This window comes from Balaenoptera musculus, chromosome 1 (genome assembly GCF_009873245.2).
Source record: "Balaenoptera musculus isolate JJ_BM4_2016_0621 chromosome 1, mBalMus1.pri.v3, whole genome shotgun sequence".
Lineage (NCBI taxonomy): Eukaryota > Metazoa > Chordata > Mammalia > Artiodactyla > Balaenopteridae > Balaenoptera > Balaenoptera musculus.
Genome location: NC_045785.1, coordinates 102839599 through 102982880, shown reverse-complemented (window position 1 = coordinate 102982880; position 143282 = coordinate 102839599). Strand labels below are relative to the sequence as shown.

Genomic DNA, 143282 nt, shown 5'->3' with positions numbered 1-143282 from the left:
AAATAACTATGCAAAGCAAAATCCCTGCAACTCAGGAAATAGATACATCTTCCTCTCTTTAAAGTGGAGAATCATTTTTTTAAGTAAATAATCTTCTCAAAAATCTGTTTTGCAAGTTCAGACGTTTCTGATCACACGTCCTGAAAGCAGGATGCAGCAAACATTGATTTCCTTCACTGACTTAGGAAGCTTCTACCAAACCTTGTCTTGGGTTCTCCCCTCTGGACCCCACCCTGTTCTGACAGACCTTCTCACCTGGTCCATAACAGAGGTTAACATCGGCAGTGCTAGCCGCGGCTTTGCCAAGTCTGCTTCTACTCAGCAAGCCTGAGTTCTTGACGCTTAAGTCACATTCCTCTGTTCTCACTATCATCTACGTCTCCTTCTGAACATCTTTACCTGCTCTTTTTCTTGTTATTTGAGTCTTTTTGGTTTCCCCAAAGTTCTTCCCCAGAAGGGTGGGATTTTGCATTCGCTCGAATCACCCATCTCTCCTATCTGACTCTGAGTTCCTTGAGAGGCCACGCTTGCCCCCAGGCCAAGCACAGTGCATGAATGAAGGGCTAGTGACCCTCCCTGGGAAGCTCTTCTACAGCCTGACATATGGAGAAAGTCACTTCAGTTCTCAATTTATCTGTAAAATGAGGAAATACAATGATATTAGTGGTTTCCAGGCTGGAGTTCATAGTCTTTAGGGATCCACAGTGGGAGAAATGGAGAAAAGGAGAAAACTACTCTGAATGTTTTTAAGAGTTCAAAAGAAAGTGTGCATCTACCCAATTATGGCTACACTGGTTCATGTAAACCTTGTCTCTTGATCTAGTTGAAATGATGTCAGTTCTGTGCAGTATCACAGGTACAGTCATGTCGCTCAGCATGTGCACCAGTCAGGATTCTTGGTTGTGAAGAACAGAAACCAAGTCTGATTGACTAAAGCAAAAAATAAGTGCATTGGAAAGATGTCAGCTAGCTCCAGAAGAAATGGAAAAGCAGGAGGAACAGGCTCTGGAAATGGGCAGTAAGCAGAGAAAGCTGAGCAATGAGGTACTCAGATAAGGTCCCATGAAAGGAGCAGCCCAGTGGGGGGGTGCCACTGGACACCAGGCACTGACCCACTGGAACCACCACTCTAGGGCATAGGACGCTGTTGCCCAATGAGATGAATTCCAAACCATGGTGGCTTCTTTGTGTCCCTCACTCCAGATGCAAAGTCTCAGGTGATCATCCAGTGGGCTAATCTTAAACTTTCTGTGCTCGTGTCCAGCTTCTGGAGAACAAGGATACTTGCTGGATACTTTCTAGTATCAGTTCTTCAGAATCTCTACTGTATTAGGAAAATTCCCCAAATATAGAAAGAGAACCAGCTGTTGGACAGCCCCCAAAATGGCAAATGTCCACTATGGTTGTTAAATGTTTGCCATGATGAGTAAACCAATTAGAACTTAATTGACGGGGGAAAAATTTATTTTGAAACATAGGATCCATAGAAGAAAAAATGAACATGCTTGATGATTAAAAAAAAAAAAAAAATTGATCAGAAAGGATGATTTCTAATGTCACTCCCAGGCTTCAGTGCCCCCTGCAGGCAAGATAGAGGAATAAGAACTGAACTGATTTTTTCTCAAGCTCTCTGTTTCATCAAATACAGTTGTCCCTCAGTATCCAAGGGAGATTGGTTCCAGGACCCTCTGTGGATACCAAAATCTGCAGAGGCTCTTGTCCCTTATATAAAACGGTGTTGTATTTGCGTATAACCTACGCACATCTTCCCTTCCATATACTTTAAATCACCTCTAGATTACTTATAATAGCTAACACAATGTAAATGCTATGTAAATAGCTGTAAATACAGTACGGATATTATGTAAGTAGTTACCAGTACAAGGCAAATACAAATTTTGCTTTTTGGAACTTTCTGGAATTTAAAACTATATATATTTTTGATCCGTGGTTGGTTGAACACACAGATGCAGAACCTGTGGCTGTGGAATTTGCCTTGCACTGACTGTGTATGCCATAAAACCCTGGACTTATAGAATTAATCACTGCTCAGGAGTAATTAGCCATAGCTAATTTTAGGTTCTGCTGCATATAAGAGAAAACAAAAGGAATAATAGCATAAACATGATATGGAGTTTTCTTTTACATAAAAGAAATCTGGAGGTGGGCAGTCCCAGGCTGGTATGGTAGTTTCATAGTGTTCATGAATGCAGGCCTCTTTTATTTTTGCTCTTCCATCCTTAGTAGTTCAGGCTTTTATCCACAGGGACACTTCCTCAAGGCTGCTGGAGCTCCAGCCATCATGTCTGCATTCCAGACAGGAAGTAGGAGGAATAGTGAAGGGACAAATGGCAAAAGGGCACATACAAACTGCCCTCTTAAGACTTCCTGAAAGTTGTACTTAACAATGTCTGCTTACATCTTATTGACCACCTCTAATTTCAGGACAGCCTGGGAAGTATATGATCTTTTAGCTGGGCACTTTGCCACCCAAATATTGAATGGGAAGCTAGCAGTCTTTTCCTCCCCAAGGAACTCTCAAGGTGATCAGAGGTAGGCAGAGGTCTCATTTGGTGCCCATCAGCTCTCTGCAGTTAGGTTTGTGGGTATCACTTAAGATCAAGGAAGCTTCAGTGGGGAAGACCAGCACAGATGCCTTAGGAGCTACCTTTCTGAAATGCTTGGAAGGTGGTTATGGGTCCTTTGAGAAACTTCCTAGAGAATAACAAAAATAGTGAACATTTGTTGAGTGTTTACCTTCTGCCAGGTGCTGTGCAAAGTGTTTTATCGCCACTCTCTCACCTCATTCTTACAGCTACTCCATGAGGTAGGCACAAATGTGCCCAGACTACACTTGAGGAAACCAAGGATTAGTGGCGATAAGCATTTTGTCTGATCAGAGTTAGTAAGTGGGAAAGCAGGGTCAAAACCTAAAGGGTCTGTCTGACTCTGAGACTAATACACATGCACACACAGCAGTTGCGCCGTCCCATACGGTGGTCGCCGGCCACAAGTACACTTAGATTAAAATTAATTAAATGGAATTAAATTAAAAATGAAGTTCCTCAGTCCCACTAGCCACATTTCAAGGGCTCAGTAGCCACAAGTGGCTAGTAGCTACCATATTGGATAGCGAATATATAGAGCATTTTCAACATCACAGACAGTTCTATTGGACCCCCTCGTGCTACATGGATGGATCATTCCTAGATTCCAGCTCTCATCATAAATGAGGTGATGAGATATTCTCTTCTTTTCTCTGGCCCCCTTTCCTGTTTCTGTAGCCCCATCTTGTTACACATACAGCCCAGCCATGCAAAGAGATGAAAGAAATTCTGAAAAAGAAAATACCCATGAAAGTTGGAAAAGCGGTGGCATGTGTTATTTGTGCTGCTACCGTACTTAACTTTGGGGCAGGGGAGCCACTGTGGAGGGCAGAGCCGGCCTGGGGTGGAGGGTGCTCCCTGCAGTTCACAGTCAGCTCAGCTCACAGGGTGGCCACAAGACTGGCCTGAATTCCTGAACACTAAGTTGCAGCCCCCTTATCTCTCCCCTCCTTTCTTTAGCTCTTCCTCCCTCCTTTTCCCATTTTGGCACATGCCAAATGTGCTTTCATTTAAACCTGCTCTGTTAAAAATTTGCAAAGCTCCCAGCTGTTGCGAAGTCAGATTTTTAAGAACACATTTGCATCTTTTCTCAGTTGCTGCCTTAATTACATATCATAAAGGTACTTAGTTATAGAAGAATAGCTGATGAGTCTGCACTATCATAAAAAGGTCTTTTGCCAAAAGCCGTTTCCTTTGTCAGGAGAGAACTTGCTCAAAGACAGTGAGAAGCCATGATTCATTCTTATGCCGCAGCGTTACTCTAAAAGATTCGGTTCACTGCCGCACAAACTTTAAGCAGTGACAGAGTTCTCAGCCGTGTTCTGCAACCAACACCTGTGCCTGGACTGGAAAAGTGTGATAAGAGAAGACCGGCGTCGTTTGTGACTGGTTTATCAGGGTCAGGAAGCTTTGTGAGCTGACTGCCTATTTTTGCAAATAAAGCATTATTGGGACATAGTCATGCTCATTGGTTTACCCATTGTTTACGGTGGCTTCCACGCTACAACAGCAGAGCTGAGTAGTTGCCATGGACTCCACCTGTAAAGCCTAAAATACCCTCTGCCCTTTCACCAGCCCCTGGCTTAGAAGGCAGGAGTTGGGGTAGATCAGAGGTCTCAGTCCTATCCTGTTTGGGTGTCTCTATTGGAGGGTTTGCATGGACCCTGCCCTCCCACCTGGTCCGGGGCACCATCACCTCACGCCTGCATGATTGCCCTGGCCTACTTCCTGCCTACCTGTGTCTCCCTGTCCCCTGCAGTCTATTCTCGATTCTCCAGTGACTGGTCTAGTCACTGCAACCAGAGTGCCCCTTTGAAACATAAACCCTTTCTTGTCACTGCCTTGCTCAAAGCCCTCCAAGGGCTTCCATTTCATAGAGAGTAAAGTCCGAAGTCCTTAGGGTGACCTGCAGGCCCCTCCATCATCTCCCCACCACCCACCTTGCCCCACCTGGCTTCCCCTGCCCCAGCCAAAGCAGCCTCCTTACTTAGCCTTGAACTACCAGGCCCTGTCTCCACTCACAGGCAGAGGGGGCCAGCTGGCCCCCAAAATGCCTGTCCACAGAATGCCCTGTTGCCGGGAAGTAGCAACCCCGTCAGACCCCTGGCATTCAGGGGTAGCCTCCTGACTGGTTCTCACCGATGGAACATAGCAGGAAGCGGTGCTTGTCACTTCCGCTGGGGGTGTGGTCTTAAGAGCCGTCTGTGCCTTCTCCACTCCCCATCTGCCCCTTAATGGGGAGGTCTTCGAGGCCCTTGGAAACAGGAAAGCCGCAGGATAAAAGGCATTTGAGTCTCTGGACCCAAATGAAGACTGCCCATCACCAGCAGCTTAACAGTAGACTGGAACATGAACAGGAAATAAACATTCATTGTTGCCATCCTTTTATTATGGAGTTTTAGGATTTGTTTGTCAAGACAGCATTACCTGGACTAAGACGGGGCCTTTGCATTTGCTGTTCCCTCTGCCTGGAAGGCTCTTCCCCAAATATCTGTATGGCTTTTCACTTCCTTTAGGTCTCTGTTCAAATGCCATCTTATCCTAGAGACTTTCCCAGCTGACCCTAAATAAAAGAGAGCAAATCACCTGCTACCCCAGCACTATCCACCCCGTACTGTTTTATTTTGCTTCATAGCACACACCATCACCTGACATAGTCTATTTACTAGCTCATTGCTCAGTGCCCGACTTGTGTGCCGTCTTTCTCACTCCACTAGAATGTAAGCACCCACGTGTCCCCGGGGCTGAGCACGGTCCCTGCTACAGCGTAGAGGTTCAATAAATGTCTGATGAATGAATGAATGAATGAATGGACCAACAATCTCAAGGATTAGTGGGGAAAACAATAAGATTTAGAGTAGATGGTCGGGTGGGGAGAAGAAAGAATGTGGGATGATTCCTTTTGCAATTTTTTACATTAAGTATTATCTGATGCCAAAGGCAGTGCAGACACCTGGTGTTGGAGCACCTGCTCTCATGAGTGTGTGGGCACAGGTGGCAGCATACCGTGAGGGCTGCTCTGTCACAGGGAGCCCAGGGTGCTCAGGGGATGGGCATCCAAATTAGCCTGTGGGGTCAAGGGACGCTGGCCAAAGGAGACAACACATAGAAGGAACTGGCTGTGAGAAGAAGCCAGAAGAGGAGATTCCGGCACATGGGAAAGCAGGAGACGAGCCCTGAACACTCTGATGCGGCGTGAATTTGGGGCAGGTGGAGAGTGAGAGTAGGGGTGGGTAGCAAGGCCTGTGGGGCCGGATCCTGAACAGACTTGCTTGCTATGCTAAGAAGCTTGAACTATATCCTGAAAGAGATGGGAACCAGGCAAGAGAGGGCATAATCAGAGGTGCATTGTATGAAGCTCTTTCTGGCAGCAGCCTGTAAACGGGATTGGCAAGGGCGTGAGATTAGAGGCTAGGTGAGGCAACTCTATGGAGACGCCCTGGGGTGGTCCAGGATCCCCGCCCCTCTCTGCTGGAAGACAAACAGCACGGCCTAGCTCTGGGCAATGGGAGCCTGGGAATCTGCTTCTACTTTCTTCCTCCCTGTGCCAGGTGACGGGGTGGGTACCATCTGGGTCTAGTTTCATAAAACCATGGGCTCCAGGAAAAGGCAGTGACTTCAAGCAGTGGCATCTCTGAATCCTTACTGCATTCTACCTTCCCTCGCTATCCAGCAGGGACCCTGCAGGGATGGTGGACCCTGATGTATCACTGCCACAAACCAGTGCCTATGAATATGCCGAGAGCCTTGGGGTCCAGATGAATGGAGGATGTTTGGGAGGCCCCGGGCACTCAGGTCTGCCATGTCGTAACCTAAGTGTTTAGGGTCTTGGCACCTGAGGGGTGTCCAGAGAGGAGATATTTAGATGATGCAACTGCATTTCAGATGAATGGGGTTGGCATTCTCCAGTTAGGAGAGGCCAAGGAAGATAGGGGGATGTCAGTAGGGGGCAGCTGCAACCGCTCAAAGGTCAGCAGTAGCCCTTCGAGACTCTTGGTTTGCCCCCAGGCACTTGGTGGCTTCCACACATCAGCGTCCACACAGCACTAGAGCTCTGGATACGTTCATTTCCATCATCTCCTGAGCTCACCCTCCCCTGGAGCACTTGCTGAGGATCCCAGGAACGGGAGGAGGGTGGATGGGGTCTCCCAGGGTTGTAGCTGAGCAGTGGGTGAACTGCAGGGGTCCCGGCTTCCAGCAATGACTCATGAAATCTGGGAGACGGTCAGGTCAGCCCTTGTTTCTCACATGGTTTGTGCTGTGAGCGAGCCTTCTGTGTTCAAGGCGCTTGGAGAAGTTGCCAGGCTGAAGTGAGGAGTACAGGCGCTGGATGTGTCAGTGAGGTCGGAAACAGAGGAAGCCATGTGGAACGTGTGACGAGTGCCTGAAACAGGGCATTATTGCCCAGGACTGGCTTTTACAGCTCTCTGTGACTCTTGTTGTACATGGGTGGCATGGGAGTTTGAGTTAGATGTTTAGAAGGGCCCACGGCCATGCAGATGAGTAAAGTGGGCAGGTGATGACCGGTCTCCATCCAAAGGGGGAGCCGCCCTTCATCTCCAGCCACTTGTTGCCATGGGGCTCTGGAGGCCAGTGTCATCAGGTCTTCTGACTCTTTAAGAGAAGGACAAGGTCCAGATTGTTACGGGCTATCTCCTCTATCCGTCATTTTTTCTAGGTTAGGCTGTGGTAACGAGTAGCCCTCAGAGTATCACTGGCTTGTAACAGTAAAGGTTCATTTCTGTTCCTGCTACATATCAGCAGAAATGGTTCTGCTCTGCGGTTCCTCTCTTTCCAGGATCCACACTGAAGAGCAGACCCCATCCTGGGTGTGCTCCCAGGTGGCAGAGGGAACTTCTGCTCACATCCCATCCACCAAAGCAAGCACCCTGGCCAAACCTGAGCAATTGAGGAGAAGGGTGATTGCCCACCCCCTCACCCCCCAACAGGGAGACATAGCTCTTCACGTGGCCACTGGTGGGAGGGCAGAGGGTAACTGGGGCAAGAGTATGATCCGCCACGCTTCCTCTTTTTAAACGTTGGCAACTGCACCAAAAGCATCATAAAACGTGGGCAGAGCCAAACAAACACAGGGAACCACAGGCTACTAATTTATAACTTCTAATTTATGGGGTCACAGATGGAGTGAACAGTGTCGCTCTCTTCCTAAAACACAGACACTGGCTCAGAATCCCCTTAATAGTCCTCTCAAAAAGAAAAAAAAAAATGGTTACAACACCTTAACATTATGGGTGAATCTGTACTGGCTCCTAGTAATCACTACTTCCTTTTTTAGGTACTCATAAATTCCCTTTAAACAATTCTTTCATAAATACTACCCAGGATCCAGGTTGCTTGCCATTTGTGGTTTTCAGAATTCACCTTCTGTTTTTTTTTTTTTAATTTATTTTTTTCTTATTAGTCATCCATTTTATACACATCAGTGTATACATGTCAATCCCAATCGCCCAATTCATCACACCACAATCTCCACCCCCCACCACTTCCCCCCCTTGGTGTCCATACGTTTTTTTCTCTACTTCTGTGTCTCAATTTCTGCTCTGCAAACCGGTTCATCTGTACCATTTTCTAGGTTCCATATATATGCGTTAATATACGATATTTGTTTTTCCCTTTCTGACTTCACTCTGTATGACAGTCTCTAGATGCATCCACATCTCTACAAATGATCCAATTTCGTTCCTTTTTATGGCTGAGTAATATTCCATTGTATATATGTACCACAACTTCTTTATCCATTCGTCTGTCGATGGGCATTTAGGTTGCTTCCATGACCTGGCTATTGTAAATAGTGCTGCAATGAACACTGGGGTGCATGTGTCTTTTTGAATTATGGTTTTCTCTGGGTATATGCCCAGTAGTGGGATTGCTGGGTCATATGGTAATTCTATTTTAGGTTTTAAGGAACCTCCAAACAGTTCTCCATAGTGGCTGTATCAATTTACATTCCCACCAAGAGTGCAAGAGGGTTCCCTTTTCTCCACACCCTCTCCAGCATTTGTTGTTTGTAGATTTTCTGATGATGCCCATTCTAACTGGTGTGAGGTGATACCTCATTGTAGTTTTGATTTGCATTTCTCTAATAATTAGTGATGTTGAGCAGCTTTTCATGTGCTTCTTGGCCATCTGTATGTCTTCTTTGGAGAAATGTCTATTTAGGGCTTCTGCCCATTTTTGGATTGAGTTGTTTGTTTTTTTAATATTGAGCTGCATGAGTTGTTTATATATTTTGGAGATTAATCCTTTGTTGAAAATCCTCAACAAAATACTAGCAAACAGAATCCAACAATACATTAAAAGGATCATACACCATGATCAAGTGAGATTTATCCCAGAGATGCAAGGATTCTTCAATATACGCAAATCAATCAAGGTGATACACCATGTTAACAAATTGAAGAAGAAAAACCATATGATCATCTCAATAGATGCAGAAAAAGCTTTTGACAAAATTCAACACCAATTTATGATAAAAAGTCTCCAGAAAGTGGGCATAGAGGGAACCTACTTCAACATAATAAAGGCCATATATGACAAACCCACAGCAAACATCATTCTCAATGGTGAAAAACTGAAAGCATTTCCTCTAAGATCAGGAACAAGACAAGGGTGTCCACTCTCACCACTATTATTCAACATAGATTTGGAAGTCCTAACTGCGGCAATCAGAGAAGAAAAAGAAATAAAAGGAATACAAATTGGAAAAAAAGAAGTAAAACTGTCACTGTTTGCAGATGACATGATACTATACATAGAGAATGCTAAGGATGCCACCAGTAAATTACTAGAGCTCATCAATGAATCTGGTAAAGTTGCAGGATGCAAAATTAATGCACAGAAATCTCTTGCATTCTTATACACTAATGATGAAAAATCTGAAAGAGAAATTAAGGAAACACTCCCATTTACCACTGCAACAAAAAGAATAAAATACCTAGGAATAAACCTACCTAGGGAGACAAAAGACCTGTATGCAGAAAACTATAAGACACTGATGAAAGAAATCAAAGATGACACAAACAGATGGAGAGATATACCATGTTCTTGGATTGGAAGAATCAATATTGTGAAAATCACTATACTACCCAAAGCAATCTACAGATTCAATGCAATCCCTATCAAATTACCAATGGCATTTTTTACGGAACTAGAACAAAAAATCTTAAAATTTGTATGGAGACACGAAAGACCCTGAATAGCCAAAGCAGTCTTGAGGGAAAAAAACGGAGCTGGAGGAATCAGACTCCCTGACTTCAGACTATACTACAAACCTACAGTAATCAAGACAATATGGTACTGGCACAAAAACAGAAATATAGATCAATGGAACAGGATAGAAAGCCCAGAGATAAACCCACACACCTATGGTCAACTAATCTATGATGAAGGAGGCAAGGATATACAATGGAGAAAAGACAGTCTCTTCAATAAGTGGTGCTGGGAAAACTGGACAGCTACATGTAAAAGAATGAAATTAGAACACTCGCTAACACCATACACAAAAATAAACGCAAAATAGATTAGAGACTTAAATGTAAAACCCGGCACTATAAAACTCTTAGAGGAAAACATAGGAAGAACATTCTTTGACATAAATCATAGCAAGATATATTTTTTTTAAAGGTTGAATTCACTTTGCTTTTTTTTTTTTAATTTTTATTTATTTATTTATGGCTGGGTTGGGTCTTTGTTTCTTGTGCAAGGGCTTTCTCTAGTTTTGGCAAGCAGGGGCCACTCTTCATCGTGATGCACGGGCCTCTCACGATCATGGCCTCTCTTGTTGCGGAGCACAGGCTCCAGAAGCGCAGGCTCAGTAATTGTGGCTCACGGGCCCAGTTGCTCCGCGGCATGTGGGATCTTCCCAGACCAGGGCTCGAACCCGCGTCCTCTGCATTGGCAGGCAGATTCTCAACCACTGCGCCACCAGGGAAGCCCGCAAGATATTTTTTTGATCCACCTCCTAGAGTAATGGAAATAAAAACACAAATAAACAAATGGGACTTAATGAAACTTAAAAGCTTTTGCATAGCAAAGGAAACCATAAACAAGACGAAAAGACAACCCTCAGAATGGGAGAAAATATTTGCAAATGAATCATCGGACAAAGGATTAATCTCCAAAATATATAAACAACTCATGCAGCTCAATATTAAAAAAACAAACAACTCAATCCAAAAATGGGCAGAAGCCCTAAATAGACATTTCTCCAAAGAAGACATACAGATGGCCAAGAAGCACATGAAAAGCTGCTCAACATCACTAATTATTAGAGAAATGCAAATCAAAACTACAATGAGGTATCACCTCACACCAGTTAGAATGGGCATCATCAGAAAATCTACAAACAACAAATGCTGGAGAGGGTGTGGAGAAAAGGGAACCCTCTTGCACTCTTGGTGGGAATGTAAATTGATACAGCCACTATGGAGAACTGTTTGGAGGTTCCTTAAAAACCTAAAAATAGAATTACCATATGACCCAGCAATCCCACTACTGGGCATATACCCAGAGAAAACCATAATTCAAAAAGACACATGCACCCCAGTGTTCATTGCAGCACTATTTACAATAGCCAGGTCATGGAAGCAACCTAAATGCCCATCGACAGACGAATGGATAAAGAAGTTGTGGTACATATATACAATGGAATATTACTCAGCCATAAAAAGGAACGAAATTGGATCATTTGTAGAGATGTGGATGCATCTAGAGACTGTCATACAGAGTGAAGTAAGTCAGAAAGATAAAAACAAATATCGCATATTAACACATATATATGGAACCTAGAAAATGTTACAGATGAACCGGTTTGCAGAGCAGAAATTGAGACACAGAAGTAGAGAAAAAAACGTATGGACACCAAGGGGGGAAAGCAGCGGGAGGTGGGGGTGGTGGTGTGCTGAATTGGGCGATTGGGATTGACATGTATACACTGATGTGTATAAAATGGATAACTAATAAGAAAAATAATAAGTGAGTTTAGTATGGTTGCAGAACACAAGAACAATATACAAAACAAATTGAACGTATTTCTGTATACTAACAGTAAGCATGGAAAATAAAATTTTAAATGGAATTTTTCAACAGCACCAAAAATATAAAATACTTAGGAATAAATTTAACCAAACATGTACATGACCTGTACACTAAAAACTACAAAAAAAAAAAAAAAAAAAAAAAACCCTGCTCTTAGCAGCAGTGGGAGCAAAAATGCCAAAAGCCAGGCTCTGGGTCCCCCATCTGGACCTACAACCTACCTCAAAGGAACCAAGTACTGTGTGATCCCAGGATCAGGGAACCACCTTGGGGATGGGGGCGTAGCTCCTGGTGTTACTACTTGTGAATCCTCCCAGCTCCCCAAAGCCTAGCTTCAGAAAGGCCAAGGCAGCTCAGCACCACCCTGGAGATCAAGGCCCCGAGCCTCTGAGCTCTTTCAAGTCCATGGTAGAGCCAGCAGCCTTCAGCTCTAGCACTGAGGACCCCTTGCCTATGCTGCACCTGACGGAGCAAGACATCATCCTGAGCAGCACCACGGCAGTTCCACTACCAGATGTGTGTCCACTGGGGTCTGTGGCCCTCACCAAGGAGAGCTCAACCAGGAGGCCGCCTGGCACCACACTCCTCAGCCCTCAGATTGTGAGCGCATCCAGCAGTCCCTCCCCAGGAGCCCCTGTCCGAATCCCCAAGCACCAGCAGGTGCTGCCCCCGTACTTGCACACTGCAGACTTCTACCAGAGTCTGTGGACAGAGACGCTCTCCTTCATCTTCTTCTATCTGGAGGGCAGTAAGGTGCAGTACCAGGCAGCCAAAGCCCTAAAAAAACAGTCGTGGCAATTCCATACCAGATACATGATATGTTTCCAGAGGCACGAGGGGCCTGAGGCCATCACCGTCCAGGTGGGGCAGGGCCCCTAAATCTATTTTAATTAGGAGAAGTGGGGATCATGGAAGAAGGAGGACTTCACCTTTGAGTGCGCCGGCCCCTCACTCCACCCCATCCCTCTCCCTAGCATACTGATCCTTCTGCCCAGGTGAGGGCCCTGCCCTGGAAGATTGATGGGACCCCCCCCCCCTTTAGAAAGCAGTGGGCGGGGCCCGAAGTTTTCCCATCCTGCTGGCCCAGGAGCAAGGGCTGTCCCCCACCTCCCCAGTAAGGGACATTTTTTGGTAAACCTATTTTCATTTTGGAAAATATTTATGAATAAAAAAATTTATATAAAAAAAGGAAAGATATACCCTGTTTGCGAATTGGAAGACTCAGTATTGTTAAGCTGTCAATTCTCCATAAATTGATTCAATATGATCCCAAACAAAATCTAAGCAGATTATTTTTAGCAATTGTCATGCTAAACCTAAAATTGATATGGAATTGCAAAGAACCTATATTAGCCAAAATAATTTGAAAAAGAAATTCAAAATTGGAGGACTTGAACTATCTGAGTTTCAAGTCTTGTTTTAAAGCTACTGTAACCAAGATATATTGTCTGTAGTTGCTTTCTCACTATAATGGCTAAGTTGAATAGCTGTGACAGGGAACATATGGCCCACAAATCCTAAAATATTTACTATCTAGCCTTTTACAGAGTTTTCTGACCCCTGTGATAGATGATGTTTATATATAAGACATACTCTTAGGTACAATTCCTGGCCCAAAAGGTATCATTCTACCACTTTCTCTGCTGCTCATTATAGCGTATTAGAATGCAGGTTAGTCAACATAATTTTAGAAATAATCTTTAATACCAACTAATATATTTAAGAATATAAATTGTTCATAAATTATGATACCTTATAATTAATAATATATTGTTTGCAATATCCCTTACAACTGCTCACAAAGCCATGGTTGAAAACTGCTCCTAGCAGGATGAATATAATTGCACGTTAAATTTGTATGTAAATATGTAAATGAGGCATAGTACTACTAGGCCCATTTTAAATACTTTTTTTAAAAATTAATTAATTTATTTATTTATTTTTGGCTGTGTTGGGTCTTCGTTTCTGTGCGAGGGCTTTCTCCAGTTGCGGCGAGCGGGGGCCACTCTTCACCGTGGTGCGCGGGCCTCTCACTATCGCGGCCTCTCTTGTTGCGGAGCACAGGCTCCAGACGCGCAGGCTCAGTAGTTGTGGCTCACGGGCCCAGTTGCTCCGCGGCATGTGGGATCTTCCCAGACCAGGGCTCGAACCCGTGTCCCCTGCATTAGCAGGCAGATTCTCAACCACTGTGCCACCAGGGAATCCCCTAGGCCCATTTTATAAATGAGTGGCAAATGTATGTTAGAGCCTGTTGTAGGTGGTTAGGAAAAGCAGACCAATGAGACAGTGGGATGAATAGGTACAAACTGGTGATGGATTGGATATAGGTAGTGAAGACAAGTATTGAAAAAAGTAATTCTGAGGGTTATTGGAGACTGAGTTTTTAGATGTAGTTGCTTTTGACCTCACGGGAAGATTGTGAAGAAATATTTATTTAGCTGTCGAGAGCAGAAAGGCTATGAGTTCAATTTGCAACTGCTTAAAGCAATGCGTTTCAGATTAATGAACTTGCCAGGTCATCCTGCTGGAATGTAGACTGATTCAGTAGTTTTGGGACAAGTCCCAAGTTTCTGCAGAAACCAAGAAGTTTCCAGGTGATTCTGATATGGCTGATTCAAGGAGCATGCTTTGAGTAGCTAACAGAAATTCAAGTGTAGGTTTCTTCTGGAAGATAAGGGGAAGGTTGTAACAGGGAGTGATTTTTATGCATGGAAGGAAAGAGTCTATTGGTCTCCTCTAGAGGCAAGATTGTAAAGGGCCTGCAATCTTGAGGAGATCCTTAATGCAGAGAAGAGGAGAATCCAGGGCAATCAAGGAGAAAGAATAAAGAGAAAAGTCAGGAAAAAGAGAAAGACAAACCAGGTGAATTTAGTGGCATTAAGGAATCCTATGGAATACTGAGTTTCAAGGAGGAGGTCAGTGAAATTCCAATATATAATTCATTCATCACATTATCTTCCCTGGTCCCTTTTCAGGTCCTCTCTTGGCTGTAGTAGATATTGATGGATTGTCTGTCCAAAGCTTACCCACTCCTTTTGCTAAAAAGGCCTCTCCTTATCAGTGTGAGGTCCATAAGAGCTGCCATGTTTTTATATAACCCCATGCCCCCTCCCTACAGTTGATTGGTCCAGGCATGAACACCTGATCCCAGTTGGGCCAATCATAGTTCTTCCCTAGGATAACTTGAAATAGGACTTGATCATGACAAGAGTTGTTTGCTACAGAATAATTTCTATAGTGGTAAAGGTGTTAGGTACAGAATCTGCTAGTTGTTGCCAGCCATGTTAGAACCAGCACAGAGGAAAATTAAAGACATGTGATGGAAGAGAGCCCTGGCAGTGTTCCAGCTGTTCCAGCTATTCCCAAGCCCAACTATATGCCCTTTTATTCCCCGTAATTTGGTTATTCAACACTCCCTTCTATGACCCTGAAAATTCCCCTCTTGCCTAAGTGAGTTTGAGTCACTTTCAGCAGAATTCTGACTAATACCCAGCAAACCTTTTCCCAACACGTTTCCTCATATACATCACTTCCCAGGGCCTCTGCACCCTGTTGGCTGAAGGCTTCCCCAGGTGCTTCCACAGGGTGACACTAGGCCAGAACCAGCTGCTTGACAAGGACCAGAAACTCCAGCTTTGGTCTTGGTGGATGTGAATGTGTCACTGAACACCAGTGTACCAAATCCACGTGTTCATGGCAACAGCCAAAAAGAGCCCATGAAAGTATAATCTTCAGCACACTGGGCCTGTCCCGGCAGATTGTTAAGACCCTGGGCCAGAGCTTAATGTGCATGAGTATTTGCAAGGCACAATTTCCTTTTTACTCATTTCGACTAAATTAAATTCATTTTGGAATTCTCAAAGTCATTACTTGTTGATTTCTCCTGTCACCCTTACTTCACATTCTGGTTGCATTTCCTCCCAAACTGAAAGTCACCCCCTTCTCTAGTTTCCTGGGTGCCTCAGATCCCTGGAGAGGTTCTATCCCTTGGCAGTTTGTTATGGTTCGTGGAATAAGTTAACTCCTTCACTGTTGGGAAATTAAAAAAGCAGAAAATAAAACCTGCTGTTCTACAAAAAGGCAAAGAACTTCCCACTCCCTTCCCCACCTCCACTACACACACACACACACACACACACACACACACACACACCAGGCCTGTCTGAGGGCAAGAAGCCTACCTCCTACCACCCCTTCCGCAGGCAGAAATGCTGGCATTCGTGAGCTGTCACTCTGAGGAAGACAGCAGCTGTGTTATTCTCTGATTTATAGAACAGATTTGCATTTCCTTGCCTTTGAAGATTGCCTATAATCTGCCACATAAATATTTGAAAGACAGGATGGTGGAAACAGACCTAAGCAGCTTAATCGAACACTTGGCAGGTAGAGGACTTGGGCTGGTGTTCATTTCAAATGTCCCCATTGCCCTGGGGCCTCTTGGTGTGTGTATACAAAATTGAAATTCAATGTTTAAACCCAATCCTACAGTCAAAAATCCCACTTGGAGGAAAAGCCAGAAGAATGCCCATTGGAAAATAGGTTTCATTTCATGTCTGGTCTCTTGGGCCAAAAGCCTGTTTGGCTTCCTTAAACTCTGCTCCAGAAAACAGGGGGCAAGGAGTAGAAGCATCTCAGCCACTCCAGAAGCCCCACCTGTGCAAATGGGGTGATCTGAACTCCACCCTGCCCTGCAGCCGCCCTGAGGCCACGGAGAGCCAGCTTCACCAGGGAGTAGGAACACAATTTCCCAAGAGTAAGTTGGCGTTTGGCTGTCTTAGGGAGCCAGAAGACCCTGGTCCTAGCGAGCCAGAAGACCCTGGTCCTAGGGAGCCAGAAGACCCTGGTCGAGGAGCAAGGAAGCTTCAGATTTTCCATGCCTCTTCCCCCATGCAGCATTTCCCAAAATGTGGTACAGAGTGCAGTTTCTGGAGTTATTGTAGGTTCCTATTAGATGGCCATAGTCAGAAGCTCTAAGCCCTGCAGTAATAACAATCATAATTTGTATAACCTAATTGTTTGAGCAGAATATATGCATTCTTATTTTCACAGGAGTCCTATTAATATACTATAGAATAAGTAGAAAATAGCAAATTATTCCCTAATCTGATTTAATAAATATGTGCTGATTCTCCTACTTGGCCTAGGAGAGGGACTGTCAAAGGTGGTCTTCATCCTCAAGACAGACCACCGATGCCACTCGTGGCTGGGCCCCTTATCAGATGTCATACAAAGTTGGTGGAGGGCTGAAGGAGGAGGTGCTCCAAGATAGAAGGACTTTTGTAGAATTCTGAATGGGAGAGGGCAGATGATCCAGTAAACAGAGACGCAGACTGAAAGTCAGGAGACGTGGTTAACCCCATCCTGCCGTGAGTTCTGTGGTCCATGTCCTGAGTTCAACCACTTCCCCTCTCTAGACCTCTGTTGGCTCATCTGCAGAATGAGGCAGTTGATCTTAGGGACACCCCCCCCCCACAACTCCCTTTGATGTTAATATTCTACAACAGGCTGGGTTAGAGCCAAGATTCAGGTACGTCTGAATGATGGAGTGACATCTTCCCACCTGGATTTCCGGAGCTCCAGAGAAAGAACCCCAGCTGGGGTTGCCTGCAGACTTGGGACAAGGAGAGGAAGGAGGCAGGGAAATTGGTGACAAATGTCAAATGTGAAGCTCCTGAGGGATGGTTTAACCTCAAGGAGAACAGAGCCTGGCAGATTCAGCGGCACAGGTCCAAGTCAGGAGGAATCAGTGGTCCTGGGGCCAGTGTGGTAGTCTCTATGGCAACCAGCCACCCTGGAGGCAAGAGGACAGCTGGGGTGTCTCGCCCTCCTCCCAGCCCCCCGGATGCCGAGCGACCCTGTTCTAGGGCCCGGTAGTATTGTCACACTGGGGGCAGGGAGGTGTTTTCCTTCTTGTACTCCCAAACTGACTGCCAAGAACCAAAGGTCCAGGAAGGCAAAGCGATTTGCAGACATCCCCAGGGACTTCCAGAAAAGCTGGCTATGAGACACACCAGGCAGGTGGGTGTCCTGGGGCAGTGAACAGGGACAGGGTACTGATGTGAATGTGGCCTCATTTGGACACTCCACGAGCCTACCCTAGTTTACTTAAAATGGATCTGGGGGGCTTCCCTGGTGGCGCAGTGGTTGGGAATCTGCCTGCCAGTGCAGGGGACACGGGTTCGAGCCCTGGTCTGGGAAGATCCCACATGCCGCGGAGCAACTGGGCCCGTGAGCCACAATTACTGAGCCTGCGCATCTGGAGCCTGTGCTCCGCAACAAGAGAGGCCGCGATAGTGAGAGGCCCGCGCACTGCGATGAAGAGTGGCCCCCGCTTGCCACAACTAGAGAAAGCCCTCGCACAGAAACGAAGACCCAACACAGCCAAAAATAAATAAATAAATAAAATTTAAAAAAAAGAAAAAAAAGAAAAAATGGATCTGGGGAGGTAGCTGCCTGGAAGACGGAGGCAAAAAGACCAGCCTCCAGAGGAAGCCCCGTGAGCACGCCTGCCATCACAGCTGACAGAGGAAGGGGGAGGAGGACCCACTGCTCTGGCCTGGCCGGGCTGTGATGGGCGTGACTGGCTTGAACCTGGCAGAAGCAGGTGAAAATCCCCAGAGAGGTTTTCACTGTTGGCAAGAGGAGGAAAGAAGAGGAATGACCAGTCTCTGAAAAGGAATGAGATTTGGGGACCACATCTATCAGTCCATCCTCATGCCCACCTAGAAACTGGGCTACAGAAAGGTGGGAGAGAGTCCTACAACAACAGCCCAGAATCTCAGGCCCTGCCTCTTCATCCCGCAGAGCTGTCACACCTAGCAGCGGCCTTGCCCTGCTTCCACGCGAGGGAGGAGCAGCTGGGCCCGCCCTGGCACGATGGGGGAGCCTGTGAGCCCACGGGGGACACAGAAAGCAGTTCCATGGTTACCTTACACCTGTCTGTTCATACTCCCAGGTAGCTGTGGCCGACGAAATCTCTGCTACACAAATTAGGCAGAAGTCTTTGACCCGTTGTGTGGGTCCTTTGTCAGAATCATGGTGGCTTTCCTTCTCTTCACAGGCTGATCCCACAGCTTGCCTATTGTCCTGTGGCCTCAGCAGCTGTGCCTCTGACCTGGGTGGGGCTGCAAGTCTGGGCAGGAGAGGCTCTGGGAAGCCGGAGTTGTTGCCAGTCATCTGTTTCCAGCCTGGGGTGGGACCTGGGCTGGGCTCCAGGAGCAACATTTGATCAGTCATTAGGCACAGACTCTGCTCCAGCCACACCATCACCTCATTCCTGCCTCAGGGCCTTTGCACTTGCTGTCCCTCTACCTAGAGTACTTTTCCTCCTGAGCTTCACCTGACGTGTGCTCCCTGTTCCATCAGATGTTACCTTCTCAGAGAGGCCTTCCCTGACCACCCAGGCTACTGTAGCCCCTGTTCTCTCTCTGCTATACTGCCCTGTTTATTTCCTTTTTGACACTCCCAACAATCTGTAATTCTCCTGTTAACCTGTTGACACGTTCACTGTCCCGTTCCCCACCGGAATGTTGGCTCTTTGTGGGGAGGGGTCTTTTGTTTCTTATTCACAACTGTCCACAGCTTCCAACACGATGCCTGGTGCGTGGTAGGCGCTTAACAAGTATCTTGTTGGACGAATAAATAAATGAATGAACGCCACAGCAGCCATGATAAACTTACCCCCACGCTTCTCCCTTCTTCACAGAAACTCAGTGTTGTTTGGCAGCCTGTCCTACTCATTACCATGAGTTATGAGCCATCATGGTGTCCCTTTCCCTGTGCTAGTAAGTGGCTATAGAAAGAACAAGTAATAGAATTCTGGCCAGAACCATGAGCAGAAGTCTACTAGGTGAGGGTCGGAGGTTCTAAAAGAGGTTTTCCCATTGTAAAAAGAGCAGCAGATACTGCCATTTGATCTGGATACCACGCCTGAGTGCAGCTGTAGACCCTGGGTCCTCTATGGCGTTATTGAAGAACAGTACTTCCTGTTCTGGGCATAATACATGTTCCCATTTTTAAGCCATTGTAAGCGGCATCTTTGTTCCTTGCTGTCAAAGGCTTTTGAACCATAGAGACTACGGCATATGCTGGTCCTTAGTCCCAGCGGCTGCCCCTGGCCGGTAGACTGGAGCCTCGGCTTTTATCCCCTGAGTGTAGTGTTAAGTGAACATGAATTAATGAACTAGTTCCTTCCTTACCTCATCTGTACAGCCAACAAACTTCACTGAAAACATCTGTGCTAGAAAGAGAGATGGATGAGGCAAGGTCCCGGCCCTGAAGGAGCCCAGAGCCCATGGGAGGAAAGCTTGTGAATAGACTGGCAATCCGGAGGGCGCCTGCTACAACAGGGGTCTGAGAGGTGCCACGTGGAGTCGAGAGCAGGGGAAACAAGTGTCTGAAAGCAGGAGGTGGGAGGGTGACTACAAAAGAGGTTGTGTGTGAGCTGAGTCTTGAACAAAAAACAGGAGTTGACCGGATGGACAAGCTGGCAGAGGGAACAATAATACCCCCCATTCTAGAAAAGTAAAAAAGTAAGCAGGACCACTTTTTAAACACCTACAATGAGCCAGGCACTGTGCTAAGTGATTTAACATACATTTCCCCTCTCATCCTAAGGATAAGCATTTCAAGGCAAATACTGTTAACCCATTTTACAGTATGGAAACTGAGGCTCCAACTAGTTGTGACTTACCCAAGGTCATGCAGCCAGAAAGTGGCAGGGTCAGGCTTTGAACATGGACCGTCTGGCTCCAGATCCCATATTTTTTCTACTACCCCAGCACTCTTCCTACAGAAGTGGACCCAGCAAGCACACATTTGTAGTCTGACCCGGTGACCCACATGTGGACGAGACACGGCTCCATGAGCAGCAGAGAGAAGCGAGTGAGAGGCCATTGGCAGAAGGTGTGCTCTGGGTGGGGTAGAGGTGAGGCAGGTGGGTGGTTGATGGAGACGGTGGACAGAAAAGAGAATGTAGGTGACCTGGAAACGCCTATATCTCTTATACGGGGTGTATTTTAAGTTGCATGACTAGAGTCAGGGTTGCCATCTCCTAACCATTTCCTTTTACATCACCCTTACAGCTAAATATTATCCTAAAAATTTACCAGCCCACACATTTTTGTTAACCAGCCTGCTACAAATATTATACAGATGGCAAAATAAATAAAACTCATCAGTAGTTATGACTAGCCTCCCTGAAATGGTAAGTGGCCTCCGGCTCACAGAGACTAAGCTTTGAGAAGACTGCCTTAAATAATGAACAGGAAGATGAAACAAACTCCCCGTCTCCAGGCACTGCGTGGCCCTGCAAGTTAGCACCCCAGATCCTGCAGACACTCTGGTTTGCAAACTCTCTTTTTCACGAAACAAGGGGTATGGCAGACACCCATCATCATAATAAAATAATGGCACCAGCTAATTTCCCAGCAGGGAAGGATATAATATTACAAGCCCGCAGAAGCCAACCAAGTGGTAATGAGGTAGTTCTGTTTTACATTACATTAAATGTTACTATTTCTGAAGGGAGTATCTGTGGAGCACTGATGTAACCCATAGCAACCAGCTAATAAATTGTAACTTACACTGCCTCAGCTTATTGTAGGGGTGGAGAAAAGAAAAAAAAAAAAAAAAAAAAAAAGAAGACCAAAATTTAAAAGAAAAAAGCAAATGCTGGCAAAACCGCCACATTTTCCCCCTCTCACTACCTCCCCTACACAGACACACACACACACCACCCCGCACCCCACCGCAAATACAGGCTACATCAGCATACTCTGGCAAAACTACTTAAGGTGAAGCGGGACAATTAGCGGTTAAGGGTTTAGAATTCTTGACCTTCATGTTTATATATATGGTGCCTCTTTTAACGCTCAAAAGATGTACTTTAAATGTTTCTGACTCTGGGCCCTCCCCTCTACAAGGATAACCCTGTGCATCATTTCACAGCCTCTACGGAGGGTGACAGTCCTCAGCGTCAAGGCTGCACCTCGAACTGAGCCGCTAAGCTCACCTCTTCTCTCTCTGTCTGCAAACAGCTCATGCCTAATTGCCCGCATACTTCAAACTCACAGCTGGCTGCTGGGCCTCCTTCTTTGCTACAATGTGCCTACTCTCCAACCCCAAGTCCCATAGATTCCTCCCACCCGTTAACTCCTGTTCCCAGAGCCGTTCAGTCTTTCACCCACCCAATCAGGCTCTCTGAAACTTAGGCACTGGATTCCTATTTACACGGGGCACTCTGCGGCCTTCAGATAGTCTGTTCACATGTGGGCTGATTAACTGTGTACCCACCCCCATCTGTCTATGTGAACAACGGTGAACTTAAGGAAATTGCTTCCTATTCTGAAATGTCCGTCACTCAGCCTACTGGGAGGAAGTGACCGACGCTCATGCCACCTGAATAAGTGTCCCTGGGCATCTCCTTTCTGCCTGGCCATCTCCGCTCTGCATGCAGAAGAGGGGTGTCAGGGAGTACACCAAGGCTCAGACCAGAGGGAATTCCCTTGTCTACTTCCCCTAGGGGACCAGCACAGGGTACAGAGACACGTGGGGCTTGGAATCAGGCCGTCAGGATCAAGAACCACCTCAGGTACTTACTAGCTGAGTGTCACTGGGCAAACCTATTTTGCTTCTGGGGGCTTAATTTCCTCATCTGCAAGGGAGGCTACTCTATCAGTTAGCACACATTTGGCGGCAGTAACTGAAAACCCAACTGACAAGACTTTAAAAAGGAGGAAAGATATTTTCTCACTTGGCCATGGTTAGGGCAAGCTGGAGGCTCTGCTTCTACTTCCCTGTGATTCTCTCCTGGTGGGTCCCTTTTCTCCCCACATTCTCCTCACCAGAGCGTGTCTCTCTACTGCAGTTTGTGTGTTCGTCTCCTCACCTAGACCTGACCCCTTCACTCATCTCTGAAAGCCCCCTGCCTCTAGCTCAGTGCCTGAATGTGGTCGGGATGGAGAGATGGGTGGGTGAATGAATGAGTGAGTGATTAGAAACAGTCCCCCTTCTTATAGAAGGAAAAGGAAATTGGGGGAAAATGAAAAGCTGTAATAAGTGTGAAAATGCTCTGTAAACTGTGAGATGCTACAAAAACTTTAGGAAATGTTATAAGTATTCATCATTACAATCATGAAGCTTCCTGCTATAGGAGCAGCCTCTTGGACGCTAGTATGGTCTCTAAGGCACACCATACTATCGGCGAGGTTTTTAATGGGACAACAGAGGGAAGATTTTTTTTTTTTTTTCAGGAAAAGTAGATTACTTTTGGCCCCTAAAGAAAAAAAAAAAAAAAGACTTTAACACCCACAGTGTAATTATTAATTACAAAGGTCAAACGTTGTCTTTACAATGAAGAGATCTGATAGACATTCCCTTAGCCGAATTTTTAAACTTGGCATCACAGACAATGAGGGTAACTGACGTTATGGCCTCCTGATGTGGGCAGTGGGATGCACACAGCTTCACCTGTGTAGTATTCTTGCCTCAAACACTCAGCCTGAATATAATCATGAGGAAACAATCAGCAAAACCCAGATCGTGGGACGTTCCACAGGATGACCAGCTGAACTCTTTGATAATATCAGTGTCATTAAAAAAAAGTCAAAAGGCAGGGCTCTTTCAGATGAATGGAAACTAAGAAGATATAAGAACCAAACTGCAATGAGTGAACTTAATTGGATCCTAGATTATAAAAGTGCTATAAAATATATTTCTTAGATAGTTGGACTATATATTGGATAATACTATTGCAATAATGTCAAATGTCTTCAGTGTGATAGCAATATTTTAGGAGAGTGTCATTATTCTTAGTAGTTACGTAGTGAAGTGTCTTGATATCCATAACTTACTTTGAAATAGTTTACAAAAAAAATACGGACACAAATACACTCATGTAAACACACACACCACACACAACAAACAGTCAGGCACACATATAAACAGAAAAAGCAAAAGTGGCAAAATGCTAACTAGTGGATCTAGGGGAAGGGTACAGAAGTATTCACTGCACTATTCTTTCAAATTTTTTGTAGCTTTGAATTTTTCACTTTAAAACACTGGGCAGAAAGACATTAGCAGAGAGCATGAAAATCCTATTTACTTACTTAGACACTATTCTAGATAGACATTTACATTTTGTCCATTTTGATTCTCTCAATTTTTATTATTATGCATTTGTCTTTGGAATCCTTTTACCTAGGCTAAATTAGAAAAATGAGGGTAATGTATCAGAGTACATATATTTGTAAGGATACATCATTCTTTCGAAAACATCATCTGGGCTCCTGCTGTGTATTCCTTCTGTGCCTCTTATCTCTCTCTCTCTCTCTCTCTTTCTATCCTCTCATGTCTTCCCATCAGCGACCTCAAGTGCCCTATGCATTTAAAGGACCTTGGTCCCTGCCCTCCAGCCCTGTGTACCCTACACAAGACTTCCTTTGAGCAGAAGCAAGGGAAAAAGCACCAGTCACAGCCCCAATGCCTACCTTGTATAAACACACACCTGAGACTTGGACAAAAAAGGTCAGCGGGGCTAAAATTTAGCCTTGGTTTATCCAGTCCACAGTACAGGTGGTATTTGGGGAAGGATCGTGGTAGAGGGAGGGGCTCTGAATTGAAAGGCTTGGTCTGGCCCTGGCTGATAAAATGCAGATCAGGCCAAGCCCAGGATGCTAGACCATCTGGCAGAATTTCTAGGAAGGGCTGGTCCCTGCTGTGTCTTGTCCCCGAAGCCGGAAGAGGCCAGGCTGTCCTACTGGCCATTGGCAAGTGGCCCTTTGTCCTCTGGGATATCCAGTCTTGGCTGTGCTCGTTTACCAGATCCACACACCTCTATGGCATTTGGCTGTCTTGTGACTTCATTCCTCAACTTTCCTCTGGTACACTCCTGCTCCCCAAGCAGGCCCCGACTTTTCCACAGGCAGGACCAGCGAGGTCCTGATGGTGACACAGAGGTCCTCTGGCACCCCACCTCACGGGGTGCTGCCCCTAGTTTTAGGACCGTCTGGCTTGATTTACCCATTAGGCATAGAGGACAAAGAACCTTAGGTCCACAGTACTTTTAGGGGCCCACAAAAATGTTTTAATTTCTTTTAACATCAAAGGGGAAAAAATAAGCTGTTAGGGTCAAAGATTATATTCTTTATTCCAACATAGTCATAAAACGTAATTTGTAATATTTTTATAGAAGAAGACCTGCTCCCTACACCACCCCCCCCCAAGGAAAACATGCCCTGGAAGGTCATGACACAGCCCTGGGGGCTAGTTGCCTCTACTCCCCTCCCTCCCCCAAACCCAGGGCGCCCAGAAAGACGAAGTCCCAGACGCCTCAGCACCTCTGTCCACCTCTGTCCACGTTCCTTCGCTCTGCTGCTGCGCCTTCCCCACCTTCTCTCCCCACTGCAGCTCTAGGACTCATGTTTTCATGAATCTGCAGCCAAATGAGACAAATAAGAACAATGTGATGATTTCTTCACAAAGTTAAAATTATACCAAGTACAGGACAGTCCTTTTTTCTGAAGTTGTGTATTTTTTTTTAAATTTTTATTGGAGTATAGTTGATTTACAATGTTGTGTTAGTTTCAGGTGTACAGCAAAGTGAATCTGTTATACTTATACATATATCCACTCTTTTTTTAGATTCTTTTCCCATATAGGTCATTACAGAGTATTGAGTAGAGTTCCCTGTGCTATACAGTAGGTCCTTATTAGTTATCTATTTTATATATAGTGGTGTGTATATGTCAGTCCCAACCTCCCAATTTGTCCCTCCCCCTTCTTTCCCCTGGTAACCATAAGTTTGTTTTCTATATCTGTAATGAAGTTATGTACTTCTGATTTCTCTTTCTTTCTTTCTTTTTTTTAAAATTTCAGGTGCTAAAAGGCCTTTCATCTATAAAATTATGATAATGGCAGGTGATATTTTATATGATCATTATCTCACAAAATGTAAATGTCGGTGACCCAGTAGTGGCCCTGCCCTCCCCAACGATGACGTGAACATTGTGCTGGTCTCTGACCAGCACTGGCTGAGATTATCTGAGCTTATTTTCAGGACTTACCTCTCATTGCTCATCCTCCAGGATGCCCTCCCTGGCCCTGGGCCCTAGGCTCCGTAGGTCCCTCCACTGTTTCCACCACGGCATTCACTTCCTCTCGTCCTGTTAGCGTTTCCTCGACCATAGCCACGACTAGGCATCTTCTGGAAGGCAGGCCTGCACCTTACTTCTGTGTGTCTCCTCCGCCTGGCACGGTGCCTGGCACACAGTAACTGCCCAATCAGTCTTTGTTGAATGAATGAAGAAATAGGCTAATTCCCAGAAAATTAAGTTAATGGATAGAATTTCTCCAGTTTTTTGTTTTTTGCTCTCTACATTTTTATTAAATCTTTGGCACCTGCTATTGCTTGTCCACTGGCCAGTGCTAGCAGATGACAGAGAGAATTAGCAAGTAGCAAGTGAATATTAATGGACCCAGACATAGCCGCCGGTGCTTAGTTTGACAGCTTGTTTTTTCTATGGACAGGTGTTTGGGCTTATGGTTGTGGTTTTATATTGGGTGTTAGTGTCCGTAAATTTAATTAAATTTAACATTTCTAAGCAACTTAAGCATACAGTAGCTAAATATCTAATTTTGTGCTAAATCATAGGCTGTATTTTGGACTTAAATATATCAATATTTTATGGTGTTCTGCAAAGGGTACCATGACTGATGGGAGCTCCACTGTATAAAACATTAGAGACTAGAAGATAGAGAACCACTGTCCTGGTGCAAATGTGGGCTCTGGGGGCACATTTTAAACAGAATGAGGGGTGGGGAGGACTTCCATCGTGGCGCAGTGGTTAAGAATCCACCTGCCAATTCAGGGGACACGGGTTCAATCCCCGGTCCGGGAAGATCCCACATGCCGCGGAGCAACTAAGCCCCTGCGCCACAACTACTGAGCCTGCGCTCTAGAGCCCGCGACCCACAACTACTGAGCCCACGTGCCTCAACTACTGAAGCCTGCGCACCTAGAGCCCGTGCTCCGCAACAAGAGAAACCACCTCACTGAGAAGCCCGCGCACCGCAATGAAGAGTAGCCCCAGCTCGCCGCAACTGGAGAAAGCCCGCGCACAGCAACGAAGACCCAACGCAGCCAAAAATAAATAAATAAACAGAATGGGGATTCTTTTGTGTTATAGGGAGCCTAAAAGAAGGGGGAGCGGAGCGGAATCCAGGAAGAAGGGTTGGAGAGGTTTGTACCAGGCCGGGGCAAATGATCTGTCCCTGTTCCTCCCTCCCATGGCTTGGGTCTGAGAATGTAATTCTCTCTTGTTTGTTCTTGCTGAGGCTTTAGGTGCATCTATATTAATGTCTGTGTGTGTTGAGGGTGTGGCAAATAATTAAAACAGTTATTATTTGGTAAAAAAGAACAGGCTTCGGTCCGTCTACTAAAGATGGATCTCCCCACATTCAGCTCTGATCCTGTTACCTATCTATTGAGAATATCCCCAGGGGCCACCATTTGCAACCTAAGCAGACCCTCATTTCTTGGCCCGGTATTTAAGGTGTCTCAAATCCTGACCCAGTGTAACTTTTCAACATTATTTCCACCTCTCCTCTACACACTTTCCATACGCCAGCTGAACCGGATGTTCTACCTGGCTTTCCAGACCAGTCCACTTTCTGGATTCTGCCTTTCCTAGTACAGATTCCTAGTTTCTAGACCTGGAAAGCCCTTCACTCTGTCTCTAAAAATCCTACCTACTTTTCAAGACCCGGCTTCTATTCTACTTCCTTCATGGAGACTAGCCCACTTTCGCCCAATGGATGCTATCAGTATCTTCTTTGACCTCCTGTATCTCTTTCAAGGCACTTAACATATTCTGCTTTCTAGAAGAGTAATTTTATATTTTATTATTCCCATCCCCCAATACAAACACACATAGATTTGTTATAAGTAATTTATGGTAAGGGAGTTTTTTTCATCTGTGTCTAATACCATGCCTGGCACGTTGTTCTCATTTTATCTGTGTTGCATCGAATTGAATTGGTGTCCTCAATAAAGCCAAGCTAAATTCTGCATCTATTTTGCTGATATTCTGGGTATCAAATTTCTTCCAGTTGCAAAACACAGATGAACCAACACAAAAGGGCAACATCAATAAGGAAAATAGCTGATAATATCTCACATACTAAGATGGCAGGAGGTAGGGAGGCTCCTGGGTTGAATTCAGTGCCTCAGTGATGTCATGAAAGACCTTCCTTCTTCCATGTGGGCCCCCCTTAGACCTGGCCGCAGTGTGGCTGCTTCAGACTCAGGTTCTATACACAGATAACACAGGGGAGCTAAGAGAAGAAATGTCCTTTCTATGATTCTCTTTTTATCATAAGGGAAAATCTTTTCTAAGAGACTGTCAACAGATCTCCCCTCACATGTTATTGATCAGAATTGCAACACATGTCCAGGCCTACAACAATTGCTGGCAGAGGGACCAGAATTATCTTGATCAGCTCACACTAATCAAGATTCACAACCTTGGTCAGGGAAAAGACCCAGACTCCCCTAAGCACATGGCCACCGTGTATCTGAACAAAACTGGGTTCTGTGTCAAGGAGGAAGTAAGAAATGGCTTTGCCTAGGCTCAGTAGTGCCTACCAAAGTCACTCTACATTACAGGCTATACAAAGCCTGGATCTACCAGTGTCCTAAGTTCTGGAGAGTAATGGGTAGGATGGGAACGCTCATCTCTCACAGGGAGATCATACAATGGCTACCATTCATTTCTACCCCTTCCTCCTTGACCTTCCAACACCCCTTCCCTTATCCTCAAGTTCAGCCAATGACCTTGCCAAGAAAACGTCAGCAGTGAAATTTCGTATACTTCTACCAACATCTACTCACTAGCTTACATCAGTTTCCACGTATTGTGCCTTTCCTCCCACATTATGTATGGTCCATTCTTGTTCCCAGCTAAGGCCAGTGCCTCCACTTATACACTGCGTCTTATTTCCACTCAACTCAAGGACGTTATCCGGCGAATCTGCTTTCTGTCTCCTGCATCACTTGATTTTCCTCTCTCTACTAAATCATTCCCATCCATAAACAACATGCTCCCAACCTTAAGACACCTTCCTTGATTGCACATCCTTCTACCACTATGGATGTATTTTCTTATTTTTCTTTTATATCAGAATCCCTCAAAGGGGATTTCTATGGCCATGGTTCCATTTCCTCTCCTCCCATTCACTCTTCAATTCCTTGTAAGCAGGCTTCCACTCATCACTCCACTAAAACTGTTCCTCTCAAGCTAACTAAAAACGTTCATGGACTAAATCCATTGGTCAATTCTCAGTCTTCATCTTATTGAATCCATCAGCAGTATTTAACATAACTGATTCCTTCTTTCTACCAGTAACACAGTCTGCTACTTGGTACCAGGACACCACACATGCCTGGTTCTTCTCCTTTTGCACCGACTGGTCCTTCTCGGTCACATTTGCAATCCCTCTTCCTTTCTGGATGTTGCGGTGTCTCGGGCCTCAGTCCTTGGACTCCTCTTCTGTACCTATACTCACACCGTTGGTGCTTTCAGTCTCATGGCTTTAACTATCATTGATATGCTGATGACTCCCAAGATGTGTTTGCAGCCTGGACATCCCCTGGATTCTAGACTCATACATCCAACTGCCTACTTGACATCCCAGTTTGAATGTCCATAAGACATTTCAAATTTCACGTGATTGTACCAGTTATCTATTGCTCATCAGAAACCCTAAAGCTTAGTGGCATTTTGGGCTGGACCAGCTGGATCACTCATGAGACTGAAATGCTCTGGAGGCTTTACTGGGACCAGATGGTTGAAGATGCCCTCATTTACATGTCGGACCATTAGCTGGAGCTCTTGGTTGTCCTGCATATTCCTCTCCAGCAGGACAGTCTGTGTTTCTCACATGGCTGAGGCAGCCTTCTAAGAGGGCAAGTCCCAGGGTACAAGCCCCAATGCATGACTCATTGGGGGCTATTGAGGCAACAGTCTCTCACAATATCCAAAACAGGACTCATAGCATTTACTCTAAATGGCAATTTCATTCAGGCCAAAAATCTCACAGACATTCTAGAACTCCTCTCTTGTTTTCACACTGCTCATGGAATCCGTCATCAAATTCTGTCAGTTCCTCCTTAAAAAACATATGCTGAATCCAACCCACTTCTCACCACCTCCTTTCTTCTGCCTGATCGAGGCCACCACCGTCTCTCACCTGAACTACTACTGCACTGGCCTTTAACTAGTTTCCCTGCTGCCACTCTGACCCCTATGGTCTATTTTCAACCCATCAGCCTGAGCACTCCTGTTAAAACCTTAACTGGATTATATCACTCCTCTCCTTAAAACTCTCCCAAGTTTTTACAGTGATCAACAAGTCCCTACGTGATTGCACTCCCTGTTACCACCCTACCCTCCTGCACATGCGAACCATTACCTCTCTGGCCTCATTTCCAACTATTCTCCCACCCCCACTCAGCTGCAGCCACACCAGCCTCCTAGATGCTTCTTAGCCCCACCTGGTGCACACCTGCCTCAGGGCCTTTGCACTTGCTGTCCCCCCCTGCCCAGGAGGTTTTTCCCTCAGACATCTGCAGGCTAGGCTCTTTCACCTCCTTCAGCTCTTTATTCAAATGTCACTTTCCAGGGAGTGTTGGCCACTGTATTGAAAATTGCAAATCCCCCCTCCTCCAGCACTCCTATCCCCTCCCAGATTTTATTCTTTCCACAGCCCTTTTCATCATCTAACATCCTACCTATTTTACTTATTTACTTGTTTCTTGTCTGTCTCCCCCTCCTAGAATATTAACTCCATGAGATCGGGATTTGCTTTTTGTCTGTTTTTTCTCCCAGCACCTGGAACACAGACTGACATTTAGTAGGTGTTAATCGTATTCGTTAAATGACTGAATTCTTTAAACATTTACTACGTGCTGCAGATTTTACCCACTGTATTACCCCTGAGCTCCCTGTGCTAACCCTGTGAACGAAGCACTCCAATACCTCCTCACATGAACCAGGTGCTATTATCTCCATTTTGCAGATGAGGAAACTGAGGCTGGTAGGGTAAATAATCTAAGGTCACGTAGCCAGTGAAGGAAGAAGCTCTTCCCCAAAAGCTGAACTGTATTGCGGTGTCCTCTCACAGTCCAGAGGTGGGGTTGGCAGCTCTGGGGCCCTCCGGGCAACATCTTTGTGTGGTGAGCCTTCCGACTGCCTTGCTGGACTTCCATTGCTGTTCCAAATCTGCAGTGTGAAAGAAAAAAGAAGGAGGAGGAGAAGGAAGAGGAGGAAGAAGAGAAGAAGAAAGCGTTGGGAGAGAAAGGGATGGAGGAGGTGGCGGAAGGAGTGGAGTCCGGAGCCATCCAGCTGCTTCCTGCCTCGACAGTAGGACACAGGACCACCCGGGAAGCACCCACGGGAGGAGGACTCGTGTGTGCTCCCCACCACACACCCCAGCTCCTGGTGCTTCTTTCAAGCCCTGGCAGTGAGGTCTGTCCTGGTTTTCCCTGATGGTCACGACTGGATCCCTAGGTTGAAAACAAGCCTTTTTAATAAGCAGCAGTTGCTGAGCTTTCAGAACAGCCCTAACCCACCCCATCTCCATTCCCAGGAGGCTTTGCTCTCACCCTCCCCACCCCCTCACCCTGCACCCCTAGCTGGCCTCAGGCAAGATTAGGCCTCTCTCAGATCTGGGGTGGAGCTTGGAGAGTGTTGTCAGCCCTCACCACTGCACAGACCAAAATGGCTCTGCGGTGGGTGAGGATGAAAGGGAACCTCTGGCTGGCTGACATCTGGCGGCCAGGAGTGGGCTGTGGGCTGGGAGAGCCCAGCTGAATTCCACAGGGCAGCCATTGTTGCGATGGTCTTGTGACTGATACACACACGCACATAGTTAAAAAAAAAAAAAATTCTTTTTTTTTTTAAACAGTCTAGGACCAAGACAGACGGCTGTGGTTGGTAGAGTCTGGAGAAAACTAGCAACTACTGTGTTTGGGTTATCATATGACAGCTCACAAAGAAAGGGGCTTTGTTCTATGATTGGTTTCTCTAGTCAATTAAATGTGTAATATCTGCCATGAGGTCCCTGATGTTTAAGTAGAGATACTTCAGATATGTTTCTTAGACACATGTGTGGTTACTTAATTTAAGGTTCTTTCTTCTTTCTTTCTTTCTTCTCCCTCTGTCTCTTTCTCTCTTTCTCTCTCTCTCTCTGTCTCCCTCTTTCTCTCTCTTCCTTCTTTCTTTTCTTTCCCTCTGCTCCTTCCTTCATTCCTCTCCCTTCCTAATTTTTCTTCTTTGGTTCATTCTCTCTTTTCCAAGTTCTTTTCTTCCCTTTCTGCTTCTCCCTACCACTTTTTCCATAAATAGAAAATTATAAGTGAGGAAAAGAGTGGAAAGAGGACCAGGGGGCGGGGCGGGGGGGGCGGGTGTCAGAGAAATGTTATAGAAATCACAAGTGATTATGAAAGAAGCTTGTTAATATCCATGTATGGTCATTTGTGCTGTGAACTTAAGGCACACTGTGGGCTCCTAAACACTGTCAGCTTTACCCAAAGCCACCCAGTAGAAATGCTGTCTCTGATTAAGTCCCAAGGGCCATGAGGTCTGGGCTGGGGTGGAACTTGGGGATCCCAGGGAGATGGGCAGGGGTGGTGGAGGGCATATGTCCCTTGCCTGGGGACTTTGTGGATGGAACTAAAAAGGAAGGCTCTTGGGCACAAGTAGGAACAAAAAATTGGACCTCCTACTTGTTTGCATGGACCATCCATCCAGAGCAGCTGGGCAGAGAAGCAGATGCCATGCATAAAGTCACCCAGAGTAAAACTCATGAAATGCCCCAACCCCTGGCTGCTGTGGCTTCCTGGAGCTCAGGGGCTGGGGGTCCACTCTGTGGGCTTGAGGATACAGTCCAGGGTATTCACGTAACCACTCCTCCATCTAGCCACTAGAGCTTTAGTTGAGTGCCGGCTAGGTGCCAGGCTCAATGCAGGGAGTGGAAGACACAGTTCTATCAGACAGTCTCTGACCTCAAGAAACTCGTTAGACAAAATACACAAGTAAACACATAACCCTAATCAGTGGAAAAGCGCTAGCCTAGAGGTCTACACAGAGCTTTCCTAGATGATGAACTCAATGCTGGGAGGAGGCAAGCAAGGAGAGGGGAGAAAGTCTGCTTCATAGAGAAGCTGATGCTTCAACTGTTCCTACTAGAAGGGTGAGCGTTTGCCAAGTTGATGGTAGTGGAAGGAGAAAGGGCATAAATGGCAGATGACGGCATATATAAAGGTGCGTCCAGGAAACCATAGGTAACTGGGTGAGACCAGATCATATCATAGTGGGAAGAATCAAGGGCATAGAGAAGTTGGAGATGACCCCAGGGCAGGCGTGGGGATGGGGGTATTGGAGGAGGGGCCTGTAACCCATTCTAAGGGGTTTGAATCTTCTGTAAGCAATTGGAAGCTCCAGAAGGGTTCCACCTGCACTTTAAATACAGGATTTTTTATTTTTTAATTTTTATTTATTTATTTATTTATGGCTGCATTGGGTCTTTGTTTCTGTGCGAGGGCTTTCTCTTGTTGCGGCAAGTGGGGGCCACTCTTCATCGCGGTGCGCGGGCCTCTCACTATCGTGGCCTCTCTTGTTGCGGAGCACAGGCTCCAGACGCGCAGGCTCAGTAATTGAGGCTCACGGGCCTAGTTGCTCCGCGGCATGTGGGATCCTCCCAGACCAGGGCTCGAACTCGTGTTCCCTGCATTGGCAGGCAGATTCTCAACCACTGCACCACCAGGGAAGCCCTCCACCTGCACTTTAGAAAGATGTGTACTTTAGAAGGAGGCATGGGCTGGGAGTGAGACCAGGTGAGAAACCATGACAAGAGTCTAGAAAGAGGTGACGAAGCCTGAGCAAGGGCAGAAGCCATGAAAACAGAAAGGAGCACACAGCTTTGAAAGATGTTAAGGAAGGAGGTAGAATCGCCAGTCTCCGTTACCACTTGGACCTGCAAAGTGAGAAGTCTAAAATTAGTCCCAAAGTTCTGACTTGTTGAGTGAAAAGTGGTATCATTAACTGAGATAGGAAATTGAGGAGAAAAAAAATAGTTTAGAGGGAAAAATGATGAGCTAAGTTTTGGGCATGTTTAGTCTAAGGTTTGATGACATCCAGGTAGAACATTTCAAAAGGTGGTTTGCTCCATAGGGATAAAGCTCAGAAAAAAGGACTGGGCTGAAAATTACAATTAGGAAGTTGTCTACTGAGAGAGAAGTAGAGACCATGTGGGGACTGGGGGAGAACGGGGTCATAGAGAGAGTACATGGGGGCGGTGAGCTATTCTGACCTTTTTCCCATACCCCATGTCCAATCCATCAGGAAGAGCTGTCAGCTCTCCCTTCAAAGTATATCCCGAATTCACTTCTCACCACCTCCATCACCACCACCCTAGTCTAAGCCTCCATCATCTCTCACCTGGACCTTGCAATGATCTACTAATTGGTCTTCTTGCTTCTACTTTTGCTTCCCTGTAGCCTATTTCCTATACAACAGCCAGATTGGCCTTTTAAAAAAGTAAAGTAAGTCATGTCACTTTAATGCTGTAAGCCATCCAATGGTTTGCCTTGACACATGGAATAAAACCCAAATTCCCATCCCCACATGATCTGCCTTTGCCTTCTTTCCTGAACTCACCTTCCACCATTCTCTCTCTCTCCCGCTCACTCTGCTTCTGCCACACTGACTTTCTCTCCCTCAAATGTGTCTCAGGGCCTTTGCACATGTTTTCCTCTCAGCTTGGAATACTCTTCCTCTAGATCTTTCTACAGCTTCCAGTTCTCTGACAAAATTTTCCAGTTTGAATTTCAGTACGCATAGTTATTCTATTGGCTGTGTCAGATAACTCCAATATCTTAAGGATGTGTGGGCCTGTTTTAGTTTTCTGCAGTTTCCACTGGTTCTCACTCATACTGTCTTATTTCCTGGTTATATATGATTATATGCTGGAAATTTCATTTTAGAATAATAATAGGATCTCCCTCCTGAAAGGATTTTCATTTGCTTCTAGAAGGTACCTGGTGCTGCTCCCAGTCTGCAACTCCTTCAATGGAGTCCTTTCTAGGCTCAAGGTCTCCTGTCACATCCAGATGACTTGAAGCCAAGTCAACAAATATTTATTTACTAAGCACATTCTTTGTGCCAGGCATTTTGCTAGGCATTGGCATACACTAGAGGACAAGGAAGACCAGATTCTGGCCCACGGGGAGCTTACGTTCTCAGGAAAAGACAGACAATGAACAGAAAAATCAACACAGTGTAAATTCTACAAGGATAGGAAGCATGCCTGCTTTCTCCAGCACTTCAGGGCATAGAACAGTGTTTTATGTTAACTAAATATTTGCTACATTTAAAAAAAAATCCTGTCCCAATGTTATTTTTCAGTATTATTCAATCACTGGTGTTTCAACTGTATTGTTGGTTGACTGCTCTTTTCCTCTTAAATATGTATTATTTTAAGCATATAAAGGGTTAAATAGACTTGTGTGTCAGCCTGGAAATATAATCACCATTTATTATCTTACTCTTATGGGGAAATATGTTCTGAGTTCCAAATAATTAACTTCAAAGTGAACTTTTGGAAACTGTCAGCCGGTCCCACATACATTTGGGTGAGATTGGCCAATGTCTTTGCACTCTTTTATAGAAACAGGCAACATGCCAGCCAGATCAGGCCAGACAGCCTGGGTGGTGATCAGTGGGGTAACAGATGTCTCAGAAAGAGCACCTCCACATCCAAAAGGCTCTGTTCTACTCTAAGCTCATGGCTGTTTAATCCTTAGAATCTTAGGTCTATGGTGACACACCTTCCCCTGTAGGAGGACGGAGGCTCTATGATCAAACTAACATTCTTTTTTTACAAGAGAGGCCAAGCCAAATTCTTAAGAGTCCTCCACCTGGGCAACAGCATGGTTGAAAGTGGCAGGCAGCCCTGGCAGCCAGCCCGGCTGCCCTGGGACACTGAGAGAGTGAGACAGAGATTGGGGTCAGCCAATCTAACTCAGAGGAATCACTCCAACATGACAAGCGCCACAGCGTTCAGCCTGAGCTCAAAATCCTTGCCTACCCAGAGGCTCTGGGTTATTTCCATTCTTTAGCAAAGGGAGGGAGTGCAGAGAGAGAAGAGCACAGGTGGTGAGCCAGAGTTGGGTGTAAGAAGCCCATCTAAGGCTGTTGTTGGGTTTAAACAAACAAACAAAAAAATCAGGACTTGCTGAGATTTTGGAAAGGAGGAATGAAGAGCAATGAAACGCTCAAGGCTTGGGGTGGGAAGGATGGGGAACCTCTTGACATGGTCAGGACGAGGTTTAGAATGGAATAGTGGTGGAAATGATGGGTTCTTCTAATTCTTTTGATCTAGGTGACATGCTATTGCAGTTGAGGGTCCTCCCAATCAAAATCAGAAATGGACTTAGAGGAGATGGATCTTGAATTTCCATTTATGATGGAAAGACCCATCATAAAATTTTGAGCTGGAAGAGCCCTTAGAACTCATTTAGTCCAGTCTCACACCGATGCTTGGAAACTGAATCTTCTGGGATGGGGCTTGGGAATCTGTATTTTAATGCTTCTGGAGTAATTCATGCACAGCAGTTTGGGACCTTCTGACTCATCTGACTAATCCCATTTTACAGAAGACAAAACTTGGGTCCAGAGAGGTCAAAAGACAGCATAAGCAGCAGAGTCTGGACTGAAAGCTCGAATTTCTGGCTCCCGGTTCCCGGCTCCTTGGACTGTGTGAAGTTTATAATCAATGAAGAGAATAGCTAATGAGTACTGAGAACTAAGTACCAGGCATTTTGCTAAGTTCTTTCTACATATCAGCTCGTTTAATCCTCACAAGCTCCTTGCGACGGCAGGTGCTATTGCAATCCCTTTTTGCAAACCAGAAACCTAGGGTGAAGGAGGTGAAGTAACTTGACCAGAGTTGAGTGTCAGTAAGTGTAGATCATACAAACCCAGGCATTCTTCTCCAGGTCCACTGTTCTCTGTCAGCCGGAGAATAAGCGAGCACAGCTGTGGGGTTTTGTGGAGGAAGGAGAATGTTCGCTGAATGAATCTGACTTTTCATCCCGGATGAACCAGCCTTCAGAGTTCCATGGGCGGGTGGGTACAAGTCCAGACCCTTCTCTAATGCTAGATGGCACTCCTTGGGTTCTGAGCACCCACCTGTGGGGAAGGCTTAAGCGGCCTACCCCTTCACCACCCCATCTCAAGATAGAAGAGTCAACTCTATATTTTTTAAAGACAGATGGTATCCTGAGTAAGCTATTCCTAGTCTTCAGCTCTGGGGATCCTCGCCCGTGCAGGAGGGTAATCACCAAGAGGGAAGCTTCTACCAGGAAGATTGTTTAGTGGCACTTTGAGCTCTTACTTGGCTGTTTAGTGAAGGCATTGCTATTTCCACCCAGCATTTCAAGATGCATTAGGAGCAATTAACATCAGTGCTTGTGAGCACGCAGGGTCAGGCTATATTTAGGCAAAATGCCTTGCCCTCAACTTCTTTCGGCTGACAAAAGAGAACTAGGTTAATGCCCCCTTCCTTTTTTTCCTTTTTTAAAAAATAGAACTTTCTGTCAGTTGTGGTTTTGTATTAGTCTTTCGATTGCAGCCACAACAGGTCTGGAGACGTCAAAACAGATAGAACCACTTGGCCATATTTATCCACAAAGAAATTCTGTGCTGTTGCTCCCCAAGAGTGTTAATTTTTAAACACTAGCTTCCAGCAAATAAAATTAGGAAGAATTCAGTGAACGTCTGGATTTCCTGCTTTTCCTGAAAAGTAGGAAAATCAGGCAACACTGGACCTTTGTTCCCGAGTGCAGCGCTTTGCTGGAGCTGTGCTTCTGTAGGCTTCTTCGTTTGACTCCCTGGGGGAGAAGATTGAGTTTTCCAAAACACTCAAACTATCCACCCGATTCCAGACCAGTCCAGGAGAGGCTTCAACATTCCAACGTAAGATGTTTTGAAGCACGTTGCTAATGTTCAGCCTGGGCACCTGACAGATTTGCTGACTGGGGACTTCTGTCCCCTCTTCTCCTTGGATGCTTCTCCCTCCCTTGTGACTTGAGTCTCTCTCGGCCTGTGGATGATCTCCTGAAAGGGCCACTGTTCAGCACTTACTTCATGTACTTGGTCCTCTGTCCGAAGGGCAGAGGCATTCTTTTAATTGTACTTTACTCTCCCCGCCTGACAGTTAGCACAGCTCTTTGAATATCAATGTGGAAATAGGAAAGATACTAGGCTGGGAACCAGCCATAACGTATCTGGGGTGGTGATGGAAGTCCAGGGTTGACAGATCATCCAGAGGGATGCCAGGGGTCTAGGTGGTAGGAGGTGGGGTGGGTTGAGAAGGAAAGAACTGAGAAGGGATAATTGAGTACAAGGTTCAGAGACGGAGGAAGTGGCCTGGGCAGAGGACTGGGGTTTGAATGCTTGGGAAGCGTGGTCTTGGAGAAGGGGTTGGGCAGCCTGGTGGGGCTGAGAGCTCCATTGCAGGCTGAGGTGGATCTTCTGGAAGAATCCTCGACTCTCCTCTTTCTCGCCCCTTCCATATCCAGTTCTCCAGAAAATTCCATTGAATCTACTTTCAAAATGCTTCCAGATGCCACCCATTTCTCACAACCTGTATCTCTACCACCCTAGCCTGAGCCACCATCCTCTCTCACCTTTTCAGTGTCCCTTCTCCACTCCTATCTCCCAACACTGTAGTTCCCCCCCAGACTGCCCCCAAGCCTGCAAAGTCCTACAGGATTTTGCCTTTGCAACTTCCCTGATCATATTTCTCCTTCTCCTTCCCTCCTATGTCGTTTCAGGCACACTAACACACCTTCTATTATCAGAGCATGTTAAGGGGCTTTGTGCTTGCTGTTCCTTAAGCTTGGAATGCTCTTCCTCTAGAAATATCCGGGGCTCACTCACTCCTTCTAATTTGATCTCAGCTCAGATGTCACTGCCTTTGTGAGACCTTCCCTGACCGCCTACTTAGAGCAGAATCTTCCTCCTTACCCCACACACATACATGCATATTCCCTTATCCCAGTTTTCCTCAGAATACGTCACATTATGCCATATATTTCTTTGTCTCATTGTCTGTGTTTCCCATGAGAATGTAAGCACCACGAGCGAGAGCAGAGAGTTTTCTTGACACATAATAGATGCTCAATAAATAAAGGAAGGGGTCTAGCAGATAAGGAGAAGTGAGAGATGCCGGAGTCAGGGTTGTCTTGGGGGAAAGAGGTAATATTTAACACAAGAAGAGATTTTCAATACAATACTTGGCAGATGTGATAAATATTTAATTTAATTCAATTCGGTCGAAGTATTAATAGTGTAATTATTGTATGCAGATCACAATGTCAAGAGCTGTTTGGGGTAAATGATAATTAAAGGGCAGATCCTGCCCACAAGAAATTTATAGCCAAGAGAGAGGGGTGAGGGCAAATAAGACCCCTTAGTTATTTTTGCATCCCCATAGCATGACCTTCATTACCTACCCTGCAACCTGGTGAGGGGAGGGGGTAATTAACATTTTTTTTTTTTTTTGGTATCAGTGGATTATCAGACTATTTCTTCACTAAATACTGTCACCATCACACTGTCCAATGGGGTGAAAAATACCTTACAAAGCCATAGTACCTTTCTGACTTCTGAACTCCACTCTACCCTTACCCCCCATCCCAATTACATTTTGGACATCTTCATTTGCGTGCCTCTTGAGCATCTCAAGCTCAATACATCCAACCTGATCCTATGTATCGTGATCTCAGCTGCTGAGGTTGCACTGGTTTTTCTGTTCCATTCCTCACCCTCAACCTGGCATTCCACAGAGCCTAGCTCCTGACCTGCTCATTCCTCTCCCTCCCTGTTGCTACTTCTGTGGCCCTGGTCACCATCATCTCTCGTCTGGAGATGTCGAGCCTCTTGTAGAACTCCTCTCCCATCCATCCTCCACACCTAGGCCAGAGTGGTCTTTCTAGAATGTACATCTGATAACAATACCGCCTTACTCAAAATCTGCAGGGGCTTTGCTATGGCTCTGGGCTAAAGTCCACACCCCTTAACACATCATACGAAGCCCTTCAGGTTCTGACACCTGATTTCTTCTCTGCTCGTTTCTTGCCACTTCTTCCTTACAGACTAGTTTGGGCCCAACAGAGATTTCTGATCCCCTACCTGGGCCACTCTCTCTCTCCCCTCTGGGCCTTCAAGGACACTGATTCCAGGGCCTGTGAGTCCTCCCCTTCCTCTTCTCTCTCCCCCTGGTGCCTCCCTCTGCTCTTTTGGATTCTACCTAGTTTTCATTTCCTCTGAGGAGCCTTCCCGGCACCTGGCCTGATCTGATCAAACCCCCCTCCTCCTCATGCCCTGACCCCCCAACACAGGGTCGGAGGACTTGCATGTGCTTCCTCAACACTGTTCTTTTACTGCCATACCTGTTTTATGGTTTCCTTACTAGACTGCAAGCTCCAGGAGGGCAGGACTGTCCTATTCTACCTTGGTTACCTCGGGTCTGTGCTTACTCAGTACATGCATGTGTTGGACAAGTATTGAATGAATGAAAATGCACTTGCTTGGATATGAGTGTTCCTCATAAAATAATTATAACTTATATTTACTGAGTGCTTAAGATGTAGCAGGCACCATCCTAAGTGTTTTACAAGTGTGCCATGGACATCTCATATATCCCTATTAAGCATAGGCCACGTCCTCGTATAACAGGTGGGTAAACTGAGGCACAGGGCTATTACGTAACTCGACCAAGGTCCTTAGCAGGGAAGTGGAGGAGCCGGGGTTAGAAGCCAGACTGTTTCCAGAGTCCAATTCAGTCTCAACGTCTAGGAAATTCTGTCTCAGAGTGAAGTGCAATGTGGGGTTCTTACTATATGAACAGATTCAAGGCTCCTGCAGAGGGCTTTGTTTTTGTTTCCCAGAGAGGGGATGCGCCCCCGGTCCGCCCTCTTCCAGGCTCAGGGGTCCTTTGCTGGGCTTTGGGAAGGGCCTGTGCATCCAGCCGGCGGCCGGGTAGTCTGCTTGTGAGCCCCCTGATTAACTTTCGGCGCTGCCCGGCCCCCACGCCAGCTACGCCCAGGTCCTCGGGTGGCCCTTGCTACCCGCAGGTGCGGGTGGGGCTCCACCAGCCGCACCCGGGGCCCCCGCCCGGCCCCCAGCGCTTCCGTCCGACCCCGTGGGTGGGGGGAAAGGGGCGGGCCCGGGGGCGGTGCCTCTAGCCGAGGCCACCGCCCTCGCCCCGCGCTCGGCTGGCCCGGGTGCAATGGGCCGGGTGGAGGGGGCGGGGACTGGGGAGGGGCCGGAGCGCGGTTGCTGGTGCCGTTGCGGGAGCAGAGGGAGGAGGCGGCGCGTCCCTAGAGGCGTGCGCCGGGACAGACTGACCGACTGACCGACGCGCGGAGGGAGAGGGCCGGCGGCGAGGTCGGTATCCGGCGAGCGCGCGGGCGGCGCGGGGAGGGGCGGCAGCGAGGGGAGCCGGAGCCCGGGGGGAGGGCGGCGGGAGGGGCGGCGGTGGGCCCGGCGGCGGCTCCGCTCGGGGGGTCGGCCTGAGACCCCTCCCCTGGCAGCGAAAGCGGAGCCCCGGGCTTCCTTCTCCCTCCTTCTCTTTTCTTTCCAATCTGCGAAAAATAAACACCCGGGAAGGTAAAACAATAGCGGGGCCACCTGGGACGCGGCGCGCGCCGAGCTCCCACGTTTGGGGCGAGGGCCGGGGGTGGAACGGGGAGTGGCGGCCCCACCTCGGAGCCTCTTCCCGATTTGCCCCCGCGGAGGGTGGGGCTACCCGCGGCGCCGGGGCTCGGTGGGAGGCGGAAGGAATTCCCAGGAGTGAAGCATTTGGTGAAAGTATTGCAGGAACAATCGGGCTTCCCACAATTGCTCGGCTCTGTGCGGGGAAACTGAGGTGGAGGCTAAGGTGGCGACTTGGCCAAGGTCAGACTGCAAAGGTTGACCGTCCTGGTCCAGGACCAGGTGCCCGGACCAGCTTGGCGCTCAGCCCCTCTCGCTTTTGCGGCGGCCGTGCTTGCCTTTGATAAATCTCTGTTGTGTTTGTTTTAGAAAGCTGCTGGCATTGTGGGACCGCTTCAGGGCTGCCGAACGAACGCCAACTTGCTTCGTGCGTTGCGGGCAGGTCTGGGGCAGGTGGCAGGCCCGTGACCCATCATCATGCATGGAGACAGACTTTTTGATGAAGAAACCCAGAGCAGTCGAGGCCGGCTAGGGCGATTTGGCTGTCAAAGGTTTTGACAAAACCTGCCCTGTTCCCTTTGGGGAATCCGAATGAGGGAAGATTACAGACACCTTCACTGAGAAGCCAAGGACATTTCTGTATAATCAGTGGATGAAAGGATTTTCTCAGACTCTTTTTTTCCTTTTCCTTGAGGATTAATCCACCGCAATCTACAATTACAGCGGAAACCACAAGGCACAGGATGTGGCAGGAGCCTCCAGCGCTGTCCCCGAATTGTTCTGGACCCTTCCTTTAGCCTAGGGGAGTTTAACACTTGCCACCCGCCGCCCCTCCCCCACTCCCTCCTGCTGAGCTCTTTAACCTGTTCTCATTCCCTGAGTTAAATTCTGTTTCCAAAACTGTCTTCTGGAGCTATAAGTGGATTGCCAGAAATGAGAGATTAAGTGCTGGGAGAAGAGGAAGCGCCCTGTGTTGTGTCTCCTCTCGGCTGCCGACATGAAGTGCTTTTTCCCAGTGCTGAGCTGTCTGGCTGTGCTGGGTAAGTGGCTGCTGCTTATCAGCACGATCGATGTGAAAGTTTAACCTGCTCTTGGCTCCTGTAATTCCTTGTGGTTCTTTCCCATCAACACTCGGCTTTGGGGGACCCCGGGAGGCAGCGGCGTGTGTCACAGGTTGGATTAGAGCCCCATTTCTGACCCAGGAGGAAAGGTGGCACATCGTTTGTTGTCTTTAAGAAGGAACATTTGCTGTCCTTAGTGTCTGTCCCGGGCCTCGCCGTGGGGTCCCCCATCTATGTCGACGCTTTAGGGACTCCGTGTGGATCGTGGATTGGTTTCTTGTATTTTATAAACGTGGTGCTTCAGCATCTAAATGTCTGTGTCAGTCCACGTCAATTCCTAATCCGAAGTGGCAACGTTATTCCCACTCTCAGGAAAGTTGGTTTGGTGATAACGATGGTGTTGTTTTTGTTTTTTGTTTTTTTTGAGGGGGAAGTAAGCATGGGTGGAATAGGGGTTGAAGGGATGCTTTGCCCTACCTAAGTGATCAGTGGACTAAAAATGTTTGAGGGTCTAGTCATATGTCCCTTCACCAAAGAAGCTCAGATCGTAGTTCTGGGGGGAAGAGAGACTGGAGGAGTGGTGCCTGGTAGGGGGCTGTGCTAGGATCGGGTTTTGTGACCCCACAGAAGGTTAGGATGGTTAGATTGGGATGCAGAAACTGTGGCCTGAGAGGTGAACCCTTGACACCTCTCTTAAGATTCCCTCCCATTGAAGAGGCCCCCCTTTGCCCGACATTCTCCGATTCAACAGTGCTTTCCATGCCACTGAATGCTGTCTTACTTTTAAGTGTGGTATCTCAGGACACATCTTGGGTCTAGGATAAGCTCCCTGGCCAGGATCTGATGCATCCTCTCCCTCCATTGCCTTAGACCTGGCACGTGAGCACACTTGGCTGCCCTCTGGGTTCAGCTCAGTCCCCTGCATTCAGAAGAGGTCATCACTGCTGCTTGTGGTGTTTGCATCTCCACATCTAGGTGTCTTGCATTTATGGGACTTACTTGTGACCTACCGGCAGTGGAGATTGCTTTCATGTGTTGTCTACACCCTTGCAAGTGTTCACAGAAGAGTGGAAAGAGAGTGCACTTTGGAGGTGGAGAACTTGAGTTCAGATCTCAGCCTGACCATGACTGACGTCTGAATCACAGTAAAATGGGGTGTACCGCCAAGGGCTATCTTGACGGTTAAAGGCTATAAGGTGTTCTAAAGGTCTTGACTGCTTTGAAAAATGTCGGGAGCACGTAAGTATGTTCCATCAGTGGTTCTCAAACTTGGAAGCATGTTAGAATCACTGGGGGAGCTTTAAAAAATCCCGATGTCCAGGCAGCGACCCCAGGCCAATTAAACCAGATTCTCTGGGAAGGTGACCCAGGCATGAGTCTTTTAGCTCTCCTAGACAATTCCAGTGTGGAGCTGAGTTAGAGAACCGGTGTGTGAGTTCGTCACTGCCAGCTCTGTCCTCCCGTTCTCAACACTCACAGGGACACCCAGTCTGGCGGCAAGTTTAGTCAGTCGTCTGCTCAGGTGTGGGTCAGGATATGGTGTCTCTGTGTCTCCTGTATGCTCAGGCAGAGTCAAGAAGACAGGTAGCTCTCCATTCGCCAATCCTAAATATTGTATTGGTGTTTGTCATTCACTTAGTGTCTGGGTTTAAATCAGTAATTAGTGATTCATGTGCATACAAGAGGACAAACAGGGGAAGCCCACCGCGAGGCTTGGGCATGGGGTTGATGGTGTGGCTAAGGCGGGAAAGAGGGCTGAGTGGAAGGGTAGGGCCCAGGGCAGGAGAAGGAACCACCGATGGGCAAACAAGGCAATGTGACATTTGTGCCTTTTGTTTCTCCTGGCTGCTCCAGAAATGTAAGGCTGCTGGCTGGTTCCCCTTCTGTTCACCCTCTGGGCCACTCTGGAGTGGAGCCCTGGCACCGGGCACTAGTATCTTTCCTCCACTCCCAGCCTCAAGTATAAACAGGTGCCATGGAGGAAAATGAGTGTCAAGGTGGTGTCAAAGGGGAATGGTGGTAGAAGACCACACCTGGGTGAGAGTGGGGAGGTTTAGAACTGTGGACATGCCTGGTTTTTTGATTCCCCACTGGTGAAATCTCACCTTTTCTTATCACTCGATGACTGGCAGCATGGCAGGGAGGGGGCCTCGCTACTACTTTGTTAACCTTGGAGACTAGAAGGTCTTTGTGGAGGGAGCAAGACCCAGGTTGGGGTCTTATTTCTTGCTTGCAATCTGGTGTGATCTGATTCATGTGTCTGCATTCTGGCTGTGTAATGAAAATTAATGTGTAATATGAATTGAAAATAGCAGAGACTCTCAAGGTTTTGTGTCCAGGTGGGTCACACACTTGGAATAAAATTTTGTATGTAAAAAGTAGGACCAGTTTAAGTGCTCTGCAAAGTGAGACTGATACAGGTGCTGCCAGCCTCCAGAAGTGGCAATTTGAGAAAACCCTGTGACAGTATGTGAGGGGTATACAGGGTAAATCTGAGATGCTTGTGACTCCCTCGACATCATCAGACCCGTGCGTTCCGCTCCCTTCCTTTACCGATGTCTAGGATTTGGATCAGGTTCCTCCTTTTCTGCCTGCTTGGGTACCGATTCCTGCCCTCTTGACCACCGATTCCTGCCCTCTTGACCACCGTGTCTTGTTTCGTCCTGTTGCAGCTCTGGGTGCCCCACCCAACTAGGGAACCATCGGCTGCCATGGCCACCCTTATTCCAGTTCTAAAGCCATCTTAAGCATGGGCTTGGTTGAGCCAAGAGGATAGTAGAGTCTCCGCTACCGAGAAGGGATGGAGCCAGAGGGGCAGAAGATGAGAGAGAACAGGGGCTGGTGTGGACGTGGCTTGAGTGTGAAAGAGGGAATGAGGAGAGAAGAGGGTGGTTGTGTCTGTGCCTAGGCCCGGGGCAGGGAGCAGCCTGTGTGAGTGACAGGGACATGGAAAGGTGACAGCACTGTGGGGGAGACAATAGGATTTGTCTCTGCAAGAGCAGGAAGGGAATAATCAGGAAAGTTGAATATAAGCTTTAAGCACATAAAGCAAATTTCAATTTTGCGTAACCATGAAGAGTTAGGCCTTCCAGACCAGTGCTGATGTTGCAAACAAGCTGAAATAGCTTTGAAAGTGTTAGCAATGAAAAATGTAAGTGATTGGGACATCCCTGGATCAACACAGAGAACTTGTAGATGTCAGATGGTCATCTGTGTTCTTCTCCAGTGGGAGAGAAATTCATTCGTAGAGTTTGAAAAGCCTCTTGTTTGAATAGGTTGGGACTGAGGAAGCGATCACGACCTTCCCAGTTAGTTAGGGAAGGCTTCTTAGGGGTGAGGCCAGAGGGTGCTTCCAAAAGAGATTGAAAGGGACTTTGATGTTCTGGGGGGAGTGAGCTCAGAGGCAGGACTGGGTGATCAAAGGCAGAGGAGAAGGAGGAGGAAGTGGAGAGCAGTGAGGTGGCTTGGGGCAGTCGGGGAAGGGTTCTGAAGGAAGAGGATGGGAATCGTGATTTACGGATGAACAAACACCACTGTCCCAACAGTTGTCCCAGAGGCAGTGCCCTTCCCTTTTCTGGGGACCATTTGACAAGGGTGCCAGAGAAGGGAATTCTTGTCAGGACTAGGGTAGCTAAGATGCCTTTCAACTGTGTGAATCATTGAGCCACCCCTGGGCACCCAGGGCTGTGATAAGATGTCCCAATCCCCTCCATTTGTCATTGCAGCAAGAGAACAGTAGTACTACCACCTCTCCTAACTCTAGCCCTTACTGTGAAGCAAGTCCTAGCTCATTAAATCCTCAAACAATCTTGCCAGCTAGATACCTTATATTATCATTCTTTCGTAGATGGGGATATTGAGGTCCAGGGAGGTTAAGGAACTTGCCTGAGGTAGATGACTGTACCAGTTTGAAATGGTGCTCCACAGGGGTGGGGACCAGGTCCTTTCTGTCTTGTTCCAAGTGCAGGCCTCTATTCCCAAAGTCATCTCATGGTCCAAGATGGCTGTGCTAGCCCCAACCATTAGGAAGGAGGAAAAGGGTTGGTGAAGGGCATGCCCTGGTGAACACATTACTTCTGCTTATATCCCCATTGGTTAGAACTTGATCACATGACCATACTTTGCTGCAACGGAGGCTGGGAAATGTCATCCTTAATTCTAAGTATCCAGCCAAAACTGGGGTTCTATTATTGTAGGGGAAGGAGAGGACGGATTTTTGGGGGGTCAGCTCTTGGTCTCTGGCACAGTTACAAAGCTAGGAAGTGGCAGAACAGGGTTTTGAAATCAGGACCGTTTGGTTCAAATCCTGTGTTGTTGCATCTAACAAGTTGCCCCTCTGAGTATGAGGCCCCGCCCCGGGCCTCCAGGAAGCCTTGTTGGGAAGGCATGAGCTAGATGAACCAACACTTATTACATGGGAAGCAACACAAATCAGCATATAATTGAATGCTCAATATTGTGGTTTTAACAGTGGTACTGTAGTGTTTATAGAATGCTTATGTGCCAGTCACTGCCAAACACTTTATATAGCATGATCTTCTGTATAAAGTGCTTAGGGACCGTCTCTGTCCAGTTCATTACTGTAGCCCCAGAACTCAGCCTTGTGCCTGGCACAAAGTAGGTATTCAGTTAAATTTTTGACGAATGAATGGTTTCACAAGGTAGGTGTTATTTCTATATTGACTCCCTCGATCAAGATGAGGAAATTCAAGGCTCAGGGAGTTCAAATCATTGTGCTCAAAGGGAAAGAGCTAGAAATCGGCAGAGCCTGGATTTGAATCCAGGTTGTCTGGCTATAGAGCTCGTGCTTTTACTCCACTGACCAGGGGTTCTTAACCTTTTTTTGTGCCATGGATCCCTTTGGCAGCCTGGTGAAGCCTATGGACCCCTTCTTAGGATAACATTCTCAAATGCATAAATAAAAACATAGGATAACAGAGAAAATCAATTATATTGAAATGCTGCCATCAAAATATTTAAAAAAATTTATGATACAGCAATGTGCTCCTTTAATAACACATTAAACAACAAGATCTACCAGCAGATCTAACAGTTATGTAATTTTGCTGTAGCGAAGGGTGAAAATGATATTTTGAGGTATCTGCATCCACTGTGATGTGATATGAAAGTATGTGTGATTTGTATTGTGACAGTCACAGGTCCTGGAAACATTACCATGATGCTTGCCTACATTCACAATTAAGGAACAGTTAACTTAGAGGTTCGTGAAAATAAAGATGTAATTTTTTTTCCCGTTCAAGTTCACATGCCTCCTGAAATCTGTCCATGGACTCCCGGGAAGTTCAAGGTAAAGTTCAATGTAGTCACTGGTTGTTGTTTCCCATAGGTCACTGGGAAAGACCTATGCGTGAGGACTTGGGCTGGGCTTTCAGAAGTGGGCAGTCTTTGGATGGGGAGGGTATTCTCTTCCCATTAAGAGTCCTGCAAATGCAGAGGAGTCGGCAGTCATAGTGGTGGCATAGTGGTGGCATAGGGATTGGAGAAATGACTGTCAGTAGTTTTAGGGACCAGTTCATGCGGGATGATGCCGGACACAGAGAATTAGTTCAGATTGTAATGAGTTTGGGATCTGGGCTTAGACTGGGTCTGTGGAGCTCAGGCAGACCACTTCCACTGAGCCCTAGCCTGGGAACTGGATGAAGTGGCTCCACTTACTGGCCTCCCATGGTCCCTGGCCTTGTGCATCCTGAATTATGGCTCCTTGATTATTATTTGTAGGTTCCTTTGGGAGTTCCTCATTCACCGTGATTGGACACCTGTTTCTTTGCTGCTTCGATGTGAGCACAGCTATTCCTTGTAAAGGGTTGGATTTTAATTTAAGGAAATTTAGGACACCTGTGTGTGAATGGCCCTGCTTTTCAAAGAAATGAATGGTTGCATCAAAAACCAAGCTTTATATTTGTAGAAAATCACATGTTGCCAAATTCCCTCATCGAGACCCCTTTATTAAGTGACTAATTGTGGGCCACAGTGGCGGGCACTTAACAAAGACCATGGCATATGGGCCTCCCTTAACTGGAATCCCATCCCAGCTAAGTGGGATTTTGTTTTTATTTTTGAGCTCCACTTTCAGGAACGTGAAAATCACAAGATGTAGTAGCAGGGATTGATTCTAGAAATTGGCTTCCAGGCCACCATCAGCCCAGTCTCTACATCTTCCGCATCTGTAATTATAGTAGCAGGAGAGAATGATGAGCCTGGGGGCACTGCAAGATTCTGAATCAAAGATTAAATTATATTAACTCTACTCAGGCTGGGAAGTGGTCAGATGTATCTTAAAAATAGGCTTATAATAGGCCTATTTGTAATAGGCTTTATGATCATGAGAGTTGAAACAAAGGTTCTGCCTAACCCTCTATTAACCCTCTAAGATATTCACCCGAATACCCTATTTCCCTTCACCCAGGTGATCCAGGCTTTGCTGGCACACAACCATGTTCCTCCCCTCTAGGAGATGATCATCTAAAGCCTGGGGTAAAAAAAGTGGTAAATCACTTTGCAAGTGGACAAGGAGACAGTGATATACCACGTGCTCTCCAAGGACAGTTGTCTTGTTGGGGAAGGAGAGGCGAGACAAGTTTGGTCTTGCTTTCAGCTTAGCAGGAGGAGTGAAGGGAATGCGTTGTCCAGGAGAGGGATGCGACTGGAGTAGCTCTCGAATGGTCAGTCTGGAAGGGCTTTCTGGATGGGCGGGAATTTTAGGCATTTTTTTAAGTAATAGGAGAGTGAGGTCCTGGCAGAATTGTGGGGTGGAGGACACCAGGGCACCAGGGGCTGCTTTGAGAAGACTTCTAAAGGGGTGGAGAAGCCCGGGTGTCAGTGGGCCTGGGCCCTAGAGGTGCTGGTGGGAAGAGCTGGAACAGTCGGTTGGTGTGAGGTCTAGGTATTTGGATCAGAGACAGATGGCAGATACCAGAGAGCTGTAGGTGGGTGTCCTAGAGGACCAGCGGGAGAAGTGGCAGGGAGGGCAGGGGGCATTACTGGAGGTGGGGGGTCCAGAGTGGAAGTGAAGGGGACCTGTTTCTGTACCGAAGGAAGAGCTTTTGTGTATCCATCAAAACATCATCAGAGCAAAGACATTCTAACAAAACTGTGAACTCAAAGAGACTGGTGTCCAGTCTTCTCGTGGGACCTCTTCCCATCAACTTACAGGTCCCCAGACCTTCCCTTTATTAAAACAGAGGGAAGAAATCTGATACCAGCTATGTGTTCTTTCCCATTATGATTCTTTTTTTTTTTTTTATAAATTTATTTATTTTATTTATTTATTTTTGGCTGCGTTGGGTTTTTGTTGTGGCATGCGGGCTTTTCGTTGTGGTGGCTTCTCATGTTGCGGAGCCTGGGCTCTAGGTGCACGGGCTTCAGTAGTTGTGGCTCGTGGGCTCTAGAGCGCAGGCTCAGTAGTTGTGGCACACGGGCTTAGTTGCTCTGCGGCATGTGGGATCCTCCCGGACCAGGGCTCGAACCCACGTCCCCTGCGTTGGCAGGCGGACTCTTAACCACTGTGCCACCAGGGAAGTCCCCCATTATGATTCTTTGATGTAGTGGAGTATGTTCAGAATTGCCTTAAGTTGGTGTTATTTTCATGTATTTGTTTCTGCTTTTGCTTGTAACACCCATTTTCCGCTACTCTGGGGTACGGTCTGCTCCTCCTTTTCCATGGCAACCTCTGCAAACACTTTCTCTGCTCTCAGCTGGGCACTGGCTTCTGCTTGTGTTATGCTGGTAACGGAGCCATATCATGAGATGGGCTGACTACCTCCTTCTCAGGGACCCCCTTTATTAACTCCCCTTCCCCCAAGAGCCACCTAAATTTGAAATCTTCTGTCTCCCAGCCAGGCAGCATTTATTAAGTAGTATTAATCTGTTTTTTCTACGTGATAATCAGTGTGACCCCTCACATTTGATACAGTAGTCCAGTTGTAAAGCAAAATTAGTTTGGTGCTCTGGGTTGCCGGTGACCAAAGGAGACATAGCCTGGACGCATTAGGTACCTTAGCCCTGTGTCTGCAGCTTAGGGAAAGTGGTATCATGGTGAGGTGATTTTGAAACCTGTAAGGTGGCCAGCTTCCTCACCCCAAGTGTTAACTTTGAGAGCCCTAAGGAGCTTACGTAACTTACCTAGGGGTTTTTGCCCATTAACTGGTTGCATGGGCAACCTTGATTTGACTTTGCTAGGAAGGGCTTTTAGGAGGAGGAGGAGGAGGAGGAACCGGAGACCTGTGTGTGAGTAACCATCCTGGCTTCAGGGCAAACCACACCTTCCCTGTCCTGGCCAGTTACCACCTCCCCACCCCACATACCTACCCTTTCTAAAGACTTCCAGAGAATGAAATTTCACAACCTCTTAGATGTAACACCCCCATCAGGAAGGAAATCTCGATTTTCACTGAAGATTTGTCATAATTTAAAACAACAAATAAAGTGCTTCAGGGTAAAATGTTACATAAAAGAAAGGTACTGAGCTGTTAGTTGCAGTTTCACAAGACGGCTTATATTTGCTTGCTTTATTTCTTTGACTTCTAATTTTTGGACAGAGTGACGTGAATATAGTTCTGTTGTAAAAATCCAAACAGTACGGAGAGAAAGTAAAAAGTGAAAGTTCCCCTCTCTGCCCTGTGCCCCTTGTTGAGTCTGAAATATATTCTCTACAGTTTGATACACTATGTTCTCTCAGGCTTTTTTTTCTATAATTTCTATTCGTATACTCACACAAATATAGATTTTTTGGACATAAATGGACTCATACAGAACATATTGTTCAACAACTTGATTTTAAAGGGGTGATGTATTCCACTATTTTTTCAGTCTTAATTTTATGGCCATATCAGAACTGATTTGGCTCTTTTATAGCTAGAAGAAGCTGTAATTGGTGAAATCGTTGGGGAGTAGTGAGCCTTATTCAATAGCTCTATAACAGAATAATTTTGTCTTGCTGTATCAAGAGCAAGAGTCATAATAAAAACACTACCCTTAAGTTTTAATGTACTGAAGAGAAATAATTGACTTGTTTATTCTGAATATTTTCTCTAGAAACACATAAATTTGACAAATTAAGCACACACATATTTTATTGACTGTCTTAGTTATAATCTTGAATTAAAATAAAGCCCATTCAAAACTTGTTAAGAGGACAGTTGTAAATACTGGATTTTGTATCCAATTCAATCAACTGTTCTTATTTGTTCACAGACTAGGAAAAAAATGAGAAGTTTTCCTGCGTTTTCCACTCCCAAATGATTCTTCCATTTAGAGTGAACTGGACTGGAATAACCTTTAAGGTTGCTGGCTACCGGACCTTCAAGGCCTTAACCCAAAGGAAGAGAACTGTTTTTCTTTAACCCTGCAGGAGCAACTATTGCCGTAAAAAGATGATCATTTCCAAGTGTTGGGTTACTTCTCAGGTTCACTGGTGTGACTTTCTTTAAAACCCTGGGGGCAAAAGCAGGTTTCTTGGATGGTTCACCTTTAGACCTGATTTTTAAAAGAGTCGCTCTTTTGGAGGGATGGTCGTCGGATTCACATATCACAGCCAACCCTTCTTAAACGTCAGGGTTTGACCTGGCTACCACCCACCCAGAGACCACTGTTGTGTTAGAATCTCCTTCCAGTACTTTCCTGGAAAGACTTTCATCTGTTCCTTCGACAAATATTTGAGTGCCTGTTACAAGCAATCGTTGTTCTGTTATCTCAAATACCAAGAACTAAAAGCTAAAATCATGATGAACATTTTAAGTAGTCACCTGATAGCTTTTTTTAATCTTCAATAAATAGAAAGATTAATGAAAGACACTCTGACGTAAGGGAACTCTTTTCCTAAGGTAAGTCTTCTTTCTTACTATTTCTTAAATCTTTTCTTCCTGTTTTGTTCTCCACTCTTCATTAGCAGCCATGAATTACACATGCCCTGGGCAGGCCTGGTGAAGGGCCTATAGGAGTAAGAGAAGGGTACCAATGATGGCGGGAGCTTGGGGGTGGGGAGAGTTGTAAGGGCAAATATCCTGAGTCCTGGCTATGTGGCACGTGCTTATTAACTGCTGGGGATGTTGTATTGGAATTGGGAGTTGCATACTTAGCTCTGAACTTCTAGGAAGTCAGAACAAAGGAGACCTAGAATAGTCACATACTTTGCCATCAGATAGGAGACAGCGTCCATAGGCAGCTTTCTGCTGAGGACCCTGGTGTTAGGGGTATGGTGGTGTTAAGGCTGATCACCCTTACGTGGTACTTGGCCTCCCTTAACTCCTGTCCGGAGCCCAAGGCTCTCACCACGGTTGTTTTCCGGAAGCTGCTGGGTTAGCTCAGCTGGGTGGCACGGGACACACTGACGGACTCTTCCAGGTCTGCACCTTCCCAGGGGCCTTCCCTCGACCTGGGGTGAACCCTAAGAAGCCCTGATCTGCGCTTCTCTCCCTCGTCCCTGGTATTTCCCCCCCTCTCGCCCACGTCCCCTAAGTCTGCAGGTCCCAGGCAGGTTGTAAGCTGTGCCTGGCGGCGACGGCTTGAGCCCCGGAGCAGGCAGTACTGCTCCCAGGAGCCTGTGCGCAGGGCCGGCCTTCTCCCCACGAGCAGCTCTTCTCAGAGGCCTTTCTGGTTTTCCTCCTCAGTGGTTTTGTTCCGCGGTGGTTTTGTGTTGGTTTGGAGATGGGCGGTCTGTTGGGGGGTTCTGCTTCGCAGATGGACACGTCTGTTGGTTTGTTAGAGGAGGGACTGTGCGGATAGGTGTGTTCTCGGCTCACTCCCAAGCTGGACAACCCTGCGTGACCCTGTTCAGAGATGATTTGCTAGAGCAGTTTCTTAAGGTCTTCTGACGTTTCAGTACAGTAAGGTAGCTTGCTGGAGAGTTCTGCAATCTGTCTACTGGTATTGCGTTACAAAAAAGCAAGATTGCGTTCGGAGCGCCGGCCCAGGTCTTTCTCCTTCCCTGTGTCAGGATGGGGCATGACTCTTAGCTGGGTGTCCCCGCACCTCTCGGCTGGGAGGAGTGGCATCCGTCGTGGCCCCCTTTTTCTCTCACACTCCGAGTCCGGATCCTTCCACTTCACCCCCCACCCCCAAGGGTGCATTTCTAAGAAGGCTGAAAGTAGATGGAAACGAATGTGGCTCTAGACTTGAATTTATTTTAGAAGACTCTTTGCAGATCTCATTATGCATAATCCCCTTATTTTAAAGGGGTTATTATTCTGGAGGGGAGGAAAAGACTGATGGCCTGGGTGGGGAGAGAGTGGAAGGAGGCCTGGAAAACTCTCCCAGCAGACGAGAAAGAGACTCTGGGTACGTTGTCTATGTTTTAATTAAAACGTTACGCAACACAAGTATTGCCTTCCCACTCTTACCCCACCACAGAAGAGCTGTAATTTCCCATATTTGGAATCTAGGGAGAGCCAGGCCACACTTGAGGACAAGGCCAGATTCAATCTACACTTTGGGGGAAAGTAAGTAACTGTGAGAGCCGGAAGGGCTGAGGTATTTATGGCGAATCTATGGTTAATGTATGTGCTTCCTTGTCATAGTTTATTCAGCAGCCCCTGATGTCCTGGGGCTGGTGCTATGCCCATCCGTAATCTGACTCTTGTTTTCTTCTGCATATTTTCCCTTTTTCAAATGTATAGGCATTCAGCTTTAATCAAGTAGGCTTTTCCTCTGTCATCTGTAACGGGGAAGGACTGAAGTCAGGTGGAGGATTTTAAGGAACTAATCGCTTAAGACGTTCAGAGCATAATCTCCCCTAGCCCCTGATCATCCTGCCTGCATCCCAGAGATTGGCAAGGTTCCGCAGAGGAGGCAGGACAGGGACTTTGGCGTCCTTCGGAGAGACCGGGTGTCCTCCTTGCTGGCGACAGAGTTTTGTTTGCCTTTGGCATGGGGACAGGGCCTACTGAACATTTGCTATGTCAAGAGAGTTCAAGACGTTCCATGAATGTGACCAGTGTTTTACCAAATCTCTGTGCTGGTACAGCGAGCAATGACAGGCCAGACACGCATGAAGATACTGTCCAGGCTCATTGATGTCTGTGCAGTGTGTCAAGGGCTGGCTCTCACGGAGATGCCGCAAAGTAGATAGGAGGCCTGCTGGTTAGTGGTGTTCACCGATGTTTTTCATGAAATTACGTCAGGTCAATCAAAAGATCAGGGGTGCGGGGCCTAAAGCTTTCACGTGCTTTGCTTGGAATTTGAACGTGACTTCATATAGGTGTCACTTATTAGGCTGTATTGGATTACAGCTGCTCTCCAAATTGTCATTTCTTTATTTTTTTTCCCACCCGCTCTCTAATGTTAGCTCTGGTTCTCGCTGCCAGAAGTGTCCTGCAAAAGAATTTGGTGAATATTACTCTAAGTGCAGCCTTTGATACTTTCTCTTAATAGGATAGTAAAATCCCTAACAACGTAGACTAACGAGGAAGATTAGTTTGAATTAGAAAAATGTCCGAGTTACCAAATATTTCTCCAGAACTTCACTGTTAGTACTTTTGAGTAAATACTGTAACTCAGACTAGGCTAATAGAGCACCTAATAAAGATCCTTGGGGCATCCTGCTTTAGGAGAGAAATAAGAATGATTTGCACTTAACGTACCAATTGTTTATCTAAACGGCGTTTCTGAAATACTAGACTGTGCTTAAAAACAGTTTGTTCTATTAAGTATTTTAAATAATCCCCACGAAACTCCATGTACTTATGCTGCTGGCAGTTTCTGTGTGGTATACGGACCTGTTTTTCGAGGACCTAATTCAGCCTTATCAGCAATGTTAGAAATTCCAAGTTGGTGAAGTCCCTGACACTTATGTCCCCAAATTAGTTAGATCACTTTGCCAAATGCTTCCACAGCACCTGCACTTGTCTACTGTAACATGAATTAATAAGTTTAACAAATATCCAGTGCATTCTGCTATGTGTTTGGCTGTGTGTTATATAGAGGAGACACAGCCATCCTTGTGGTTTATAGGCGTGCAAAGAAGTCAGGCAGTAAACACATAAATACACATATAATTAATTATAATAGTGCAGCTAAACTGTGTATTCCTTTCTTTAAAAACTGAGATGACTTTTTAGTCAATGGTTTAATGCACTAGACTGTAAGTTCCATCAGGACAGGGATTATGGCTGTGTCCCTAATCCCACCATGTGGTCATGGTGTCCCAAGCCAGTTGCCTGGCACAGAGTAAATATTAGGTTGAACTGTGTGACATTGCCGTGTTTGTAGGTCAAAAGCGGTCGAATATCAGCAGTGTCACACAGTTCAACCTAATATTGCTCCGTCACTGTGTATCGAATGTTGCATACGTGTCATAATCGATGAGTTCTGAGAGTGGCTGCATTCAACACAGTTTTCTTTAGCCAGTGAAACCCCAGCTACAGTATTTGAAAAGGAACTCCAAAACTTCCAATAGGTAAAAACTCATGGACCTGTGATGTAGACGTAGGGCATCTGTGAGACTTAAGAGCCTTGTGTTCAGTATATTTTCTATACAGTTCTTTGTGCATTTTCCACTCAAGGGTGGAGGCATGTGCCTTTGGGGTCTGGACTGCTGTCCGTAGCCCGGAGAATCTGGGAGAGTGTGCTGGAAAACTGAGCTGGGAGGCAAGGATAGGAACAGGGTGGCCTGAAGAGGAAAGAGGGTTCAGAGACCTGTGAGCCCAGCTGAAGGAGCCATCCCTGACCCTGAGTGAAGGGAGGACTTGTTTTCAGAGCCCAGACCTCCTGTGCTAAGGTATTCATGGTCCACAGACTTGTGGTGCCCATGATGTGCTCAGAGACCTGCTAGGCACTGGCAGGCCTCATTGGGAACCTCCTTTGTGCCTGGCCGGCTGTGGGCTGGATGTAGACCCCTGGCCCAGTGGAGGCAAGGGTTGAAATGAGGAGAAGGCCCAGCTGGGCCCTGCTGGGAGAGGCCCAGCCCTCTGGCCTGGTGCCCGCTCCCTGGATGTGGAACTGGGAGTCAGGCCCAGCCTAGGGTTTGGACCAGAGCTTCCCAACCTCCTCTGCTAAGTACTTTTTTGCATCTGTTTGGATTTCATGGCCCTCTTTCCATTTTCTATGCACAAATGTCCAATTGTGCCACTCTATTATAATGCTCACTGTTTTCTCACACCCACAGGATAATTCCTAGTTTGGCTGAATTCCACCGGTATTTGTTGAGCATCCATATGTGCCAGTGCAGGATGGGTGTGGCAAGGGAGGGAAAACGCAAGGGTGCATGACGCTGGGCCCTGCCTGTGGCAGACACTGTTGGTTACCTACACAACAGCCATTTGTTTTCTCTTCTTGTTGGCAGAGCCCTGATTTCCTTTGAATGTCATGCCCCCCTCCCTGCCTCCCTGCCAACTACTCAAGGAAAGGTAACTCTGCTTTAAGCTCCATGGTAAAAGCTGATTGATCCAAGTCAGTCATGGATGCCCGTAGTCTAGATATGGGCGTGTGACATCGTTTTGGCCAATGAGATATGAGAAGTCCTCTGGGGAGGGTGGGGAGTGGATTCTGGGAAAGACGTTTTCTCTCTTAAAAGGAAACACAGAAGGGACAGCTCCATGCACTAGATTCTTGGAAATGAGGCAGCCATTTTGTCACCATGAGGAAAGCAAATCTGTTGAGGCCATCAGAGGGGAAAAGATGGGAAGAACCAGGGTCCTTGACGTTAGAGCCACTGAAGACTGAGCAGGCTGACCTTGCACTTTCTGTCATCACTGTTTCAGCCAAAGGAATTGTAAGCAGTTAGGGTAAGGAGTCCCTAGAGAAAAAGAACCAGGCATGGCTTTCTTGACATAAGAGAAGCCATTTTTGGCCTAAGTTATTTTGGGATCTGAGCCTGGCCACAGTGCTTGCCCTTGAACAGACCTCAGTAGTTAATAATCTTAAGGGAACAAAAGAACGCAAGAACTGTTATCAGGCAAGAGATAGTAAGTATATAGCAAAGATAATAGATCAGTTATAAAGACTCCCAGTTCTCTTTCAATAGTAAAGATTAGCCTGAAGCGCTCAACCACCAGATCAGCTGGAACCTAAGGGATGATGATGTTGACCTTTTCTGACCCTCAGTGACTTAAGTCAACTAAAGCTTAGACTCTCAACCACCCAAGCCCCTCCATGAATATGCATGTACCCTGAGCTTAAAACTATCCTAATTTTGCTGTTCGGGGTGACACTGCTTTGGGAAAGACCCCCAGTGTTCTCCTTACTTGCTTCAAGTAATAAATCCTTCCTTCTCCTGATCTTTGGCTTGGTTGTGTCTTTCTTGGCTCAACACCCATCGAGAGGCAAACCCAGTTCTTCGGGTGAGAGAATTGATGTTTTCCACTACGTACAGTTGAAGGCAACCTATATTAGACACTCCCTCCAAGGAGCAGGAAATAGGATTTATTCTTGTAAAACAGTGCAACGTAGATTCTCATCAGAAGGCACACTAGGCAGAGACAGCGCTTAGCCCTGTGGTAAACCAGAAGAGAAAGAGGTTAAGTATGTTAGTGGGAAGGACTCAGCTGAGGAGGTCGTATTTGGAATGGATCATGAGGTAGGATTAGGATTTGCACGGGAAGAGCGGGTGGCATGAACAGACCTGTGGAGATGGGAGTGGACATGGCTGTGGCAGAGAAGAGGGAGATTATGTCCTGCCTAGTTCCACAGGCAGACTCTAGAGCACTGCAGATTGCAAGCTTAGAAGGTGACCCTTGATTTATACAGTGGGGAGGATTGTGGGCCCTTGAGCAGGGGAAAAACTAAGAAAGTGGACCTTGGAAGGGAGGATTAGGCAGCCGTGTACCAGGTCGATGGGAAGGGAAGAAAATACAAGCCGAGTGACCAGTTTAAGCTCCTGGAATAATTCAGTGGTTGGTGGTGAGATTTGAGTTGAAAGTAGTAGGAAATGGGGGAACATATCAAAGGAAAATTGTAAAGGAAAGTAACTGTTAAAAGAAGGGAGGATTGAATGAAGAGATGATTGAATCTTGCATCTAGAAGATGACTGTAGGAGTTTGAGTGTGATGACTTGATATAAAATGGAAATTTGGAAGAGGGGACCGAATTTAGGAAGATGCTGTCTGTTTTTGCCACTGGGGTTTTGAGGTAATGATGGAAGCGCTAAGTGATGAGACCTTGAATTCGTTTGAAAATAGGGGCTTGACCTTGGGAATGAGAGATCTTAGGACTTAGACGATGTGGCAGAGACATCAGCTCGCCAGATGTGCAGGCACTCCTCCAAATTTTTGCAGATTTTTTGACGCTGTGTGACTAATGTGAGCCAGTGAACTGGGTGAGGAAGCGACAGGTGTCATCTCCTGGCCGAGGCAGCTAAGAGCCTGTATTCCTTCATTTTGTCCTCCCCTGCCATAGCATCCTTGGGGCCCAGGGCCAGGGGCCGGGGGGCGTGGCCACAAAGGGAGGAGTGCCATCCTTCCAGGATCAGACTTGGATTGCTCCACCTTTAGCTGGGGATCCTTGTGGAAGCCAGGTCTGGAGCTGTAACAGGGTGGCACTGCTGACTGCTGTTTGTGATGCAGGTGATAGATAAGTGGTCTTCAGGTGACACTTTTCCATCTACTTCTGACTTGATTTGCTCAGAGATCTGTGTTGAAGGAGCTAGAGCTTGCTGGCTGAGGTTTATCCTCTCTCTGGGGCTCTGAGTATTTTTGGAGGGTGAGCTCACTTCCACCCCGAAGGCCCTTTAGCTTAGGGAGATCCTTGTCCCTGAGCCATGTCAGCGAGATGGCTGCTCTGTCCCATCGGTCACCAGAATGTCAGTGGCTTGCAGAGGGGAATGTTTGGGTGACTGGTATCCACTGGTGACCAGCTTCAGCATCTCAATCATCCAGCTAAAGGTGGAGCTTCAGGAAAAAGTTCCAGACCTCTAGACTAGACGAAGAATGAGGTACGAAGCCCATCTTTTTCACCTTTCCTAGCCTGAAAAGATTCCAAATGTGCCTTTACTTAAAGGCTCAGGAGCGCGGATCTCGGCCCTTGGAGCACGGGAGTGCTTTGTTCAGTGCCGTGTGCATTTGGCCTGGCTGACTCAAGTTGTTTTCCGAAGGGCAGGGGCCCCCGACGCAGTGCTGGGAGGCATTTGGCATCTGGTTTTCGTCAGGCAGCGAGTAAAAGTGCAGATGCTGAATCTGATCTTGCTTTAAACAAAGCAGAGTTAGACACAAAGGAAGGGCCTTTGTGCGGCGCCTCTCCTGCTCCGATGTAATCTCTGCTGTGTCCTGTTTCTCCTCTAACTGAGAACTTTGACTCTGCAAATAAATACTCAGAGGAAAACCCTTCAGACCTGGGGACAGCCGGCCTGGGCCACCGGGGCTCTTCTTTATGATTTGCAAATTTAAAGACAGGGAGAGACTGTTTCTCTTTTTCCTGTTTCTCATGGAGAGTTGGTGTTTTTATTTTTCCTCCACTTTCAGCAAAATAGGGCTGTCATATATATTTGTCGATGCTGTCCTGTTCATGGGCTTGTTTTACCCACCGCTCTCCCTGCTCCCTCTGACAGGCCCAGAAGGGCCAAGTCTAGTCCCAGGAGGCGCTGTGTGTCAGCCTGGCCTTTCCTTTGTCCATCCATCCATCCGTCCACCCGACCACCATTCGATAAGCATTGGTTATTCAGCCAGCGGTGTGATTTGGAGCAAGTTACTTAACTCTTCTACGCGCCCATTTCCTTATCCGAAAATAGCAGGAGCCACTCATTTGGGTTATCGTGAGACTTGAGTGGAACCATCGGGGAGAGTCTTAATGTAGGAGATGCTCCGTAAGTGGTAGTTATCATTGTTGTTCAGGACCAGGGTGCCACCCTAGTCTGCTGACGGCCTCAGGTTGCCTTAGATACGTGGTCATTTGGAGGTTGGATTTAGGCCACAGTACATACTGCTGAGCCATTAAGGCACCACCTTTGGACCACATTGTCACCTCCCTCGGGATATCTTGCTGTTCTTGTTTCAGTCTTGGCGAGGCCATTGTGGCTGAAATCTCTGAGCCTTTGACCAAATGGCCCCTGGGCGTTGCCCAGCTTTGGTGTTCTCTCACGCTGACAGCATCGGGTGGCTCTGAGGGGTCCTCCCCCCATGGTCTGGGTGGTGCTGCCTGGGTCTCCCCTGCCCTGCAGCAGTCACCTCTTTTGCCACCTGCCACACCTCCGCCTCTGATGTCCCCCAATGTGTCAACCATTGTTCCCTCTTCTCCATCTCCTCCAGCACCTGTTCCTGTCAACACTGCTGTCTCTTGCCTTTTCTTCAAGGTTTCCTTCGTTTTACGTTCTCTCCCGGTATTTTAGGGAGCGGTGTTGACATCCTCTGTGTACCGTACTGGGCTTTACTCCAGAGAACCTGTACTGGCCCTGTGAGTGTCAAGCAAAAAGGATGTAATTAGAGTGTCCTGGAGAAAGGGAGTGGTTTATCACCGGGTGGCGGGGAGGGTTTGCGGAGATAGCAGCCTTACCTGACTTGGTGTCACCTGAAACACAGGCATCTAACAGGCAAGAAGGCTCTACCAGGCTTTCCCGAAGGACCCACAGTCTTGTTCCCAGTTTCCTTTGTTGCCCAGCTTAGCTGTCTGCAACTAATGCCCTCTCTGCATTTCACCCCTGACAGCTCACTTGATTCTGCCTCTGGCAACTTTAGTTTCCTGTGGGTTCTCGTCTATGGCCACTTTCTGCCTCATTCCACCTCCATTCAGAGAACTGAGGAAATTCTCACTTTCGTTATTTTTTTAATTTATTTCTTTTTTAAATTTTATTTAATTATTGGCTGTGTTGGGTCTTCGCTGCTGCACGCAGGCTTTCTCTAGTTGCGGCAAGCAGGGGCTACTCTTCGTTGCGGTGCGCGGGCTTCTCATTGCGGTGTCTTCTCGTTGCGGAGCACGGGCTCTAGGCGCGCATGGGCTCAGTAGTTGTGGCGCGAGGGCTCTGTAGTTGTGCCTCACGGACTCCAGAGCACGGGCTCAGTAGTTGTGGCGCACGGGCTTAGTTGCTCTGCGGCATGTGGGATCTTCCCGGATCAGGGCTCGAACCCATGTCCCCTGCATTGGCAGGTGGGTTCTTAACCACTGCGCCGCCAGGGAAGCCCCTCGCCTTCGTTATTTATGAGCCCAAACTAACCCTGTCTTGGCTGGAAAATGTTTTGTGCCAAGAGGAACTTTCAGAGTAAAATAAGACAGTAAAGAACTGGCACCATGAATTTCCAAGCCTTTTAAAGTTCCTAGAAGTCCTTTGGATCCATTCCCTCTTTTTGACCCACCTCCCCCCGCACCAAGTCCCCCGCTTCCTCCTAAAGATACTGACGATGGCATTTAACCAGAAACCAGGGAAAGGAATGCTCTGTCCTGGCGCCTGCGGGAAGTGGCTGGAGCTTGTGTTCTGTGTCGCAGAGCCCAAGGGTTCAAACGGGTGGGGACGAACCACATTGTGTCATAAAGGAGACTTTGTCCTGCCCCAGCTCAGCTCTGTGTTTAAGCTGACGACTTTATAGGGAGATGATGCAGTTGTGGGAAAGCACTTCTGTGACCCCTCGTTAACGTAGAGGAAATGAGAGACCTGGAGGCCACAGCCAGGCTGGCCTTGGGCCAAACGGTCAAGCGCTGGGCTGTCCCACCCACCTCTGTGCTGTCCCCAGCCTCAGCCCCTTCCCCAGCAGCCGCCTCCATGAGCTCCCCCCACCCGCCCCGCCCCACCCAGGCTGTGGCCTTTGTCCTTCACGCTCCGCGGCGTTTCAGTTCCTCCCTGGGTCCCCCGGCTCATCCCTGACACCGGCTGGTGGAAGGCTGACTTACACCGGGGGGGGCGGGTGGGCAGAAGCTGACACTTACGGACCCCCACTTGGTGCCAGGTCTGTGCATTCACTCGCATCCTCCGACTTCATTCTTGGCATTTAGAGCCAGGGGACAGTGAGGCAGCCCCGGTACAGATGGCTGTACAGATGGCACAGTTGAGGCACAACAAGGTTATGTGATTTCTCCAAGTCACAGCCAGCATGGGCCACTTCTTTGAACTCTAGTTAAGGAAAAGGAACCTAGTATTGTTTTTTTTTTGTTTTTTGTTTTTTAATAAATTTATTTATTTATGGGTGTGTTGGGTCTTTGTTTCTGTGCGAGGGCTTTCCCTAGTTGCGGCGAGCGGGGGCCACTCTTCATCGCGGTGCGCGGGCCTCTCACTGTCGCGGCCTCTCCTGTTGCGGAGCACAGGCTCCAGACGTGCAGGCTCAGCAGTTGTGGCTCACGGGCCCAGCCGCTCCGCGGCATGTGGGGTCCTCCCAGGCCAGGGCTCGAACCCGTGTCCCCTACACTGGCAGGCAGATTCTCAACCACTGCGCCACCCGGGAAGCCCCCTAGTATTGTTTTGATTTGCTTTATTGTGGTATAATTTACATACAACAAAATTCACCGATTTTAAGTGTATAATTCGTTGAGTGTTGACAAGTGTAAACAGTCATGGAAACCACCATCACAAACAAATGTAGAATGCTCCCATCACCCCCAAAAGCTCCCGCCCCACATCTCCAGGTCCAACAACCACTGATCTGATTTCTGTAACTGCAGTTCTGCCCTGTCCAGCATGTGGTCCACATGGAATCCTACAGTGTGAAGTCTTTTGAATCTGGTTTCTCTCACTCATCAAAATGCTTTTGAGATTCATTCATGTGGTTGTATGTGTCTGGCTCATTCCTTTTTATTGCTGAGTAGTATTCCATTGTACGGATGTATCACCGTTTGTTTCTCCACTCCCCAGCTGATGGACATTTGGTCTGTTTCTAGTTTGGGGCTATTATGGATAAAGCTGCTCTTCTGTGTGTAAGTCTTTGTGTGGACATAGGTTTTCATTTCTCTTGTGTAAACACCGGGAGTGGGATTGCTGGGCCATATGGTGAGTGTGTTTAACTTTATAAGAAACTTCCAGATCGTTTCCCATAGTGATGCACATCTCACATTCCCACCAGCAGAGAATGAAAGGGACCTGGTACATTTGACTTCTAATCTCGGACCTTTCTGGTCATACTGTAGTGTCACTCGCTGCTGAGGTTTTAGTGGCTGATAGTTACGTTAACGAGTCCCGGGCCGGCCCTTCTAAGAGTGGGTGTCTGGAGAGGTTTCAGTGTTTGGAGCCAGTTGATATTGGAAAGGGTTTATGGAGGTGCCCTCCAGCCAGTCAGGGCAGCCTTCTCCTCTGACGGCCATGTACTCCGTGGACATCCTCCTTTGCTGGCTTTCCCACTGGCCGTCACCTCGGTTCACAATTCAGAGTCACCCGTGGATTTGCGATGCTGTAACCGGGGCCCTCTTGCAGGGTGGACACTGGAACATTCTACACATGTGTTGTTCACTTCCCCAGCCATCATGGCCCCGTGGGATAGCTTCAGGCCAGAGCTGGAGTTGGAGACGCCCTCTCCCCAGCGACGGCAGGGACAGGAGCCACTGGGAACTGTGGGCAGGCTCCGCGCCGGAGGGCGTTTTGCTGGGGCCCGGGCAGCTGTTTGGCGGCCGCAGTTTCACGGGCATCTCAGGGCTGGAGCTTGCTCAGGATGCTCCTGAACAGGCACCCAGCGACTGCAGCAGTGGCCTGGATCATTTTCCTGTTTTGTGCCGAGGTTTTGACAGAGCCCGTAAATGGTAGCGGTGGATGCACTTCGCCCTGGTACGGCCTCCGGGGGAAATGGAGAGGAGGAGTTTGAGGACCTGTGGTTGGGTGTACTTTTTTCCTTACTTGTGGCAGCATTTCCTGAGCGGTGTTCTTGGTAGGGGTCAGGATGGAAGGAAGCACAGGCCATCCTTTCTAAAGGAGTGATATCCGGAGTGCGAGTGCGCAGCTGTTTGTCCTGCAGCACGTGGACCGTGGAGGGGCCTCGCCACGTTGGGGCCACAGGTCTGGGGAGGTCAGAGCCCACTGGCAAACCCGCCTGTGGGGGCAGAACGAGCCCTGCCCTCGCAGTGGGACGCCCTGGCTGCTGCCCTTTCCTTGACTCCTACTGGCTTGATGACCTTGGGTGAGTCACTGACTCCCAGGCCCTTAGCTCCTCACCGAGGAGTAGGAACAACATCCCCGTTGCCCAGGGATTTGGATGCCAACCGCCCTGCCCACAGGGAGTCCTCCTGAGTGCGTGCAGTCCCTTCCTGCAGCTGTAACCTGGCCTCAGCTCCCCTCCCTTCCTCTCCCCCGAATCTGATTGCTGCCCAGCACCCCCCCGGGAGGACCAGGCATGGATGGGTGCCCCTGGGGCAGGCCGGCACCAGGTGACATCTGCTGAGAATGGTCAGCCTCTGAGCACCCGGCCTGGAAACTTCCTGCTTGCTCCCTTAGACTGGCAGGAATAGATGCACAAAAGAGCACAGAGCTGCTGATGAACGGTCCAGAGTCAAGGACACAAAGGACGGCAGGGGAGTGGGTCAAGGCCCCTGAAGGTCCTGCCACAAGTGCCCATCCAAATGAGATCTCAGTGGCCCAGGGGTGTAAACAGAACAATTGCCGGGATTCCAGCGCAAGGAGGATGCTTTAGAAGAGGGAGGCCTGGGACTTCCCTGGCGGTCCAGTGCTTAAGTCTCCGTGCTTCCACGGCAGGGGGCATGGCTTCCATCCCTGGTTGGGAAACTAAGATCCCGCATGGTGCCATGGGAGGGACGAGAGCATTGATCTGGGAATCTGGAGACCTGGCCTCTCTAAGTCCCTTTGTCAGGAACTGGTCGTGTGACCTTGGACAGGTTGACCTCAGCTCTGGAGTGCATTGCCTCTGCAGAGGAGCTGGCGCCACAACCCCGGCCCCTTTCACTGTTCACACTGTGCTTTCCGGACCTGTGGGCTTTGTTACTGGCTGGTAAATGCCTGTGGTTAATGAATAATTGCTTCAGGGGCAGAGGTGGGCGAGTGACGACTGTGAGTGAAGATGTGTGGGACACACGTGTGTGAGATGATTTTAGGCAACAACATTCCCAGGAACTTGGAAACGACTTGCTGAGTGGTTTTTGCTGCAGGCTCGATGGCGGGTGGCCCTGGTGGCCCCCGGCTCACACCTGCCACCCTGAGCTCCCAAGGCCCGCTGGAGCCGTCATTGATGACGCTGCGGCCGAGCCTCTGCCCTGCACCTGGCGCTGCCACGCCCTGCCTTTCGGTACACTTCAGACATCCTGCGTCCCAGTTCTACACCCCTGGCTATAATTCTGGTTGAGGCTTTCCCTTTTCCACATTTTCTTAATCCAGTTGAGCTAATCTGCCTTTTCCTACCTATGTGACAGGAATTTTTAGCTCCCTCTCAGGTCAAATTTTGCTGTGTCTAGAATTCCGCTCTGTGTTTCTTTGGGGATTATCTTTTATATCCCAGGCATCCTGACCAACTCCATTGCTTGGACCCCTGCCCTGTAAGCGTGGGGACTCAGGTCCTACCTGCTTGGAGGCACCCAGAATTCTAATATGATTCATGATGGTTACAGTTTCACTCAAAAGCATACAGTATGACCTCTTATCCTTACTGAAGTCATTCCAGACTTAAAAGCCTAAGGACCATTTGTTTTTTTTCACTAAAAAGTTTTTTTTTTTTTTTTAATGAGGTAACAGGTAATTCTTGCACATATTAAACAACAAACTTGGGAGTATGAAAACAAATGTTCTGTAATTCAAAGTAAAATTTCATGGAACAAATACTTGAGTGATTTTGAATGGTGATCATCCTATCAATCGTACGTTTAAAATCTGATAACATTTAATTAGGTGCTACAGTATTGTAAAGGGTCATCAGAAACACCAATTTGAGAAATAATGTTCCTAACTCTTCTGACTTAAATCACAACACAATTTGAAAACCCCCTCTCCCAGCTTCCTTTTGTCCTCTTCTACCTGCGGCTTCAGGCTCTGCCCTTTCTGAAGGTTGCCTTCCTTCCACTGTTACAGGGGCTCCTCTTTGTTGCATTTTGTTTGCTCCAAATGCTGCTGCTGCTTTTCCTTATTTTAATTTTTTATTGTGGAAAATTTCAAATATAGACTAAAGTGGAGAAAATAGGATAATGAACCCCCATGCACCTATCACCCAGTTCTAACAATGATCAGCTCATGGCCAGTCTTGTTTTATGTGTACCCTTGCTCACTTCCGTATCCTTTCTGTATTATTTTCCAGAAAATCCAAGGAAAACTTTTTCTATTCCCATGTGTTGTTGAGAACTCTTGTCCACTAAGCTGCATTTATTAGTAATGTACTTTCTCATTTAAAAATAATTTTCAGAATAACAAGGAGATAACATTTCATCCCCATCAGATTGGTGACAGTGTAATAGTCGAACAATACCAGGAGATGATGAAGATAGAAAAAGAATACTTAGACACTGACCTTGGGAATATAAAATTGGTGTACCAGTGTTGCAGAGTCATTTGGGCAATGTCTCCTGTGACCAAAGATACCCCTAGACAAACATTTACAAGAATATTTATTGCAGTGAAATGTTGGAAACGTCTGAAAAATTCATCAACAGGAAAATGAATTTAAAATTTGTGATGCATATGGTGAATATTCCTACAATGAAATGTGATCTGCAGCAATCAGAATGAATTCACTAGAGTGACATATGTCAACAAGGATTACTCTCAAAAGTGTTTTGTCAAGTAAGAAAGATGCAAAAGAGTACGTACAGTGTGATGCCATTTTACAAAGTTTTAAATCATGCAAAAATTATTAATATGTTTTTGGAGACATACATGTATAGTAAAAGCATAAAAATGCATGAGAGTGATAAATACCAAGTTCAGAATGTTATTTCTGGGGTGGGTAGGGGTAATTGAATTGGGAAGGGAGTGAAATAGAGACTTGATCAGTGTCTAATGCTTTCTTTCTTTCTTTCTTTTGCAATTAATTAATTAATTAATTAATTTGGCTGCATCGGGTCTTAGTAGTGGCATGCGAGATCTCTCGTTGCGGTACGCAGGCTCCTCCTTGCGGCGTGCGGGCTTCTCTCTAGTTGAGGCATGCGGGCTCCAGAGCGCGCAGGCTCAGTAGTTGCGGCGTGTGGGTTCTCTAGTTGTGGCGCAGGCTCAGTAGTTTTGGCATGCGGGCTTAGTTGCCCCATGACATGTGGGATCTTAGTTGCCCGACCAGGGATCGAACCCACATCCCCTACATTAGAAGGCAGATTCTTAACCACTGGACGACGAGGGAAGTCCCATAATGCTTTCTTTCTTGAAAAAAAATCTAAAGCAAATGTGGCAAAAATGAGGATTTGACTGTCTTGGATGTATACAGGTATTTATTATTCTCTATACTTTTCTATATATTTTAAATACTTTCTCATTCAAGAAGTAAATTTAAGAAATGTGTAATTGTTCTTCATCTTCTGACGAGCTTGAGATGGTCACTGTGTCACATGATGTTGTCAGCATCTAAACCAAAGCTCAAAAACTTGTCCAGTCCTGAGAAAATGCTTATTTTCTTTGTCATCTAATGACATTAGATCACAGTTTCTCCCTAAATTTAATGGATTCCTAGAAGTCCATGACTCCACGTATTTTCCAGACGCTCATATTGATAGTTAGCAAAAGCCAAGTAATGAAGCCCTAAGGATTTGACTTAACAAGCTTATAGAAGAAGCAATTGCATTGTATTTTCTTTTTCCTGTTGAAGAAGGTGAGGACAATGTGAAGAGGGGAGACTGAGGAGGGCATCCTGTCTTGCCTGTATGGGGACTGGTCCTAGATGCAGCTTCTTCCCTTTCATCTGCAGTTGGTTAACACCTGTTTGCACTGGAATAGGATGGATGGGCCTTGGAAGAGGGAGGGTTTAGATAATGAGAACTGGTTGACCTGATGTGTCGCAGGATTAAGGGCCCATCTATAGTGAGACAAACCCCTCAAGACCTAGTCCCTGCCCCCCATCTTCACCTCTGCTTACTGCCCACCTCCATTCATGCTCCCCTTCCAGCCAGAGCCCACACCAGCCCTGTGAGTGAACTCATCCTTTGTTCTCTGGCCTCTGGCTTTGCCCGTGCCCTGTCTTCTCCCGTGGCATGAGTGCCTGTCCCTGCTCCTGGGCTGCCTGCCTGACTCCTGCTTCCAAGACTCAGATCGAGGTGCCCTCCGTGTGACGCCCTCCCTGACTCCCCGGGCTGACCCCGCCTCCCCCGGCACCTGTACAGCTGGCTGCTTGTGTGGGGCTGGTGCTTCATTCCACCTGCCGTGCAAGTGGAGTGGTTCAGAGTACAGACTCCCTGTGTGCCCTGGGCAGAGTGCTTAACCTCTCGGCGCCACACTCATCTGCAAATGAGGATAAGGGTGGCAGCTACCTCCTGCTGTTGTCGTCAGGGTTAAATGTTGTCATGTGTATGAGGCGTTCAGAGCAGGGCCTGGCAGGATACTTCTGCGAGAGTTAGCTGGTGCTGCTGTCGCCATTCTTCCGTTTTCTTCCCTTCCTCTTTCTTTTCACTCTTCCTCCTCTTCTCCCTTCCCTCCTTCCTCTTCCTTTTTCCTTCTTGTTTAGCTCTTCAACACCGGAAGATGGAAGACATTGGAAGCAAAACCTATAGGTGGGAATGAGTCACGGCGGGCTTGGGGGGAAAAGGCAAATTGTGGAAGGACAGGTAAGAGTCAGATTAGATAGATGGGGGAGCGAGGCCAGAACTTGGGAGCCTTGAATACCAAGAGGAGGAGTTGGACATGAAGGGATTGGTAAAGTGGAGCCCCTGGGCCATTGTTCCTGAGGCGGGAAACTGCCATGGGGGACATAAGTGGCAGTAAGTTACTGGGTAGACTGGCTGGGGCGGAAGGAGAGAGTGGCAGTAAGGAGCCAAGTATTAAAATATGCCAAAGACCTTTAAGATTGAAGAGAAGACAGCTGGACAGGGCTGCTGGTGGTGGCAGAGGAACAGGAGAGGCTCTGGTGAGGAAGAAGCAGGCTTGGGTGAAGGGGTAGAGTTAGGCTGCAGGAAGCCACAAAAAGAGGGAAGATAGCAGAGATAACATTGTTTTGTTGTTGTTTAAATTTTATTTTTAGTTTTAATACATGTGGAATGGCTTAGGATTTGGCATCAAATTGGTGTATTTATTGAGCATACCTGCTGCGGATGCCAGCTAGAGACACCATGAGCTCATACACTTACAGGCAGGACAAGAGCAGGGAAACATTGTGCCCAAGCATCGTCGTCAGAGTTCTCTGGCTGGGTTAGGTGTTGTAGCATTCTGTCCTCGACCTTTCTGCATGTTTCTAGTCCATTTGATGAAGGTAGAGGTCATACTCCTCCAAATCATTTAAAGTTGTGTACATCACTTTAAAACAAGAAAGGACAGCAAGTATGTGGCTTGATGAGGAAGAAAGAGATGGGCTGATGGTCTGGGTCCTGTTAGGACGGACAGGGATAAGTGTCCTTATCCTGAATAAGTTCTGAATCCAGTTGCACAAGTGTGGGAGGGGCAGGTGGTGGAAGGATGGAAGGTTTTAGCCGGCAGGCGTCTTATCTGCACTAAAGGAGATGCGGTGTCTAGAGCCGAGGGGTAGTGGTCTGCTCGCTCCGTGCTGACCAGACCACGCGTGGGGAAGAGCACAGAGTTCTGGGCAACACGCTCGGTGGGACAGAGGCAAACTGGAGCCCGTTTGTAAGAAACAGGGAGAGGAACCAAATCCATGTCATGCACAGCCACGAAAGATCTCCAGCTGTTCAGCCTGGAGACGAGAAGCTTCAGAGCTTCTAGATGGCGAGCTCCTTGAGGTTCAAGATCGTTCTGTGCGTCTCTTTGTAGCCTCAGTGTCTGCTTCAGTGTCCAGTGCCTAGAATGTGCTCGGTTATTGCCCATTGAATGGATAAATTGAGAGACTGGGTTTGTCCAGGACCCTGGAGCCCGATATCAGTTCACAGTAAAGAACTTTCCAATAGAGCTTCCCCGCCTGGGCTGCCATCAGCGACGATGTGCCTCTGCGGGGAGAATGTCCACAGTCAAGTTCAGGTGGGTGGTTAGACCAGTGGGCCCCAGGAATCTATCATTGTTTACATGAGTCAGGACTTTTTGGTGGAGGGGAGGAAGGGGGAGTGGGTAAAGATGTGTAATCATTGAGGGTGGCCAGGAGCAAGTAGATTTGTAAATGAATCTGGTGGCAAATTTACTTACAAGTACACACCCCCGTCCCCAAAACAGTGCTTTTTACAATTTCTAGATAAAATGCCCTAATTTGAAACAGCATCGAGTGGAACTCAAGTTAATAGTGTGAACGGCAGTACCATCTGCTTGGCTTCATGGCCCAGTAGATCTGCAGAGCCATTTGTCACAGTTTGTCTTAAAGCCAGGAAGAAAAATACTCCTGGATGCCATCCAGAACTTCTCGTGGAGATGCTGTCTTTGGAATGTGGAAGGGGTGGGTGGTGAGAAAGCTGCCCACTTGGGCAGGAGGAGGGCCATGTGCTGGGGGGCAAGAGACGGGGGTTCCAGTTTCCCTCACTGGCTTGCTCATGACCTTGGGGAAGTCGCACAGCCTCTCAAGCTTCGGCACCTGGCGTGGAGCGGCCCGGCAGACCGCAGCTTCTCCACGTCAAGGCTGGCCCAGGTGACTGTTCATTCTTTCATTCATTCAGCTAGTATTTTTGAGCTCCTATTAAGTGCCAGGCACCATTCTTTTTTTTTTTTTTTTTTTTAAATTAATTTATTTATTTTGGCTGCATTGGGTCTTCGTTGCTGCGCGCGGGCTTTCTCTAGTTGCGGCGACCGGGGACTACTCTTGGCTGCAGTGCACGGGCTTCTCATTGCGGTGCCTTCTCTTGTTGCGGAGCACGGGCTCGAGGCGCGTGGGCTCAGTAGTTGTGGCTCGCGGGCTCTAGAGCGCAGGCTCAGAAGTTGTGGCGCACAGGCTTAGTTGCTCCGCGGCATGTAGGATCTTCCCGGACTAGGGATTGAACCCGAGTCCCCTGCATTGGCAGGCGGATTCTTAACCACTGCGCCACCAGGGAAGCCCCAGGCACCATTCTTGAAGCTGGGGATTCGGCAGTATTAGTGCTTTTTCTAGTCTAAGACCTAGGATGCTAAGCACATCACCATCCATTTCACTAATGTTACTGGAGAGCGCAGCATTTCCTTCAGGTGTAAGCACCGTATGTGGGAAAACTGTTCTGAGCTGGGGGAAGTTGTCACCAGCCTTCCAGCTGATGTGCTTGAAACCTAAAGGGTAAGTAGGGCTGACTCAGAAGTGCATGAAGATCAAGCCATGAAGCCTTGGATAGGTGAACAGGTGCTTCTAGAGGCACCTTCCAGCCTGGAAGGAATCATAAACCTGGAGTGGGGCGTTCTTCCCAGGAAAGATGGCTGTGGAGTGGGGCTCTCAGCGGGATGAGGGGTCCTGCTTTGTTCAGGGAGAGGCTGAGGGAGGCCTCAGAGTGGGGTGAGGGGTGATGTCGGCCCCTGTGAGGAGGGTAGGTGCACGGAAAGGGGGTTCCCAGAGAGCAGCCAACTGAGTCATCCCACGAGCACTCACTGGGCACCTACCGTCTGAAGTGCGAAGGGTGCACAGAGATGAGTTGAGGTGAGGCTCTGACTTAAGGTGCCCTGAGTCTGCAAGGCAGGCGAGTGTGGAGGTAAATGTTGGTGCCGGGGGCTTCCCTGGTGGCGCAGTGGTTAAGAATCCACCTGCCAATGCAGGGGACACGGGTTCGAGCCCAGGTCCGGGAAGATCCCACATGCTGCAGAGCAACTAAGCCTGTGCGCCACAACTACTGAGCCTGCTCTCTGGAGCCCGCGAGCCACAACTACTGAGCCTGCGTGCCACAACTACTGAAGCCCGCGCGCCTACAGCCCGTGCTCCACAACAAGAGAAGCCACCACAATGAGAAGCCCGCACACTACAGCGAAGAGTAGCCCCCGCTCACCGCAACTAGAGGAAGCCCGCACACAGCAACGAGGACCCAATGCAGCCAAAAATAAATAAATACAATAAATAAATTAAAAAAAAAAATGTTGGTGCCGGGCAGGCACACCACACGGGGAGAGAGTGACTGACAGCCTAAGGGGGCGAGGAAGGCTTCCCAGCAGGGATGACAAATGAGCTGGGCCTCAAAGTGTGACTAGTTGGTTGGGTGTGGGGTAGAGAAAAGGCCACTGCAGGGGAGGAGCCTTGAAATCTTCCCGAGTTTACCTTCACGTTGTGAGTGGAGGCCAGAGACCCCGTACCCAGATGTCGTTCATTTGATTATTGGTTCGCTGGAGGATATACTACTTCAGTGCCCCCGCAAGGGGATGGTCATCCCCGTGTTTGAGGATCAGAATTCTTGGTGCTTAAGCTGCCTCAAGTCTTTTCTGAAACATCGTGGGTGTAAAACAAACAAACAAAATAGTCTTTCCTGTTGTGTGTGTGGGGAGTTGGAAAGGATGAGGGGCAGCGAGGTGGCTGACACAGCCCTCGGGTGCAGAGGCCTAGGAAAGTGGACGGAGATGTGAGTGCAGGAAGGCAAGAAAGGACTGGGGCCGAGTTCCTATGAATACGCAGAGTTTAGGGACACTTGCATGAGGGGGGGTGAAATTAACCAAGGAGAGGAGGAGACCATGGACTCCTCTATTCCAGGAAGAGAACTGAGTAAGGTAGACATCAGTGGGAAAGTTTTGGAGGAATAGGCATTATGGGCAGACACAATGAATTTGTTTAAACAAATTTCTGGAACTGGCGACTCGAGGGCTTTGTCAAGCTCAGTGCCTTAAAACCAGTAAGAAGTGGGAACCTAAGGTGAGTTTGAGATGGGGCTTTGGGATTCTGCTGTTCAGAGGCAGGTTATTAATGCTTTGTAAGCAATCATCCCAAATCTGTGTCTTAAAAATTATTTTATTGTCTTTCAGGAATTCTCTGTAGCTCAGGATTCCGGGAAGGGTTTGGCTGGTGTCTGTGTCTCAGTGTCTTTCATGCTGGGGCCGGGCCACTGGCGAGCTGGAACAGCAGGGCCACCATCTAATTGTCTTCACGGGGTCCCTCCTGGGCGCTGACTTGGGTTCCTCAGCGCGGGGCGCTCAGAGCAATCCGGCTGCTTACGTGGCTCTCAGGGCTCCAACTGAAGTCACAGAGGGTCACTACTCTCACAGTCATGAGCCCACCCAGCTTCAAGGGGAAGAAACACAGATCCCTTTTCTTGATGGGAACAGTGTCAAAGTCAAGTAAGGCAGAGCTGGCGGGATGGGAGATCGTGTTACAGGCAACTTTGGGAAATACACCTGGGCTCAGGTGGGGAGCTCGTATGAACAGGTGAACTCCCTAATAGTATGATTACAGCAGAGGAGAGTGGAGGGCACCCCCTGTGGTTTGGTGGGCAACCCGAGTCTCTGGGCAGGAGGCAGGAGGGGACATAACCAATTATTGAGGAGATGTGGGCGGGGATGGAGGAGGAGAGCCAGGTGTTCCGGGCGCAGAGCTGGGCTTGCTGTGGGAGCTCCGAGGCAGATGTGAACAGCGAGGAGGACCGGAGAGTGGTGGGTTTGGCCAGGACGGATGGCTCTTGTTTATCAAGTTGTTTTCTTCACTAGCTTGAGCCCCCTGCATCCCCCTCCCCTAGCCCCATTTTCCCCTTAGATTTTGAAATGACATTTCATTAGGAGAAGTTTTAAACTATCTTTGTCTTTTTTATTGTTTTCCTATTTTATTTTGGCATGGCATGTATTTTATTCATTTATTGTTGAATAGGTAATGCAATTAAAAATGATAGCTTAGGAGGTAGACTGTGCAGATTGTCTGCTTCTCACCCCATCCCCCCAGAGGTCACCGGTGTTCTCGGTTTCACATGTTTCCTTCAAAAAGTATTCTCTCTCTGTGTTGCTGCTGTGATGCTGGCTGTGGGCTCCTTGCTCTCTGGCCTCCATTTCAGCCTCCACAGCATAGGGTGGGGTGGGGTGGGATGGGATGGGGGTGGAGGCACTTCCCTAGCTGGCACCCCCTCTGCAGACCAGAATCTACCCATCTTCGCAAGAAGGCAGGGCCTGCGGGCTCAGGGCTGACTTCAGCCCTGGATTCTGTTCAAGCTTTTCTGAACCTGTAATTTTAAATGTTGCTTCTTAATTCAGGTCAGATTCCTTTCATGGTGGTTCTTCATTTCTACTTTGTATGGTTTCTAAGTGTTCTTTTACTCCCAAGATGGTGATTCTGATATTTGGTTTCATTCTATCATTTACATGTAAAATTTCCTGAAAGAGGAAAATATATATAATTAGGGGAGTCCTGGGGCTCTGAATTTTGGTATCACAAAATCACGCAATCTGAAAAGGGACTTTAAGGCTTGTCTAGGTGTTTTCCCTTTTGTGTTTTTTTGTTTGGGTTTAAAATGTTTTTTAAAAAACCTTTTTTTTTTTTTTTTTTGCATATAGGGAATTCAGCACTAGACAGGAAACTAAAATATTGTCTAAAGCCCCTCCCCACCCCCCGCCAAAAAAAAACAAACAAAAACCCAAACCAACTCTGCTATACTTCCTGGGATGTATGGTGACCTGCTGAGACCTCCCAGTTCCCTGGAGCAGGCGGTGGAAGTACCTGGCCCAGCTCTGGACAGGAATGCTTGAACCCGGGATAGTCTAGATGATTCGAGAGTGGGGATGTTTGGTGCTGTGTCCAGGCCTGAGGCTGACTTCTCCTTAGCTGGCTTTCAGGGGGACAGATTGCAGCTGAACTCTGCCCAAGACCCTGATGCAGCTCCTAGAAACCCGAGGCTGTGTCTGCAGTGCACAGCATCGATCTGTAGCGTTCGAGTCTATTTTTTCTCTCTGCGTGTCCACAAAATTCATTACTTTACAATGAGGCTGTCAGGGATAGCTGCAGTGAAGAAATGCTCCACTCCAGTCCCAGGGCCTCATACTTTCGGAATTTTGCCTTGGCAAGTGAATCAAGTACTCTAAACACGCTAATGTCACGGTCCCTACCCATGGGGAGTTAGAACTTTTTCAAAGCCCCTTTCTATCTGTTGCCTCACCTGTTCCTCACTGCAGCCCTTTATTTTTCTGGATTTGGCTGGAGGTTCTGTAAAAAGGATTTAAACAGCAGCTCCTTTGCCCCCAAAAAGTGCCCCCCATGCACTGGGGCCTGTTTTCTTGGCACTGCAGGTCTGGTGAGTTAATCCTGTCGGACAAGGGCAGCTCTGAGTTAATGAGTACAATCTCTCTTTCCCTCCTTGGAGCATGGATTTTTTTTTAAAGTCTTTCCTAACTTTGGAGAGACAGAAATATATGGCTGAAAAAGGATTGCGGGGCAGGATTAAAAACTAATTCTTCAGCGTCCACGTGCCCGTTTGTTGCCTTCCGGGTTTGCTCTCCTTCCCACCTCCGAGGGCTCCTCACTCAGCGTGTTGTGTGGTTAGTTATTCCACAGCGGTCTTGGAAGTGGTTTCGGAGATGCTGTTTCGATCCTGGAGGATGTGTCACCATGCGACGACAGCCTGCTGTGCTGAGGGATGCGGACAGGCCCCTGCCCAGCCCCACGCCAGCTCCGCATCTCATCTGGCCAACACAAAAGGCAACTGATAATTCCAGTTCTCAGCACTGGGTGGGCTGGAGACCTTTGGGGATGGTCATCGTTGTCTGGTATTTTCAAGGTGCAGCTCTAGCCAAGTGATAACCTTCACAGCTATATCATCAGAGCCCTCATCCCTGGGATCATTTTCTGTTTTGAACGTCTTGGCTGTCTTTCCTCTCTTTCCTCAATCAAGCCTTCCTTGGTTAGGTCACGTGAGTCTGGAGTCCTTGATTGCTTTCCAGGGATGGGCTCTGCCCTTGTTGACTTCTGCTATGTCTTGACCTTTGTGGTGACGGTACCCATTTGGGAGCTGCGGGGTAGCTGCAACTGATGGAGACTTGGAGGACTGAATGCCAAGTACTTGGGAGCAGCTTGGAAATTAACAGTCTTCTGGCAACTTTCTCAAATGGATCGATGGTTTATTATGGCCTCTGAGGCCCCTCTTGTCTGAATGCTTGCTATCCATCAGTTGTGTGACTGTTCTCTGCTCCCTCTGTCCTGCCAGGGGCTAGCTGGAGGAGATGATTTCTGGCTGCATGTGATGCAGTGGTCTAGAGAGCTGGATGGGCCCAGGGAATAAATTCTCAGTCCAATGATGACATCATCCACTTCCCCCTAAGCCTACCCCTCCTCTGTTTCCATTCTGCACGCCTCCCCCCCCAGTTGCCTAAGATTTGGGGGTTGTTCTCAACAGCTCCCTAGACACCCCCGCCGTGCGCTCTTGACTCCTGATGTCATTTCCTTAGCATCTCCCCTGCCAGACCACACCCCCTCCACCCCCTGTGCTCTGCTCCAGTTGGGGCCTCAGCAGCTCTCATCTGGATCACTGCCGGAGCCTTCTGCTGGGGCCCCTTTCCCAACATTCCTGCCAGAACTATCTTCCCGAGACCTGATTCAGAAGATAGATAGGTAGATAAATAGGTGATAGGTAGATTTTCCCTTACTTACACCCCTCAGTGGCTCCCCATTGCCTGTGGTCCATGGGCCGAAGCTTCTTTCGCGTGGCATCCAAGCCACACCCTGATCTGCCCCTTTCTGCTGCTTCCTCTTGGTCTCCCTTTACCCCTCAGTTTCCCCCTCACCTGTCAATAGCAAACTGCTACAGCACTCTGGCCCCTCTGGCTCTCTCCTGTAGCTCTGCGCACACTCGGGCTGCTCTGTGCTGAGATCCTGCGATATGTCCTCCTGCCCTCACCCAGCAGGCATGCCCACTCCTCTCAATTAAAACCTGGCTCAAGGAAGCTCCTTCTCTGAAGCCTTTCCTGACTTCCCCTGGTTAGAGGGGACCCTCGCCCCATGTCCTCCAAGTGTCCTTGACCGCGCCACGAGCACATTGCAGCCTCCATTTACACATCTGTCTCCCCCTCCTAGACTGCGGGGATTTGGGTCTGCACAACGCCTGGCAAAGAAGAGCACCATCGATATTTGTAGAGTGGATGAGAAAGGAGCTTGGAGTCAGAGATTGTGGGCTGTGGTGCTGGCTCTGCATCTACTAGGACACTGCATTTCCCTGAGCCTCAGTTTGCTCATCTCATCTGTGAAATGGGGACAGTACACTTTTCTTACGAGATGGCTGCGAAGTTAAAATGAGAAGATACCTGGGAAAAGGCTAGTGTGGTGCAGATTTGGCGAGTGTCTGGAGCCGAGCAGGGACTCGGTCCTTATTGCCCACTTCAGCTGACAGCTGGGGAGGAAGTCTCAGTTTCGGGGTGATGAGTCTCATCACTACCTCGTGCTTCTGTCTCCTCTCAGAGAGGGCTTCTCATCTTGCCCCTATTTCGGTGGGGGGTGCCTTACAGCAGGAGGGCTGGGTTTGCCACCAGGGGGCAAAGGCGTGTGAACCCTCCTCCCTTTGTGGAGGCCTCAGCGAACGTTCAGAACCCAAATCCTGTTTGTCCAAGTTTCTCCAGGGCCTTGGATGGTGCGCCCGCTTGGCTGTCAGTAGCGATTGAGAAACAGCCCTGTGTGGGCTGTCGTGTCCTGGGCCCTGTGTAAATCAGTGGCAGCCTGCCTGTTAATGCCTGAACTTTCTGCTTTCTCAGGATTTCTCCAACCATCTGTCACTCAGGTGCCTTCTTTGTTGGATCCTGGAAGGATGATTTTCGTCGAGGCTCATGGTATCTGTTAATGCCATGCAGAGGCATCCAGTTGGAAGAAGCAGGGGAGATGTGTTACAGAGATCAACCTGGAATTGAAATTTTAATACCTTGGAAAAAAAAGAGTTTTAGGGAAGTGACTAAACAGCCTTAAAAGAACAGAGATGAGGTCAGACCTGTTCAACCGGGTCCTTGAACAGTAGGTAGCTCAAATAGAAGGCAACTGACTAAACATGTGACACGTCACACACTTGCTGGGCCACTTGGCCAGTCTGGTCCCAGCTCGTTTTGGCATCAGTTCCTCTCTCAGCCCCTTCCCTTTTTCACATCAACCCCCTCTGCTACTTCCACAACCTCTGACTCATCTGCACCAGAGTGTTCACCCCTCTTGACTCCTTTCTGGGGGGCGGTGAGGAGGAAGGTGGTCTGAGAAATGACTTAGGACCATTTGTCCTCGTTGCAGGAGCAATCCACGCAGAGTGCAGAATGGTTGGAAAACACTAAGTGCAAAGAAAACAGTCACTTGTTACCTTACTGCCTTTTAGCATTCTCTTGTGTGTTCGCTCAGAACTTTCCCCACCCATGTGTGTGGGTGTGTGTGTGAGGGGGGGTTCTTTACAAAAATACTTTCAAACCGTTTTAGAGCCTTTTCCTCCTTTAACTTAGTCATGCGCTTTCAGCAGTGTTGGTGTTCATCAATGTTTTTCTCTGTGATTTGTCATGGCTGCATAGTATTTCACCGCACGGGGAAGTGCTGTAATTTATGTAACCGAGTCTCCCGGTGGACCTCTCCTTGCTCTGGGAATGCCCCAGGGGTGTGTTGCTCGTTCTTCTACCTCCCTCTGGAAGGTTCCTGTACTCTCTGCCAGCACAACCCTCCACATTCCAGTACTGTGTCCAGACTCCTCCTCCTCAGTTCTCTGCTCGGGGCTGCTGCAGAATTAATCTCTGCCACCGTGGTTCTGTCTTCCGTGCCTGTGCCCCCCAGTAAGAACAGGCAGGGCCCACTGCCTATCACCTGTTCACAGTCATGCTCGAAGCACGTTCCTCTAGTTGAATTGGGAAAACAAGATGCAACCCCAGGGCTGCCCACAGAGGAGGGCAGAGAGCAAGAGACTGAACCACCAACAAGGAAAGTCAAAGCTGAGAGAGGAAGAAGGGCCACGGATTGTTATTCTGAGTAACACGTGCCTGGGAAAATCCCCAGAAGCCGTGTCAGTGCACTTGACTCTTAAGTTTTAGTTGAGTGTAGACGTTGGTACTTTATTACTGGCCTCCCACACTCAAAGCAAAGTGGGCCCCTCCTCGAGTGGTCCCTGCTGCCCTAAGTGGTTGTATGCCAGGTCATGGAGTACAGATGCCCAGCTGGTCAAGTCTGGCTGGACCTGGGTGGGTTGAAGTGTGCATCCTAATTGGCCCCCAAGTCTACATCTTGGGAGGGCAGGTTAAGAGTTGCTCAACCCTTGAGCTTGCTGTCTGGGTAATCTGCGCCAAGAGGCAGAGCGGGGAGCTGCAGGTGAGTGCAGCGGCAACAGTAGGCATGTGTAGGCTGCGTTGTTGGAGCCCAGAAACTGAGGCCAAGGGCAGGAAACACATCCCTGAAGAGTGGAGTGGAGCTGTCTGCGGGGAGGGGGCCTAGGTCGTGCAGGTTTTCCAGTTCTGGGCCTTCCAAGGCTTAGCTGTGCTGTGATCGTACTCTCGGGTTGCTCTGAACCTCCACTCTGAGTTGTACCCCCTTCTCCACCCTCCTCCCCAGCACACACTTGAGCTAGTTGAATGGGCTCAGCTTCCTGTGATTGTCTGGTCACCATCCAACAGGACAGCCCGCGTGTGTTGGAGATGGCTGTGGTCTAGGAGAACGGTCATCTCTGCTGCCCGCCCAGCTGCTGCCCTTACTGTCCTATGCAGCCAGCCCCCAGCGCCCAGAGCCACCTGTCCTTTCCCACAGGAAGCTGGCTGGGAACCTCTGGAACCAAATGCGAGTGTTCAGGGCTTTTCCTCACCTCGGGGAAGTGAGCACTTGGAGCCAGTGCCCTGCTGGAGTCATCGAACTCATTCACCCGTCCCTCAGTAATGTTTACTGAAGTCTCATAAGCCCAGCGCTGAGCTCTGCCCAGGGCTGCACAGAGAGAGACGCAGTTGCTCATTGTCTAGTGACTCTAGCCCCGAGAGTCGCAGCACGGCCGGGGGACCAGAGGAGAAGGCTCTGGGCAGGGGCCTTGGATGGAGTTGAGAAGAGCATTTGCGTTTTGCACAGGAGGCTTACTGGGTCGGAGCTGGAGGGGCTGCACCTGGAGTGGGAAACTGCTCTGAGGCCCCCTGCAGAGTACCCGTTCAGACCTGGGCACCCCCTGGCAGCAAGGCAGGCTCCACTTTCTAGCTCTGTGTCTCCGAGGCTTGGGTGCTGAGAGGCAGAAGCGGGGGGCGTGTGTCAAGGACCCCTTCACGTCAGGTCTTGTTCCTGATGTCACTGGGGAAGCCCCGGAAGGTCTTCTGCTTCTTTCTGCTGCCCCGGCGAGCCGGCATCCTTATGCTGCCCAAAGAAGCCCTTTGAGATTGTTCAGGAAGGACCTGGGCTCAGTGATCCTCTTCCTGATGGGACTGGCCAGCTTCCAGGAGGAAGAACAGGACGGCTGAGTGTGAGGGCAGCCGCGGAGGAGTTTTTCTGCCCCGTGTGCCGGGAGGGCGGGCAGACAGTAAAGAGACTGTTGTAAAGCCCAGCAGACACCTCTTGATCTGACTCAGAATCTGGATCAACCGAGACATCCTAGGTCCAGAAATGCAGCCTAAACAAGCAGCAGTGGCAACAGTCCTGAAATGTCTGCTTGTGAGAAGGACCAAGGCATCTGCTGGTTCTGAGTGATGGTCCTTTTACTAGAACTCACTGTAAGCTTGTGGTTCCTAGGCGCCTGGACTTGGCAGGGACTGCTGTGCCATGAGGCCGCCTTCTTACTAATAAGAATCAGCCTGACACTCAGCCCACTTCTGTTATCTTTGGGACCGGATGGAAGGAAACAGTGGTCAGTAGATCTAGGGTAACTACAGGGAGAGCATTTACAGGCAAGCAGTGCGATTCTATCTTTTAATTTTTTTCCCCTCTGGAAAACAGAAGGCAAATACTGGTACTTATATTCAACTATGATCATTTTCCATTGGATTTGCTGCCTTGAGTCCTGGTGGAGCTGGAAGAAGGGTCTGTCTCATAGCCATAGGCATGGTTGGCAGGGCTGCAGGACCCCCCCCTTGGCTGCCTGTCCTTCCAGATGTTGCTTCCATGCCATTCATAGGTTGGGGGTGAAGGGGAATACGGGTGAGGAATATTATGGGGTGGGTAGGACTCTGCAGTGTTATCCCTGCCTTTTCAGGGAAAGGAGTGGAGGGTAGTGGCAAGAGGTGAGTGACAGGAGAGGAGGGGCTGAGGTGGAAGAGCAGGGAGGTGTGGTCTTTGGGTTGGTCCTCGTGCCAAGCACGTCATGGGATGAAAAGAGCCATGGACATCCTGGAAGTGCCCAGGTCTTCCCTATGGTTTAAATAGTGAAGGAGAGGAGAGCTGGAGGATTTCATAAGTTCAGGTGAGAAAAGGACAAGAAATTGAAGGCATGTGAAAAAAGAAGGACTTGTTTGTTATAGTCCCCACCCCCCCAAAAAAGAAAAAAGTAAACCTAAATATCCACCAATATGGGAATAAATAAAATGTGGTGTAGTCCTGTTGTGGAATACTATACAGCTGTATAAAAGGAAAGACCCAGAATTATATTCAATCTCAAAAATGTTGAGGAGGAAAACTAAGGAACATTCCTGTATGAAAGGATGATGTTTACGTTAAAAAAAATGCTGATCAATAGTGTATATTTTCAATGGCTTTATATATATATTTTTTATATACGTAAATATATATTTACTATATATATATATATATATATATATATATATATATATATATGTATGTATGTATTTTTTTTTCCTTTTTTAAGTCAGGAGTGATGCATCCCTAAGTCTTAGCTGTACCAATCTCTGGGGAAAGGAGGGGGAAGCAGGATTAGAGCTAGTAGTCAGAAGAGATTAAAAGCTTGTAATATTTTAACTAAAATTTTTTTTAAATTTTTGTCTAAATCAAGTAAGTATTAGAATGTTTAAAAAACTTTTGAAGTCATAGTTTAGCAGTCCTCTAAGGTGGCCGCTTCAACATTTAGTAATGAGTGAATTAGACAACAGCTCAGAAGCAGGGACCCAGCCCAGGGTCTTGGTAGCTAAATGTCCTGGGACGGTGAGGCACCTGGTGACTCAGCAGACATCATGGAGATCAAAGTCAGTTTGGGACGAAGTGATTCATTCGTTTGCAGCCCTCTTTGCTGGTTCTGGAGCTGGCAGTCACACCTTAGAAGTAGCATCAATAATTTAACATTTATTCATCATTGTCTCTAGAACATCTCTTTTAGGTACCACTGGAGATTTAAACTAAAAAGAGAATGAAGGATTAAATGGGTGATATTTTTGTCCTTGAACTTAAAACCAGGTCAGGCCCTCATCTTGTCTCACCTGACTGTTAATTTTGGTCTCCCTGCTTCCGGTCTTGCCCTCTACTCTGTCCTCCACCTACCACTCGAGTGATGATTCAGGAACACAAATCTCGTCTGTCTCCTACTTGCCTCTTCTCAGCTGCCCCGGTCCCAGAGGAGGGGTTTGACTTTATTTGCATACCTTTCAGTGCCCTTTCCCACCTGGCACTGATGTGCCCTCCAGTCACGTGACAAAAGAGACCTTGGCAAACTTCTTGCTAATCCTGGGACATAGTACAATGTTTTCACAGGGCATGTACCTCACCTTGCTTCCTTCAAGACCCGGTTCAGATGTAACTACCTCTGTGAAGCCTATTTGGCCTTACTATCTCCTTTTGAGAGGTCTTAACCTTGCACTTGGCACCTCACTGCCATCACATCCTGTTGTATAGTATTAATTAGTTATGAGTATTTCTGTGGGGATTGTCAACTTAGGATAAAACTACGTCTTATTCATCTCTCCTTCATGGTTTCTGTGCTGGTCCCCTTCGTATAATAGGTATTCAAAAAACGTTGGCTGAAAGTATAACACATGTTCTAGTTACCTTTGTTGTGTAACAAATCGTTTCACGACTCAGTGACTTAAGATAACCATTTTATTAGGCTCACAGAATCTGTGGGTGGGAAATTTGGGCAGGCACGGCAGGGGTGGCTTCTCTCTGCTCTACAGTGTTGGGGGCCTCGGCTTAGAGGATCCCAAGGCTGGGAGGCGGCTCACAGCTCAGGCCTGGAGTCATGAAGGCTGGTTCCTGCCCTCGGCTGGCTACTGACTGCGAGCTCTGCTGGGGCTGTGGACTGGAGCGCCCTCTCCATGTCTTGGACTCCCTCACAGCATGGCAGCCTCAGGACTTCTTCCACGGTGGCATCAAGTTGCAGAGTGGAAGCCGCATTGCTTTTTATGGCCGAGCCTTGAAAGTCACACCATGTCACAAACCTGCCCAGATTCAAAGGGAAGGGTATAAACTCCATCTCTTGGTCACAATGCAGGAGAGCATGTGGGACAGGAGATATTGTTACTGCCATGTTTGGAAAATACAAACTGCCATGGTTGGTGTGTGGGAGCGATTAGTTCCACAGCTAGAGCTAATATCACTTACAACTACTGCTACAACTACAGTTGCGGGCTTAATGCATATTGAGCACTTATGGTGGGCCAGGTCCTAAGGGTTTTAACTCATTTAATCCTTCAACAATACTGTGAAGATTACATTACATTACAGATAAGGATGCTGAGTCACAGAGAGGTTAAGTAACCAGCCAGGGTCTCCAGCTACTGCCTGTGCTGTGGGAGGTCAGAGAGGGAGAAGATTCCAGAATTAGCTCCATCCTTCAGGTCTGCTGCTGTGTTGTGCCACTGCACATGTCACGTGGGTGTTGATGGCTATTTCAGGGGATGTTTTTGATGGAAGTAAGGACCTGGATGCAGGTCTTTGTGCTCGTGGTCTGGGGAAGCTGAGCCATGAGCTGTCCTGACTCTGTGGCTCCCCCGTGTGTGTGGACCTTGGTCAGGCTGCCCCTGGAAGGCAGTGACATTGACCTAACGGGGCCTTCCTTGTTAAGGTGTTTTCCATAGTGTGTGTGTCTCCAGCCTGGCTTCGTTGACATATTTTTTTTTTTTATAAATTTATTTATTTTATTTATTTATTTTTGGCTGCGTTAGGTCTTTGTTGCTGCACGCAGGTGTGGGCTTTCTCTAGTTGTGGCGAGCGGGAGCTACTCTTGGTTGCAGTGCGTGGGCTTCTCATTGCGGTGGTTTCTCTTGTTGCGGAGCGTGGGCTCTAGGCGCGTGGGCTTCAGTAGTTACGGGGCACGGGCTCAGTAGTTGTGGCTCACGGGCTTAGTTGCTCCGCAGCATGTGGGATCTTCCCAGACCAGGGCTTGAACCCGTGTCCCCTGCATTGGCAGGCAGGTTCTTAACCACTCCGCCACCAGGGAAGCCCCTCGTTGACATATTAATACACATAACTTACTGTCCCTGATTGGGGCCCAGCAACTGCTGGCTCTTGGTGGTAAGGGCCAAGCTCTGTGTCTGTCTGTCCCCTGACCCAGAAAGGGATCAAGTGAGGATTCGTTTTAGCTCACGCCCCTTCTTGTCCTCCCTTGGCTGAAGGCTGAAACGTGAGAATCCCCAGCCTTGTCACTGGAGTGGCCTTCCTGACTGCTCTCTCGGGAGCCTTTCCGTTCTGTGGGGCCCTTGGGTGGCCTGGTTTCCACCCCATGGCTGGTCTGTTTGGCATTTTTAACATGAGACCTTGCACATTCCCCATCATAGTCTTCAGGACCAAGTTGGCAAGGAAACGCAGTGGGTGGTTTATCATCACTTATCGCTGATATTCACCAGGCACATTCAGGATGAGCCACAGACTAAGAAAACGATTAGCCATGTTCTTTGTCACGGAGAAAGTGACTTAACCTGAAAAACCATTTCCTGCTCTGGTAAATGTGGCTATAATGAAATCAACCTCATTTAGTTGTTGTGAGGATTAAATGAGATGATGCATGCAGAATATGCCTGACACACTAAAGTGCTAATCATCCTCATTTACCTTCATTTTAAACATATACTTGCTTATTTTTAAAAATGGTAAAATAGAGGAAAGGAAAAGAGAGAGGGAAAAATCATTCACCATTCAGATTCAGCCCAGTATCATTAATGTTTTGTTTGGTTATTTTCCTAGGTACAGTATTTTTTTTTTAACATAAATTTACTGTGTGTGCAGTTTTGCATTTTTAACTGAAATTCAAACATTAATCTTCTCTTTAATGCTTTTGTACTTGCAGAGATTTTTCCTGTTTTTGGATTAGTATCTCACGTTGGTAGAAACAAGATGAAATTTTTAAATTTTCATTTGGTGGCCTTCACAGTATTATTTGATCTCTAGGATTACCTCTGAGGTTGGTATATAGTGCATTTACATTATTCCCATTTTACAGATTAAGAAATATACTAGTGTGGCCAAGGCACATGCAGAATTTGTAACAACTGTGTGCTGTTTGAGCTCTGAGGATCATAGAGGTCACAACTGGAACAGGAGATGTGGAATGGTGAGCTAGATCCTTCTGACACTTTGACATGCTCACTTATGCATCTTGAACTCAGAAATTGGATCCTGTGCTTAGAGATGTGTGTCCCTGAGCCCAGGCATGTTCCAAAAATGCACGGGAAGCTGACTTTCACAGGTGCAGCCAACCCCTCCCTGCTCACTAACTCCTGAATCATATTGCCCCTAGCCAGGTTGTCTAGGACTCAGCACAAAGGAAAAAGTGGGAGCAAACTTGGACAAGCAATAGCTTGAAAAACTAGTTAAGTGATATCATGTGTTTATGGATTAGAGACTGCCAAAACTAGTCTAAAAGGATGTAGCGTTTCCCACTGACCATTTATTGTCTAAAGCAATGATTCTTAATCTTCTTTTCTGGGTCTTGAATCTCTTTATCTTTTGAAGTTTATGGACTCTTTTTCTAGCAGAACATACACGAGTGCACGTAATATAATTTTTCATTCAATCTTAAGACCCACAGGTGTCTATATTAGACACATATTGGTACAAAACAAATTACTCCAACACTTAAGACTAAAAGAACAGTAAATTCTTCTCAATTTTATTGTAAGCGTAAAACTGCTCTTATAAAAAAAATTGTCCTAAAATAAAAATCTTGATTGGAGAAGCTGTGTTCTCCTAAACCAGTAGTTACTGCAATTGTGAGTATAATTCTTAAAGCAAAACAAAACAAAAAAACCCAAAACCAAATCAAAAAACCGACAGTAAACATTTATTATCTCTCACAGTTTCTGTGGATCAGGAATTCAGGAGCATCTTAACTGTGAAGCTCTGACTCTGGGGCTCCCAGGGGGGCGCAGTCAAGATGTCATTTGGGGCTGCAGTCATCTGAAGGCTTGGCCAGGGCTGGAGGAAGTCGTTCCAAGGAGGCTTAGTTATATGCTGGTTGTTGGCACTAGGCTTCACGTGGACCTGGTCACAGGGCTGCTTTGATGTCCTCATGACATGGCATTTGGCTTTCCTCAGGGTATGTGATCCCAGAGAGCGAGGAGGAAACCCCAGTGTCTTTTTATGACCTAGCTTTGGAAGTCACACTCCATCATTTCTGCATTTCCTTTTGGTCACACAGGTCAGCTGTATTCAGTGCAGAGGGCAAGGTATGGGGGAGTAGCTTCCAGGCCCTCTCCAGGTGTGCCACCCTCCCAGCACATTGACCTGCAAGTTCTAATCCTGTCATTTAGGGTTTTTATCTGGGGCTGGGGGGGCGGGGTGTTATTACATAGGCATGATTGATTAAATCATTGGCCATTGGTGATTAAACTCAACTTCCAACCCCTTTCTCCTCCCTGGACTTCAGGGGGGTGGGGCTGAACATTCCAACCCTCTCTTGAAAATATCTAAGGGCCTACCTTGAATTACCTCATTAGCAACAACTTCTGTAAGGTCAGAGGCTCCTTGTGAATAACAAAAGACTCTATAACTAAGGAAATTCCAAGAGTTTTAGGAGCTCTGGGCCAGGAACTAGGGGACGAAGACCAAATATATAGTCTTTCTTGTTACCTGGGCTTGGCTGCTTGCTGCTTGAAAGGCAATACAGGAGACACGTGTTGGCTGGAAAGGAAAGGTTGCTCTATTCAGGAGGCTGGCAAAACCCAACTCCGAAGGTTCTGCTTGACCATGAAAGGGAGAATCATTTGCAGAGGGGGTCAGAGTCTTCGTTATCTTCCACTGTTTGCAGACTTCCTTTTGATTGGTTGGTGGTGAAGTAACAGGGCAGAGCTCCAGGAATCTTGTGCTGAGCCTGAAGTTACCATCCTCCGCCTGGGTGGGGACCTTAGTACCTGCAGAACTCAAACGTACTGTTTATGTTTTTTTTCCTTGAGGAGGAAACAGGACCCTGCCCCATGGCTGCTCCTCCTCAGTTTCTGCATTCCTTAATCACTTGCCATTCTGTTACCCAGTATTTTCTTTCTCGTCCTTTTCTTTCTTTGTTTTTTTAAGAGTTTCTTTTTCTTTTTAATTATTTTTATTGAGATATAATTGACATTTAACGTTATATTAGTGTCAAGTGTGCAACATAATGATTCGGTATTGTATATGTTGTGAAATTGTTACTGAACCAAACTCAGGTCTACTTGCTTGACGCACACAGCAAAGCCAATCTACCGACACTGGGTTGTGGTGAAGGAAGGTACAGCGTTTATTGCAGGCGCCTAATGCTCAAAAGACCCAAACTCCCCAGTGGCTTTCAGGGAAGAGTTTTTAAAGGCAACATTAGGGGTGAGGGTTGCTGGCTGTGTGATCAGCTCATGGACTTTCTTCTGATTGGTTGGTGATGAGGTAACAGGGTGATGTTTTGGGAACCTTCATCATCAGCCTTCTGGTTCCAACCAGCCTGGGGTCTAGTGCTTGTGGTCAGCATGTTGTCACCAACCCTCTACCTGCATGGGGGTCTTAGTTCCTGCAGAACAACTCAAAGATATGCGTCAGATTGTTACGTGTATCCCTTGAGGAGAAAGTAGGAGTCCAGTGTCTCTGTCTTATCTCTGAACGGTTGTTTAAGCTATCATTACTTTTCTTGCTTGACTGCTTTTCCTTTGTTTCTGCATTCTCTCACTTCTCTAATTAGTAACTGTTTGAGTCTGCTCTTTGGAACTTGGGGAAGGCCTTAGGAGACTAAAGCCTCTTTCTGTAATCAAGAAACAGGGGACACAGAGGGGCTTGTGTACCTAGGAAGGCCCTGCAGGATCCTGCTCGGTTTCAGAAGGATTACCACCAGAAGTCTGGCTAACATCCATCGCCACACATAGTTACAGTTTAGTTTTCTTATAATGAGAACTTTAAAGATTTATTCTCCTAGCCACTGTCAAATATACAATACAGTATTGTTAACTATAGTCCCCATGCTATATATTATATCCCCAGGAATTGTTTATTTTATAACTGAAAGTTTGTACCTTTTGACCACCTTCACCCATTTCCCACGTTTCCACCCCCTGCCTTAGCATAACGCCCCCAAGGTCTATCCATGTTGTCGAAAATGGCAGGATTTCCTCCTTTTTTATGATTGAATAATATTCCATTGTATATATACACCATATTTTCTTTATTCAGTCATCAATCGATGGACACTTAGTTACTTCCATGTCTTGGCTATTATAAATAATGCTACAGTGAACATGGATGTGCATGTATGTTTTTGAGTTAGTATTTTTGTTTCCTTTGGGTAAATACCCAGAAGTGGAATTGCTGGGTCATATGGTAGTACTATCTTTAATTTTTTTGAGGAACCTCAGTATTGTTTTCCATAGTGGCTACATCAATTTATATTCCCACCAGTGGAGCACAGAGATTCCCTTTTCTCCACATTCTCACCAACACTTGTTTTTTCTTGTCTTTTTGATAGTAACCATTCTAATAGATGTGAGCTGATGCCTCATTGTGATTTTTAGTGGCATTTCCCTGATGATTAGTGATGTTGGGCATCTTTTCGCGTGTCTGTTGGCCATTCGTGTGTCTTCTTTGGAAAAAAACATTTGTTCAGATCTTCTGCCCACTTTTTAATCAGATTGTTTCTTTGCTATTGAGTTGTATGAGTTCTTTATAAGGACTTTATTTTCTTTAGAGCAGTTTTGGTTTTACAGTAAGATTGAGAGGAAGATACAGAGATTTTCCGTATACCTTTAGTCCCCACACATGCATAACTTGCCCCATTATCAACATCACTCATCAGAGTGGTACGTTTTTTAACCAAGAACGAACCTGTATTAAAACATCATAATCACCCAAAGTCCGTAGTTTACCTCAGGGTTCACTCTTGGTGTTATACATTCTGTGGGTTTGGACAAATGTATAATAAATGACATATACCCATCATTGTATTGATAGTATCATACAGAGTATTTTCACTGCCCTAAAAATACTTTGTGCTCTCCCTATTCATATCCCTGCCCTCCACAACCACTGATCTTTATGGAGACTGATTTTCCATAGTTTTGCTTTTTTCAGAATGTCATTTACTTGGAATCATACAGTGTGTAGCATTTTCTGATCTGTTTCTTTCACTTAATAATATGTATTTTCAAGTTCCTCCGTGTCTTTTCATGGCTTGATAGCCCATTTCTTTTTGCTGCTGAATAATATCCCATTGTCTGTATGTATCACAGTTTATTTATCCATTCACCTACTGAAGGACATCTCATTTGCTTCCAAGTTTTGACAGATATGAAGAGAGCTGCTGTAAATATCCATGTGTAGGTGTTTGTGTAGACAGAAGTTTTCAGTTCCTTTGTGTAAATACCAAGGAGCGCAATTGCTGAATTGTATGGTAGGAATATGGTTACTTTTACAAGATACCACAAGACTGCCCTCCAGAGCATCAGTACCATTTTGCATTTCTGTCGCAGGAAGGGAGACCCCTTCCAGGGCCCGAGAGTGGGCTCTTGTCTAACACTCGGAAATGAATTGTCCGAGGAGACACACATGCTGACAAAGCAGGAGACTTTATTGGGAAGGGGCGCCCGGGCGGAGGGCAGGAGGGTAAGGGAACCCAGGAGGACTGTTCTGCCACGTGGCTCACAGTCTCAGGTTTTATGGTGATGGGGTTAGTTTCCGGGTTGTCTCTGGCCATTCATTCTGACTCAGGGTCCTTCCTGGTGTCATGCACGTCGCTCAGCCAAGATGGATTCCAGCAAGGAGGATTCTGGGAGGTTGGTAGGACATGTGGACTGGCGTCTTCTCTCTCCTTTTGACCTTTCCCGAATTCTTCCAGTTGTTAGTGGCTTGTTAGTTCTGTGTTCCTTACCGGATCTCCTGTTGTACAATAACTCATGCAAATTGTTACTGTCTTTGCCTGGCCAGGGCGGGCGGTTCCAGTCAGTGCTTCCCCTAACATGTCCACCAGCAGTGAATGAGCATTCCTGTTGCTCTGCATCCTCACCAGCATTTGGTGTTGTCAGCATTCCAAATTTTGGTCATTCTACTAGGTGTGTAGTAGTATCTCATTTTTGCTTTAATTTGCATTTCCCTGATGACATATGATGTGGAGCATCCTTTCATGTGCTTACTTGCCATCTGTATATCTTCTTTGGTGAGGTGTCTCTTAAGGTCTTTGGCCCATCTTTTAATCAGGTTGGTTTTTTTTTTTTCTTTATGTTTTAGGAGTTCACTTTATGTTTTACAGTGCAGTTCATTATCAGATGTGTCTTTTACAAATATTTTCTCCCAGTCTGTGGCTTGCCTTCTAATTCTCTTGATATTGGCTTTCGCAGAGCAGAAGTTTTAAATTTTAATGAAGCCCAACTTATCATTTATTTCTTTCATGGATAATGCCTTTGGTATTGTGGCTGAAAGGACATCACCATGCCCAAGGTCATCTGGGTTTTCTCCTGTGTTATCTTTTAGGAGTTTTATAGTTTTGCATTTTACAATTAGCTCTGTGATCTATTTTGAGTTAATTTTTGTGAAGAGTGTAAGGTCTATGTCTAGATTCATTTTTTTTTGTATGTGAGTGTCTAGTAGTTTGAACACCATTTGTTGAAGAGACTATCTTTACTCCATTGTTTTTCCTTTGACCTGTGTCAGAGATCAGTTGACTATATTTATGATGCTAATGTAAATGGTATTGTGCTTTTACTTTTAGATTCTATTTATTCATTATTGGTATATAGGAAAGCAGTTGACTTGTATATTAACCTCTTGTATCCTGCAATCTTGCTGTAATCGCTTAGTTCAGGAGTTTTTTGTCAATAAAAGCTTCTTTATTTTTACATAGGCAATCATGTCACCTGCAAACAAAGACGGTTTTATGTCTTCCTTCCCAATATGTATACCTTTAAAGTCTTTTTCTTGCCTTATTGAGAAGGAATGGTGAGAAGGGACATCTTTGCATTGTTCCTGGTCTTAGTGGGAAAGCTTTGAGTTTCTCACCATTAAGTGTGATGTTAGCTATAGGCTTTTTGTAGGTAGTCTTTATCAAGTTGAGAAAGTTCCATTCTATTCCTAGTTTACTATGAGTTTTCATAATGAATGGGTGTTGAATTTTGTCAAATACTTTTTCTGCATCTGTTGATATGACCATGTGGTTTTTCTTTTTTACTTTGATGTGATATGTTATAATACGTTGATTGATTTTCGAATGTTGAACGTTGAATGACATATATCCATCATTGTATTGATAGTATCATACAGAGTATTTTCACTGCCCTGGCAGTGAAATGTACCTGGGATGAATCTCATTTGGTTCTGGTATATAATTCTTTTTATATGTTTTGGATTCGATTTGCTAATATTTTGTTGAGAATTTTTGCACCTATGTTCATGAGAAATATTGGCCTGTAGTTTTCTTATAATGCCTTTGTTGGTTTTGGTATCAGGGTAATGCTGGCCTGATAGAATGAGTTAGGAGGGGGTATTCCCTCTGTTTCCATCCTATGAAAGAGATTGTAGAGAATTGGTATAATTTCTTCCTTAAATGTTTGGTAGAATTCGCCAGTGACCCCATCTGGGCCTGGTGCTTTCTGTTTTGGAGGGCTATTAATTATTGATTCAGTGTCTTTAATAGGTATAGACCTATTCAGATCATCTTTGCTTCTTGTGTGAGTTTTTGTGGATTGTATATTTCAAGGAATTGGTCCATTTCATCTAGGTTTTCAAATTTGTGATCATACAGTTGTTCATAGGATTCCTTTATTATTCTTTTAATTTCCATAGAATCTTATAATTTCCTCTCTTTCATTTTGGATATTAATAACTTGTAACCTCTTTTTTTCTTTGTTAACCTGGCTAGAGGCTTATTGGTTATATTGATATTTTCAAAAAACCAGCTTTTGGTTTCATTAACTTTCTCTGTTGATTTTCTGTTTTTAATTTCATTGATTTCTACCCTAATTCTTATTTCTTCTGCTTATTTTGGATTTACTTTACTCCTCCTTTCCTAATTTCCTAAGGTAGAAACTTAGATTATTGACTTAAGATTTTTCTTCTTTTCTAATTCAATGCTATAAATTTTCCTCTAAGCACTGCTTTCCCTGCATATCATAGCTTTTGATAAGTCATATTTTAATTTTCATTTATTGATAGTTTAAAAGTATTTTTTTTAAATTTCTCTTGAGATTTTTTTTCTGTGACCCGTGTGTTATTTAGAGGTGTGATGTTTAATCTCCACATATTTTGGTATTTTCCAGTTATCTTTCTATTATTGATTTCTAGTTTAATTCCATTTTGGTCTGCCAGCAGATATTATATGATTTCTATTTTCTAAAATTTGTTAAGGGGTATTTTATGGCCCAGAATGTGGTCTGTGTTGGTGAATGTTCCATGTGAGCATGAGAAGAATGTGTATTCTACTGTCGTTGGATGAAATAGTCTGTAGATGTCTATTGTATCCAGTTGATTGAAGGTGTTGTTGAGTTCAACTATGTCCTTATGGATTTACTGCTTGCTGATTCTGTCCATTTCTGAGAGAGAGGTGTTGACATCATCAACTATGCTAGTGGATTCATCTTTTTTTTCCTTGCAGTTCTATCAGTTTTTGCCTCATGTAGTTTGATGCTCTGTTGTTATGTGCATACGCAGTACGACCTGTTATGTCTTCTTGGAGAATTGACTCCTTTAATCATTATGTAATGTCCTTCTTCATTCCTGATAATTTTCCTTACTTTGAAGTCTGTCTAAAATTAATATAGCCACTCCAGCTCTTTTGATAAGTGTTAACATGGTATATTTTTCTCCATTCATTTACTTTTAATCTGTTTGTCTTTATGTTTAAAGTGGGTTTCTTGTAGACAAGGTATAGTTGGGTGGTGTTTTTAATCCACTCTGACAATCTCTGACTTTTAATTGGTACATTTAGACCATTGACATTCAGAGTGATTATTGATATAGTTGGATTAATATCTACCATATTCATTACTATTTTTTGTTGCCCTTGTTTTTTGTTCCTATTTTTGTCTCCCACTCTTTTTATGTCTTTTGTGTCTAGTCCTTTTTATATAGTTATATATAATACTTGGATCATTTTAATTTATAGAAGTGATACTTACTTATTGCAAAACAAAGAGTACAGAAATGTCTAAAGTAAAAAATGTTATTTTTGATCCCTGCCCAGAGGAACCTTCTATTGTAGGCTGAGAGGGAAGATGGAAGGGACAGTGGGGTCAGGAGATGCCTTGGCCAGGGTCAGGGACCTGGGTCTTTTTGAAGGTAGCAGCATCTAGGAAAATGAGATCCGGACAGCAGGGGCAGTGCCAGGAGAAGGAAATGGGGAAGGTGGGGTATGGAATGGGAATTAAACTGCTGAGAAGAAAAAGTTAATTTCTATTTCTATGTTAAGGTCCACTTCCTAAGAGCAGCATTATTTTCAAGGGTCAGAGGCCCTTTGTGGGGTCGGAAGGGAATTCAGAAGATATTTAATAAGCAGGTGCAGCTGAATGTGTATGGTTAAAGTACAATCTAGTATCTATTTATTTATTTATTTGTCAAGACTGTTTATAACCGGCTTCTGACTCGAACAAGTTGTTTTGGCCCTGATGCCCTGGCTCATTCAGGCCACTTAGCACTGTTTACCTTTCAGGGGAATAATGTGTATGATCCCCCGATCTAGTGCTTTTGTAAAGTCTGTAAATAGAATGCACTCTAGGTGAGCTCAGTATTGCATCATCATAGCCAGTATCTGATGGGCCTCAGCTGCTTTCTTCTGCCCATTCACTAGAGGAGAATAAAAACTTTCTTAACCCAAATCAACAAAGGGAGGAGCTCAAAGCTATTGAGAGTCTTAAATCAGGATCTGGTCTTTAATTTGGGCACCTGGCTGGCACTCTGTAGATAAAGACATCTCGACACTGCTCTGTGTTAAGAGTTTTTAAAACTCCTAATGCCCAGGCTTCTGCACACCAGACCAGTTACATGGGGTGGGGCCCGGGCCCTGTTATTTTTTAAAGCTCTCCAGGTGATTCCAGTGTGGGTCTAAGGTTGAGAAGTAGTGCCCTAACAAAGATGCTGGCTCGTCCTGACCTGCTTCCAGCCTTCTTTGCAGCAGGTGGGGCGTGGTTGTGGCTGTTTTGTCCTATAACATTGAAATGCACGGAGACCTAAATGTTATGAATGTAGTTACATTGTTTTCAAAGTTCTGCATATCTGGAGTGCTGCAAACATTTGGTTCAAGTGTCATTATATATATATATATATATATATATATTATTTTTAATTGTTATAGAAAGAGGACACATAGTAAAAATGTTACACACTAAATTTTAACATACTGAAAATAACTAATGAGCTGTCTTCTCCATGACCTTCAATATAATTGTGAATGCTGTCAACCAGAATGTATCAAGTAAATTTACGTACGTGCCACTTCCATCTGTTGATTTGCCACCTCTCCCCACCCGCCTTTTCACTTTCCTTGCTTCTGTTGCTTAAGCCAAGGTGGGGGTTCCATGTAAGATTTTGTTTGGGAGAAAAGACTGTGCACGAATAAATGTTTATAAGCCACAGGCCTTTCCTTGTAGCGTCTGTTTTAGATTAGATCAGCTTGCTTTGAGGCTCAAGCATCCCCCGGGCTGGGCTTAGAGCTGCATCCCGCTAGGATTTGAGCTGTCTCGGCTGTTCCCCAGCTGGATCCGTTTCAGATAAGTTTATGATGGGGCAGCTGTGATTGCCTTTTGGAGGGAGAGTGGGAGAAGCTTTCATGGGAGTGGGAGTGGGTTGCAGCTGTGGGTGGAGGTGGGTGACCCCACAAATGGTGTCATCGTCAAGAGGCCATTGGCGTGTCCTTGAGGGATCACTGGCCAAAATCCTGTCCTCTCTGGATCCAGAGCCACAGCGTATTCCAGCCAGGAGGGGCCCTAGCTAGCAGCTCTTTCTTAAGGACTAATTATGGGCTAGGCCCCATGCTAGGGGCTTTATATATGTTATCTAATTCAGTCTTTTGATAACTCTAGGAGGCACACATGATTATCCCTATCTTGCAGATGAGAAAACTGAAGCTTGGAGAGGTTAAGTAACTTATCCAAGGTCACAGCTAATCTAATAAGTGACAAAGCCAGCATTGGCACACGTGCTAGTCCAGTCCAGTGCCTTCTTAGAAATCATTTTGTGGATGAAGAGATCAAGGTCCAAGAGAGGAAAAGCAGCTTGTCCAAGATGGCACAGCCAGCTCCAGTTCCGGGCAAAGCTGTGACTAGCCCTCCCCTGCTCTTTCAGCCACAGTGCTGTGCCCCCCTGCTGTCAAGGGGAAGGCCACAGGGGTGTGCCCCCCTCCCACCTTCTCAGTGGCTCAGGCAGAATCAGTTGTGCTGGCATGGAATGAGTAAGCAAACTCACTACATTTCCCGCCCCTGAGTCTGCGAGGGGAGACCATGTTAAGAGCATGGAGAACGCAGGCAGAGGCCAGGCGGAGACGCATATCCCAGCCAGAAGGTGGGGCGGCCGGTGGTGAATCAGAGCTCAGTCTCCAGAGCAGCCTGACTTCCTTGCTACGGGGAGTCGGGGTTGGGGGGCGCCATCAGTTGCCCCCATCGGCGGTGTGTGGGCATCTGGGCGTCAGGGATGTGCGTCAACCCTTCCCATTCCTGTTCATGTGTACTCAGAACAGCGGCCTGCAGGAGCTCAGCTTTGCCTCCGCATATGGAGGGAAGAGGGTGTAACGAATGCTCTACATGGTGTCACAGGAGTAGCTACCTCTTGCAAATAAGGGTGCAGCACCAAAGAAAGGGCCCCAGGACTCCCTCCTACCAGCCCTCTAATCAAGAAAGGAGCGTTTATTTAGTTTCAGCCAGATTGCAAGGCAGTTGCTTTTATTTGTTTTCCTCTGAAGTTGTGCCAAGGATTCAACTTTTCCTGCTCATTTTATTAAAAACTTCATAAAGGGCATTAATAAATAGATATAAAACTGCCGCATAAATGACAGAGGGACTAAATGAAATTCCCAAGGGTCAGCCATTGAATAAGTAACAGAACCATGTCCTTGCGTGGTCAAATTCCCATATATGCAAATTAGGGACAGTGCTTTACCACAGTGTTTTTATTAATATTTATAAATCAAAGAGCGCCTCAGAAAGGGCCAGTAAGCTACTTATATTATCACCACGTCGCACGAATAACAAACCCTTTGAACACTGCTACCTGCTTTGCATTTTGGTCTGAGAAGTCAGTGAACCTGTTGTGTGTGTCTCCCCCACAGGGGTAGTGTCAGCACAGCGGCAAGTCGCCGTCCAGGAAGGACCCTTGTACCGCACAGAGGGCTCCCACATCACCATCTGGTGCAACGTCAGTGGCTACCAGGGGCCTTCTGAGCAGAATTTCCAGTGGTCCATTTACCTGCCCTCCGCCCCTGAGCGCGAGGTCCAGATTGTCAGCACCATGGACTCTTCCTTCCCTTACGCCATCTATACCCAGCGTGTCCGCAGCGGGAAGATCTACGTGGAGAGGGTCCAGGGGAACTCGGCTTTATTGCACATCACCGATCTCCAGGCCCGGGATGCTGGGGAGTATGAATGCCACACGCCCAACACCGACGAGCGATACTTCGGGAGTTACAGCGCCAAGATGAACCTCGTGGGTAAGGAGATAACTGTGTTCACGTGGCTGGTGTCCTGCCTGAGTGTCATAGTCAGTGTGAGCTGCTATCATAAATTATCATAGACTGGACTGGGTACTTAAACAACAAGCATTTATTTCCCAGTTCTGGAGGCTGGAAGTCCCAGATCAGGGTGCCAGCATGGTTAGTACTGGTGAGAGCCCTCTTCAGGGTTGCAGAATACTGACTTCTTGTTGTCTCCTTACATGGCAGAAAGGGAATGAGAAAGCTGTCTGGGGTCCATTTATAAGGGCACTAATCCCAGGGACTTCCCTGGCGGTCCAGTGGTTAAGACTCTACGGTTCCACTGCAGCGGGCACGGGTTCAGTCCCTGCTCTGGGAACTAGGACCCCGCATGCAGTGTGGTGCGGCCAAAAAAAAGGTGGGGGGCACTAATCCCATTCATGAGGGCTTCATCCTCATGACCTAATCACCTCCCCAAAGCCTCATCTCCAGATACCATCACACTGGGGATTAGGTTTCAACACAGGGATTTGGGGGGGAACGTAAACATTCAATCCGTAACACTGAGTCACTTCTTTTATAGCGCAGTTTTATTTGACTTTAAAAGGAGAATCCAAAGCTCCCCAAATATTTTAGAGGTCAACAGGTAGCATAAGTGAACCAGATTTGTGCATTCACTTGTAAATAGTAGAAGGCTGAAGCTGAAACTTAAAGAAGATCTAATGCAGATGTTAAGAATTTCAGAGAAGGTTAACTGACCCTCTGGTCAGCTGGTGAAAGGGGATATAAAAACATAAGGCAAGGACATTTGTGGTTGATAAGCTGAAGAACTGATGAGGAACACTAAGCAGGTAACACCAGGTGGAAGAGAGGCCAAACATCTAGGAAATGATGGGCCTTTGTTTTTTTTTTTAATTTAATTTAATTTATTTTTTATACAGCAGGTTCTTATTAGTTACCTATTTTATACATATTAGTGTATACGTGTCAATCCCCATCTCCCAATTCATCACACCACCACCACCACCTCTCCCGCCACTTTCCCCCCTTGGTGTCCATACGTTTGTTCTCTACATCTGTGTCTCTATTTCTGCCCTGCAAACCTGTTCACCTGTACCATTTTTCTAGGTTCCACATATATGCGTTAATATACGATATTTGTTTTTCTCTTTCTGACTTCACTCTGTATGACAGTCGCTAGATCCATCCACGTCTCTTACAAATGACCCAGTTTTGTTTCTTTTTATGGCTGAGTAATATTCCATTGTATATATGTACCACATCTTCTTTATTCATTCGTCTGTCGATGGGCATTTAGGTTGCTTCCATGACCTGGCTATTGTAAATAGTGCTGCAATGAACACTGGGGTGCATGTGTCTTTTTGAATTATGGTTTTCTCTGGGTATATGCCCAGTAGTGGGATTGCTGGGTCATATGGTAATTCTATTTTTAGGTTTTAAGGAACCTCCATACTGTTCTCCATAGTGGCTGTATCAATTTACATTCCCAGCAACAGTGCAAGAGGGTTCCCTTTTCTCCACACCCTCTCCAGCATTTGTTGTTTGTAGATTTTCTGATGATGCCCATTCTAACTGGTGTGAGGTGATACCTCATTGTAGTTTTGATTTTCATTTCTGTAATAATTAGTGATGTTGAGCAGCTTTTCATGTGCTTCTTGGCCATCTGTATGTCTTCTTTGGAGAAATGTCTATTTAGGTCTTCTGCCCATTTTTGGATTGGGTTGTTTGTTTTTTTAATATTGAGCTGCATGAGCTGTTTATATATTTTGGAGATTAATCCTTTGTCCGATGATTCATTTGCAAATATTTTCTCCCATTCTGAAGGTTGTCTTTTCATCTTGTTTGTAGTTTCCTTTGCTTTGCCAAAACTTCTAAGTTTCATTAGGTCCCATTTGTTTATTTTTGGTTTTATTTCCATTACTCTAGGAGGTGGATCAAAAAAGATCTTGCTGTGATTTATGTCAAACAGTGTTCTTCCTATGTTTTCCTCTAAGAGTTTTATAGTGTCTGGCCTTACATTTAGGTCTCTAATCCATTTTGAGTTTATTTTTGTGTATGGTGTTAGGGATTGTTCTAATTTCATTCTTTTACATGTAGCTGTCCAGTTTTCCCAGCACCACTTACTGAAGAGACTGTCTTTTCTCCATTGTATCCTTGCCTCCTTTGTCATAGATTAGTTGACCATAGGTGTGTGGGTTTATCTCTGGGCTTTCTATCCTGTTCCATTGATCTATATTTCTGTTTTTGTGCCAGTACCATATGGACTTGATTACTGTAGGTTTGTAGTATAGTCTGAAGTCAGGGAGTCTGATTCCTCCAGCTCCGTTTTTTTCCCTCAAGACTGCTTTGGCTATCCGGGGTCTTTTGTGTCTCCATACAGATTTTAAGATTTTTTGTTCTAGTTCTGTAAAAAATGCCACTGGTAATTTGATAGGGATTGCATTGAATCTGTAGATTGCTTTGGGTAGTATAGTCATTTTCACAATATTGATTCTTCCAATCCAAGAACATGGTATATCTCTCCATCTGTTTGTGTCATCTTTAATTTCTTTCATCAGTGTCTTATAGTTTTCTGAGTACAGGTCTTTTACCTTCTTAGGTAGGTTTATTCCTAGGTATTTTATTCTTTTTGTTGCAATGGTGAATGGGATTGTTTCCTTAATTTCTCTTTCTGATCTTTATTTGTTAGTGTATAGGAATGCAAGAGATTTCTGTGCATTAATTTTGTATCCTGCAACTTTACCAGATTCATTGATGAGCTCTAGTAGTTTTCTGGTGGCATCTTTAGGATTCTCTATCATGTCATCTGCAAACAGTGACAGTTTTACTTCTTCTTTTCCAATTTGTATTCCTTTTATTTCTTTTTCTTCTCTAATTGCTGTGGCTAGGACTTCCAGAACTATGTTGAATAATAGTGGCGAGAGTAGACATCCTTCTCTTGTTCCTGATCTTAGAGGAAATGCTTTCAGTTTTTCACCATTGAGAATGATGTTTGCTGTGGGTTTGTCATATATGGCCTTTATTATGTTGAGGTAGGTTCCCTCTATGCCCACTTTCTGGAGAGTTTTTATCATAAATGGGTGTTGAATTTTGTCAAAAGGTTTTCTGGATCTTTTGAGATGATCATATGGCTTTTATTCTTCAATTTTTTAATATGGTATATCACATTGATTGATTTGCATATATTGAAGAATCCTTGCATCCCTGGGATAAATCCCACTTGATCATGGTGTATGATCCTTTTAATGTGTTGTTGGATTCTGTTAGCTAGTATTTTGTTGAGGATTTTTGCATCTGTATTCATCAGTGATGTTGGTCTGTAATCTTCTTTTTTTGTAGTATCTTTGTTTGGTTTTGGTATCAGGGTGATGGTGGCCTCATAGAATGAGTTTGGGAGTGTTCCTTCCTCTGCAATTTTTTGGAAGAGTTTGAGAAGGATGGGTGTTAGCTCTTCTCTAAATGTTTGGTAGAATTCACCTGTGAAGCCATCTGGTCCTGGAATTTTGTTTGTTGGAAGATTTTTAATCACAGTTTCAATTTCATTACTTGTGATTAGTCTGTTCATATTTTCTATTTCTTCCTGATTCAGTCTTGGAAGGTTATACCTTTCTGAGAATTTGTCCCATTTCTTCCAGGTTTTCCATTTTATTGGCATAGAGTTGCTTGTAGTAGTCTCTTAGGATGCTTTGTATTTCTGCAGTGTCTGTTGTAACTTCTCCTTTTTCATTTCTAATTTTATTGAGTTGAGTCCTCTCCCTCTTTTTCTTGATGAGTCTCGGTAAAGGTTTACCAATTTTGTTTCTCTTCTCAAAGAACCAGTTTTTAGTTTTATTGATCTTTGCTATTGTTTTCTTTGTTTCTATTTCATTTATTTCTGCTCTGACCTTTATGATTTCTTTCCTTCTGCTAACTTTGGGTTTTGTTTGTTCTTCTTTCTGTAGTTCCTTTAGGTGTAAAGTTAGATTGTTTATTTGAGATTTTTCTTGTTTCTTGAGGTAGGTTTGGTATTGCTATAAACTTCTCTCTTGGTACTGCTTTTGCTGCATTCCCATAGGTTTTGGATCATCGTGTTTTCATTGTCATTTGTCTCTAGGTATTTTTTGATTTCCTCTTTGATTTCTTCAGTGATCTCTTGGTTATTTAGTAACGCATTGTTTAGCCTCCATGTGTTTGTGTTTCTTACATTTTCTTCCCTGTAATTGATTTCTAACCTCATATCATTGTGGTTGGAAAAGATGCTTGATATGACTTCAGTTTTCTTAAATTTACCGAGGCTTGATTTGTGACCCAAGATGTGATCTATCCTGGACAATATTCCATGTGCATTTGAGAAGAAAGTGTAATCTGCTGTTTTTGGATGGAATGTCCTATAAATATCAATTAAATCTATCTGGTCTGTTGTGTCATTTACAGCTTGTGTTTCCGTATTAATTTTCTGTTTGGATGATCTGTCCATTGGTGTAAGTGAGGTGTTAAAGTCCCCCACTATTATTGTGTTACTGTTGATTTCCTCTTTTATAGTTGTTAGCAGTTGCCTTATGTATTGAGGTACTCCTATGTGGGGTGCATATATATTTATAATTGTTATATCTTCTTCTTGGATTGATCCCTTGATCATTATGTAGTGTCCTTCCTTGTCTCTTGTAACATTCTTTATTTTAAAGTCTATTTTATCTGATATGAGTATTGCTACTCCAGCTTTCTTTTGATTTCCATTTGCATGGAATATCTTTTTCCATCCCCTCACTTTCAGTCTGCATGTGTCCCTAGGTCTGAAGTGGGTCTCGTGTAGACAGCATATATATGGGTCTTTTTTTTTATCCATTCAGCAAGCCTGTGTCTTTTGGTTGGAGCATTTAATCCATTCATGTTTAAGGTAATTATCGATATATATGTTCCTATTACCATTTTCTTAATTGGTATGGGTTTGTTTTTGTACGTCCTTTTCTTCTCTTTTTTTCTCTAAGTGTGTTTCCCACTTAGAGAAGTTCCTATAGCATTTGTTGTAGAGCTGGTTTGGTGGTGCTGAATTCTCTTAGCTTTTGCTTGTCTGTAAAGCTTTTGATTTCTCCATCAAATCTGAATGAGATCCTTGCCCGATAGAGTCATCTTGGTTGTAGGTTCTTCCCTTTCATCACTTTAAATATATCATGCCACTGCCTTCTGGCTTGTAGAGTTTCTGCTGAGCAATCAGCTGTTAACCTTATGGGAGTTCCCTTGTATGTTATTTGTTGTTTTTCCCTTGTTGCTTTCAATAATTTTTCTTTGTCTTTAATTTTTGCCAATTTGATTACTATGTGTCTCGGCGTGTTTCTCCTTGGGTTTATCCTGCCTGGGACTTGCTGCGCTTCCTGGACTTGGGTGGCTATTTCCTTTCCCATGTTAGAGAAGTTTTCGACTATAGTCTCTTCAAATATTTTCTCAGGTCCTTTCTCTCTCTCTTCTCCTTCTGGGACACCTATAATACGAATGTTGTTGTGTTTAATGTTGTCCCAGAGGTCTCTTAGGCTGTCTTCATTTCTTTTCATTCTTTTTTCTTTATTCTGTTCTGCAGCAGTGAATGCCACCATTCTGTCTTCCAGGTCACTTATCCGTTCTTCTGCCTCAGTTATTCTGCTACTGATTCCTTCTAGTGTATTTTTCATTTCAGTTATTGTATTGTTCATCTCTGTTTGTTTGTTTTTTAATTCTTCTAGGTCTTTGTTAAACATTTCTTGTGTCTTCTCGATCTTTGCCTTCATTCTTTTTCCCAGGTCCTGGATCATCTTTACTATCATTATTCTGAATTCTTTTTCTGGAAGGTTGCCTAGCTCCACTTCATTTAGTTGTTTTTCTGGGGTTTTATCTTGTTCCTTCATGTGGTACAAAGTCCTCTGCCTTTTCATTTTGTCTATCTTTCTGTGAATGTGGTTTTCCTTCCACAGGCTGCAAAATTGTAGTTTTACTTGCTTCTGCTGTCTGCCCTCTGGTGGATGAGGCTATCTAAGAGGTTTGTGCAAGCTTCCTGATGGGCGGGACTGGTGGTGGGTAGAGCTGGGTGTTGCTCTCAATGATGGGCCTTTGGACGTGGCTCTGAGCTGCCTGGGGTGCTGCTGAGTCAGGAAGCTAATGCAGCTGCAGGACCGTGCTCAGACCTGAAGTGGGTCTGTGTGTCCTTTGGCTCCAGAGTAAGGAATTTTGCACCAGCTGTCTCCCTTGGCCCCTGGATGATGGAGGGAGCTGGAGGAGGAGGGAGAGGGATTTCACTGTGGACGGCTCTGGGCCACAGTGTTTGCCAATGTGAAGGGTCAGAAATATCAAGTCTGTTCTGTTTTTCTGTCCACATCATAATTTCCAGGCTTAATTGTGATAATAAAAACTAGAAATTAAGATTTCGACCCTTCACATCAGAGAGGGGGTGGTGTTTAGTCTCCACAGCAAACTGCTGACCAGGTGACCACAGGGGAAATCTCATCGCTTGCCTGACTCATCCCCATACCATGGCTTCCTTCCAGCCCACGAACATGGCACATGTTGACACATGAATCATATGAAAATTAAACCTACTAAAAAATTGAGGATGCTGCTGCTTCTCTCTACCACAACCTTTTTTTTAAAAAAAAATAAATAAATTTATTTATTTATTTTTGGCTGCTTTGGGTCTTCGTTGCTGCGCACGGGCTTTCTCTAATTGTGGCGAGTGGGGGCTACTCTTTGTTGTGGTGCTCAGGCTTCTCATTGCGGTGGCTTCTCTTGTTGCGGAGCACGGGCTCTAGGAGCATGGGCTTCAGTAATTGTGGCACGCGGGCTCAGTAGTTGTGGCTCACGGGCTCTAGAGCACAGGCTCAGTAGTTGTGGTGCACGGGCTTAGTTGCTCTTTGGCATGTGGGGTCTTCCTGGACCAGGGCTCGAACCCATGTGCCCTGCATTGGCAGGTAGATTCTTAACCACTGCACCACCAGGGAAGTCCTTTTTTTTTTTTAAAAAAAAAAGGAAGAAATAACCTTCCTAGAGCACTGCATTGCTAACATGGGGGTGGGGTGGCTAGAAGGGAGAAAATGAGCAAGTTGTATAGAAAATGTGAAACTCGAAGTTCCAGGGACTCTTTTTGTTTGAAGTTCAGTCAGAAGCCAAGTTATAAAATGTCTGGAAGCAATACTACTGTGAACAACAAAATCTTATTTGACCTGACACAGAATTCCTTTTACATGTTATTTTCAGGGAGTTCATTTATTATGTAAACTGAAATATGACCCACTTTCTTTTAAGTGTACACACATTATTTTACTTATGTATTTTTTTTATTGAAGTATAGTTGATTTAGAATGTTTCAGGTGTATAGCAGAGTGATTCAGTTATACACACGTATATTCTTTTTCAGATTGCTTCCCATTATAGGTTATTACAAGATATTGAATATAGTTCTCTGTGCTATACAGTAAGTCCTTGTTGTTTTCTATTTTATATATAGTAGTGTATATCTGTTAATCTCAAATTCTGAACTTATCCCTCTGCCCCCAACCCACTTTTTATCTGAGTGTTATTGAAATATCAAACAGGTAAGTGTAAGCGCCAAAAAATTGCAGTCCAAATCCAAACAGAAAATTCGTTCGGTTTCTGTGCCATCTGGGGTCCTCCTCCATGGCCACACAGGGACTGTCGAAGGCTGGTGGGTGGGGGCTCAGCCCCACAAGTGTAAGATCTGTGGCCTTGTGACCGTGTCCCGTGGCTGTTCCTGTGTTGCAGTGATCCCGGACTCCCTGCAGTCCACTGCTGTGCGCCACACTCTGCACAAAGTGGAGCAGGACCCCCTAGAGCTCACGTGTGAGGTGGCCACGGAGACGTTGCAGCACAGCCACCTGTCCGTGGCCTGGCTACGGCAGCGGGGCGGCGAGAAGCCGGTGGAGGTCATTGCCCTGAGCCGGGATTTTGTGCTGCAGTCGAGCAGCGACTACGCGCAGAGGCAGAGCCTGGGGGAGGTGCGCCTGGACAAGCTGGGGAGCAGCACCTTCCGCCTCACCGTCTTCCACTTGCAGCCCTCCGACCAGGGCGAGTTCTACTGCGAGGCCACCGAGTGGATCCAGGACCCAGACGGCTCGTGGTACCCGATGACCCGAAAGCGTTCCGAGGGGACTGTGGTCAACGTCCAGCCCACCGGTCAGTCTCTCGTCCCCAGTCTCTGTCTGGCAGGGAGGGTGGTCAGACAGGCTGTGCAGACTCTTCTGGCGACTCTGCCAGTACTCGGGGTACAGAGGGCCCAGGTATCCCAAGCCCTGACCTTCTCAGACTGCACTCCCCCGGCCCCTGAGTCCAGCAGGGCTCTAGACCAGAGCCAAAAGCTATTGCTTGACTGCCTCAGCTGGGCTGGGGGCAGGTGTTCCATGGGCCTTCTGTCCCCTGGTTTTGGTTGGAAGGTGGTGGTGTGCCGTCATGGAGCTGCAGCAAGTGCCCAAGGGCCTTTCCTTGGGTTGCTGCCCACCTTCAGTGAGGGGCTGCCATTGTCCTGGTGAGCGGAGGTGTGGTTTGTGGGAGATGAGCTGGGGCGTCTGAGGTACAGGTGGGGGGCCCCCTTCAGGACCTGTATTTTGACACCCCGCCACCCCACCCCATCCCATTTGCTCCAGTCAGATGGTGGTGGTCTTGGTCTTTGCATAGCTTTCCTGCCACCTGTTCTTCTGCCATCCTAGGGGTGTGCTTCAGACTTAGCTAATAGCAGGCTATTAGCCAATTCCCAGGCTCAGGCAGTACAGATTCCTGAATCAGGCTTCTGGGGTGGGACCTGGGAAGCTGGATTTTCAGTACACTTCCACTGTCTATGCTTTGTCAAGCGCAGATCTAGAAGTAAAAGGGCAGAAGCGATTCTCTGGACATCTAATGGGTGTGAGGGCTTTTACGAGAAGGGTTGGGCTCCTGCGCTGGGAGCACTTTATCTGCTCTGTAGGACCCAGAGCATTTAGCAGCTTCTGGAACTTCCGGTACTAAATCTACAGAAGGCACTTTATTTCATATTTATCCCTTCCCTTCCTGGATGGTTTTAAGAGCAGCTTCAAAAGTCTGGGCCAAATTTTAAGTCTTAGCACTTTCAAATTAGGTTGCATCAGTTAATCTTCTTTATTTTAATCTTACCAATTTGGAATGAGGGTTTTTTTGAATTTGCCCAGCAAATGTATCCAGACGAAGCCAGGAAAGGGAAAACTAGGTGAAAAAAAAGTCGATGACTTCACTCTGTGTCTGTGCTGCTCTGGTTCAGTGGTTGTAGCCCCAATGTTGCCCTTCTCTTAGTTGATTTCAGTCAACATTTAGTAAGTCTCTGCAATGCTGCAGGTGTGGTGATAGGCATCGGGGATTCAGAGATGAATAACGCTTGGTCCCTGCACTCAGGGAACTACAGATGTGAAAGCCAGTGGCTGAGTGAAGGATGCCCTGGGAACATGGTGAATGTAAAGTGTTCTTGCAACATTGTTTTCCCTGGGTGGGGTGGTTGAGGAAAATTCAGGAAAACCAACACATTTGGTGACTTGAACTGAGTCTTGAAGCTTGAGCAGACATCAGGAGGAGAAGCATAAAGGTACAGAATCGTTTGACCTGTTTGGCAAGCACAGAGAAGTCAAGGGTGAGCAGATGTTGAGTTCCGGATAGGAGTGGTGAGAGGAGATAGGAAAGGTGGCCTGAAGCCCACATGCTAGAATGTGAGCTTGGCCTTGACTCTGTGGTCCCAGCATTTCAAGTTGTTCTCCTTGGAATCTTAGGAGTCCTGTAGAGGTGCCTGAGTGGTCGCTTGTGGGTGGGCATGTGTGTGTGTTCGTGTGCATGGGTGCATGCCATGGGGTGCTTGAGGAGGGCGTATGAGGGCCGTGGTGTTCCCCCCTTGCCTGAACCAAATGTTTTCTGTATTGGGCAGCAAAAGACTTTGTATGAGGAAAGGAAGGTCTCCCCCCTACCGCCCCACCTGAGCATAGCTTGAAAACCACTGCTGCCAACATTTGGAGGAGGGAATAGAGATTTTTAAGCAGAGAGTGACACGATCAGACCTGGGTTTTAGAAGGGAACAGCCATGGAGGCCACCTACTGTTGACTAAACAGGTTGGGTCTGGAGTAGGGAGACCAGGTAGGGAAGGGCTGATAAGGCCAGGGCTAGGTCAGTGGCAGTGACCTAGGAGGCGGGCAGTGGGTGCTCGAGGCAACAGAATGGAGAGTATTGTGGAAGGAGGAATCCGAGGCTGGGGCTCGGGGGGTACCTGGAACTGTGATAAGGAGGGATGAGGCAATGTGCCAAGTCTTGCTTGAGAGCCTCTGCTTCGCCTTCAGTGGCAGCACTGGGTGTCTTTGCATTTGTTCTTGTAAAATTTAGTCAAGGAGTCCATCCCGCAAGCGGACCTTCGTAGAGATGCTCAGCATGTGAAGCACCCAGCATGCCCTCAGACGTGGCACTCAGAGGCTGAGCTTGGGAGCGATGAGGGCCCAGGAGAGCTGTGGCAGTAAGAGGTGGTCAGGGGAGCAGGTTCGAGAGACAGAGTGGCCAGGCCAGCGGGAGAAGCAGCAGGAGGGATGGTGTCATGGACCCAAGGGAGGAGAGCTGGTCCAGAGGCTAAAACGTACTTGAGAAACGCCTTTAGTTGTGATGGGCGGGGGTTGTCATTGGGGACATTTGCTGGGTCAGCGAAGTGTGGGAGAAGGCCCAAAGCCAAATTTCAGTGAGCTGAGGAGTGAGGGGGTATTGGAAAAAGCATAAATCGATTTACAGAGGTTTAATTGACTGGGTGTAACAAGGGCAAATGGCTGTGCAGAAAAGAGGATGGTTTGCCCTGAATCTCATCTTCAACCTGGGAATGTGAAGGCCTCACCAAGCCATGGGGGGATTCCTGTGAGATCAGAAGACTCTTTGGCTGCCAGAAGAAGACAGCCACTGTTGCAGCCAGCCTAACTCTGAGGAAGTGGGAAGTCTGAGGTCTGGGACACCTGTTTGCATGTCTTCAGTGGCATTTATGTGGAAGGGGTGCTTTTTTTTTTTTTCTAAAATCTCTGATGTTGAGGTATAAATTACTGTAATCTGGTTGACCAGAAAGCCAGTATCTGGCAGATGACATGGGCTCCGTCCCACGTGGGTGTATGCATCTAGGCAGAGGCTGGCAGAGTGAAACCCAGGTCTCTCAGGTTGTTCTTTTGGGAAGGGAAGCTGAGGCAGCAGCTGTCACTTTAGAAGTGAGCCCTTGGAGTCGTTGAGGGTAATTCGCTTTGTCAGGAAGTTTGGGTAATAAAGGAAGAAGCTGATTCGCTGGAGAAAATGGGTATTGGGGGCAAGACACTGGCTCATGTGGGAGGAGAGGAGATGGAGAGCCTGAGGAACAGGTGGGTACAAAGCCAAACTTGAGCTGGAGAATAGGAATGTGGAAGCAGCACTCTTGTGATTGCTGTGTTTTTTAGGGAAATAGGATTCTCATCTGCTTGAAGAGTGCATGGGATAGGGGGATAAGAATGGGGCAAGGGCCTTAAAGATAAGATACCACTTAAAGATAGTGCTAACGGCTCGGAAATGCCAGTGTGGGGAAGACAGTCGAGATTGGAGCTAATGGATATACAAGGAATTCAAACATCTCTGTAAATGCGATTCTCCAGTCAATGTTTTCTTTAGAGGAATAGAGCTAGAACTGGGAGGGGAAGGACTTGGGCAGTACTTACAACTGCAGCCTCTCCCACCCAAGGCTCTGTGACTCTGTTTACCAGGACCCTTCACTCCTTTGTCTTCTGCCACCGGTGCCTGTGAGATAAGATCATTGTCTCAAGGCATTGACAGTCACCGTGCACTGTTACATGGTGTGTGGGACAGTTAGTGGCGATGAGCCCTTCTTTGATCACCACCTGCCCTCTGCCCCCCCCCCCAATGCCTGGTTCAACTCCCAGCTCTTTGAAGGGTGCTTGGGTTCACTGACCATTTCAGAGGTCATCTGGCTGTCCTTGGAAGTAGGTACTTTCCCACTCCATCTTTCTAGAGATTTGATCTGACAGGTGATAGATTAGTGAAAAGACATTAGTTTTCACTTTTCCTATGCAATTTTGTTAGGGATTGTCTTACCTGTGTCTTATTTCCAGTATTCACTTGGGGGTGGAAGACATCTTTCTCTCTCTCTCTCCAGGCAGATAGATAGATGGATAGATAGATAGATAGATGGATAGATAGATAGAATGTTTATTTGGATTGGGGTCAGCACCTGGGGCACTGGGTAATTTGTCTTACAAGTCTCAGCAGGGTCATGTCTATAATATCTACTGAAAATATTTGTAATCCGGATGCTTTAATGGAGTCTGGGCATATAGATCAAGGATGGACCTTTGTAATCTGCCGTGCAAGTGAAATTAGGAGTGATATTGCTTGCTGACCTCAGAGTCTAACCTAGGGCATTATACGCTGCAGAGAGAGTCCTGTCGACTTGATTGGGATAACAAGCCCTTTAGACTCTCTGGGTCTGGCTACCTTTGAGTTCTCTCTGTGATATTTGAGAGTTTTTCTCTCAAGACACGCGTGGAGGTGCCTTCCCAGTAGTCAGCTTGGTGAGAAGGTGTGGGTGGTGGGAATTTGTTGATGCAGTTTGGAGAGCCGGGGCCCTCGGTCACCCAGCATGCATCCGTTTTGTTATTTGTTTTCTCAGACAAAGAGTTCACCGTTCGGCTGGAGACGGAGAAGCGGCTGTACACGGTAGGTGAACCGGTGGAGTTCAGGTGCATCCTGGAGGGGCAGAACACTCCCGACCGTTACTTTGCCGTCTCCTGGGCCTTCAACAGCTCGCTCATTGCCAGCATGGGGCCGAACGCTGTGCCGGTCCTCAACAGTGAGTTCACCCATCGGGAGGCCAGGGGCCAAATCAAGGTGGCCAAGGAGAGCGACAGTGTCTTCGTGCTGAAGATTTACCACCTCCGCCAGGAGGACAGTGGGAAATACAACTGTCGTGTGACAGAGAGAGAGAAGACAGTCACCGGGGAATTCATCGACAAGGACAGCAAGCGTCCCAGGAACATTCCTATCATCGTCCTCCCCATCAGTAAGTGGAGGGATGTGCTGCTTCCTTCTCCTCCCGCTGGTCTGGTTCAGTAGCTAGCACCGTCTGAGAGAAGTCGGGGCAGAGGAGAAGAGCCATGGGGAGGGAAGGGCAGGGCGGGGCAGGTTCAGTCAGAGCTGGCAGAGGAAACCTGTTAGCCCCTCTCCTTTCTCCAGCTCACCTGCCCACACTTAGCAACCGCCCCCCACCACCCGGTAGGCAGAGCATCAGGTGCATGTTTGCAGGCTGGAGGGGGGGCATGGCAGATCCTAGCGCTAGCAGCTCTGTGTAAACGCCTGCATTGCCAGCTCAGCCTGGAGGCCAGCCAGGAATCCAGGACAGCTGTTTGCTCCTGTGTGGGAATTAAGTCCCAGAAGAAGTGGGTGGATGCCTGTCTTGAAATCTCACTTAAGAGGGTTGGTCTTTTATGGGAGGATTTTAAATGCTAAAGTGCATTATTAAGAAAGATTTGCTCTCTGGGTTTTGGAGGTATAGGGATTGGCATTACCCTAATTGTCTATCCCCTATCGGAATTGGGTTTTTAAAAGTCAGTGGATGGGACCTCTCACATCTTCCTGGAGCACAGGCTTTTAAAGCTTAGCTTATTTCCAAGGCTGCTTAGGTGGGCTCCCTGCCTCCTTGTAGCTGGCATTGTCTGGGTGGGTATCAGTCAGGACTGGGGACTCGGGGGGCTACCTGTGTTTGCTTATGTTGGGTTTAATTCTCCATAGTATCAGGATGTTCTCATTAATATCTCATTTCTCTCATAGTTTTGTTTTTAGTAAAATGAGAAAGCTTAGAATGCCCTGATTTTAAGCAAGCTGGTGAAGTTTTTTAAACTAACCTTTAACCTATTTCTCCACTGCTCAAGCTGTTCTTTCTCTTAGCCCTGTAATGATTCCCTTTACATTTTTATTTACACTTTTACATATTTAATGTAGCTTCAAGTGTGAAGAAAGGAAACAGACAACAGGGGTCTTGCCACTCTTTTTTTCTTTTCTCGCCAACAGGATGACTTTCCTTTGTGCTTTTTTTTTTTTTTTTTAAATCTCTCTCTCACACACATCTCATTATCTTGAAATTCTTTTCTTTCTTAGACTGTTTCCCCCTGCAATGCCTAGCATGGTGCTTTGCGTAGGGTAGGTGCTTGCTGAATATTTGTAGAATGGAATTTGTTAAACTGGATGCCCAACCTCTTTAGTATTTTCCTGTCGGACTGCGCCTGCCTTAACCACGGTCTCTCTACTTTTAAATCTGCAACTAATTCCTCATTGTTCTGTAAGGATCCAGGGAAGGGCAGCCACACTGTGTACCTCCCTATTTTTTTGTACTAAGAGATTTCCTCCATCCCCTTCCAAGAACTTGTTTGATGATCTGTGGCCTGCTATATTGCTTTTCCAGCAGATAACTGGGTAGTTAAAGTCCCCCAGCACCACCAGATCCTGCCCCAAGGCCACTTGGGTAAGTCTACCAAAGAACAACAGTGATCACATCGGTAATGGTGATAATAAAAACTCGGATTTTTAATGGCGCTTTTCCTCTCAAGAGCCCAAAGTGCTTCTGCGTATATCATCTCCTTCTCCGCTCCCACCCCTCCAATCCTTGGAGAGGCCAGGATTCTATTCATCCTGTGAATGAAGAGGCCAGAGCACCATACAGGGACGTGGCCGAGCTGGTTCTGATAGTGGTCGAGCTTGCATCGCATTAGAAGTATTTGCTTCTAACTCCAGATTCACTGCTCTGCGCTTAGCCTGTGCTCCGTCATCAACCTCCTGATTTGAAATTTCATTTGTAACCGTGCACTCAGATTCTCATTAGTTCTGTCCTAGTTTTCATTTAATCCAGAGAGTTTTAAATTGTTGGCTGCCTCTTCTCAGGCCTGAGAACACTTGTAAATAGTCTTAACGGGCAGTCAGCACTGTGTCTGCATTTGCCTTTGCCTGGGCTGCGGAATCGTTTTGCTTCTCGTAGTTTCACATCTCACTGCGTGGTTTTTCCAGGCTCGCTCAAGTAACAGAGCACCAAACAGCAGCCCTTGTAACAAACAAGCCAGGGCTTATAGAAGATAGAGCCCATTGGGGTGACAGTAGGGGGTGGGAGTGATGTCCTACAAGTCATTCTTCTGCCTAAGGCAAGCAAAGGGATTTTTTTTTCCATTGATGCCGAAGTTGCCCTTCTTTAATTCCTCACTGATAACCCTGGAAGTGAGTCATTAATGAGTCTTTAATCTGAAGAGGAATATTGTTATTATTAATGATGATGATGAAAAATAATTACCCCATCTAATACTCTCAGTGTCGTGACCCTAAGAAGTAGGACTCTTAGTATCTCCATTTTGCACATAAGAAATGGAAGCTTGGGTAGGTTAAGTAAGAGCCCCAAGATTGCAGAGTTAGGAAGCAGTAGGCCTGGGCCTGAGCGTGGTCTGCCTGCCTCCAAATCCTTGCTTTCAGCCACTTCTGCTACAGAGGTAGCTACTCGGGAGCCCCGTCATCTCCATGACTCATCTAGGTATGGCTCCTGGGAAAATTCCTCTTCCCCACCCTGTCTGTCTGGACCTTTTTTCATGTGAAACAAGCCAATCCAGAATGGGTGGCAGACATGTTCACTATAGCAAGAGCTCCATGCCTGGGCTCAGTGCTCATCTTTGCATGTTTCTGCCTGTGAGGGAAACACACGGGAGCAAAGATTGATTCAAATGCGTGGTCATGGGTATGCTTTTTCCCTCAGTAATTGGGTGTGCCTCTTAATCTGGGATTTGATTTACTGATTGATTTAAAACTGATGTATGTGTTTCATGTGGATGGTGCCCAGAAAACTGGAGCCGAATTAGTCTGGTACTTTCTGTTTTTTAATACTTAAGGGCTTTTGGAGCTCTATAGATAATTATACAAAATAATCTATGCATAATTAAGATAGATTAAAGTATCCACACTCTTTATAAAAACAAAGAGTTAATGGGAATAGTAAAATTAATTATGATCATGGTAACCAGTTTTTGAAAACCTATGTATTAGGTGATTTATAGACATTGTCTCATTTACTTTTTAATCTTTAAAGAACTGCACAATGTAGCACTCTCCATATCTCATAGAAGAAGGCATGTAGAGCTTAAATAATTCCGTTGAGGGAGTTCACATAGCTAAGTGAGTAGCAAAGGAGCGAAGGAGAGAGGAATCCTTATCCCAGAGTTTGATTGGCAGAAAGTCAAGGTCAAGAGCAGCGGAACCCCGGGGCTGAAGGTGGACAGCGGCAGGAAGGCGAGCCACCGGCTTTGGTCTGTTCCTGTGTGTTAATCAAAGTATGAAAGCTTGCTCCCCGCACACGCTGTGAAATGAGGCCATCTGTGCTCCATTACTGCCCACACCCAAGCAAGCACGTGTTGTCCTCCAAATACTTCCTGTCACTTTTTTTTTTCTACCTCCTGATATTGCCCTGAAGGACTCAAATGGCATGTATGGATGTTCAGCTTTTATTTGACTGCCGTAGCCCTAAATTATGGGAAGATGCGGTGAAGTAGAATTTTCGAGGTATTCAACTTACTGAAAATCCGAGTCAAAAATTCTTGAACCCTGCTGAACACATTACAGTCATCCTTCAGATTCCGAGGGGGATTGGTTCCAGGACCGCCCCAAATCTGCGGATGCTCAAGTCCCTTTTATAAAATGTCATTGGATTTGCATATAACCTACGCACATCATCTCTAGATTACTTATACCTAATACAATGTACATGCTATGTAAAGAGTGCCAATGCACAGCAAATTCAAGTTTTGCTTTTTGGAACCGCCTGGAATTTTTTTTTTTTTTTGGCGTATTTTCTATCCATGGTTGGTTGAATCCATGGATGTGGAACCAGGGGATATGGAGGGCCTGATGAATTGCTTTGTGCCTTAAGGGTAATGTCTTTCTGTTCTGATTCAGTCTCAGGTCTTAGACGCTCATGATCCCACACGTTATCTTTGTATCCAGTAAAGGGCCTCCTAGGTTATCAGATCTAAAATCACAGGGAGCGAAACCCAGAACCAGCCAGGGCTTGCAGCAGCAGCAAGTGTCAGAGTGCTTGCATCCTCCAAGGTCCCCTTGTACCTGAATAGAGTGACATTTGTACCCCTCCTCCTTTGATGTCAGTGGGGAGGGCTCAGTGGAGCCCAGAAAGCCCCAGCGTGGCACTCTCTCCCTCTGCACAGAGAGCAGCATCTCGGTGGAGGTGGGCAGCAACGCCAGCGTCGTCCTGGAGGGTGAGAATCTACACCTCTCCTGCAGCATCCGCACAGCGGGTAGAGCCCTAGGCCGCTTCTCCGTCATCTGGCAGCTGGTGGACAGGCAGAACCGCCGCAGCAACATCATGTGGCTGGACCGGGACGGCACCGTGCAGCCTGGCGCGTCCTACTGGGAGCGCAGCAGCTTTGGGGGCGTCCAGATGGAGCAGGTGCAGCCCAACTCGTTCAGCCTGGGCATCTTCAACAGCAGGAGGGAGGACGAGGGCCAGTACGAATGCCACGTGACCGAGTGGGTGCGGGCAGTGGATGGCGAGTGGCAGGTCGTGGGGGAACGCCGGGCCAGCACCGTCGTGTCCATCACGGCTCTCGGTAAGTAAGCTCGGCAGTCTTTTCGTGGGCCCTTTGGGGTGATGCTCCCTTGTCAAGACTCTTGTAGGAGATAGACGGCACTTTCCAAAGGGTTTGATTGAAGAAAGTATTTATGGAAGTGTGGATGGGGTTCAAGGAACCCACAGTGGTTCTCCGTGGTGGGCCCTGGGGATGGGCAACAGCTGGGCGCTGTTACTACTCCTTGGTCTGGGTGGTAGGAGTGAAGTTGTAAGGATTCTGGCCAGGCGAGTGGTGGCCCCAGGTGGAGGAACAAAGGCCACTGCCAAAATTAACCTGGAAGAGCGGGAGCAAATCCTCTCCCTCCTGCACCCCAGGCCCTCCTGTACCAGGGGCTCAGCCCTCCTAAAAATTCAGAGCAGGGCAGAGAAGGGTAGAAAATCACCTTTTGCCATTTATTTAGCCCTTACTACCCTTCCTGGCTGAGTGTAAGCACTTAAGCTTAATTGTCCCTTGGAATCCTCACCTAGCCTACAGATAGACACTGTCATTTTACAAGGAGACTAGTGAGACAAGTTGGCTAATTTGCCCAGGACTATAGCTTTTAAGTGACAGACACACAATCTGAACCCAGGAAACCAGCAATCTGTCTTAAATTTTTTTTTCAAAGCCTGTGTTTTTACCTTTTCCTCTATAAGGCTCTTCCTAAGGAAAGCCATTTCCTGATTAGCATGAAATGAAAAGATACCTTGAAATTTGCTAAAACCAAAGAATATTAGATTTGCTCCTCACAGGGTAAAGAGGCTTCTATCAACATTTATCTGCCTAATAGAATCAGTATATTAAAAGACCAATCTGCTACTTTGCTGGGGAGGTAACCTGTCATGTTAGGTGTTTCTGTTTGTTAAGAGACTGTGACATCAGTTGTCCTCAGTGACTTTGCATCCCACCCCTGGGACCATGCTGCCACCTTCCTCATAGGTAAGGCTGGTGGTGCTTTGGACCGTCTTACCCCAGTAAAGATGGCAACACCAAGTGGTTTTGCCCCCAACAAAGTCCTTTTTCACCGCCTGCCCCAGATTAGAATTATTTTTACTTTCCATAAGCTTAATCCCAAAGGTTGACCTGCTTTCTGCACTCATCATCCCATTCAGATTTCTGTCTCTGGAAACCTCATCCAGTGGTTGAGTTTCCAGGTCAGCTCACTCCCCGTGTCTCTCTCTGCTCAGTACCCTGTGTGGACACGTGGAAATGGAACCTGTGAGGAAAGTCCTGGGCGTCCAGCAGAGGGAGTCTTTCCCATCCTGTGAGGCTAGGAATGTCTGAGGGGTGGTTAGGGTTAGAAGTAATTTTACAGCATCAGGTTGTCCTCTGAGTTTTTTCATATTCACCGTATGTCTGTGGTTCCCATAGCCAGAGCTTACCAAGGGGCTCTGGCCAGGCTCTGCCGAAAGATTCATTCGGTGCCTTGTTTTTTACCTGTGAAGTTTAAAGTACTTTCCTTTATGTCTGTTTGTTTTTTAAACAAACTACATATTTAACAAAATATAGTATATACTGTGTGTCAGGTACTATTCCAAGTATTTTATAAATACTAACTCATTTAATCTTCACAAGGACCCATTTTACAGATGGGGAAATAGAGGCAGAGAGAAGTTAAGTAACTTGCTCAAGGTCACATAGCTAGAAAGTGCCAAAGTTGGGCATCTGGCTCCAGGGTCTGTGCCTTTAACCACTGTCTTATGCTTCCTGGGAGTAAAGCAACCTAATAAGCCCCCCGGAATCAGTGACACACAGATTTATAGTGTGACTGCCATTTACTGGCAGCTTGATAGAGGACGATTTATCTACCCTCTCTGGGCCTCAGTTTCCTCATCTGTAAGAAAGGGGTGATGGATTCAGTGAAGTGTGATGAAAGCCAAGCAGTTGGCACCGTGCCTGGCCCATAGTGCTCAGGAAATATGGCTGCTGTCAGTTTTATGATCATAACGAATGTGTTAACAGTCAGTCGTATTTCAAGGCTGAAGGGACTCTGATCACTTCTACTGAGAAGTCAGTATTGGGGATTAGTGATGCTGGAATATGGAGAGACTCAGCCTAGCGCACCTGCAGGGCCCCAGCTCACCCCAGGTCCTCCTTGGTGAAGGTCAGTCCCTCCTGCTGTGGGTCCCTCGCTGCCTCTTTGCCCTGGATTCCGTGGGGAGGTGGGAGAGGGACCGGAGAGCAAGCCGGCGCTGCCCAGCCCGGGGAGCACAGGCACCTGCTCCACCTGCCTCCCCTGCTCCGGCACTGATGCACTGGTAGGCCAGGCACAGGGGCCATCTGGGCTGGGGCAGGGTGCATCCACCTGAGTGTGATGAAGGAAATCGGCTCTTTTCCCCTGTTCAGCGTGGAATCCCAAGATATCTAGGGATGGCCCCGCCTACATGCACTCAGTCCCTGTGAGTGGGACTGATCCAGCACAAATCCACGTGAGGGTTTCATCAGGAAAAGTTTGCTAGTGCTGCTTAAGGAGGGTTGCCGCCGGCCTCTTTCTGTGGGGTCCTGTGAACTGCTGGGTTTGTGTGTCAACACGCTAACAAAAGTAATACTGGCCTGGGCATCCAAAGAGCCCCATGTGTGAGCCTTTGCTCTGTCATGCTAGCTTTTGCCAGGAACCCTGTCACCGCGTCGCATGGCCCTGAGAAAGCCAAGTGTCTCCTCTGGCCTGAGTTTCTCTGCTCTCTCTCCAGAAACGGGCTTTGCAGTCACTGCCATCTCCCGCACGCCGGGGGTGACCTACAGTGACTCCTTTGACCTGCAGTGCATCATCAAACCCCATTACCCCGCCCGGGTCCCCGTGTCAGTGACGTGGCGGTTCCAGCCGGTGGGCACCGCCGAGTTCCATGACCTGGTGACCTTTACCCAGGATGGAGGAGTCCAGTGGGGGGACAGGTCCTCCAGCTTCCGGACCCGAACGGCCATTGAAAAGGCTGAGTCCAGTAACAACGTCCGGCTGAGCATCAGCCGAGCCAGCGACACGGAGGCGGGCAAGTACCAGTGTGTGGCAGAGCTGTGGCGGAGGAACTACAACAACACCTGGACGCGGCTGGCCGAGAGGACCTCCAACCTGCTGGAGATCAGGGTGCTGCAGCCAGGTGAGGGGCCCGGGGTCCCCCACGCCTGCTCCGGCTGAGGAGACCTGCAGGGAGGCGGGAAGTGTCGTGCGCTGAGCCCTCGGCCCGGCTGCTCTTATTTCCCAGCTTTCTAGTTTGAGAAATTTCAGGTGTGTAGGAGGTCGCAAGACTCGTATTCCCTTTTGGCGATGACCAGTTGTTAACATCTTACCACGTTTGTTTCTCCCTCTGTGTGTAAATTTTTGTTGTTTTTGAACCATTTGAGGGTAAGTTGCCAACGTCAGGATACTTCCTTCTAAATACTTCAGTGTGTATCTCTGAAGATCAGGACTTTGTCCCACCCGACCACAACAGTGTAATCAGACTCTGGGAATTTGACGTGATTATAGGACAGTACTAGCATTTCCCCAGTTGTCCTGAAAATGCCCCTTACGGTGTTTTTTCCTTCTAGGATCCAGTCAGGGGTCACACATTGTATTTAGTCGTCATGTCTCTTTATTTTTCTTTAATTTTTATCATTTGTTAAATTTTTATTTATTTATTTATTTTTAATAATTTGGCAGTTTCTTTTCTTTTTTAAAAATTATTTATTTATTTGGTTGCCCTGGGTCTTAGTTACGGCTCTCGGGCTCCTTAGTTGCAGCTCGCTGGCTCCTTAGTTGCAGTATGCGAACTCTTAGTTGTGGCATGCATGTGGGATCTAGTTCCCTGACCAGGGATCGAACCTGGGCCCCCTGCATTGGGAGCACAGAGTCTTATCCACTGCGTCACCAGGGAAGTCCCTGTCATGTCTCTTTAGACTCCTTTAATCTAGAATAGTTCCCTAGCCACGTGCGCATGCGTGCGCGTGTGTGTGAAGACATTGATATTTGTGAAGCGTGCAGGCCAACTAGACTGTTTTGCAGAAAGCTCCATCTCTTAATGTCATCTCCTATAATCCTTGGCAACAGTGATGTGAACAAAGTACCACTGTCCCCCCCCGTTTGCAGACAAGGAACCTCAGAGGCTAAAGGGAAAATAACAGGTACTTACTGAGTATTTGCTTTGTGCTAGGTGCTTAGGGTTGGTTATTTTATGAGAATTGCACAACAGCCTCAGGAAAGATTAAGTGATCAGCCCAGGGTTGCCTAGCTGGTGAATGGAGCCAAGGTTTGAATCCTTGTCCTTCCTTCCTCGACACTTTCCCTGACCCAGACCCTGTCCCCCTGCCCTGGATTTGAGCGCATGAGAGCAGGCAGGCGGAGTCTCTCTCGCAGCAGGTGACAAGGATGCCCTCATTTGGGGAGCCTTAGTCAGGGGGCGTTCTGCCAACACTTGCCTTCATCAGGCCCTTCCCCTAACGCGGGGCAGAGGGTAAGTTAGTGCTGCTCTTATGGTTTCCTCCGTGTCTGTACCTGTCTCCGGTTAGGGTGGAAGCAGGTGGAGGGTGGACCCCGGCCCTGGCTCCTGCTTCCCTCCATTGCCTGGCCCCAAGCAGGAGAGCACAGGCATGCGTGCAACGAAGGGTGGGGGCTGGATGGGAGGTGACTTTGCAAAGACTTTTTTCTGACTTTCTGCCCCACCCACTTTGCAAAGATGGTTTGAACACCTTGCAGAAAGGATTTTTCTGCCTGCTCACAGCCATGATGTGTGCCCAACCCGGTCTGCTCCACCACTGCAGATGGTCACGGTGCTTGTTATTTTCAGCAACGCGAGGTTACGAAATGGCAGTGTCTGGGCTTATCCTTCGCCTCTTCTAACCCCATAACGGAGTCTGTATCGAACCAGTTTGGAACAAGTGAACTGTATAAATGATGGGACAGTTCCTTGGCCAATTAGAGCCTAAACTTGGACAACGAGATGCCGGGGAAGAGGCTGCTCTGCTGAAGTGGATTTTCAGGTTAATGGAAGGCTAAGCAGAGACCCCATTTTATGTGAACCCTTGTTGTGGAAAGTGCCGAGGGACCCGCTTGCCTGCCTCGCTGAGTAATTGCACCCTTTGTGGTCTCCTCTGGCCTCAGGGTCGGGCTGTGAGCCTCCTTGGTGCCCGTCACGTGGTTCCAGCTGCAGAAGGTAGAGGAAGTGCTGACCCCAGGACCTTGCCTAGCCCTGCCTTTTTGAATAAATCCCTAATAGTTGCTTGTTTGTCTCACGACTTAGAATCTAAGGCTGGAGTGACTCAGGGAAGAAAATGGAGTTAGGTCATTGAAGGTTCTAGTTATTTGGATTCAGATCAATTCATGGTGCTACTAAAGGGGAAAAGGGGCAAAGATGTATTAAATACGTCTTGGGTGCCAGGCTTTGTGCTTAGTACCTCTGTTTTCTTTTTAAATTCATCCAGCAATGAAATAACATAGATGCTTTTATGCCCATTTCGCTAATGAGGAAAGCCAGGCTCCCAGTGTTTAGGAGCCGTGATGGAGGCAGACCAGCTTGTCAAATGGAAAACAGATGGGAATACGACTGGAGCCTAGGTCGTTCTGATGTCCATATATCTCTCTTTTCCATTACATCATTTTATTGCCCCCTGGAGAATAGTTAGGGGACCCAGGATCTGCTGTGACCCAGACACTGTCTTCGTGTCTCCTGCGGCTTACACTGAGTCAGTTTGTTTGTGATTTCACTGTAAAGCGAGAGCAGGGGCTGGCGTGGGAAACTTGGGAGGCAGCAGCAGCGTGCTTGGCCTCTGCTCAGAGGTGCATGGTAATGCACTTGGCTGGCCCTCTGGGGGCCGCAGAGAGCAAGGAGGGTGCTGAGGCTGGGCGGGCGCGGCCCCTGGGAAGGGCTGTGGCACCAGGGAGAGTGCATCCCCCTTAAGTGTTACAATCTCTCCTTATTAAATATTTATGCATTGAGCACTTAATATTTTCCAAAGGGCTTCATGTTCATTTTTACTCTTTTCCCCGCACACCCTGGTTGGTACTGGTGCTTTTATTTGGGGGAAGTAGAAGTGGAAAAATACCAGAGGGCTGACCGCGTGCCGGAGCGTGTACTGGACACTTGGTGTAGATGACCTCAGTCACCTTTGCTGCAGCCCTGGGAAGAAGCTACTGCTTTCCCATTTTATAAATGGAGTAACTGAGCCTCAGAGAGGTTGGGACTTGCCAGAGTCAAGAAATAGAGAGTGGGAAGTGGGGATGGGAACCCAGGTATGAACTTTATTAAAAAGCAGTTGGGGTGGATGAGAGGGAGACTTCGGCCTTTCTTAAGGCCATATGATAAAAAATTATTCTTTCTAGGACTTCCCTGGCGGTCCAGTGGTTTAAGGCTCTGTGCTTCCACTGCAGGGGGCACGGGTTCCATCCCTGGTTGGGGAACTAAGATCCTGCATGCTGCACGGCGCAGCCAAAAAAAGGGGGGGGAAAAAGTATCCTTTCTGCATTCAGTTAATAGTATCATTTACAGAAGCGGTTTCTCTTTGTAGAGTGCTGTGTGGAGGCGGCTCAGCACCGGTAGCGGCAGAAGTAACAACAGTAACGATAGCAGCTAATCTCTGCTGAGCTTTTGTAGCATGCCCATTACCACCTTGAATGCTTTATATACAATAACATTCTTCGTTCTTAATTCATGCAATGCCATGAGGGGGTGCTAGCTTCACCCATTTTGTAGGTGAGGACACTGACACACAGGATAGATAAATTCTCCAGTGATTCATAATAAGTGGCAGAGGCAAGATGCAAAACCAGACAGGCAGTCTGGCTCCAGAGTCCAGGCTCTTCATTTTATTTTATTATGGTAGTTTTTTTTTTCCCCTCAGGAATTCTCTTTGGTACCATATACTTTGATTTAATCCCCGCTCTGTCTGGTTTACCATCCCTGAGCCCCTTTAGCAAATACTTATATTTGTTCTTTTTAAGTTGGGGTCACAAGATCCCTGTAGAGGTTCCTCAAGACACGGTTTGCTAATGGTATAGGAGTTTAAGTTGTGCCTCTTCGAATGCTTCTATTTGTTCTAACTTCTGCCACCAGGTGGCTCTAAGGCATGGGGGCACCAGAGCTCAACCCAGTGCTGGCTTCTTTATGCTCTCCTTCCATACCTTGCCTCTCAAAACGTGGATTCTTATCCCTGCTCTGGTGTTCTCCACAGGAATATCATCGCCCTCCCCCTGCCCCCAACCCTTTTAGAAGATGATTTTGTCCAATATTCTTATTCCAACAGCATGAGGCAGAAACCCAGGGACCGTTGGCTCGCTCATGCCAGTCCATCTATCAGCCCTCCACAGCTGATGTCACTGGCTCTCAAGAAGGCTCTGTGTGGTCTGTGCCCCAGACCAGTCCTTTTGCCAGAGCCACCTGCTGACCTGACCACATCACGGGTATTTGTTTCTTTAAAATCTCTGCCTGGATGGCCTGATGAACGTGTTGTGGATCTCCTATTGACCATTCTAGACTTCCTGTTCCAAACGCACATCCCTAAGGTAATCTTCAAGGAACGCCATCCCTCCTGTTTTGTTGTTGATTGGGCTTAGCCTTACTGCCATCGATGGCAGAGTGTGACCCCTCAAGGGGCATTTAGGCAAGCCTTTAAGCCAGGTCAGCATATTCGATTCTTAGCTCCTAATCAATTCTTTTCTCTTTTAATTTTGAAGCATTGCTTTGCTTCTTTCTGATTTTCTTTAGCACCCAAAACACCCTCCAATTACATCTCCCTAAATACAGAGGAATAAGGGAAATGTCAGCACTCATATTCCAGATATTTACAACCATATCTTGGTTTGGCTATTAAATATTGCACGTTAAAATTGACGAAGCAGGGACTTCCTTGGTGGCGCAGTGGTTAAGAATCCACCTGCCAATGCAGGACGCATGGGTTCAAGCCCTGGTCCGGGGAGATCCCACATGCTGCAGAGCAACTAAGCCCATGAGCCACAATTACTGAGCCCGCGCGCCTAGAGCCCGTGCTCCACAACAAGAGAAGCCACCGCAATGAGAAGCCTGCACACCACAACGAAGAGTAGCCCCCGCTCGCCGCAGCTAGAGAAAGCCCGTGTGCAGCAATGAAGACCCAACGCAGCCAAAAATAAATAAATAAATTTATTAAAAAAAAAAAAATTGACGAAGCAATAAACACGCTTCCAGGAGGACAGCCTCCGGTGTAGAAAGCTGACTTGTCACTGGGTGTATTCTGCTGGGATTTTACTGATGGGCAGTCAGGATGAATATTCAGTACCTTCTGGATGCTGCCAAATCCGTTCTCTCCAATTTCTTATTGCTGACCTGGCAGATTGGCAGAGCTGAGGGCTTTTTCTTTGACTTCTGGGAGTCCAGGGCTTGCGACAGTGGCTCTCCTTGTCACAGTCTAGTAGGTGACAGGCTGCCCCATCCTTCAGAGGGATTGGCCCCTCCTTTCTTTCAGGAGAACCTGGGGTTCTCCTTCCGTCCCCTGTGCATGTGGCTTCTGCCCGCTGGCTGTTCACAGATAGAGCGAGCATGAGAGCAGGGGCCCTAGAGGAGTGCCCACCCCGCCCCCCCGCGCCTCAGGCCTCGTTGTCATGGTAACACCCGGCGCAACTATTTGGAGTCAGTGAGCAAGGGTCACTGCTGTGTCTGCAGACGGGTAAGGCAGACAGGGCAGTAACCCTCCTTCTATGAGGACAGGTGGGACATGCGCGCGTGCTCACACGCACACGCGCGCGCACACACACACACACACACACACACACACACTCTTCCCCCACAGCTCTTCCTTCATTCTCTCCCAGTCTGTTGGCTGACTTGCGTCCCTCAGTTTGAAAAATCTCTGCTGTGCAGCCACTGGCCCCCTCTCCTCCTAACATGACTGATCACTGTCACGGATCTATAATAAAGAACAGAGTCTTCCTTTTCTCCCCCTGCTCCCTCACTGCCTGTGTGCTACCCCCTGGCTGCTGCTTGCACCACTGCACAGAAACTGCTGTCTCTAGAGTTACCTGTGGCCCCCTCGCTGCCACACCTGTGGCTTCTCGAACTTAGCGCATCAGCATCACCTGGAGGGCACGTGAGCCCGCAGGTCTCTGGGCCTCACCTGTGGCGTTTGTGAGGCAGCGTCTCCACCCCAGGTGGTGCTGATGCTGCCCGGCCACAGGTGATCTGAGGCCTCAGAAGGAAACTCTCGAGAGGCAGAAAGAGAGGGCCCTTCCCTCCGGCAGGGAACAGCCCCGCTCTGGAAGTCGTGAGGTGCCTGAGAAGGCGGCTGCTGGGTGCGCTGGCGTCTGGGCTCGCAGGCGGGGTGCTGAAAGGTGGGGCCTGGCCCGCAGCCTCACACCCTTCTTCCTGCCTCTTCCTCCTGCTGACTCACTGTTGGCGATTAACCAAGTCCTCAGCATCTTGTCTTTCACCTTTGTGTGTATTGCCTAAGTCCATTTCACTCACACAGCCAAGTCCAAGGTTTCTCGGGCTTTCAGGTGCATCTGAGTCACCTGGGGGTCTTGTTAAAAGGCAGAGTCTGGTTCAGGAGGTCTGGGGTGGCGGGGCCCAAGAGTCTGCATTTCTAACAAGCTTCCAGGCGACACAGATGCTGCCACTCTGTGGACGATACTTTCAGTAGCAAGTTTGCCACTTAGGTCTGGCAGTTCTCGATCTAATATGGAGCTTTGAACGTGGGACTGAGCCCGGAAACCGAAAAGAAAGGGGAATAGTGAAAATGTACTGCGTGTTTATTATAGACCAGGTTCTGTGCTAAACTCTTACTGTAGGATATTGCTTTTAATCTGCACAGCACTCCTCTCAGGTAAATGCTGTGATTGTTCTCATCTTGCAGATGAAAATACCTACGGTTCTTAAGGGGGCTGGGCTCTCCCAACCCCACAGAGGAAGGTGGTGCCAGCAGGCTGCGCACCGCCCAGGGCAGCGCTGGGCAGGATGTGTGAGTGCTTCCTAATTAGTCGTGCAGGCTGCTGTCTCCCCTGGGCTTCAGGAAAGGTCCTCTCTGTCCTTGAGAAGCGGGAGGAAATTCAGAGTGTAGAAGAGGAGCTGACCCCTTGCCTGCCTGTCAGACATGCACCAAATTTCAAAAATGCCTCTCTTTCAAGCTTTTCAACACTTCACAATATTTTGATGTGGGAAGGAGGGAAAAAAATGGAAATGCTTTGAAACAATTCTCTTCCTTGGATTCTTGTTCTCAGACTGACCATGTGACTGAGCTGAAGTTTAGTCATAGGCATCCAGTTTAATATATGCGGTTACTATAGCAATGGAGGTTTCCTTAGTAACAGTTGCAAAAATAATCTGGCCCCAATTAATAATGCATTTTAAAGCTCTTTCTACTCTACACTGAACAACCCAGTTTTTTGGGCCCAGAACCAGATAATTCAGGTGGTGTCATTTGCTCTGATAGAGATATCATTTGCATGCGGTGAATCGGGTTGGAAAGGAATGAAAAGGGAGCTGGTTGTTTCAAGTATTAGAGGCAGCGGATATGAAAAGTCGACTGGCAAGCTAATGTGAATCTAGTTTCCAGAGCTTGGTTGCTTGCTGGTAAAGCCTGCCCTGGATTCCAGTGCCCTGGAGGACTTCGTGCGTTTGAAGAAGGGAGAAGGCAGGAGACTGGGCTTGTTCCCAAAAAAAGATGAAACCAGAAGGGTAGGGTCATGGGCCAGGGGATTTCTCTCAGACGGGTGCCGGGTGTATTCTTGATGGCTTGAGAAGGTCTGTAGGTACGTGAATCCAGCTTCCTTTGTGAAGAGTGTCCCCTGATTTAGCACCAGGAAACAGCCTCAGAGTTGCTTTTGTAGTCACGGTATTGGGTGTCGGATTCTGCCGTACTTAGCTCGCTGAATCCTCTCGGCCACTCAGAACCTTTGTCTGTGGGTTACCCCAGTGCCCAGGTGACAGTCTGGGGCTTTCAGAAGTTTCAATTGCCTTGTTGCATGGAACTCAGACCTTGATCCTGTCTTTCCACACTAAGCTCTAAGTGAGCCAGCTAGCCAGCCCTGGCAGAGGAGGCCCAGGCACGACCACTGGGCTCAGTCCTGTGTCTAGATCAAGAGAGGTGACCAGCAGAGGTGCTGGAGAAAGGCCCAGGCCAGCCTGTTCTGGCATCCCCTCTGGGCAGGGTCACTGGAGGAAGCCCAGCTTGCTCTCCCTGTCAGGGTCTGTGCCTTGTCCTGGGTTCCTTTCTCAGCTGACGAGTGATTTAGTCCTCGACAAGTGAAGTGTAAAGAGAAAGGTGAGGGTGGGATGATGCTTTTACTATTAGCTCCGTAAGAGGAACTTGGAATTGTGACTTTTTCCTTTTTCCTCTTTTTCAGTAGGGGGAAGATGGTGGGTAGGGGAAGCAGAGCCAAGTATAATAATGATGGAATGGGTGAGATCTCAAATTACCTTCATAAGATATATTTCATTAGACCGTGGCTTCTTGCCACCTTAAAGGAGAGCACGGTCATTAATTAGCAGGTAGGGTGGCCCTCTGGAGTCTGCCCTCCCTTCTGGTTTTGGAGCAGGATCGTGAGGGGAAGGGGAGGCCGGAGTTGGCTCTGTTCTGTCCCATTGTTTGTCATTTTCTTCTCTGCCTTCTCTCTTCCCATCCTCCAGGAAGAGCACCCCAGCATCCTCCAGCCACCTGCGACCGTATTCCTCCAGCTCACTCTCGTTCGCTCACCCGCTCACTCACTAACTCACATATCCCAGCAAACACTGATTGAGTGGGTGCTCTCCAAAGCCCGAATCTGGGGGTGCGGTTATGAGAACATCTCCAGGCAGGACCGTCTTATTCTTCAGAGCACCCCCAGCACTTAGCCTCGTGAGGGGCATGGAGTGGGCACACTCTAAATATTTGCAGATCAAATGGAGAAAGCTTGATCTCTGCTCTTGGGGAGCTCGTGGATAGCATGGGAGGGACGTAAGGAAAAGCAAGGTGAAGATGCGTGAGGGTGCTGATGGGAGCACAGAAGAGGGGCATCTGACCCAGTGGGATGGGGGTGAGGGAGAGGAGGACTAGAGGGGGGTGAGCAGGGAGAAGGGCCGGAGGGGAGATGGTAGGAGACAGGCAGGGAGGGCAGCTGAGCAGAGACCGAGCTCAGGGCGGAGCAGCATGGGGAGGTGTGCTGTGGGTGTGACGGGGGAGGCTTGGAGGTGAGTGAGGACAGCGGGGCGAGGGCCAGATCCTGGAGGGACTTTGTACTGTGAAAGGAATTTTTTTTCTCGTTTGTAAGCAGTTGGGAGCCATTAAACTTCTTAAGCAGGGAATTGATACGGGCTGGGTGTGTTTTTGCCGGATCCCCCTGGCGGCCATATGATGGCAGGGAGAGCTGGCAGGAGACCAGGAGAGACGGTGAGGACCTGAGCCAGGGAGAGGCAAGGAGGAGGCAAGCGGAGGGTTCTTTGGGGTGAGATTGGCTCTGTTCTGCTGTCCTCAGGCCGAGCCACACTTTGGGGGAAGCCCACCAGTGTTTGGTACTCTAGGAGCCGTGCTGGACGAAACCAGGCGGGGAGCCTGGAGGCGGGACTTGGGCCACATTTCCAGGGGTGTGTGGTGATTCTGCTGAAGCACCCCCTTTTCCTTTGCAGTGACAAAGTTGCAGGTGAGCAAATCAAAGAGGACCCTCACCCTGGTGGAAAACAGGCCCATCCAGCTGAACTGTTCAGTCAGGTCCCAGACCAGCCAGAACTCCCACTTCGCCGTGCTCTGGTACGTCCACAAGCCCTCAGACGCCGACGGCAAGCTCATCCTCAAAACCACCCACAACTCCGCCTTTGAGTACGGCACCTACGCCGAGGAGGAGGGCCTGAGAGCCAGGCTGCAGTTTGAGAGGCACGTGTCCGGGGGTCTGTTCAGCCTCACTGTCCAGAGAGCCGAGGTCAGCGACAGCGGCAGCTACTACTGCCATGTGGAAGAGTGGCTGCTGAGCCCCAACTACGCGTGGTACAAGCTGGCAGAGGAGGTTTCGGGGCGCACGGAAGTCACTGTGAAGCAGCCAGGTAAGGACAGACGGTGCAGCCAGCCTGGGCCCGTAGGCTGAGTGCAGAGACTGCCTGGGGGTGGCAGGGCTCTGCGGGGTCCATGATGGATGTGCGTGCGGTACAGGGCATCATCCTAGGTCACTGCAGGCCCACCCACTTCACCTAGTGGGTCCTGGTGCTGACGGCGAACGCAGAGAAGCATCCTCTGTCAGCATCTGCTGTTGTACACAGCATCTTCACCCGGGAGAGGCCCGAGGGGCAGCTGGGGGTCGCAAGGTGCGGCAAGGCAGGGTCCCCGGCAGCGCCTGGATCTCATTCTGGGTTTGCAGTTTGCACCTTGAATCTCGGCCTGGTGCCAGCTCCATACCCAGGATTCCTGCCTGGAAGGCATTTTCTGGTTTCCCCTTCTTCCTTACCACGCACAGCTCACGGATGAGCCCTTCCTGTCTCTGAACGGAACCACCCCTTGGCCCCCTCTCAGACCCTGTGGGTGCAGCCTTTATTCCGTTTATATCCTGCTCCCTGGCAGATGGCGTCTGACTTCTGCCGGAGCACTTCCCAGGAGGGAGAGCTGACTGCCTCCACAGCCCTCAGTTCCACTTTTGGGCAGCCCTGGTTGTTGAAAAGTTCCTCCTCCCTGTAATTTCCCTCTCAGGTTTTAGGTCTGCCCGAGAACAACCCAAGATTAGTCTGAGTCATATCCTTTCCACCATGTGAAGGGAGCCCTTTCTCCTTGTTGAAAAACTCTAGTTCTTTGAACTTCTCACATAGTGTGGCCCTAAGCTCCCTCTCCATCCCTCATTCCTACGTGCCCTGTAGTTAGTTGTTATCCCTACCTCTGGTGCCTGATGGGCTGTGGGATGCTGTGTTGCCACCCTGAGTCCCATCTCCATGCCTTTGCTTATGCTACCCTCTCCTCCTGGAATGCACCCCTCCTGCAGCTTCTCCCCTGTCTTCACCCCATTCCTAAGACTTTACTCAGCACCACCTCCAGGAAGCCTTGCCTGATTTCTCCTATATCACCAGGGGTTCCGTATAAAACACATAATGTCATAATTATTTTCATTTCTTCTCCACTATACCGTAAGCATGTTGAGGACAGCTGCTGTGTCTTTGTATCTCCAGCCGCTGACATGACACCCTTAATAAATACTGGTTGAATAAGGAATGAATGGTTGCTTTCCTTGACACCCCAGGGCCTTTGTACTTGCTGTTCTCGTAACCTGGAACGTGTTGACCATAGATGTCCATCTATCTTGTTCTTCCTCAGAGAGGCATTCCTAGCTCATTTTAACTAAAATGACACCCTAGTCACTCTGTATCCCCTTTCCCCAGCCCCTTCATAGCACATGTCACCACCTGGCATACCTATTCATATATGAGTAATTATGAACTACCTGTTCAGATTTTATACTCATGGAAATTCATTTATCATTGGTTATTATGTTCACTGTAGTGAACACTATCACTTGTTCACTCTTAATATATTCAAATTCACTAGATGGGTAGCCGCATGAGTGAGCACAGATCTTGTTCTCTTTACCATGCTATCCTCACGGCTTGTCTCCCAGGAGGCCTCAATAAAAGTTTATTCCGGGACTTCCCTGGTGGTCTAGTGATTAAGACTCCGTGCTTCCACTGTAGGGGGTGTGGGTTCGATCCCTGGTCGGGGTACTAAGATCCCGCATGGCGCGGCATGGCCAAAAAAAAAAAAGTTCTGTGAGCAAATGGAACCAGATGCAGAAGTCCAGGTGTGGCCTGGCCCTTGCTGAACGCCATGGGGCTCGTCCCCTCCTTTCCTCAGGATATTATATTTCTCACGCTGCCCCAATCCGGGGATTCTCAATCCAGGGATTCAGGTCTGCCCACGGTGACATTTCATGCAGACCCTTCTGGTGCATAAAATAGGAAGCTCTGGTCTAAGTGATTCCTGTTGGTATTTCCAGTGACCTATGTCCTGCCTTCAGGCCAGTCCCTGGGGCTTTTGAGAACTGAAGGTTGCCATTAGGCCCACAGATGTTCTTTCAGGTTTCTGTTCTTCCTGTCTTTTCTCAGTTCTGACCGCTTTCCCCATTGGGAGGTCATGGTCACCCCTCCCCCACCGCGTTTCCTCTTAGTCATCATTCTGCCTTTCCCTTTTCTCATTTGTGCTGAAACTAAGAGGTTCTTGGTAGGTCCTAAATTTATCAAGGGAATTTCCCCATTGGAGATGACAGACTCACAGCAAGCTAACTGGGGCAGTGCACTAGGGCTGTAAGGCTTCTTGTCAAAACACAGTGAAATCTCTGCTTATGGGGAACATTAACACTATAAACAGAAAACTCACAGGACACAGATTAAAACAACACATTCCCCCTTTTCCGTTGAGATTTTTAATTTGTGTGTTTTTCTCCCCCTCGCCCCGCTTCGTCTAGTCCCCACCCCCCCCTTTTTTTTCCCCCCTTTTTTTTTAGAAATTCACGGTCTTTTATTTATTTATTTATTTATTTATGACTGTGTTGAGTCTTCGTTTCTGTGCGAGGGCTTTCTCTAGTTGCGGCGAGTGGGGACCACTCTTCATCGTGGTGCGCGGGCCTCTCACCATCGCGGCCTCTCTTGTTGCGGAGCACAGGCTCCAGACGCGCAGGCTCAGTAATTGTGGCTCACGGGCCCAGTTGCTCCGTGGCATGTGGGATCTTCCCAGACCAGGGCTCGAACCCGTGTCCCCTGCATTGGCAGGCAGACTCTCAACCACTGCGCCACCAGGGAAGCCCTCCCCTTTTTTATTAATAAGAAAGCATACATTTATAGAGCTTTTGGAAAATACTAAAAAAGCACAAAGGAGAAAATAATCTTTCAACGCAGAGACAAGCAGAGTTAATATCTTCCCAAGTATGTATTTTCGGAGACTGGTTATTTGAAATACATTCTCTGTTGTTTTTTAATTTTTTGACCTTTCATTACAAAGGTGAAATAAATGTGCATTATAAAACATTCTGACAGTATTAAAGTGGAAAAGTGAAAAGTGAAAGTACCTCCCCCTCCTCAGATATCACTCAGGAGGTGTCCTTCCCAGGGGCTTCTGTGCATTTACAGTTTCATAGCTTTTTAACCCCTCTGGTCCAAAGAGGCTTTTGGGCCCTTTATGAAATTGTATGTGATCAGAGCGTACCGCGTTTAATGACACTTTTTCTGTGGAGGAGAATCTGATTGGCTGAGGTTTCAAACAACAATCAGTATCCGTCTTTTCTTTACTGATGTCAGTTCAGTTCTGTTTCCACCTTGAGAGGGAACCCGTGTGGGGTTTTTTTTGGTAAAGAAAGCAAGAACCGCAATTCTTAGGGCCAGCTAGTGAACGTATTAACGTGGCTTTCCCCTGCAGTTCTTTTGAGGCAGACAGCCCAGCACATTCTAGACATCATGTAGTCAGTTTTAAAAATTTGCTCTCCCAGCAGGGTTCTCACCATGCCCTTTGCTGTCCCTTCCCAGCCACCCCCTCCCCTTGGCCATACTCTTTGTGGTCTGCTGTCCCTTGGACGTGGAGTCATCTACCGTGCACGCTCGTCCTCTCCTAAGCATCTGAACCGATGAGAGTTATAAATTAGGGGGCAGCTGTTACCGTAACATTGAACTCCATGAAACTCAGGCACTCAGACCCGTGATCAAGAACTCAGAAGGTTCAGGGTGTGGGACTGAGCAGTGCTTCTGCTGATTGAGCGTGCTGCTGTCCTCCTGCGTTTGGAAGGCACCTGCTCACGTCCGCCGGGAAGGGGTGCGTGCAAGTGGCTCGTTGTTTTCTTGTTGGCAACATCTCTTTCCTCGCCTTTGCAGACAGCCGCCTGAAGCTCAGCCAGGCGCAGGGCAACCTGTCGGTTCTGGAGATGCGGCAGGTGCAGCTGGAGTGTGTGGTCCTGAACCGCACGAGCGCGGCCTCGCAGCTGCTGGTGGAGTGGTTCGTGTGGAAGCCCAACCACCCGGAGCGGGAGACCTTGGCCCGCCTGAGTCGCGACGCCACCTTCCACTACGGAGAGCAGGCAGCCAAGAACAACCTGAAGGGCCGGCTGCACTTGGAGAGCCCTTCCCCGGGCGTGTACCGGCTCTTCATCCAGAACGTGGCGGTGCAGGACAGCGGAACCTACAGCTGCCGCGTCGAGGAGTGGCTGCCCAGCCCTGGCGGCACGTGGTACAGACGGGCAGAGGACACCGCTGGCCAGACGGCTGTTCGAGTCATGCGACCAGGTGAGGGTTAATGCCCCCAGGCCTCCGCTCTCTTTGGTGGTTCCCCTCTAAGTGGGATATTTTATGCACTGCATAAAATTAGTTAATTTTAAAGTGAACTAATTGTTAATTAAATTAACGCAATTAATTAGTTACTTACAGTTAAATATATGAGCATTTACATTGTACATTTGCATTCACAGTTGTCTGAGATTTTTTTTCCCCTAGTAAATGGAAAATTGCACATCTGGCTTTGGCCTAAGGTGATTCTGTTTCTTAACTAGAATAGCATTTGTCAATTATTTATTCCAGAGCCTAGAATATTTTCTTTTTAAAGGATACATTCAGATTCAGACAAGTGGCAAAAATCTTGCAACAGTAGCCATGCGGTTCAGAAAATTCAGCTTGTGGATTTTCAGTGGAAAAGAATTGATTCATATGATTTAAATGGAAAATGAAGTAGCTGCAGCCTTTATACTCTCACTTCCTAATAATTTTATTGGTACTAATGACTGTTCTCTGTGGCCTTGTGCTTTTCTTTATTGTTGCTTCTAAAGTACCCAAATGCATGTAATTACTGGGTAGAATTATTGTTCCACATTCAAACACATAATTAAAGCAGAGATTTGCAGGGTTCCTGTGTCCTGCGAAACATCACATCATCATTCATTCATATCAGAGCAGAAAGTCAGTGATCCCCTGAAGGACATGGAGTGGAAATGCACTGTGACCTCCATGCAGGGGAATGCTTTGTCTTGTGTTCTGAGCATCCAGGGTTCTGTTTGTGGTCGTGAGCACTGTTGGAAGCGTTCATAATGTTTTCACATCTAAGTAGAGCAGCTCTTTTTGTTGGTGGAATCCTGGAGCTTCACGGTTATGCCCGCCCCACACATCATGGAACACACTTCGGGGAGTGCATACAGCCTTTGTTACAGGAGAGGGACATTATCTCTCTCCTCCGTGTCTTGCCTAAGCTGGAGGGGAAATTGCCTCTACTCTGAGTCACTCATATTTCCCATGAGCTTTCTTCCCCCGTCCCCCTTGCTTAGAAGCTGCTGCGTGTCTTTTCCCAAAGGTAAATGGTAAGTACGGCAGCGGAACACTCTGCCCCTCCACCTCCCACCCATTTCAGAGATCCGCACACTGAGGCCCCAGGCAGCGTGGGAGGAGGCAGCCAGCTGCGTCCCAGCCCCAGTGAGGCTGTTTACGTTCAGTCTTCAAAACAACCCCAAGTGGTCGGTTTTACTGTCGAGGGAACTGAAGCCTGAAGAGAAATGTTGCACAGCCAGCACTTTGAGCAGACTGGGTGGTCGCCCAAATTTCCCTCCCGGCACACTGTGTGCTCACAATGTGACCCCTAAATCTGCAGCCCTGAGTCTGCCTTGTGTGCAGTCAGTTGAGTAGCCTGCCTTCCTCCCTCCCTCCCTCCTTCCTTCCTTCCTTTCTTCCCTGATTATATAAGGTGATCATGCTAATAACAAAGCATTTGGAAAACAGAAAAATATAGGTTTGAAAAGAAAATTTATCTGTGGGGACTTCCCTGGTGGTCCAGTGGTTAAGACTCCGCACTTCCAACGCAGGGGGCACAGGTTCAATCCCTGGTCGAGGAACTGAGATCCCGCATGCCCTACAACCAAAAAAACCAAAAAGTTATGTGTAATCTCACTACCTACATATCTTCATATTCCCTCTGTCTCTCTCCCTCTCCCTCTCTCTCTCTCTCAACGAAGTCAGGATCTTATTGTTTTATGTGATTTTTTTTTTTCCCCACTCAGCATTCTTTTGTGAGCCTTTCCCCATGTCATTGAAAGCATTTCATGACCACCATTTTTACTGGTTGCATAACATTCGTTATGTAGATGTACCTCAAAGCTTTTTTTCTGAGATATAAGTTGAACATAGAGAAGACTTGAAATAAAAGAGCTCTAAAAGTTGGGTTAAGAATTGCCTTGCATTGCTTAGGGGCGACCATAGTATGAAATATACAAACTGAAGGACTACCCTGGGTGATATTGTAGCTGAGTAGATTAGTAGTTGTGTTTGGCTCACTGGGGAAGAGAGAGAACCACGTTCCTCACCCACAGCCCAGAGTCACTGGTCAAGGTCACAGCATGGGAGCATCAGCATGACCTCGGGGAGGGGCAGGGACGAACTTTTTTCTTGTAGCTTACACATGGAAAAGGAAGGAAAGAGTGTCAAAGGCTGACCAGGGAGATACTTTGGCCTCTTCTAGAAGGGGACAGACATGGGAAACCAATAACTTGAGTCATTAACAGAGACGAGGCACTTGAAGGGGCCCCGAAAAATTGTGAGCTTTAGATGAGAAGACAGCAAAGAGAGAGTAGATGGGAAGAGGCCCTTCTAGGGAACTGAATGTCCCACGGTCCCTGACCACCTTGCCATGATGGGTCCATTGCCTCACTGCACAGCGTCTCTCTCTGTTGGCATGTCAGCCTTGCTCCCTGGAGGGATAAGGCGATGAGTGAGGGAGTTTGAGTCGCCTGTGAACTGATTTCCTGTCCTGCCGCTTTCCGCCCTCCAGCGTCTCTCCCCAGCCCCGGTGATAGCTGAGCTGATGGCACCGTGCCTGCCACCTATAGCTGGTTCCTAAGCTTTTGTGTCCAGCGGTGCACACAAGGTTCCAGATGTGCTGAGGGGGGTGGGGAGGGGCTTGTCAGAGCCCCACGGAAGCAGTGGTAACCAGCTTTGTGTTCACTGGCACGCCGATTCAGCCACTTCATTGAAAGCCCAGGACAGTACTTGGGAAATGCTCCTATTTGGTTGTCATCCAAGTAGAATCCGATTTGGTCTCTCTACTTTCGTTGATGCCACATTGGCATCTTTCATGAGCATTTCATAAACAGAGCCAAAGGGAGGCCTTTTAGGAGGTAGGGAGTGAATTACTTGTTTAGAACCTACCCCAGTGAGCCAAAACCCGCAAAAGAAAGAAACAGATACAGCTGTCTGGTGGTGTCTGTGGGATGTGATTTACCTGCTCAGGTGTCTCTCCGTGGCTAGTCTGCATCTCCCACCTCTGTCAGGACACTGTCTGTGTTATCCTCCTGGGGGTCCATACTCAGGGTGAGGGGCCCTTTCAGGTTTACTGTCTGTTGTTTAGCTTCAATCCTTTGAGAATTATTACCTCCTTGGGTTGGTTCCCTGTGGTGTAGGCAATAATCTACATGCACCCGGTTTAAATTCAAAAGCTGCTGATGGGGTGAATTCATTTCCAAGGGCTGCCATAACAGATTAGCACAAGCATTGTAGCTTCAAACAACAGAAATCCATTCTCTCTCAGTTCTGGAGGCTAGAAGTGTGAAATCGAGGTGTCATCAGGGCCCTGCTCCCCCGAAGGCTCTAGGGAGGGGTCCTTCCTTGCCTGTTCCAGCTTCTCACGGCCCCGTGTTCCCTGGCTTGTGGCTGCATCACTCCAGTCTCTGCCTCTGCCTTCCCGTGTCCTTCTCTCTGTGTGTCTCTCTGTGTCCTCTCCTCTTCCTATATTTAGGCCTGCCCCAAATCAGTATATGAGTGCATCTTAACTAATTACATCTGCAAAGACCCTGTTTCCAGTTAAGGAAATTCGGAGGGTCCAGGTAGACATGAATTTGGGGGGACACTATTCAACCACTACAAGGGGTTACAGTGAAAATAAGTGTCCCTCCCTCCCTGGACCCCTATAAGCATCCATGTTACCGGCTCCTTGTGCATTCTTCCACAGATATTCCATGCAAATATAAACAGATTCCTTTTTTTTTTCTTTTTTTTTATTATTTATTTTATTTTTTTTGGCTGCATTGGGTCTTCGTTGCTGCACACGGGCTTTCTCTAGTTGTGGCGAGCGGGGGCTACTCTTCGTTGCGGTGCGCGGGCTTCTCCTTGCGGTGGCTTCTCTTGTTGTGGAGCACGGGCTCTAGGCACACGGGCTTCAGTAGATGCGGTGGTGGGCTCAGTAGTTGTGGCTCACAGGCTCTAGAGCACAGGCTCAGTAGTTGTGGCGCATGGGCTTAGTTGCTCCCGTGGCATGTTGGATCGTCCCGGACCAGGGCTCGAACCCGTGTCCCCTGCATTGGCAGGCGGATTCTTAACCACTGTGCCACCAGGGAAGCCCCTAAACAGATTCTTATGTTAGTATAAAACTTATTTTCTATTTTCTTCCACTCGATGATGCATAGAGTGCACCGTGTGCTGTACTCTAACAGTTTTTCTTGAATCTCCTTCCACCTCTCTGCACACAGCGCCCCCTTGTTCCTTTCAATAGATACATAGAATCCTCTTGTATATTACTAGAACATATTTAGTGGTGGACATTTAGGTTGTTTTGAACAGAAATTAAAACAGCCTTGTCTCCCCCCAGATGCCGCCCTGCAGGTGGACACGGTGGTCCCCAATGCCACGGTGTCTGAGAAGGCAGCTTTCCAGCTGGACTGTAGCATCGTGTCTCGCTCCAGCCAGGACTCCCGCTTCGCTGTGGCCTGGTACTCCCTGAGGACTAAAGCTGGAGGGAAAAGGGGCAGCCCTGGCCTGGAAGATGGGGAGGAGGAGGAGGAGGAGGAGGAGGGGGGGGAAGAAGAGGAGGAAGAGGACCCCACAGAGCGGACAGCCCTGCTGAGCGTGGGCCCAGACGCTGTCTTTGGCCCAGAGGGCAGCCCCTGGGAGGGCAGGCTTCGCTTCCAGAGGCTCTCCCCGCTACTCTACCGGCTCACAGTGCTGCAGGCCAGCCCCCAGGACACGGGCAACTACTCCTGCCGTGTGGAGGAGTGGCTGCCCAGCCCTCAGAAGGAATGGTACCGGCTGACAGAGGAGGAGTCGGCCCCCATCGGCATCCGGGTTCTGGACACAAGTGAGTTTTTCCAGTTTTCAGGGGGAGGATGTCACTCCAGTTGATTCCAGCTGTCCGGAAGATAAAATCAGAGCTTGATGGTGGACTGCTAAGCCGTTTTCTTGCCTGTTGTGGGCATTTAGGATTTGACAAACCAGTTCATATAACTGACCCTTGATTGCCCTTGGGAAAAATAGAGAGAGGAATTAAAGTGATAATTGAAGTGATAATCTTTATAATAAGCTTGATGCTCCACCAGATTCAATTTTAGTTGGATTTCATTATACAAGTGTATTGTTAGATGTTACCTTGTTACTCGTTAGAATGTCCAGCTTAGTCTCCTTTTAGCAAATCAGCAACAGGAGAGGAAGAAAAAATAAAATGAAGTCTGAGTACCTCACTGCCATTCTCCCTTTTTCTCAAGTTCCTGAGTCATTTTTATTTTGGAGGGTAACTTGGAGGATTAGGTGGATTTTGCATGGTTAGTTGGGAAGACCAGCCTAGAAGGGCAATGATGTTATAGAGCATCTGGAAAGAGCTTAGCAGCAGCTCTGTTAGCCAGCAGCTATTGCTACAGAATGATCCAGAACCCAGTGTTTTTATCATACCGAGGGACTCATGAACAGAGACTGGAGGAAATACTTGCTGACCTGAATTATTAGTTCTAACGAGGAGCTCTTTTGGTTGACCTTCTGTCAAAATGTGGAATTTATCAGACTGAAAATGGTGTTTGTTATAGTAGAATTAGCCTATGATACAGAAATTAAAAATTGGCTAGAAATTTCAACTTCTCATCACAACATTTTATCAGATCATTTTGAGTTTTGTCAGCTTTTTCTTTTCTTTGATAACCTCCTGTTTATTAAATAGAAGCTTAGGAAGTTGAGGTTTCGTTGGTCAAAAGTGTTTGATATCACCAATCTCACAGACCTTGGAAATCTAATAAGTGTAAGTGTGCGTTAAATTTTCTTAGTAATACTGATGAGCAACAGCTATGCAGTAGAAAGGAAAGCCGAAAAAAACCCACAAAAAAACCCTAAATCGTACTTAGACCCCCTAATGATCTGCTGAATAACCCACTGTCCAAAAGTACAAGCGAGGGTGTTTAGACCACATTTTTTCTGCCCACTGTGGCTGTTCAAACTTAGTATAACTTCACAGAACATAGAGATCATCCAGCAGCCTTATTTTACAGAGAAAATGCAGCCTCCCAGAGCCCAGGCTCCTGTCACAGAGCAGCAGTCCTTGATGAGGTCAGGGGTGTGAGGTTTCATTCTCCTCTGTATCCAGGAATAACTAACACTGTGTTCTGTGCAGCCACAGATACACTGCAGACATTTTTAAGTGGTCCATAATGACTGTTTGATAACATTAATCAAATGAGCATCATTTCTGGTAAAACTGCTCTCAGAAGCTGGTGGGTAGAGAATGTGTTCTGTTCCAAAGGACATTGGCAGCAGAAGTAAGTGCAAAGGGACATGTAAAATACAACCAGGAAGGAGGTTCAGGCTGACGTGGAGTCAGCGTCTTCACCACTCCAGATACAGCTGAGTTCACAATCAATAAATTACACTTTTTTTGTGTGGCTTTCCAAGCAATACAACTGACTCATAGTGGGAAATGGAGGCATGGCTTTGTTTGAACTTCCAGCTGTGTTGGAAGAGATGGTGGTTGTGAAAACAAGAATACCAGGGTAGTCTGCCCTCCAGTAGTGGCAGGAGGGAAAAGACAGGGTGGATGCAGGAGTGCTGCCAAGTTGCATCCATGCAGTTGGGTGGGGTCTTCAGGAGTGAGTGAGAGTCCAGGTTCTCAGCCCTCATTGTCCTGTCACCCTCTCGGTCCTTTTCAGGTTCCACCCTGCAGTCCATCATCTGCTCCAACGACGCGCTCTTCTACTTCGTCTTCTTCTACCCTTTCCCCATCTTCGGCATCCTTATCATCACCATCCTGCTGGTGCGCTTCAAGAGCCGGAACTCCAGCAAGAACTCCGACGGGAAGAATGGGGTGCCCCTGTTGTGGATCAAGGAACCACACCTCAACTACTCCCCCACTTGCCTGGAGCCCCCTGTGCTCAGTATCCACCCAGGAGCCATAGACTAAGGGGACCCCTGGCGGTCATAAGCCACAGAGGAGCTGAGGCTCTCCCCACTGCCTCTTGCTCTGCGATCAGACAGCGGACAGCACCCGACCTCTGGGGTGCTCTCACAGAACACGGTCGGACTTGAGACGTGTTCGGAGTCGCCGCTCAGCCAGAGGCAGACTGCCTCTAGGTGGCAGTCTTGGTTGGTTAGCTATTTTCGAGCAGGTGGCGCCATCCTGCCGAATTAGGTTGCTTGTTTCTGTTTTCGGTAATGTGGTGAGTAGCTCCCGGTGCCACGTCTACTCACTGATTTATATAGTATTCTCAGATATAGATGTTACAGGGGTTCTTATTCTTTGTAAGGGACGCTTTTTCAATCCCTTTGGTTTACGCTTTTTGGATTCCATAATGTTGTGGACAAATTACTCTTAAATACAACTGATGGCAGCAGGAAGGACGAACTTTATAGCGCAAAGGAATCTCTTCCAAGACTTTTTTCATTTTTGCACACTTGAAAATGCCACCCATGGATCAAGATATACCCAAACATTTTTTACTTCCTTAACGAGACTTGAAAATTATGTGTAGTGTGGGCCCAATTTGTATCTTATATTTTCCCTCAGCTGGAGTTGTTGGAACCACTTTGTAGTCAAGATGAAAGCATTGAATTTTGCTTCAAAGAACTGTATGTACAAGATAAATCCTGCATAACCCCACTAGGAGTAGATAGCGCCCAGCCTAGCCTATCTGTTGGGGAGGCAATAGGCTTCATCCCAACCTTGCCAAAACATGAGCAAACTCTGTTGGAGAACAAGTCAGAAGCTCCAGACGGCACACACTTTGCAAGTTAAAGTGGGCAGAGGGCTGCTTGTAGCAGCTGCTGACTTTCAGATTGATCAGTCACTGATTAGTGAAAGAAGGAAACAAGGCTGGTTGTTGGCTTGGTCTGTTCTGCAAGGGCAGTCTCTGACTGATAACTGCGAGCAGGTGGGCTTCTGTTTTCAGGTGCTTTGCCAAACTCTTAAGGGAAGATGGCCAGTGAGCCTGCAGAGGGCCCAGCAGCCCCCGCAATACACCGTCGGGAGGCACTGGGGCTGGCTGACGACTAAGGTTCGTGAACATTGGGACAGTCAGCCAGCAGTGAGGGGCGGGTTTCCAGAGGCAGGCATTGTAGAACAGGGAGGAATAACTACCTCCCTGGAGATATGAAGACTAGGTTTTCCTTCTTCCTTCCAGTTAGATTTTTCTCAAAGATACTGATGTCTTTCCTCTTCGCCGTTTGACCTGCATTTCACTGCCATAAGAATATCTGCCCAGGTGAGGCCCAGACGCAGCCCTTTGTAATCTTTATGGATTACCTCATCTCGGCAGAAAGTGATCACATGCCTTTGTCTGTGGATTTTTTATCTTTCCCTTTCTTAGATCTTGTTTGTGGCTTTAGGTGATTTGGTTGTTCACTGTCATGGCAGCTTTTTATTTGAATGCCCCTTAAAGCCTGGCGAAGGCCAATGTCACCTGTTATTTTACACTTGCTGGGCAAGATGCTGGGCTCTGGAGCAGCATCGGTTGCAAGTGTTTCCTTTTGCCCGCTCCATGAAGATGTTTGTCTGCCCTGGCTTTCTCATATTTTGCTGGCCAAAAGGTCCATCTCCCTTCCTTATGAACTTGCAGCTTGAATCCCAAGGGAGTTCCCACTTTGGAAAAAACCTCCAGGGATTCTGGAACTAAGTCTAACCAGAGAGATTAGTGTGAAACCCTGTTCTGAGACAGAACAGACTCCAGGGGAGGGCTGTAGGATTCCAGGCCACGTGGGTGCTGATCCTTGTTGGCGTCTGCGGGTGCGCAGGGGGCCTGGGTGCTCGGCAGGTGCTTTGATGTGTCACAGCCAAGGGGGAAGCAAGGCAACTGCCCAGCCGTTTTCTGAGGGGCTTACATAGGCTGCCTTCTCTCCCTCCCAGATACACCAGTCCTCTCCTGTGAGACTGTGTAGGCACCGCCACCTGAATCCCACTGATGCCTCACGTACTCGTCCCCATTTCTTGTGCTGCATCAATGCTGTAGAGGTACACAACAGGCGCAGTGTTGAGGAAATAAGGCGGTCTTTGGCCCCATTTCTTCATTTCAGGGTGTGGGCTTTCAGTGGGAAATTGCTGGCCCTTAATTCATAGACAGAGCCAACTCGAGAAGATGATGTACATTCCCTCTGTCTGAAAGGAAAGATGCCGGAGGGCTGGCTGGAACTGGGACGCATAATGAAGATCTGAGTTTGAATTGGTTCACAGAAGAAAGAAAAGCCAGTGCTGCACATAAGTAAGTGAAGCACTTGCAGGAGATTTGAAAGGAAAAAAAAGAAACCGAAGCCAGTATTTTAATAACTTTTTTTTTTTTTTCCTGTGCATTTTCTATTGGGCCAGGGGATACTGTCAAAGGGTGAGCTTTTCAGCTTTCTATGAAAATCCCCAGGACCTTCTTTCTTTGGCCATTTCTATGGAAATGTGGCGTCAGATGAGTGATAATGGTGGCCTCCAGTGGCTGGGAAACCTCACTGCAAGTTGCCTACAGGAGAGACACGCAGGGGAAAACTGCCGAATGCTCTCTTGACTTATCTACATCTACGATGTTGCATTCATGAAAAACGACACTGTGCTAGGCCCGTTCCAGGACATGGATATGACCACACCCTCTTTCCCCAGGGTGTTTCGGTAGCAAGTTTTCATATTCTTTTCAAACAATGGTTTCTCTGCGTTAGCTTTCGAAGAAAAAAAAAAAGAGGTAGGGTAGGCAAACTACCCATGCATGATGTAGAGAGCTGTTGATTTGTTTTTGTTTGTTTTTTTAAAGGAAAACTATTTGTAAGATGTTGCACTAAAATGTTTTATATACACTTCAGAGACCTGTAGTAAATTATGTTGAAAATATGGCTGTTTACATTGACTAGAGCCCACTGTCCTTCTTTCTCCTCACTAATCAGCCACTCTTGTCTACGGAGCTGTGCCCTGGGGGCCTGGAGTCCTGCCCCGGACTTTGGCTTGCTAAACTCAGGGTTTGTGAATTGCGGCTTCTATTATCACGCCCCACCCCCAGCGCAAGTGGCACCTTTGTACGAGTGATAAAAACCACCCCTTTCTCGAGACACTTTACTCTCGGCTGCTGAAAATGTATGTATGTCACACATACATACATACACACACATCTACCCTGACTGTCAAGGCCAGCGTCGTGCACCACTCAACACACAGGCCTGGAGGCCTGACAGGCCAGTTCAGTATCTAGCTTTCTTTTGGGTGGGAGTGGGGTGGAGGTGGGGAGACAGGACGCAGTGAGAGGAGACTGATAGAGGAGGAGAGCAGGAACCTGGGACAGCGTTCTCCTTGGTCTTGGCAGCAAGACCACACCATCCTCCTCAAACTCTGTAGTACTGTCCTGACAGTGAAATGCTCAGCAAGCCTTTTCCAGGATGGAGGAAAGCGCAGGAGCTGTGCATTCCTGTGCAGTGAGCCCACAGAGCACACCCATCTCTGTTCCCTGCACAACTCAAATGCTGGGAGGTTTGGGGGGGAGTTCACCACATCTGCAAATTGAGAAGAATGATAGAATGATTAAAGCTATAGCTGCGACATGTGATTAGTCAGAACCCATCTGTAATTCTTTAAAATTCACAGAATGTGCAAAAGGAACTAGATGGAGGTAAAAAGCAGAAGGAGGTACTTCCTTTTCTTCTTCTTCTTTTTAAAACTCAAGCCTTTCAAAGGCTTTAATATGTGCTTTCCTCTGCTCCCCAGCCCCGTTTGCTGCATCCTTATCAACTTCTTGCAGCTGCTGGCTTGGTCGGGAGTTGAAATGTGACTGTTTATCTCTTGGGTACCCAGAATGGTTCCATGTTAAGTCTTAAGTATTATTTTTGCCTAATTTTTTCCAAATGCTCTCTTTTTGCCAGGGAGCATTTTAAAAAGGGAAACAGAGTATTATGGAATAAAGATTACCCCCCCGCCACACACACACACACCCTTGGTGCAAATCCGCTCAGGGTTTATATAAATGAAGTGAATATACACTTCCACATGGGGCAAGGACGATTTTCACATATGCAGGATTAGAATCAGTGTTTTGCTCTGTCTTTCTAGGATTCCCAAGCTTCTTGGGTGTAGTTCCAAGCTTGGCAAGAACTAGAGCCAGAGAACTAGAGTGACATGCTGGGAAGAGCGGCAGCCCATCCACGCCACATAAGCAGACTGAACAGGCCCTCCTCTTTTCCCTTCTAGTCCATGATTCCTTACAATGACGAGCAGATAAAACTGGACCTCTCAGGCTTCCCTGGTGGCGCAGTGGTTAAGAATCTGCCTGCCAATGCAGGGCACACAGGTTCGAGCCATGGTCTGGGAGGATCCCGCATGCCGCGGAGCAACTGGGCCCGTGAGCCACAACTACTGAGCCTGCGCGTCTGGAGCCTGTGCTCCGCAACAAGAGAGGCCGCGATAGTGAGAGGCCCGCGCACCGCGATGAAGAGTGGCCCCCG

At 47.2% G+C, this 143282-nt stretch overlaps 1 protein-coding gene across 11 annotated transcripts; it reads left to right on the top strand.

Annotated features, from left to right (window-relative positions):
- Window positions 1–41052: 41052 nt before the first annotated feature.
- IGSF3 (immunoglobulin superfamily member 3) lies at window positions 41053–142360 on the top strand. Of its 11 annotated transcripts, XM_036847406.1 has the most exons (14): window positions 41053–41173; window positions 41810–42480; window positions 96754–97131; window positions 104860–105270; window positions 109761–110150; window positions 111549–111608; window positions 114337–114738; window positions 117429–117833; window positions 127278–127688; window positions 131481–131888; window positions 136222–136707; window positions 138536–138760; window positions 140939–141076; window positions 141181–142357. In XM_036847406.1, the coding sequence occupies exons 2-13, from the start codon at window positions 42438–42440 to the stop codon at window positions 141028–141030; spliced, it is 3711 nt and encodes a 1236-aa protein (XP_036703301.1). In that variant the 5' UTR covers window positions 41053–41173; window positions 41810–42437; the 3' UTR covers window positions 141031–141076; window positions 141181–142357. The 11 variants fall into 11 exon arrangements, 10 of the variants coding, with proteins under 10 accessions (XP_036703301.1, XP_036703292.1, XP_036703367.1 ...); XR_005019317.1 differs by having other exon boundaries at window positions 138536–139042; window positions 140725–142358; XM_036847397.1 differs by having other exon boundaries at window positions 140939–142357.
- The last annotated feature ends 922 nt before the right edge of the window (window positions 142361–143282 follow it).

Coding starts and splice junctions, on each gene's coding strand:
- IGSF3 (XM_036847406.1), top strand. CDS start 42,438: ATGAAGTGCTTTTTCCCAGTGCTGAGCTGTCTGGCTGTGCTGG. Junction 110,151..111,548: donor TATCATCGTCCTCCCCATCA/GTAAGTGGAGGG, acceptor TTGCTTTTCCAG/CAGATAACTGGGTAGTTAAA. Junction 131,889..136,221: donor TGTTCGAGTCATGCGACCAG/GTGAGGGTTAAT, acceptor GTCTCCCCCCAG/ATGCCGCCCTGCAGGTGGAC.